At 39.3% G+C, this 144,179-nt stretch overlaps 5 protein-coding genes across 8 annotated transcripts; 2 read left to right on the forward strand and 3 right to left on the reverse strand.

The window, feature by feature from the left end:
• The first annotated feature begins 12,714 nt into the window (after nt 1-12,714).
• Nucleotides 12,715-23,563, forward strand: LOC135461431 (multiple epidermal growth factor-like domains protein 10). The gene is made up of 8 exons (XM_064738532.1): nt 12,715-12,857; nt 13,333-13,443; nt 13,930-14,070; nt 14,515-14,661; nt 17,138-17,278; nt 20,574-20,615; nt 21,669-21,756; nt 22,108-23,563. Exons 1-8 carry the CDS (start codon nt 12,794-12,796, stop codon nt 22,904-22,906), a joined length of 1,533 nt encoding a protein of 510 aa, XP_064594602.1. The 5' UTR covers nt 12,715-12,793; the 3' UTR covers nt 22,907-23,563.
• Nucleotides 23,564-24,538: 975 nt separating this feature from the next.
• Nucleotides 24,539-46,809, reverse strand: LOC135461757 (transmembrane protein 245-like). 3 transcript variants are annotated; one of them, XM_064738980.1, is made up of 16 exons: nt 46,226-46,809; nt 44,281-44,497; nt 43,194-43,637; nt 42,231-42,379; nt 41,379-41,483; nt 40,718-40,794; nt 36,775-36,865; nt 36,479-36,571; nt 34,404-34,553; nt 33,867-33,989; nt 33,108-33,235; nt 32,698-32,798; nt 31,878-32,052; nt 29,174-29,337; nt 28,373-28,454; nt 24,539-26,981 (listed from the first exon to the last, which is right to left on the reverse strand). In XM_064738980.1, the coding sequence occupies exons 1-16, from the start codon at nt 46,736-46,738 to the stop codon at nt 26,933-26,935; spliced, it is 2,661 nt and encodes an 886-aa protein (XP_064595050.1). In that variant the 5' UTR covers nt 46,739-46,809; the 3' UTR covers nt 24,539-26,932. The 3 variants fall into 3 exon arrangements, with proteins under 3 accessions (XP_064595050.1, XP_064595051.1, XP_064595052.1); XM_064738981.1 differs by lacking the exon at nt 28,373-28,454 and adding an exon at nt 28,551-28,575; XM_064738982.1 differs by lacking the exon at nt 28,373-28,454.
• Nucleotides 46,810-72,686: 25,877 nt separating this feature from the next.
• LOC135461758 (zinc finger protein 511-like) lies at nt 72,687-80,014 on the reverse strand. 2 transcript variants are annotated; one of them, XM_064738984.1, is made up of 6 exons: nt 79,706-80,014; nt 78,991-79,050; nt 77,820-77,961; nt 77,061-77,188; nt 75,403-75,549; nt 72,687-74,856 (listed from the first exon to the last, which is right to left on the reverse strand). In XM_064738984.1, exons 1-6 carry the CDS (start codon nt 79,870-79,872, stop codon nt 74,664-74,666), a joined length of 837 nt encoding a protein of 278 aa, XP_064595054.1. In that variant the 5' UTR covers nt 79,873-80,014; the 3' UTR covers nt 72,687-74,663. The 2 variants fall into 2 exon arrangements, with proteins under 2 accessions (XP_064595054.1, XP_064595053.1); XM_064738983.1 differs by having other exon boundaries at nt 75,403-75,555.
• Nucleotides 80,015-89,825: 9,811 nt separating this feature from the next.
• LOC135475786 (porphobilinogen deaminase-like) lies at nt 89,826-111,750 on the forward strand. The gene is made up of 11 exons (XM_064755729.1): nt 89,826-90,079; nt 97,750-97,822; nt 99,313-99,362; nt 101,866-101,999; nt 102,568-102,645; nt 102,989-103,064; nt 103,818-103,931; nt 104,306-104,464; nt 104,718-104,771; nt 109,211-109,312; nt 109,639-111,750. Exons 1-11 carry the CDS (start codon nt 90,032-90,034, stop codon nt 109,888-109,890), a joined length of 1,140 nt encoding a protein of 379 aa, XP_064611799.1. The 5' UTR covers nt 89,826-90,031; the 3' UTR covers nt 109,891-111,750.
• A 6,604-nt stretch (nt 111,751-118,354) lies between these two features.
• Nucleotides 118,355-119,473, reverse strand: LOC135464599 (rhodopsin-like). The gene has a single exon (XM_064742045.1). It carries the CDS (start codon nt 119,471-119,473, stop codon nt 118,355-118,357), a length of 1,119 nt encoding a protein of 372 aa, XP_064598115.1.
• Nucleotides 119,474-144,179: the final 24,706 nt, after the last annotated feature.

Consider the following 144,179-nt stretch of genomic DNA (forward strand, 5'->3'; position numbering starts at 1 on the left):
AAAATGTGGTCTATTCGTGCATGCAGTAGAGTAGGCTTTGTTACGGGATGGAGTTCTGCATCCATATAAGATATTGTGTGCTGGTTTTTCTCTCTAAGCCTGTTGTCCAGCATGCCAATTGCTTCAAAGTGTCAAAAACAAGCTTATGGGTCTTTCCCTTTATGAATTTGAAAAAGTATTCCAGCTGCACTTTCATTATAATAATATGGATGTCCAACATATTAATCTGCAGAATTTGTGGTGTTTGGTGTCACCGGCTAATGGCAGTTTTGGTTGTGAGAAAGAGCTGATAATAGGCGACAAGATGAAGGAAACAGGCTATAGGGGGAACTTGGTATTGGTGAAAAAGCTGCTCCATACATATAGAGTTCTGTTCACTCAAGTCTTGCACGCACTTTTAGATTTGGATGATTTAGTGAAGTTTGTTATAACCTAGTCCTTTAACTGCGAGGGTCTCCTAACACTGAACAGTCCCAGAATTTAGCATCTCGGTGGGGGGTTATAACATCTTCAGAGTGTTGGATGCTGCGGAAGTATCCGTTTTGACGGTAAAACATTTTTCCAGAATTATCCGACACAGTAAATAGCAAGACCAATTAGGTAGATGAGAAAATTGTGACTGTAGTTAACCGATTGTGTTCAAGCCATTATACCTGAAATCGTAATGTAGATTGATCACATATGGTGAAAGCGAACCGAATTGGGTTTAATTGTAGTTGTTCACTCAATGTCTCCAGCATTGACTAAATCAACGAGTCTCTATCAGAAATTGAAATTCAACAATTTTTTTTTTTTGACACTTTAAGCAAATAGTTTAACACTGTGTCAAATAACATGTATGACTTTAAGTGGCTAAATTTTAACTTTTTAAGGGTTAAGATCACTTTTCAAAACTGGTTTTGTGAAATCGGCCGTGCAAGAGAGGAAAAAGCAGAAAGAACAGCGTGCGGCCTTCAGTAGCGCACTGCTGACGTGCAGTGTTAAACATTATTTGACGACGTGCCAAGTGGCGAAATGCGAGTGTTGACTGGGGGTAATGGTGATGTTTCAGTATGGTCCCATTCATGTAATGTGAAATCACACCTCTGGAAGTAAATTTTAAGAAATTATGGGCTCGGACATTGTGAAAATGCAGTGCTTGATTTTGCGATGTATGAATTTCCTGTTACATCGGATATTCCACATGTGAGGGCATCGTTTCCTTCAGTCCAATAAGGGTTTCCTTGTCATGGTTTCATTTTCCTCAGTTGCATCGATTTGCTTCACTTGTTTCTAACTTTCGTTGAGTTCCAGTTTTATCCAAGCAAAGCCATGATTATCCATAATGAAAGTGACTTGATTTTGGTTGGGAATTTATCGGTTCTAAGAATTCTAGAAGAAGTTTAACAACAAATAGTACGGATCCGGATGTTCGCCAAAGAAAGGTAAAGATAAACGAGAATTGACGCATTAATAAAAGAAATGTATTGTCCCGCCAGTTAGTTATAACCCTGCCACATGACGATTGAACTGTCGTTTTACGCCAAGGTCGATCCACAGCGGTTGTAAGGTACTATTTTTATCAAGTAGCCTAAGAGATGAACGTTTCCTCTGTCACCTGCCCTTTTTCCTCCAACTATTCATGTACTGCAGTGAACAAAGTATAATGTGGGCCTGCAAAAGACTCCCTATGCGTCTTGTTAAGGCTATTGTCTCCTGGAAAAAATGTCTGTAGCCCTAAACAACAATCTTGCTCGCTGTGTCGTGTCCAAAGAATGGTGTTACGGACCTCTCCTGTAACGAAGGGAAGTACATTACATTTGGATAACGGATCTAGCACGGCGTTTCTTAATTTCAGGGAAGATAACTCTAACAGAACATTGGTACATAAGTACGATAACGTTATCCCCTATCATAACTTGGTTTTGTTCAACTTTCTTCGAAGTCCTTTCAAGTTGCCTGATCAGTTTTCAATGAAATACGGCGTTACATTCCGCCAATGCCACCTGTGGCTCATTAGGTGTACAGTATACAGTAAGAAAATATTCTGTCAAAAGTTTCAGGATATGAAGTAATGGATTAAAAAACCATATACACATAGCACTTCCGCGTGAAATGAAAGTTCTGTTTTCTGTGCACGGCGTATGCCTCGCTATCAACAAGTATCCATATGTACGACTACACGAGCAACTTGCAAAGGCCAATTGAGTGTTGTCGCACTTGTGGACATCGCTGATGGCCACCAGGTGGTATGTAGAGTAGTATAAAACGACATTCAGCAGGAAGGCATATCTCAAGCATATATATTTACACATATCGCGTCCTGGAAACTTTCCATTTCTTACATAGGCCTAACGGTGGGTGCTGTATGTGTAGAACTGCATTAGGCCAACATGACGAGCGTGTTTCGACTGAGGCTTGCAGTCAAGGGTGTGTCGGGTATGGTTACATATTTGGGCCCCAACCTTGCCAAGGTCGATGGCTCACTTAGGCCGGAAATAGCCGAATCCTCCACCCATGAACGTGACCATGTCAGATAAGCGAGCAATTCTTCAGCACAGTGTTGTACACCAAACAAATAATCCATCAGGAAATAGAGGTAAAAAGCCAATTAGTGATCCGAGGCCAAAAACCTCCAGGAAAGCATGGGAAATTACATCCGGTTGACCCTCCTTTGTCACGCTAACAAATCCATTACCACAAACTCCCCTTGTCGTATCTTTGGTTAAGAGAGGCAACACAGGAAATGGCACAAACCCATCAATAACATACAAAGGGCCTATATTTAAGTAGTCGAAACGTGCAAGAACAGTGACTGGCCAGTGTCGCAGGAAAATAATACAGAGAAAATTACAGCACCTAAGTATGTACTACATTACCTTGTGTTTTCAAAAAGAGTGCATTTACACTTCAATTACAAGTTATGTTTTGCATTGTGTTGATTATACCAATGCAACATGGATACAAGATAAAAGTACAAGAGGCAGGTAATCTATGGAGTACCCCGAGCGGCGTTAAACTGTGCTGGGGTTCACAGATACTGTTTATTGCAGAAAGGTGGATGATATACTTATCAAAACGGATATAAGCATATAACCAATTTATTGAAAGTAACGGACGTGTAACATTTGTAATGACGTACATATGTACTATGGCAGACGCCATTCGAAAATACGACCAGCTCAGCAGTAGTTACCGGACTCCCCCCTATATTACCGTCATCACCAGGGACCTGTGGGAAATATTACACTTATTACATATCAATATCACATACTTTCCTTCGTATGTGACGTATAATTTACCCACAGTTAAGTGTGGTAAATCCTATATCATGTTTGCAATATGTTACAAATCATGTAATTTGCTTCGTGCCAGACCATAAACGCTAGAACAAATGGGGCTTACGAAACAGGCTACGTTCCCTATACCTTCACTATGGACAGTCGGTTGACACCTAAATAAACGGAAATATAAGCTAACAAGTTATCTCAAACAGTAAAGAATTACAACGAAATCTTCATTAAACAACAGGCCGCATATATGAAGGAATATAACTAAAAGGTATGGCTTAAAAGTTACCTTTTCCCCGAGCACGTTGTCCATGAGCTCTATTTTGGCGCACTAGAGCAAACATAGAGTTCTCTCCCTTGTTTACCCAAACCAGTGGTAAGTAGTTAACATACTGTGACACGAGGACTTTCATTACACAGAAATATGAAGAACAATCAACTTATTGTACTTACAGTTGTCTGGTCACATTTGGTCTGATCCGTTGCAAATAAAGAATAGTTTAGGTAGGCGTATGTACCAAATTTACCTATATAATAAAAGAGATGACAGAAACACATCATATAAGAAAGCATTGTTGAATTTTACGAAAAGACGAGACGATGCCATAACTTAAAAAACTCAATGCAATGAATTACAATACATATAATCATGGACTAAAAGCAACAATGCAAACAGCGGTATCAAAAAACACCAACAAGCTTAAAATTAAACGAAATCTGTAGTTGACATTGGTCATCAGCGTATGGGCTGTAGGCATCTGTGCGCTGATCGAACACTGTATTTTAATGATAAAATTAACCGAGACTTACTTGGAGGTTGAAGTTTGATTGTAACTCTATTGTCAGAAACGGAGGAATCACATGGCCACTGTTCCATTATAAATAGTTGCTTTTCTGAAATAATTATTATTTCAAAGTTTATTCCCACCCAAAAATTGTTGTCAATTCACATCTTTAACTACGAATGTAGGACGCATGCGTCTATCTCACAGTGTCTGTCCGTTCCTGACTAAAATTCCTGTAGAATCCCAATCAAACTTCAACCTCCAGGTAGGTCTTGATTAATTTTGTCATTTTTTATCATTATATCATTAAAATACAATATTCGATCAGGGCACAGAGGCCTACAGCTCATACGCTTATGACCCATGTGTCAACTACACGGTTGACAATCGATCATGTACATGTACAACCGCTTGATCGAAGGACGATTAAACCTGTAAATATTGTGGCGATTTTGCTAGAGACAGTATATTATTTCATATAATTGCATGGGAGGTTAGGGGTTAATTTTCTGCCTCGTCCATAACGTAGACACAGGTTTTACCGGTAGAAAGTAAATTTTTATGGGTTAGACATATCCTTAAATTAAATTAGAATTTTTGTGGAATATTTTGAAATATATATATGTTTTTTTTGTAACATATAGAGACAGTATATTTTGTGGACTCATGAGAGCAAGTTGTTTTTGGCGCCTTAATATAACTTTTGAAGGACACAGTTTCCGTGGACCCCTGTCCCTTCCAACGTAAGAATTTTAACACTTGATGACTAAATTAGAACACCATATTTCACGTATAATACACTGACATGTTGAAGGAGTTTCTCTCCAAGCTTGGTGATCAGATATTGTTTGACTAGGTTACAAACAACAGTTTTTTTTTAGCGACCTTAAGTTTGGCGAAACATATTTTGAAGTGACAAATTCGAGTAGAGTTTCCATTACTTTTGGACATATTCTTGCTGTAACAAACCACGTTTGTTACAGCATCTTTCCAGTTAAAACAACAATAGTACTCACTGACTGTGACATGATTTTGGCATAAAACGTCCTTTGTACCAAGTTTAAGACACTAAATCATTTTTTTTTTTGTGGTTGTTGCTGCTGCTTCGCCGCGCACGATCGTCGTTCACGGTGAACTGCCGCTAGACGAGGTTGTCTACTTTACGACATCCTTTAGTGTTAAACTCATATTGAAGAGTTTCAAAAGGGGCATTAACTTGTATTTGCGAAAGTAAATAGTTTCACTCCACAGGCTCATCTCCTTTCTACCTAAAAGAAAAAAAATGTGCCATGACATTAGATACGCATGTACATGTATAGTATTTCTATACACAGAATGTTGTTACTTTGGTATTAGCCAATCAGTGCTCTGAATACCGTCCTTGGTACTCATGAATATTTATGAGCGTAGACTATAAATACTGGGCAAATTCCCACTTTTAGTCCGTATACCAACCCACTGCTGTTATGTAACCAAAATATTCATGTGTTAAAAAAAATAAATAAATAAAACACTGATTTGATGGGCCACGATATCCGCCAGGAAAGTGGCCCTAAAACCAGTAAATAAACAAACTTTTAGTCCCAGATGATCTCGGACCACCGTCGTGTTAACATCTAAATTTCCACCTAGTTAGCTTTCTAAGGCAGGTATTTTACATGTATATAAACAGTGTAAAGTGGTAGCTAGATAAGTTGTCAGCACTGAAGTGGGATTTCAGCTTCAGAGCATACCTAGAAGACAGTGGGACTGCTAGTTCCAAATTGTGACACAAGTGTTCCCAGGCTGTGGGACTGATATTCCCAACCATGATTGAGACAGTATATCTCAATAGTTTGTAACTGGGATTTTCTGGACCAAAATTTTATAATTCCCAAGTATGAGCTGAAACATTTATACTGGGAGAATTTGTCCATAAGTGCCCCTGAGCAATAGTGGGACTGGGATTCCCAGTTTCGGCACAGTGAGACGCCGAGTCCCAGAATTTGGAACTCGTTTTCCCAAGTTATTACTGGACCAATTCTGGAACTGTTACTCCCAGATAAGACCTGAAAGTATTATTTACTGATAATGTCCCCACACATGGCTGACATATTGTCTATATAACACCAGTAGGACATACCACTATCACAGCAGCACTAGGTTTAATACCTCCCTGAGATATCCCTAACACAGTTATCTGAACGATATGAAGTACAGATGTTGTGCTTGTACACAGTACTGGCACTTTTACATATATATATATTAACATACTCCTGTCACTCTATTTTAATAAAACTGTTGCTGCTGTTTGTTGAACCTTAAAAATCAGACTTTTCTTGGTTATTCGAAGTTCAGAGCTAACTAGTGGTTTTCCCAAACATACTACTGAATGACACGGACCGAGCATTCAAAGGAATCCATAGTAGCGAACGTCTCCAGCAGTATACAGACATTGTTCCAGAGTTCGACACTGGGTGCTTCACGCTACCAATATTGTGCTTTCCCCTGTAGTAAATGGTGTGATTTGGAACTGGGATATCTGTATCGTTAAGAAGATATATATATATATATATATATATATATATATATATATATATATATATATATATATATATATATATAACAACAAATCGTTACAATATAAATATTTCAAAGTTTGACAAGGTTTAATGGTGACATTATGATGAAATCTGAGTGAAAACGTCTCATGCCAAGAACGATATAACTCCAATTCATTTCCCCTGTTGTTTTGTTAAGGGAGAATTTTTTCCCCTGATTTTTTTTTTAATGAATTGAAATGAAGTGTTGGACATTAGCAGAAGGCGTACACAAGTATAATCATATTAAGCCCTTCAATTGTTTTATCGTGTTTTCTGGGCCTACCAGGTAGGCCCTGTAATCCGTCCTTTTCAAAAACTTAGCTTTTCATATGCACATGCTTCAATGTTCCCATCTGCTGGGCGGTCAGTAGCCGATCAGTGCTACCAGCGGAAGCATTTTTGTAGTCTCGCCAATTTGCACGCACTTGTCGTTGTAGGCCCCTACATCGAGAAAGGAAATGTTCAACCCGTGCATAATACCACACTGAAAACGGATCATTTGGTATTCATTACAATTCAGAAGTATTTTCTAAAATCGGATTCACAATGAATCGGATCCAGAAATTTTTAGCCTCAACAAAAATATGAAAATCGTTCGCTTTGATGGTGTATGAGGCCAAGAACGATAATTGTTATGAATCTGCCCTATTTCATCTTCATACCAGAGTTTTCTCCCCTTTATGCTGTTCAAGGAAAGATAACTCCGTAAATCCAATATTGCTGCTTCGTTACTTTTTGGGATTACTTCCCTTGATTCTATGTTCATTTTCAGACCCCCCAAAATATATGGTTATGGTTAAAATATATTCCCGAGTTTAAACCAGGCAGAGCTCGGGGGAATACAACGCTGAAAGTTTCTACTTAACTTATTAAATATAAACGATTACTTTGCGGGCTTTATACTGTTTCAACCGGACTTTTTATACCGTGGACTTGAATGGCCTTTCTAGACCAAGAAGGATAACTGTTGATATTGTTTCCTGATAGACTATGTACAGCAGAGTTTTCTCCCCTGAATTACTTTGAAGGGAAGATAACTCTATGGTTTGCATAGAGCCACTTGATTTTGTTAGAGTTATTTCCCATGATTATTTGGTGATTAATACAACGTAATTGTCTCAGGTGAGCATATGGATTGAAAGAGTTGCTTTATCAACTGTTAAACGTTTCATTGATATATAAGTTACATGCAGAGCCAATTCAGCAGTAGACCTATCACCTGTAGGTCTGTATTATACACGTATGCATGTCTGTTACCTCGAAAGACGGGGTATTCTAGGTTTACACAATGAAGCAGAAGTTAGCGGCTGGTTACTTATTCTCGGTTCCTTGTTGTAGCCGGGGTTCCGGAACGGGCCATCACTTACTGCTATATATTTGTTTATACAGAACACATTCGCTTTATATCTGTGCACATATTGTGGAGTGGCATAAGGATTTGAGCTTGTCCCCACCCTCAGCGTTTGTCAATCCATCTATCTGTCTGTCAATCAGCTGGACCGCCATGTTTGTCTCGTTGTCCCACATATACAGCGGAAGATTTAATTCTTATAGTATAATATGACAGAACTGTCATTTGTGCCTCTCTAGAAAGACAATGTGTCCTGAGAGGTTAAATATATGAACGTTGCATCCAATTTTAATGGGTAAAAAATCATGTTCTCTGTGATCCTTAATTAGGGCCACCCATCTTGATCGTCCTATCCACACCTGTGGGGGAAAGGCTATGGAATGGCATTAGGTTCTTTGGTGGCGCTCTAAATGGCTATAAAATCTGTTCAAAGGTCCTTTGTCTTTGCACACAAAGGCAAGTTCACGTCAGTAAAATGAGGTCTTCCTGTCTGTGAAGACCCAGTTTAGTTTAGTTTCTAGGGCGGCACAAATGGCGGTTTTGTCACCAGAGCCATTTACATTATAGGTCTACATATTACACGTTAACGTTTTTCTGTATATCTGGGTCATTTTTTGTCTTTAAAAACAGGAAGACCCCATTTTACGGACGTAAACTTGGTTTTGTGTGCACGACAGGACCTTTGAACAGATTTAATAGCCATTTTGTTCCCATAGCCATCTGCACTATGTATTTTGGACTTCCGGCACTCTCTGTATATGACGATCTTGTCAGGGCCTATGTGGACAGGATATATTGATTTACTCAAGAACATTTCACTCATATTACGATGGCCAGCATTACCGTGAGAGACAAAATCTGAACAAGACTACCAAGGTAACGCTGATGTATTTAAACTCGTTGACTGGTGTAACTGGTGGATAATGTATATTTAACTTCCCTTCTATGAAAAGATGATCAGAAAAACGGTTATCAAGTGGAAATGGTTTGGTTGCCCAAATTTTTGGTGGAAAGACGAACTGGTTGGGGAGTTCATTGATGGACTGGTTGGGGAATTCATTGGTTGACTGGTTGGTGAATTTCATTGGCGGAATACATGTTTTTCGTATTTTATGATTTTATAGACTGGGGCCGACTGATAGCCGGTTTGATTGGTGGAATTGTTGTTGCATTAATTAGCGGAAAGGTTGGTGGAATATCTGTTGAACTGGATGAAGGATGCATCAGGGGAATTATTAGTGAGAAATGGTCAGTTGATTAACGGTGCATTGTCAGGCGGAATGGTTAATGGAACACCAGACGACTGTTTCGTAAGGTTGTTGGCGGAATGACTTGTGTATTACCTGGCGCATTGGTTGGTGCATTGATCTTGGGAGACTGTTTGGCGAATTGAATGTATGAATTGTCTGACCGAATTCTTGATGAAAAAGTTTGTTGGATGGATTGGCGGACTGGTTGGTGGATGGTTTATCGGACAGATTGTTGGACGGATTGGCGGACTGGTTGTTGGTGGATTGGCGGACTGATTTTTGGATGGATTGGCGGACCGGTTGTTGGATGGATTTTTCGGACGGATTAGTGGATGGATTGGCGGACTGGTTGTTGGATGGATTGGCGGACGGATTGGTGGATGGTTTATCAAACAGGTTGTTGAAGGGATTGGCGGACTGGTTGTTGCATGGATTGGCTGACTGGTTGATGGATGGATTGGCTGACTGGTTGTTGGATGGATTGATGGACTGGCTGGTGGATGGATTGGCGGACTGGTTGGTGGATGGATTGGCGGACTGGTTGGTGGATGGATTGGCGGACTGGATGATGGACCGATTGCTGAATGGTTGTTGGACTGATTGGTGAAATGGGCGGAGGATTGAATGGCGGAATGCCTGGTGAATTGTCTGGTGGCATTGTTGGAGTATTGGTTAGCGGACTAGTTAGATGGTGGATTGTCTGGTGGCATTGCTGGAGTATTGGTTAGCAAACTAGTTAGATGGTGAATTGTCTGGTGGCATTGTTTGAGTATTGGTTAGCGGACTAGTTAGATGGTGGATTGTCTGGTGGCATTGTTGGAGTATTGGTTAGCGGACTAGTTAGATGGTGGATTGTCTGGTGGCATTGTTGGAGTATTGGTTAGCGGACTAGTTAGATGGTGGATTGTCTGGTGGCATTGTTGGAGTATTGGTTAGCGGACTAGTTAGATGGTGAATTGTCTGGTGGCATTGTTGGAGTATTGGTTAGCGGACTAGTTAGATGGTGAATTGTCTGGTGGAACGGCTGTATTGGAATATCTCCAGGTGCAAGAGCAAGAACCGAAATCGGTAATAAATATATGAAGCTGGCTCCAAGTTCCCAGTTACTGGTTCGATATTTAACTGTGAATATCGAATCTAACTGGGAACTTGGAGCTAATTTCATATTTGAGCATTGAACCGGGAACTGGGAACTGAAAGCTAAAGTCACTGACATCTGATGTAGAGGTATATCACGCGTATAAACTCTGTACAAATGTAGGTCTACGTATATATGCCATGCACAATCTTTCGCCTTGATGTCTTTATGAATAAGCGTCCAATCTTTTATTAGTATGCCACTATGATATATCCAGAAATGTCCAGGATAGATAATATCAAAAGCCATTTTCAGGGGCTTCCGTGGCTCAGTTGGTTAAAATTAACCTATAAGGTCAGCGAGCTAGCGTAGCGTAGTTCAAGTCCAGCTCATGCTGGCTTCCTCTCTGGCCGTTTGTGGGAAGGTTTTCTACCAGCCTGCGGATGGTCGTTGGTTTCCTCCGGGCTCTGCCCAGTTTCCTCCCACCATAATGCTGGCTGCCGTCGTGAAATATTCTTGAGTACGGCGTAAAACACCAATCAAATAAATAAATAAACAAAAGCCTTTTTGGGAGATAACTATTAACAACCTGTATATTAAACCTATATATAAACCCTGAACATACTGAACTCATAAAGTCATGCTGGAATCTAAAAGTCTGACCTTCATATACCACTTCTAAAACATGGAGTGTACCACGTGGATAATGGGAAGAGGCATTCCCAAAACCAGCTCGTAGTCCGTGAATAATTTTCAGGTGGATTACAAGGTTGGGTACCTGACCCCGAGATCACGAAGCAATCTTAGACTTAAGTCAAAATTTCACTTTAAAATTGTTTTTTTTTTTCAGAATAGCAAGGTCAAAATACTCGTTGACAACGTAACTTAACTGTTTAAGTTACTGTAGAGCAAATTTCAGCTAAAATGAAGGAAAAGGACCATAAGGAAGTTTAATGATTGAAATTTTGGCTGGAGTCTAAGAACGTTTCGTGATCCGGGACCAGTATCTGAGTGATGTTTTGGTTGATAATTGGAAGTGTTCAGGAAAGCATCATGTTGAAAGCATCATGTTGAAACCATTACTGCTTATCCTGGTTTAAAGCTAACAAATAGACATATTGCCAGAGATCTTGGTCGCTCTGTCCATGTACGTCTGTTTGCCACTCAGATTGATATACGCTCATTGCAGAATTTATGAAACGTAGAGTGGATGCGTTTGATAGAGTATCCTTGACACCAATTTGTTTAAAGTTAATTAAGAAATGAAATGCTCTTGGCTAGTGATGTGAAGTCATCTTTAAAATGCAAAACTTATTCAAAAAAACCAAACTTACTTCATTTATTGATGATGATCGTCCCCAGCACTCAGTGGGTGAAAACATTCATCATCCCACAATTATTCACATTGGTTCTACCCCTGACAAATATTCGTCGTATATACACACCAATTTAACGACCTATAAAAATGACTTTAATAAACAATGCAGCCAGAAGTACAGCTCTGTATAGATCGTTCGTACAGCGAGCTACGTTAGCTCCTGGTCTGATCAGTATCGTTGCAAGCTCTAAGCTGTACAATGTTATCAACATCTCCACGTTGCATTCAGTATACTGTCAGTGTTATGGCATATATATGCATGTTCGCATGCTTGGCAATGGGCTTACATGTGCTGACGCAGCAGGGGTATTAGGTAACAGTCAGGTATAATACAGGCCTAGACTGTTTCTGTATGTGTCAGCAAATACTGGAGATAACCAGGCGTGAATAACAAGGCTCCATCATACAGGTCGATCATGCAAACATCAGAAATCCACAACTTCTGTACCAGTATATATACGAATCAATGGAAACAGGTAAAGCTGGTTTTAACTTGAAGCCTCTGTGAAATGAATGCTAATTAAACGGTGTAGGATCTGTGTGAATATACAAAGCACATATTCTTATATGGTTACAAATTTACTTTGTTTGATCAGGGATGACCACTTCTATGCGTTGGACATGTTGACCCTTTGTGCGACATACTATAGTGTCTCCACCCTGATATGCCCCCTGTTCTAAATTTAACCACTGGCTGTCGGCCGATAAGCAGATCTCATTCCCACGTTATAGCAGCCAAGAGGCTGATGGCAGTATGACTGTAACCAGAACCGGGTCAAGCCCATAACTCTTATCTCTACAACCCCTAAACACAATAATTAGCTTTTTACAAAATATCAGACAAGCACAACAACCGACGCAACGCGTCTGATGTGTGTGATACGTGTGTTACTATACACTCCCCTTGGACGGAGAGCACGAAGGTTAGCTTGGAGGGAACAAGTTTGGAACAAGCTAGTGGTATGTGCAGTCAGTGGTAGACAGAGGCCAGCAATAGGGTTCTGGCACGTTATGACACATATTGCTGTTGTATGTACGATGAAGTTTGAGAACAGGATTGGCGACGAAAACAGCGGATGAACATTCTATGAAAAGAAGATATGATTCGTCTGAATGTTTTTGTGATTCTCTTCGTTCTCGTGCCCCGCTCGGGCAAAGCTAATCGTAAGTTTACCTTTGTAAACTTTTTATTGTCATATGCAGGTAATTGACTTAGTCTTGCAGTTGTCGATAAACGCAACGTACGCATACATGCATGGGTCCTCGCTGGCTTAGGTGATGACAGCTCTGCCTCGCTGCAGCTTTCAGACCCTTGACCAGTGAGGCCGCGTGTTCGAATCTTGGTCGCGATGCTTGGGCTGCGGTTAATTTGAGTCAGAAGGTATGTCAAGCACCTGGTTTACTCCACCTACAAGTCTGATTAACGTCATATTTATAAGTGAAAGTCTCTTGAGCTTAACGATAAAAGCTTTCTAGTATTCACCATTTTGGCTGCCATAATTGCTATAATTGCTAGCCATTATCGACAGTCTGGTATGTGTAAAGAAATGGTAGGTCTGGAATAATTCATGAAACTGAAATGGGGAATATGATAGGATGCATGTAACTGGGGCTATGCTTGTGTGTGTTCCCTGTGCAGGTTGCAGTTTCTGTGGGTACGGGACGGTCTGTGACGGCCGGCGGTGCTCTTGCCGTGATGGCTTTGAGGGGAAACGCTGGAGTTCGGGCCAGAGAAGCTTCGTCTGTACAGGTAAAGCTGTTACCATAATCTGTAGTCATACTTGCTTTAACGGAAAAGTTAACCCGCGTTCTGGGAAAGGAAACTATATACAGCCTAAAATATCTGGGTATATTTACAGTTTAAAAGGATCTCATTTATTATATTTTGTTTTATTTTAAGACATTACATTGATAATGGAGGTTAATTCAAATTTTTGCAAATGAATCTTGTGTGCAGTTTTACAGTAAAATGGATGTTGTGCATACAAGGCATGTGATAAATAAATCAAAATATGTCAGCCTAGTTATTAACAGACACCTGTCCACGTAATCTCTCAGAGCCAAGACGCTTCCTATTCATGAGGCATGTGAGGGGATAGTCCACCTTTCGAAACTGAAAGTTTGAAGTCCTATATACTAAAAGTAAGAAAATGATTTAATAAGAAAATGATAGATTTCTGTTGAATCAAACTGGCTTACACATTGACCTTTCCCTAATGATATGTTATATTGACAGACATTAACGAGTGTGTGAGTGGGGCCCACCGTTGTCTGACGGGAACACGTTGTGTGAACAGCGACGGGACGTACGACTGTAGGTGTCGCTCAGGATGGCACGGGCCATGGGTCACCGCACACGGACAGTTTATCTGCACAGGTACATGTACCTGCTGATCGGTGAACTCTTCTTGGTTTAAATGAACACCTGACTTACACTTTTGTTAAGAAAACTAAAACTAAAAATAATAAACGTCTGCATATCATACATCATGTCTAGGACGGGCATTCCTTGTTTTGTACGATGAGTATAGTTGATGTGTTTGTGTTTCAGAGAAGAGCCTGTGTGACAGTGTGTATCACCGCTGTGGGACGGGCACTCATTGTTTGTGTGATGAGTATAGTTGATGTGTTTGTGTTTCAGAGAAGAGCCTGTGTGACAGTGTGTATCACAGCTGTGGGACGGGCACTCATTGTTTGTGTGATGAGTATAGTTGATGTGTTTGTGTTTCAGAGAAGAGCCTCTGTGACAGTGTGTATCACCGCTGTGGGACGGGCACTCATTGTGTGTGTGATGAGTATAGTTGATGTGTTTGTGTTTCAGAGAAAAGCCTGTGTGACAGTGTGTATCACCGCTGTGGGACGGGCACTTATTGTTTAGCCTCTAACACCACCTCATACAGGTGTGTTTGCTCCCTGGGCTTCAGTTCTCGAACAATCTCGGAGGTGGACGAGATCTATACCTGTTCAGGTATGTCTTATTAGTATAAGAAAGGTCATGAATACATCCACTCTGTATGCGCTTCAGTGCACTTTCATAAACACGTATTTATTTATTTTATTGGTATTTTACGCCGTACTCAAGAATATTTCACTTATACGACGGTGTCCAGCATTATGAGGGGAGGAAACCGTGCAGATCCCGGAGGAAAACCATTGCCATCCACAACTTACAGGCCTTCCCACGAACGGCCAGAGAGGAAGCCATCATGAGATGAACGAGCTCACAGCAATCGCATTAGTGAGAGGTTCCTGGGTTATTGTACCACTCTGGCACGCTAACCACTCGGCCACGGACTCGTCCCTCTCCATAAACACATAAACGCTAAATATACATGCGCAAGTCACATATAATAGACTTTAGAATGCGAAGAGGCACGTGAATTCCTTAAATTTCAAGTTTTTTCTTTTTGCAGAGTAGTTTGCAAATAGCATGTTACTGCAAATGTTATCGTGTGGGTAGAGTGTTAATCATTATTTACTAGCGCATGTAATGAGAATCCCTTTTTATTTACCGTCATTTAATAAGATGTCGTGCTTAGTTGTCAGGAAAATCTATGTATATAGCCTGAGTACTTATACACGTGGCGTGTGTGTATATGGGGGAATCTGGTTTCGTCGAGGCACGCTAAACCAAGCACCGGAAACTTGAATGTGAAAGTCCTAATTTGACTGCACATAAGACTTCGGATAGGTGTCTAAATACACGTTCAAGTATAAAACTTATGAATGAGATCTAGATATCAGTTGTTTCCTGCTCAAGACTGCTATTTTCTTGCATGCTGGCTTATTTTTACTCTCTGTGCTCACTCGTTTTCAACTATAAGCTTATTGCAAAGCGGGCTGAAAACACTGACCGTTGTGGCAGTATTGAGATAGGTGAAGCATCAGTCTGACAAATAAACAAAGTAAATATTCGACAGCTTCTTCAGGGTAAACCTCTTATGTATGTTATATACGGAGTTTCAGTTGCAACAAGTCCACCATGTTCCAATTTGCCAATGAATCATCAGGCCCTTGGCCGAGCACCCCTGTCGCTTCTAAGTGCCGCTCACATGTCTTTTAATTACATCCGCTGGAGTTCGACCGTTTTGGTATCCACATGAACCTTGACCTTTAACAACGTCGACATGAGCTTGGTGGTGAAATTTCTGGACCCAGCTATAAATCTGGCCTTACGTGGTGTTTTGTGCATTTTGGATATTCACTATACTTGTACGCTTGACAAATTGCCCTTGTCGGGCCTGAGTGAAATACGCCTATCCTTAGAAACATATGGTCATCTTTTAGAGTGTTATCGAATGTGTTCCCAGCTGTAGAGTCCGTAGAATGTGCGGCTGACTGGCCTCCTTTGTTTAACACTTCGATCTAATAGTACTTTGTAACAATAGTTTTTACAGATTTAAATTATATTATGTAGTGTTTTGTTAGCTTGGGCAATGACATATTTGTGACGTAATTCTGCGAGAATGTGTTGCACTGTTGTATTTCCAAAAACTCATTTGAATGAATTGGGGAAAGGGTTTTCGTCTTAGCTGGCGGACGGTTTGTTTCACCTTTGTTTTTACTAGGTTTAACCTGTCATCGAGAACAGATGTGACTTTCTCATTTAACAGTGAACCAATTCTCCTTTCATCGATGAAGAATTCGCCGAACATCAACACATTATTGAACTCACTTGTGTATTGCTTCACCAGTGAATCAGTCCAACAACCAGTGAATATCCACAATGAATCAAATCATCCTTGAATCATTTACCAAGAATCATTATGCCAAATAAATAACTCCACAATCATTGTTATAGCCCTTCAGAGAATGTACCCACCAATGAATCAGTCCATTGTTATAGTCCTTCAGAGAATGTACCCACCAATGAATCACTCCATTGTTATAGTCCTTCAGAGAATGTACCCACTAATGAATCAGTCCATTGTTATAGTTTTTCAGAGAATGTACCCACCAATGAATCACTCCATTGTTATAGTTCTTCAGAGAATGTACCCACCAATGAATCAGTCCACTGTTATAGTCCTTCAGAGAACCTACCAGCCAATGAATCAGTCCATTGTTATAGTCCTTCAGAGAATGTACCCACCGATGAATCGGTCCATTTTTATAGTCCTTCAGAGGACCTACCCACCAATGAATCAGTCCATTGTTATAGTCCTTTAGGGAACCTACCCACCTGTGAATGAGTGAAACAAGCCATGACTGAATCAGTTAATTTACGAATCACTATAGGCTTCTCTCCGACAATTAACCAGTCCGATAAAACTAATTATGATAAATCAGTTGAACATGCTAACGAAGCCAATATAACTTTAACTTTAGCTAGTACTTATACATCATGCGAACTACCGTTTCCATCAGTTGGTCCATAGCCAATGATTTCTTTATGAATAAATAACTGCATTTTCACGAAATTTGTTTGCAATTCCTTGTTGTAGACATAGACGAGTGTCGGAAGAGCAGAGCCAAGGGTCCAGTTTGTGGGAAGAACTCACTATGTACGAACACACTCGGCTCCTTCCGCTGTAAATGTGTGAACGGCTTCCGGTCAGCCTGGAAGGACAACATCAACTGTAACAGTGAGTACACGGCTTCAAATTATATCGGGTGGGCATAAAAAATGGGCCGTTCTTTGACACTCAATATCTCCGAAACCCTCGTACGTCAGCTTCTAAAAATTCACACACTCAAAAACCATTTTGCCCTAAGTATACAGACCAAATTTCATCCTTTAAGATTCCTGTTCATGGGACCAAAATCAAAATAGAATCAAGAATGCATGTTCCAGTTATTTCAAAATGATGTTCTACCTTCTTGAAAAGGTGATCAATTGGCCCTCCATCTTCTCGGCAGAAGGCGCACAAACCGAATCTCCTGAAGAGTAATTCTTTTCCAGCAGTTCTTGATGCGTGCTTTTAGTTCATCCTCAGTGAATTTTACCGTGCGACCCTCATAGGTCTCTGACAGGTGAGGCAATGTGGGTCACCGGGACGTGCGTTTTTGAGGCTATGTTTTCATTTTAACCCTGTGTACAGACTACTCAAGCTATGCCCTTGAAAATTGGTTAGTATATTAACAAAATCATGCCATTTGAATATCTAAAGTTTGAAAGGGTTTGGACAAAGGATAATGGAGCAATGCAACATCAAAGTATGGCCCATTTTTTATGTCCACCCGATATATATTAATATGGAGCACCCAATATAGACTTGATAGTAAAAGATATTACATATGGACGATTGTTAAGTGCCAGTTGGATGGGAATTCACCACGGGCGACGTCATTGTTGGTAGGGTTTTGAATATACCTCAGTGTATGAAATCTCGGTTGTAGCTTTTGGTTCTTCAGGCATTCCTCATACAGTCACACATCCTTTAATGGCACCAGATTATTGTTGCACGCAGTTGCAGGGGTTAATTTAACCTATGAAGCACTGGACTATATGGGCTCAAGCAGGTCATGACTAGACTCAGGTATAGACTTGTGCGTTGACTTAGTGAAATAATCATTGTGCAGCCACCCACGACCAAATTCATTTGCCCATGGTAATGTCATCATTCTTGCATTTAGTCCAAACAACCGTTATAGTCTGTCAGTCCTGTATGATCCAGTTATGATTTCTCCCGCTCATTTATATTTCAAATCATGGCTGTGGACTGATGTAACCCCTTCCTCCAAATGGTTTATTTGCTATGCGATTAATCGACTGTCTTCCACGTCTGACGTTCTCAAACGTCCTCCAGAGTAACCATTAAAACTGCGAGAGTCCGTGCGATACACGTATGTATACTTTGCACAAAACGTTATGTGAAAGAAAGATCCGCAGAGGACATCAAATTTACCAGACAACTTCCTGTGCTTTGTGAGGGGTTTAAAGCATTTGACATCGGTGTAACCTCTTGATATTTCCAGCGCTCACATCCACTGAATGGAGTCCGTTAAAGTTACTCTCCATATACAGCATACATACATACAGCATACATACATACATCATACATACATACAGCATACATACAGCACACCTACATACGGCACACCTACATACATACATACATACATACATACATACATACATATATACATACATACATACATACATACATACAAACATACATACATACATACATACATACATACATACATACATACATACATACATACATACATACATACATACATACATACATACATACATACAGCACACATACATACAGCATACATACATACAGCATATATACATGCAGCACACATACATACATCACATATACATACATCACACATACATACAGCATACATATATACATACATACATACATACATACATACATACATACATACATACATACATACAGCATACATACATGCAGCACACATACATGCAGCTTACATACATACAGCATACGTACATAGAGCATACATACAGCATACATACAGCATGCATACATACAGCACATACATACAGCATATATATATATACACAGTACACATACATAGGACACACATACATACATACAGCATTTATACAACATACATACATACAGTGCACATACATACAGTGCACATACATGCAGCATACATACATACATACATACATACATACATACATACATACATACATACATACATACATACATACATACATACATACAGCACACATGCAACACACATACATGCAGCATACATGCATGCAGCATACATACATACAGCATACATACATACAGCACACATACATACAGCATACATACATACATACATACATACATACATACATACATACATACATACATACATACATACATACATACAGCACACATGCAACACACATACATGCAGCATACATGCATGCAGCATACATACATACAGCATACATACATACAGCACACATACATACAGCATACATACATACATACATACATACATACATACATACATACATACATACATACATACATACAGCACACATGCAACACACATACATGCAGCATACATGCATGCAGCATACATACATACAGCATACATACATACAGCACACATACATACAGCATACATACATACATACATACAACATACATGCATACAGCACACATACATACAGCACATATACATACATACAGCATACATACATACAAGACGCTAAGGGATGAAGTATGACAACATACGAGCTTGGTAATTCTATGACGCTGTATATATTTTAAAGACAAATAATATTACGTGCAATATTGTACCGTGTTACAAACAGATTGCCAGTGTATCACACACTTGTTACAAACGGAATACCATTGTATCATACACTTGTTACAAACAGATTGCCAGTGTATCATACACTTGTTACAAACAGATTGCCAGTGTGTCATACACTGGCTTTTATTCTTCACGACGCCATAGTTTACATAAGTCTGTGTTATATATCCCTGGTTAGTAAAACCGTATGAGCGACAAAGAAGGTGTCATCTTTTCGGTGAATGTCTTCCCCCCTTATTTTGATCAACGCCCAAAGAGAAAGGCAGCTTAACATTCATATACATACATCCCGTGTCTCTGTCGGACTGTCATTGGTACGGTGTATTGATGATTGTAGCTACAGCTGCAGGCCAACTTTTCCCATGTTAATTTTATTGCGCAAGCATGTGCATGTTAATTGTCTTCATGTTCTGTTGAAGCATGTACATTTTCCCTTAAGGTATAGTGACATCATTGTGTTTGCTGTATATAATATCACCTCGGTTAACTAGTTATGACGAATGAAAAAAACTGAGCCTATAGTTTAATGTAATCCAGAGCAACTGTTATAGACCTTATTATTATGCTTATGTAGTCATATAGTCAGTGGTTACACATTATACTGCAATATAAATGTATGTTTTATCTGTACAGTTAAAGTGGCAACTCAGCAATCTGTAGCGGCACAAAGTTTCGGTAAGTATAACTTGAAGTACCGTGTATAAAAAGTATGTTAAAGTTATAAAACTCTTGTTTGTAAGAAGAACGCACACTTGCGTCACATTTCTTCTTTCTTCTCCATTCAGAGTGATATAGTGTCCTTCTGCATGATAGAGGACTTTAGCGGGCTTCATAGTGATAGCACCCTCCAGAGTGATATTGCGTCCTTCTCATAGCAGGCTTCAAGGTAATAGCTATATCAGAGTGATATAGCCCTCTTCTGATAGCAGACTTCAGGGTGATAGCGCCCTTCAGATTAACATAGCGCCCTTCTGATAGAGGGCCTCAGAGTGATAGTGCAGTCTGATAGCGGGCTTCAGGATGGTAGCGGATTTTTCATTGCCAACTTCGGGTAATAATGCACTTCACGGTGGTTAGCGCCATTCTGATAGCGGGCTTCAGGGTGATAGCGCACTTTAGAGTGAAAGGCTGCAAATATTAATGACGCATTACATGTATTTATAAAAACACAGCATTAATGTGCAAACGACTTGCTGTTCATATGTGAACGCAGACGTTTTATCCATAAAAGCGTTACATGTGCTTGGTTGGTCTATACACGCTTACGTTTTTATTAAAACATGGGCTGGCATCCTTTTTATGACATTGACGTTTTCAGTAAATCATTTCCAACGTTTTCTCCAAAACGAATGGTGACATGTCTACTAGAATAGTCAAATAGCCGTTTTTATATCAGTTTTTACCGTGTAGCGCATTTCAGGGTGATAGTGCCCTTCTGATTTCGTGTTTCAGGGTAACAGTGCCCTTTCTTAAAGCGGGCTTCAGTTTGGTTGCACACTTCTGAAAGTGGGCTTCATTAGTTAATTATGAGAGTGCCCAAACTTTCCTGGTGGATTCGATAGATGTCATACTTTGTTCGTTTGTTCACTTTGCTTGCTTCTAGTTTCACGACGTGTCTCGTAATATTTCCGTGTGGCAGGCGCGTCTCTATATGCCGATTACATCCATCTATGAGTGTCTATATTAATTATCTGACCTTTGTAACATATAAATTTGTACTTATATTAGATGTGCACAAGATTGGCCTTGCTGTTGGAGTAAGCGTCGTTGTTCTCGGCCTGACGCTGCTTATACTCTGCGTTCTTCACAAACGAAAGTGAGTATCAGCTTGAAGCGGAGATATGTTTTTCTTTTGTTTTTGTTTTTTTGATTAGAAACCTACACCACTTGGTTACTAGCTGGCCAGTATATAGTAAGGCTTTAACTGGAAACTACCCAAAACCCACAAGCCCCATAACATTCACTTCACCATCAATTAAGTGATTTTTGATTCCATCAACGCCAGGGTGTTGACACAATATGTTGTATTCTCGATACAAAGAGTCACATTCTTTAACCAACATTTCGAATAACAGTGGTATTCGGTTATAGGTTTATTGTTTTTGGTAATTTTCTCGGTGTTTTTTCCACACTCAGTGAATTCTTACAAAAGCATTCGGTTTTTCAGGAAACGCTCACGCAAGTGTTCTGTCAAAAGGCTTTACCATAAAAATGGACAACCAATCAAAATATCGGTATTGACAGGGCGGGAGTCAAGTTACGTCAACGTCATTTTGACGTCACAAGAGGACAAGAATTCTCCGGATAACGGCATCCTGGGAGAAAAGGTAGAAGACGCCAAACAGAAAGGCCATATTTATTCCAACGAAATCGAATTGGAAGTGAACCTTGCGAAAGATCAGAGTAATTTTAGGAAAACAAACACATTGCCGTCCCTGGAATCTGGGTACGTCAATCACGACACCATCAAGAAAGCCAGGCGTTCACTCTCACACAATGGAACAGCCCGATGTAAGATCAACATCCGAAGACCCTTCAGTGACAGCTCTGTGCGCGTCTCCGGCATCTCTGATGAGCTTCAGCACAAATTTTCACTGCTAAGAAAGAAAAATGACGGTGATTTCGAGAAGTTACCAGCGTCCCGTGGGGATTATGATCGCCTGCAGAGAGGCAGTACGGTGTCCCCTCGTCCGTCAGTAGATAAGCGTGCCGAACATATCTACGCTTCTCCTGACCCGGAAGACACCGAGGATGACCTCTCCGCCTCTGGCTCGGTGTTTGACATTTACCAGCCCGTCCCTGATGACATCGTCACCGATAGTACATCTCTGATGGACATCGAAGCCAGTACCATATACGAGCCAGTTATCTACAGCATACCCAACAAACCTCCAAAGCAGGAAAGAATTTATGCCAATGATATTCCAAAGTGTGACCAACTTCTAGGCCCTTTAGCTGTGGACTGACCTCTATAACAACCGACAAAAAATCTTATGAAGAAGAAAGCAGGGCCACTTTCATAAAACTTCATAAAATCATATTTCACGTAACCTTTTTCGTAGAAGACCTTGTCTAGGTTGTAGCTTCGTAAGGTGACGTGATTTATGAGAAAAGTTATATAAAGCTCGATTTGTTTTGCGAATGTGATTTGTAGAGAAGCGGCTAGAATCTTATGCCATTATTCATTTGATTGGTATTTTACGCTTTAATCAAAGATATTTCTCTTAATACGACGATCAGCATTGGTTGGAAGAAACGGAACAGAGCTTGGGGAAAACTCACGACCATCCACTGGTTGCTGGCAGTCGTTCTCGCGAACGACCGAAGAAGCAGGCGGCGTGAGCTGGACTTGAGCTCTCAGCGACTGCATTGATGAGAGTCTTCTGGACCTCTTTTGCACTCTGTTCGTTCCGATGTAGGATATTAAAAGGCTAGAATGTTAGAGTTTAATTAATTAAACACAATTAAGCTTGTACTCAGCTAGCCTACATGACATATTATACTACACGTGTTAGATGTGATATACCTAAATACAGTGTATCGGCGTGTTAAATACTATAGGTGACACAGTATCTCTGTATACGACTGTACTTCTCCCAACCGTTCATTGAACTCAATGAAATGAAGGGTTTTGATCAATGTCGGTTTATGAAATATATTTCTCTAACTGTGAAGATTGTGTCACACTATTTCCTGCGTTAATATTTCTGGAAAACACGATTGTGTGAATGTGAGTGAATAAGGAATTCAGTTAGAGTGTTTACAAAGTGTTATAAACACAGTCAAAACACATCAACACCGTGCAGGTATTTGGCAGAACAAGCACGAGAACCTGGTTGGGATGCCTTTGGAATTTGAATCTGAAACTGAATACTAATACGTATATCCCTTTCAAATAATTGCACTCTACTCTCTTTTAAATTGTATGCATGTAAATGATATTCTGGTTCAGGGTGGAAATTATGATATACATATGGCTGTTGTATTATCCGTGCCAGAAAGATACCCTCATCCCCATATATAATCTATGGCACAAAAGGTACGGAATCCAGCCTTTTAACAAAGGATTTCTAGACCACTTGCCTTTCATCAGTATTTCGTGCAAGTCATAGTTCTGTATTATATTTATTTATTTATTTCACTGGTGTTTTACTCCGTACTTACACGACGGCGGTCAGCATTATGGTGAGAGGAAACCGGGCACCGTCCGAAGTAAACCTTACTTCGGACTTACTTCTGTCACTTCCATAACTATCCTGTACACCTAATCGTGTAATGGCGCCTAACACTTGAAACCCGTGCTCTTAATCGTGGGCCTTCGCTTATAATAAAGTATTGTGCGGTCTATTGCCGATAGATGGCGTGCCCCGATCTACTGAGTCCATAAAAGACAAAATGGACAAGACGTCAAATTCATCAGCATCTTCTTGGCATATGTGACAAGCGCACTGTGTTTACGTAGGCCCGACAATCAGGATTTGTCCACATACATGTACACATTTTCCACATGCTCCTTGAGCTATCGTTAGGTAAGTACATGTTTGCGAGGAAATAACACAATTAACGTCAGATATTTGTAAAAGACAACACTTTATGTCTACCAGTATTCTGTATTTTATTATCAGCTACAGTGTCATAAATTTACAGAGAGGGACTTATTAATTAATAAGGCTTTCACAAGGCGCTACTTGTAAATCTACAAGCTCATCTACCACCTTCTTCAAATCAAAGCTCAGAAAGTCAGGCTAATTAAATTGTTGTAAAGCTTTTAATTAGGTGTAATATCTCCAATGCTATTATCTGTGTATAAAGGCCCCCAATTACTACAGAGGCAACAGTTTGGCAGGCATGAATAATATCAATCATATCCAATGCTGTTACACAATGTCTTCGTGTACCATACATGTATAAATAAAAGCCAAGTTCTGGACAACTCCTGATATGCGCCATTAAAACTTGATTAAGATCGAGGACGCACTTCAAACATACATAGCTTAAAATGTACTACATACTAAGTAAGCAGCCATGTTGATATCAAATTTATAACTGGACAGGTACATACAGACTTCAAGATACGGTAAGTACAATATAAGCATAAGATTAGCATAAAGCTAATGGCCCTAACAGGTAAATCTATTAAACAGTTACCTGAGCAACACAGTGGTAAGGCTTTACGCATAAGAATTATATATAATCTGGTATGATGTTCAGGATGGGAAACGCTCCCTTACACCCCACCCCCAACAATCCCCACCCCACAGAACAAAAAAGTCAGCTGTGAAACAGCATTTCAAAATGTGTTCAAAGTTACTTGTCTGTTCCCTAAACTTTGCCACTACAGAACTTTGAAGAGCAGGGGCTTAAATGACCAATCACATCCTCACTTCATACCATCTTTTACCACCTATGGTATGTAATATAAAGGAAACCCAGCGTATAAAATACCCAGTAATGGTTGAACCATAGCCAGTTTATAGTAATGACTATAATAACACATGCAGCAAACAGACTAGCCTGGCAACGCACTCTATCAGACAAATGTCAGAGTAATATACATCATATTACACGCGAATACACAACTGGCATTTTTATATCCATCACTTTCAACATTCTCAATGAACAGCACCAAAAGAGTGAGATCACAAATAGAGTGAACAGGGCTGAAAGAAGTTAAAAGTTGCACAAAAATAGTATGCATGTATTACCTCTTCGTGTATACAATGCCAATGAAAACACGATGCCAATTTGTACCTTGCTGAACTATTACTGAATAACTTACACAGTTCATCTCATTAAACAAAATGAAAACCATAACAAAAATAAATCGTGTATTTGAACATATATACTAAAATAGAAATGTAAGAAAATGGTAAAGCCTCTCTTAGTAGACCACAAAAAAAAATAGTATCAACACACGCCAAATGAAATGTGGTAAATAAATACCTCAGTATTATGCTCTCATTAGTGTTATTGCACAAACATACATGTACATAAATTATTATCCTGATGAGATCAGATAAAGCTCAGAACATATACCACTGTATCAGCACCAGCCATTAACAACATGCTAAAGAGAAAATCTACCACTACACATGCACACTAGAGTTATACATCCTCTGTTGTCCACATCCATGCTGCGGTTAGAGATTAAACGCGTAATCCTAAAGGAAACCTGCCACCTGCAATAGTTTAGCACTATTAAGGGTGTGACAAGTGGATAGAGGGTGGATCTACATTTTTACGTTTCTTTATAGTTTTGTAACAGGTGTTCAAGCGGGTGAGCTTTGCTTACAGGACTCAACAGAGAGCTACCAGGGATCTCTCATTCCATAGTGCCTCAGCAGTACAGAGTTAATATCAGTGGTACCCAAATGTACATGTATGCTTATAAATTTTCTACAGTATATTCATATACACTGGCCATCCCTACATAAAGGTGAGCTTTCCTAACAAGACAATCAAGCTTTGCATTGCCTTTCCATGACCTAGAGAGAGTTGGACATCGTGACAGTGATCTGTCTTTTATAGCTTAACACCATTTCGTCAGTATTACAGTTACGTTTTGGCGAGGCCGACTGGTAGACTGGCATGAAGTCCACAGTAGAGATAACACTTGTCTAACCCAAGCAACTACAGGCTGAGGTTTTATCTATTAGTGTTATTTTTGCGTCCATCATGATCAGTATTAGTACAATCCTCACCTAAATTGTATCTGAAGATCTACCTTGGAATACCTCAATGAGTGGGCTTATTAAAAGTTTGCCATCAACAGACTCACACGGCAAAACTTCTTCAGTCTCTCTTGGATGTGGTGTGCCACTGATGTCCAACTTATATTTTACAATGTTTACTACAAGGCGAGAAACGGGCGGAGATATGCAGACAGGATACTGAGTCATAGAAGACCAAGCTGAAGTTGTTCACACGAAACTCATCAAAATATCCTTTCTTTCAAACTCAGTGATCCAAACCTAGCAAGATGTCAGCTGCTATCAAGAATGAGCGACATGCAGACGTAACTGGTCATCAGAACTCACCGACCTAAACAGCAAAACGGCATAGGGGTTAATTATACAGTCATCACTCGTACAAACAGCAATTTATGCAACAGCGCAAATTCAGCTGTTATAACTTCTGCATGTACTTTGTGTTGTCCTGTGGCAACTCCAACAAAATGCAAGGCGATACACGATTTAATATTTACACAATTTTCAATTTTTCAAGTTTTGATTCCATTTTAGTTTCATCGAAATTCTTGAAAATGGTTTAAGTCAAACCGAAATATCGACTCCTGAATCGCCTTGCATCATTTTGTTGGTTTTGTCATGAGCATTACTCTACTTTTTTATCAGTTGAAAAAAGCACAAATTGGCATATTGTAGTGTGTGAAGTAATAGAGACAAAGTTTTCTGTTATCATTATACAGCGTGAATTACTCTAAATAATGCTTCATAATTAAATCCTTCCTTTAAAAAGAGTCCACAGCTGAACATCATCAAGGTTCACTAACATGGTTGAGAGAATTTTACATGTAAATTTTGTACTGATGTCATCACTACTTAACAACACATATTAACTAGCGAGAAACAAGTCTTCATGATGATGTCAGAGGTGTACATGTACATGTGACTGGGTATAAACCTCTGAATCTACTAGTGATACAGAGAGGACATAAATACTCTGGTCGCTTGGCTAGGAGAGTGATTTTCCTCAGAATTTTGTAGTTTGTGTCGCATATACAGTGGAATATATACTAGCAAATTATCAGTCAAGCTTGCCAGCAACAAAAAGTTACACTAGAAAAGATAGGAAAGATGCCTATTGATAATTATGCGATTAAGAAACAAAAGCCAAAAAAAAAAAAAAGGAAACAAATTCTTGTATAAGTGCCAAGCTGGACTGAGAGCAAAGGGACAGCAAATGCATGACGGAACTGAATAAAGAAAGGTATGAAAGCATCAGGAAAGCTAAGTGCTTTAATGTAGCAACAAGAACTCAAATGTGCAGCAAAAATGAGAGAAAAAAAAAAAAAAAAAAAAGAAAGAAAAGAGAAATGTAATAGTATTGCCATAAAATCCAAGTTTGCAAACTTCAGTTATGAAATGACAACTTCTCATAACTACAGTATGTACCCTAATTCCTCAACATTTTCATATACGAAAGAGCAACTATGGTTGCAATTTATGTTGTTTTTTAATGGCCAATGTCAGAACAAGCTTGAATAAAGATTGTGCAAACTTGGGAAAAGGTTGACAAATTACAGTAGTACAGGCACATACAATTATATAGGTACCCTGATTTCTAATTATTGCTGGTACTTCATGTATAATCCATACACAGGAACTAAACAGTGCAAACATTACTATAAACATCCAAAATGTGAGTTTGTGAGGATGAAAAAACTGAGAATGGAGAAATATTTCTGTAATCACCGGGTAAGATTCCAGCGCACCCGCTTCCCTTCTCTCAGGCCACTCCCCATACGCATAGGCTTCCCAAAACCACCAGGGCCAACTGTGACAAAGGTCAAGGGTCAAGGTCAGACAGTAACTTCCACCAGTGAACAGAATACCAGTCACCAGAGAACAGACATGAACACTCATACCTTACCTGGACTTCCACCAGAACACCCAGTCTGAAAAGGTTTAGACATTACATGGTGCGCAAAATTTATGTGTAACAGAGTGTGCCATTGGGTGGAGCATTAATTAAAATTCGTGAGAAATCAACCCAAACAAAAACCAGGTCAACTGTAAGAAGGATGAGTGATGAAAAGCACACATGGTATGATCATGTGACCATGTAGCCAGCAGCGAAACACTTATTCTTGATACTAATGATACTTCTGGGAACTAAAGATTAGTAGGAGTTTGAACTGGCCTCTTTACCACAAAATCATGAGGGAATGAGTAGCAAGCAGCAGAGCAAAGTAAATCAAACCTATACTGGATTTACCATGACATAACATTTGTGTCAGCTGAGATCTACTGGTAGAACTGTCCACATATCACACAAATCTGACTGTTGTGAGTTAAACTGAAGGAAAACTCCCAAAAGTTAGGAACAACAACAACAACAACAAACACATTGTCATGTACAGCCTCTGTCACTACATCTATGTTAAGATTTGTAGTGATAAAAGTTCACATATAACACCCCAATATTAGCACTGTCCGCTGCTCTCACAAGCTGACCAGGGACCACACAACATGACTATTTACGCTGTTTAGTACCTCCAGAGGGCGTTGAGGCAGCCGAGTCGGGTTTGAGGAAGGAGCCGTACACGTTCATGGTGACTATCAGACAGCAGAGTAGTATGGGTCCTACAATGGCCCCCTCCAGCCCCATACAGAACATCCCTCCGGCAATGGCCAGGCCAGTCATGTACGGGTGACCACTGAGAAAACAAGACAACATCACACACATGCTCCCAGTTCTCCATGGCAGTTTGTAAGTTACAAGATTGTTAATGTATTGGCAATATTAACAACCGAGATATGATACCTACACACCATTAGGCTGAAAATGTATGAATCGTGACATGAATTCTTTTTTTTTTTCTAAGATGAAACATTTAATCCACAATAACAGCCACAAAAGATGAATTTCACATTAAGTGACTCAGACTTGAAGCACATCTGCAGTATAACAGCCACTTTACCAGTGGCTCTTAACTTTTTCAACTCTGAAGATCATTTGACAGGTAACACATGATGGTGAGTTCAGTACAACTGAAATCCCCAGATTGTGCTGCACAGATTAGGTGCTACGCCCCGACTCCATTAGATTTTGTTGCTAAACAGATCGGACAGCTTTAATCATTATACATGTACATTAGTGAGAAATAAATGCACACCTGGTTTCTGTATTGAAATATACCTTGTATCTACCTGGATAAAATAACTATCAAATGAAATTTTATATGCATCGTTGAACTAGAATACTTGTGACATATCTAAAATTGATACATCCATCCATTTTAAAGCTAACATGCTCCTCTAAGAACACGAAACAATTTCCTGCCATCTTACAACATTAAACCTGAAGTATGCTATTCATCCGTGTATCTTGCTGTATATAGCCATGGCTACCTCACATGTGGTTCTAGCTGAGTTACTCACCCTTGTATCTTGCTGTATATAGCCATGGCTACCTCAACTGTGGTTAACATCTAGCTGAGCTACTCACCATTGTATGTTGCTGTATATAGCCATATCTCCCACATACATGGGTAAAAATCTGAGCTACTCGCCCCTGTATCTGGCTGTCTATAGCAGTGTCTACCACATAAAGGTATGTGGATGACATCTGAGCTACTCACCCATGTATCTTGCTCTATATAGCTGTACTTAACACCTAAGTAGGTAACATCTGAGCTACTCACCCCTGTATCTTGCTGTATATAGCTGAGTCTGCCACATATGTGGGTAACATCTGAGCAACTCACCCTTGTATCTCACTGTATATAGCTGTGTCCAACACATATGTGGGTAACATCTGAGCAACTCACCCTGTATCTCGCTGTATATAGCCGTGTCCACCACATACTGGGTAACATCTGAGCCACTCACCCTGTATCTGGCTGTATATAGCCATATCCCACATACATGGGTAAAAATCTGAGCTACTCACCCCTGTATCTCGCTGTATATCGCTGAGTCTGCCACATACGTGGGTAATATCTGAGCCACTCACCCCTGTATCTCGCTGTATATAGCTGAGTCTGCCACATATGTGGGTAACATCTGAGCAACTCACTCCTGTATCTCGCTGTATATAGCTGCATCTGCCACACACGTGGGTAACATCTGAGCAACTCACCCCTGTATCTCGCTGTACATAGCTGAGTCTGCCACATACGTGGGTAATGTCTGAGCAACTCACCCCTGTATCTCGCTGTATATAGCTGAGTCTGCCACATTCGTGGGTAATGTCTGAGCAACTCACCCCTGTATCTTGCTGTATGTGCATGTAGCTGAGCCTGCCACATACGTGGTTAACATCTGAGCAACTCACCCCTGTATCTCACTGAGTCTGCCACATATGTGGGTAACATCTGATTAACTCACTCCTGTATCTTACTGTATATAGCTGAGTCTGCCACATATGTGGGTAACATCTGAGCCACTCACCCCTGTATCTCGCTGTATATAGCTGAGTTTGCCACATATGTGAGTAACATCTGAGCTCCTCATCCCTGTATCTCACTGTATATAGCTGAATCTGCCACATACGTGGGTAATATCTGAGCCACTCATCCCTGTATCTCGCTGTATATAGCTTAATCTGCCACATACGTGGGTAACATCTCAGCAACTCACTGCTGTATATAGCTGAATCTGCCACATTTGTGGGTAACATCTGAGCAACTCACCCCTGTATCTCGCTGTATATAGCTGCGTCTGCCACATATGTGGGTAACATCTGAGCAACTCACCCCTGTATCTCAATGTATATAGCTGCATCTGCCACATATGTGGGTAACATCTGAGCAACTCACCCCTGTATCTGGCTGTATATAGCTGAGTCTGCCACATACGTGGGTAACATCTGAGCAACTCACCCCTGTATCTTGCTGTATATAGCTGAGTCTGCCACATACGTGGGTAACATCTGAGCAACTCACCCCTGTATCTTGCTGTATATAGCTGAGTCTGCCACATATGTGGGTAACATCTGAGCCACTCACCCCTGTATCTCGCTGAATATAGCTGAGTTTGCCACATATATGGGTAACATCTGAGCTCCTCATCCCTGTATCTCACTGTATATAGCTGCATCTGCCACATGTGGGTAACATCTGAGCACCTCACCCCTGTATCTCAATGTATATAGCTGCGTCTGCCACATATGTGGGTAACATCTGAGCTACTCACCCCTGTATCTCAATGTATATAGCTGAGTCTGCCACATGTGGGTAACATCTGAGCTACTCACCCCTGTATCTCGCTGTATATAGCCGTGTCCACCACATACGTGGGTAACATCTGAGCTACAAACAGGATGATAGCCAGCACACCTTCTCGATGCACCAACCACAGCTCCAGGACTCCTGGGATGGCTGCCCAGTATGTGCCCAGGAAAGGGATGGCAGCAAAAATGGCTGCCAAGGCTGGGTAAAATTCAGAAGAAAGGTTTGTTAAGATTCAGCATGAAATACTGTCGGATCTAAATACATTTAAGAAACCTTTGATCCTTAATACATGTTTCTTTGAATCACAAAGTCTTCACATACAAAACCCTATATATATGTACATGTTCTGCTTTGTACTTTTGTCATACAATATACTGCATACAATTTATCTGCAAAACTTTTGTAAGGCTATCTATGTCATTGGTTATATGCAGTTAGACAGCTATCCTGAGAAATTCAAGACTAAGAATGAAAGTAGCCATCAATTTATAAGAAAACATATACACTTCATATACATGTATCCATGAAATACAGAAAGCCAACCCACAGTGTTTTTGTCCAACTTAACAGACCCTTACAGGCAATATACATGTATTTCGAAAGATTTAACTGCCAGTGTAAAGAGTAAATTAACTTCTACATGCTCTAGCCCTCGCATTAATATGCCCATGTTTTTAATGGAAGAAGCCATACTTTACCAGTGAGCAGCTGAATTTATTACTACTTCTTCCCTGTAAAAATTTTGCAGAAAGGCAGTTCTTTTCAAAAGTGTAGTTCAATTTCAAGATACACTGTAGGCAAACCCGATAGACCAATCCTTCTACTTAGAGAAAACTGGTTTACCTGCTGGAATAAAGACCACGCTTACTCCAAATGCACTATGGGTAAACCAGGTGTACAACCCATAAAACAACGCCATCTTCAGGGAAGCCATAAACACACCACTGTAAAGAAATCACAAGAAATCTGTACAAGAAAAAATGTTCTTCAGCAGATACGTATGTATGAGTGATTAACCAACAAGCCTGTATTCCACATGAGTTGAAGTTAACAGGATTTACAATAGTTGCTTGGTTTAATGCCATGTTCAAGAATAACAGGGGTTAAGAGCAGGTAAACAGTGCAGATAGGAGTGTACATGTACATGTATACAACAATGATGTTCTCCTGTATGTGATTAGTTTTGGTGGAATTTTGATGTGTCGCAGACATACTGTTGTGGCTTAGTTGTCACAGTTTTGTTTGGTACTTACCTGATGGCCTCCTCGACAGCCTGAGCAAAGCGCTGACCACTGGGGCTTATGGTGGTGAACACCTCCAGGGGCTTGTACTTATCTCCACTTGATGCCAACAGGTAAAAAATTGTGGTCAGGAAGATCACCTGGTTATGGAAAAGTCAACTTCATGTAACTTATGTAGGGAATTTTGCTTTTATCTGTGCCACTATCAACTTACATGCCAGCTTTACTAATGTAAACCAGTCTGGAGCAAGCAACTAATCAGCTTTGTGAATCCCTCCCTTACCTACAATTATAATGTTATACACCTACAATATTGTTTGTCCTGGAGAATTTTGTCTCTGGTCATAGGTACAGGTGAAATGGTGTCTGTGTAGCTGGGGTGGAGTGGGGTGGAGAGGGGGCTTAAAGCTTAAGATCAGCTATACTTTTGGTAGCTAAGAGTGCACTGGATATTGTCACATCAGGATATTCACATCAATTCACATGTTACCAGGTTAAAACAGCTGCTGATAGTAACATTAAACGCCTATAAACAAACAAGGGGTGAAGCCAAAAAAAACAAAAAAAAGCAGATCAAATGTGGAGCCGTACGTAATAGATTCAGCAGTAACAGTCAATAATGATGTAAAAAATCAAATAACATTTTCAGCTGAGTTGCTACTTAAACATGATATAGTACTATATGCCAATACCTTCCTGCTAATATCAACCCAAGAAGCTGTGGCATGTCAGTGATGTGGTGTGTCAAATGGACACAAATACACCACTCACCGCAGAGATAACAAAGTTGAGAACGGCAGTTCCTCCCCCAAACACCATGGAGAGCACGGCGGTCAGACTGCTGAAGAACAGGCTCAGGTTGCCCTTTAGGACTGTCCAGACGGACTCAAACACCTGAACAATAGACAGTGATACATTCAGTGCAGGCCAGTCAGGAAGACTAATCCTCCAAGGGAGATAACTCAGAATCATCCCAAATCATATCACATTCATGCCATTCATCCGCTACAGAAAGGGTTCAGAACAAAAGATTTCTTGTCAGTCCTAAAGTAGCAGTAGTATTCTCCCCTGGGCTGCTGCACTGGATGTGTCCGCTCAAAATAATAGTACAAAATAACACATATACAGCAAATCATATAACACAATACATGTTTAAGTACAGGTTTGTTACAGGTGCACTAGAATTATACAACTCTATTTTTTTATCTTTTATTACATACAACTGTCACATAAATTAAACACAGGTATACATGTATATCTATTCATGTACACCCAGAGATACAGAAACGAATCTCCAAAATAACTTACAGACATTAAGGTGCCAATATTGGCCTTGACAAAGTCCACAGCTCCCCCAACAGCCAAGCCATTACTGGACACTGCCTCCCACACAGACGTCAGGTTTTCTATGCTAGGGCTTGTGGAGAAGCCACGCCGCCGTTTTAGCGCTGTTGAGTTCTGAAAGGGAAAGCCAAGTTATGCATTAAAATGTACGCAGCAGTGAATTTAAGTACCTATATTATCAATGACACATGACTCAAATCAGGACGTCTGGATTACAGTGTATACAATTTAACATTGCTAGGGGTGACATCTATCCCATTATGGAATTTAACAATTGCATAGCATCATTTTTTATTTTGAGATACTCAAATTATTGAACTGAATTGTCATAGCTTGTATGTCAACACTGAGGTAAGGCACTTCTTTCCTCAGTTAAACATATTCACTGTCTTCATAAAGTGAATACAATACACCTGTACCATATAATTATTTATTTGATTTATTGATGATTTGACAATGACATTCAGCATGATGGTGGGAGGAAACCTGGGCAGCTGTATCACATCATCCTTCAAACTCTTCAGCCTTCACTTCACTAGCGTACTGTAAAATGAGGAATATTCAACGAAGGAGCCACATACATTTTGGTAGGGAGGTGCGCAAGCGTGGATAATTTGTGTTCTTCCCCAATACACCTGGATGTGATTTCAACATCATTCCTATAGTGCCTAAGAACCTTTCCCTCAGTTTGAAATTTCTATACAATTATTAAAGTACATGTACTTGAACTTTTAAGTACCTGGAGCTAAGTGATTTTCTAAACCATCCTGTCGTTTAATGGTACAATCGTGTGTATTGTCCTAAAGGTACTGAATTACTCGACAGGTACTCTGAATATGATGCTTTATAACTTCCACCGTCCAAGGAAACCCCAGCGCTTCACTGCTGCTTATATCATGTGTGTTGCCTTAGGTTGGTCTCATGCAGCTCACTTAGCTTAACCACCATGGCAACGTATGTTGTAGACAAATAAAGTGCACTCAGCTCAGGGTGACTTAACACTAAGTAAGCTTCATGAAACCGGCCCAAGAATATACTGATTTACTTGTCTTACACTCGTTTAACACCACACTCAAGAATTTTTCACTTTAACACAATGGTGGCTAGTCTTATGAGTGGAGGAAACCAGAATGATTGAAATAAGACCACTGACCTATGACAAGTTACTTTCTCCTATTCTCATGACATTGTTGGACAGCTAGCTATTTCTAGTGAACTTCATGTAAGATGACATAGGACAGCACTGTTGATTCCTTTTTGCCACCATGGACAATAAAAGCTGGGGAAAACTTAGAAATTCTCTGTATGAGAACAAGACTGAACCCAGGTCTTGAATAACTAAACAACTGAAAGGGTATCTCCTTAACCACAAGGCCACACCCCAATCCCTTACATTGTCCTGAGGTATATCTACAAAGCCTCCACCAGTTTGATATATTTTAATTTTCTTGTGCTGTCAGTTTGGTGATGTTGTGTACTACCAGGGACTCATGGGAATGTCCGAGTGCATACATAACCTGTCACCTGACCTCCATATTTACCTACCACATTACCCACAATACTCGAGTCTTCAGCACACGGTGAGCAAGTGAATGACAGAACCACCATCATTTCCCTCACAAATGTTCCTAGTGGAGTCAGGCTTGAATTCTACACCCAAATATTAGTTGTGTTAGTCAGTCTACAGTTGGTGTACATGTATACATGTGCTAAGACTAAGCAAATCCTTACATGGGTAGTGTTAACCGAGAATGATTTTGTCAATATTCTCTCTCCTGATCACTATGAAACAAATGTCGAAATGCGAGTCACGATGAAACATTCTCACCGGTTTTTCGGATGAAGACTACCTACATGTACACAGCTGTATCATATTAAACTTATCAGGGGAACTTCAGCTTGATGGAATGATTGACACATAATTAAATTACTCCATTATAGCAGACTGCTTTAAAATGTACAAACAAGCCATTGAGTTTTGACAAAGAAAAATATGATTAATTTAACAAGCCCCGTGAAGGAACAGGCAGTTTTCTCACCTTAGCAAACCAATTCATGTAGAGTCTATCCCATAATTCCAGCACTTGTTTCTCCAACTTCGTGTTATTTACACCATCTCCAGACTCCCTCACCTACAAATATGAATATTAAGCTGAATTGTAAAATCATTAACCAATCAGCATAAAAGTCCTCATCTAGATTTTCTAATTAAAATGTACTACAAACACCTCTCAAGAAAAACAAAAAAAAAACAACAACAACAACAACAAAAAATGGGCATGTATCCTTGAGCTGCGCTTTACTGAAGAGACTCCCACATGCAGTGCTGACTTACCCTGGTTGATATCCAATCCCTGCCATACATGTAAGCATTGCCCACCATAGAATCCATAGCTTTGTGCATGTTATCTCGGTTAGGCAGCCATCTGTAGAAAAGCAAGTTAAACATTCCAAGGTTATACATATTAGGTTATATCCATGCAGGTATGACCATCTGATGAATGTTGATAAATGTAATGCAGCATACTAAAAAGGAATGACCCATCCATTCTTTCAATGTTTCCAAAGAACAGATTTAGTTGGCAGACTGCACAAATTCCTCCAACAGTCCACACAGCTCACACAATAATCTGGTCAATGAATAAGATAACTTACTTCCCCAAGAGGTAAACTGTTGCTCAGTCCATTGTTTATTAAGGAGCCAGATTTACAGAGTCATGTTAGGAGGCATTCTGTTGCTCAGTACATTGCTGGTTTAATAATGGTAATTTTTGTGTCTTCAGATTACTTGTTAATGAGGGTAACTCACAAGTACATCTAACATGTCAAGTTATGAGGTTGGCTGTTATTTAGTAAATTACATTCATTAAAATACCAGTATGTAACTCATCAGTAATCAAACTGTGGTTCAGAATATTTCAGTTTAATGATGGTAACTGTGTCATAAATTTACTTGATAACAAAGGTAGTCTACTCAATCATGTCAGGTGGTTGAATGTAACTCACTGTTTCATGTCAAAGAGAAGACTGTTGTTCAGTACATTATTAGGCAATGATGGTAACTTACTGTGTCATGTCAGGAGGTAAACAGTTGTTAATTACATTACTGGGCAATGATGGTAACTTACTGTGTAATGTCAGGAGGCACACTGTTGTTCAGTACATTACTGGGCAATGATGGTAACTTACGGAGTCATCTCAGAAGGCACACTGTTGTTCAGTACATTACTGGGCAATGATGTCACTTACTGTGTCATGTCAGGAGGCAGACAGTTGTTCAATACATTGCTGGGCAATGATGGTAACTTACTGTGTCATGTCAGGAGGCAGACAGTTGTTCAATACATTACTGGACAATAATGGTAACTTACTGTGACATGTCAGGAGGCACACTGTTGTTCAGTACATTACTGGACAACGATGGTAACTTACTGTGTCATGTCAGGAGGCAGACAGTTGTTCAATACATTGCTGGGCAATGATGGTAACTTACTGTGTCATGTCTGGAGGTAGATTGTGTTCAGTACATTACTGGGCAATGATGGTAACTTACTGTGTCATGCCAGGAGGCAGAGTGTTGTTCAGTACATTACTGGACAATGATGGTAACTTACTGTGACATGTCAGGAGGCACACTGTTGTTCAGTACATTACTGGACAACGATGGTAACTTACTGTGTCATGTCAGGAGGCAGACAGTTGTTCAATACATTGCTGGGCAATGATGGTAACTTACTGTGTCATGTCTGGAGGTAGATTGTGTTCAGTACATTACTGGGCAATGATGGTAACTTACTGTGTCATGCCAGGAGGCAGAGTGTTGTTCAGTACATTACTGGACAATGACGGTAACTTACTGTGTCATGTCAGGAGGTAATCGGTTGTTCAGTACATTACTGGGCAATGATGGTAACTTACTGTGTCATGTCAAGAGGTAGGCTGTTGTTCAGTACATTACTGGGCAATGATGGTAACTTACTGTGTCATGTCAGGAGGCACACTGTTGTTCAGTGCATTACTGGGCAATTATGGTAACATACTGTGTCATGTCAGGAGGCAGGCTGTTGTTCAGTACATTGCTGGGCAATGACGTAACTTATTGTGTCATGTCAGGAGGCAGACTTGTTCAGTGCATTACTGGGCAATGATGGTAACTTACTCAGTCATGTCAGGAGGCAGATTACATTGCTGGATAATTTCTGGGCAATGATGTAACTTACTGTGTCATGTCGGGAGGCAGACTGTTGTTCAGTACATAATTGGACAATGATGGTAACTTACTCAGTCATGTCAGGAGGCAGACTGTTGTTCAATGCATTGCTAGATAATTTCTGGGCAATGATGTAACTTACTATGTCATGTTGGGAGTCAGACGGTTGTTCAGTACATTAACGGGAAACGATGTAACTTATTGTGCCATGGCAGACTGTTGTTCAGTACATCATTGGACAATTATGGTAACTTACTGTGTCATGTCAGGAGGCAGACTGTTGTTCAGTACATTACTGGGCAATGACGGTAACTTACTGAGTCATGTCAGGAGGCAGACTGCTGTTCAGTACATTGCTGGGCAATGATGGTAACTTACTGTGTCATATCAGGCAGTAGACTATTGTTCAGTACATTACTGGGCAATGATGGTAACTTACTGTGTCATGTCAGGAGGCAGACTGTTGTTCAGTACATTGCTGGGCAGTGACGTATCTTACTCTGTCATGTCAGGCGGTAGACTGTTGTTCAGTATGTTGCTGGGAAATGACGTAACTTACTGTGTCCTGTCAGGAGGTAGACTTGTTCAGTACATTACTGGGCAATGATAGTAACCGGTCGAAAGTGGGAAGGTCTGCCAGCAACCTGCTGATGGTCGTGGGTTTCCCCCAGGCTGTGTCCGGTTTCCTCCCACCATAATGCTGGCCGCCGTCATATAAGTGAAATATTCTTGAGTTCGGCGTAAAACACCAATCGAATAAATAAATATATAAATGATGGTAACTTACTCAGTCATGTCAGGAGGCAGGCTGTTGTTCAGTACATTACTGGGCAATGATGTAACTTACTGTGTCATGTCAGGAGGCAGGCTGTTCTTCAGTACATTACTGGGCAATGATGTAACCTACTCTGTCATGTCAGGAGGCAGACTGTTGTTCAGTACATTACTGGGCAATGACGGTTACTTACTGAGTCATGTCAGGAGGCAGACTGTTGTTCAGTACATTGCTGGACAATTACTGGGCAATTATGTAACTTATTGTGTCATATCAGGAGGCAGGCTGTTGTTAAGTATTGCTGGGCAATGACGTATCTTACTCTGTCATGTCAGGAGGTAGACTTGTTCAGTACATGCTGGCCGCCGTCATATAAGTGAAATATTCTTGAGTACGGCGTAAAACACCAATCAAATAAATAAATATATAAATGATGGTAACTTACTCAGTCAGGAGGCAGGCTGTTGTTCAGTACATTACTGGGCAATGATGTAACTTATTGTGTCATGTCAGGAGGCACACAGTTGTTCAGTACATTGCTGGTTAATGACGGTAACTTACTGTGCCATGTCAGGAGGCACACTGTTGTTCAACACATTACTGGGCAATGGTGGTAACTTACTGTGTAATGTCAGGAGGTAAACGGTTGTTCAGTGCATTACTGGTTAATGATGGTAATTTACTGTGTCATGTCAGGAGGCAGAGTGCTGTTCAACACATTACTGGGCAATGGTGGTAACTTACTGTGTAATGTCAGGAGGCAGAGTGTTGTTCAGTACAATACTGGGCAATGATGGTAACTTACTGTGTCATGTCAGGAGGTAGACTGTTGTTCAGTGCATTACTGGGCAATGATGGTAACTTACTGTGTCACATCAGGCAGTAAACTGTTGTTCAGTACATTACTGGGCAATGATGGTAACTTACTGTGTCACGTCAGGAGGTAGACTGTTGTTCAGTGCATTACTGGGCAATAATGGTAACTTACTGTGTCATGTCAGGAGGCACACTGTTGTTCATTGCATTACTGGGCAATGATGGCAACTTACTGTGTCATGTCAGGCAGTAGACTGTTGTTCAGTACATTACTGGGCAATGATGGTAACTTACTGTGTCACGTCAGGAGGTAGACTGTTGTTCAGTGCATTACTGGACAATAATGGTAACTTACTGTGTCATGTCAGGAGGCACACTGTTGTTCATTGCATTACTGGGCAATGATGGTAACTTACTGTGTCATGTCAGGAGGCAGACTGTTGTTCAGTACATTACTGGGCAATGATGGTAACTTACTGTGTCATGTCAGGAGGCAGACTGTTGTTCAGTACATTGCTGGTTAATGTCACCATCTGAATACTTTCCTGGTGAACCTGTGGATCAAAGACCACTAACATCATATGATGCAAAAAAGATTCTTGTCTATATACCTCGTAAACTAACAGAAGCAACAGATAATAAAAAAAACAATAGATATGGCCAGTCAGTGACAATGACATCACCAATCCATGTCAGTGGGATTAACTTCACTGTTTTTAAGTATTAACTTTTGCATGCCTAAAAATATATAATTTGTATGGATTTAATTCACTGAATGTAATACTTGTGAAAGAGTTCACTAAAATATCAGCAATCTGTCATAAGGGAGGCAGAAGCATGACAGAGGCTGCATGAACTGATTTGTCTCTGAAAGTACATGTATCTTTCAAAACTACAGACCCCCCCCCCCCCCACCTGCCCTCCCCCTGCTGATCCAGCAGTCAGGAGCTTTATTCCAAAGGAAAAACTCCTTGGTCAAGCACTAGTATGATGCAGCCAGAAAACACAGCATAACATATAAGCCATGGGGGTTCCATTACCTTGCTGCTGTATGCAGGCTTCTCCTGTGACAGGGCAGAAGCTGCAATTATTACTAACCATAGCATTTGTACATTTTCTTGAGTGTACCAGCACTCACCTGAACAGCAAAGAAGATCATGAAGAGCAGAGTGCCAACAACCAGGGTCAGGATGAGCAAAATACTAGTAGCTGTATCTAAAGACTGTTCCAGAATTGAAATCACCTTTTAAAAAGATAATAAAACCGTTGACATATAACAGTAAAAACCATGAGGACTATCAAAGAACAGAGAGCTATACAGACAAAGGGAGACAACTAATGTTCAATGCATCCCTCATCAGTGCCGACACAAAAACTGACCTATAATTTTTTCTTGATAAAGAGAAACTCTGATTCTGGTAATTCTGTGGGAGTCTGTATTTTTCATGCCCCTGTTGTCATGTCTCAATACAATGCCACTCATACTGACTGCCACTGCAAGTGTTTGGAGTATTCGAAAGGTAAAATTTCATACACAAGCCCAACAAATTTGGAAACATTTTTCATGTCATCTTCTGATAATTTATGCACAAAATTAAACGGAGAGTTTATATACAGACAACCTACATCTTCAACATTATGTGAAATAAACCAAACCAACAGCTGCTGTCTTACAAGTTATGACAATGATTCATATACATGGCTCTGACAAATAAAATTCAACACAGCAAATGTAACATCAACGTGAAAGTTCTAATCATAATTCCTCAGTGCTACAGGTATATATCCGGGGTGGGTGGGTGGGGGGTGTGGGGGGCGACATCATGAACATTTGTCTGAAACACTGTTTATATGACCAGACAGTGACTGAATCCATCCAATCACCCACTTCAAGCATGCTCTAAAACATAACGACATCAAATGTACCTGTACCTGCAGCTCCAAGGGTGACTGTTCAGCAAATGTTATAGATAGAACAACTGAGATTTACCTTTCTGTCACAGGACATAACTAGCTTGAAGAATCCCTTCACAGGTTTTGGGGCTAACACCTCTTGTCGAGTCTCTACCCAGCTCCTCAGAGTCTCACGCAGATGCTTAACTTTATCTCCCAGTAAACCTCCCTCACAGAACTGGGAGCCTGTAACAAACAAGGGAATAGGTGTTCAGTATGTTACAAATCAATAGTCTCTTTATTTCAAAATGTCTAAAACAAGACACCTAAAGGCAATTTTTCACTAAATTCTCTGAACTTGGTGAGTAAACTGCAAGACACAGATATTTCAGCTTTTAGAAAAAAATCCAAATCATGAAACGCATAGGTAAGGCCAAAAGGTAAAATATACAGCATGGGTGGATGATAATGAAGCTCAGAGGGGGGAACACTGCACCATGCCAAGTACCTGACCTGGCATCAGTTTAAATCTAAAGCATAATATCAGCATTCATCATGGTGAACCATGAGATCTATGCCCAGTAACACCAGAGGGTCATCACAGACTGTATTATGTGATAAACAAAGACTTAGCCAGAGGAAAATAATCATTACAGGTGAATTGCATTTTATCTTGAGAATAATCAAAATATGCAATCCTGCCTAGTCAGTATTATGTTCAGTTATTGCAGAATAGCAGAGTTTATAGGTCGGCATATTACAAAAAAAAAAAGGCTTGCTTAAGGCCTTCTCAATCCTGAAGTACATGTATTTTGTATCAGTTTTCTCTTGCCAGGAGACAACATGCTAAGCAATCTCCAGGCATGATAAAATTCCATCATCAATGTTTAAAAAATTTAAAATTCTGCTGACTTTGTAATATTTTGGCTTACAAAAATGCACCACTGCAAGAGTACAACAGTGTGGTTTAAACCTGAAGTCAAAAGTACTTTAAAGATGGTGTTCATCTCCTCCAGTGACTTAAGACCCTATCCATAGAAAAATATACAAATTAACTTACCAAGCTTTTTGACCAGCATAACAAAAAATGGGAGAGGGAGGAGAAGCTGAAGAATCCAGACGTGGGTCCATAGTTTGAGTAAGACAATTCCATAGAAAAGGGCTATGAAGCACTTGTCACTCAGGGAACGGTCTTTCTTCTCCATTACATCAAGGGTGAGATCTTGGCGTTTAGACTTGTCGCGTGTATCTGTGGAGGAAGAGCCAGGGGAGCGCAGACTGCTGACAGCTGGGCTGACTCGCGGAGCACGGACTTCTTCCACTCGTGCCGGGGCACTTGTTGGTCGCGGCACAGTGCCCACAGATGAACCCGCCTCATGAGGATCAGCCGCCTGCTCAGTAACAGTCTCAGACTTTGAAGGGACTATTGCAGATAATGGCCAATAGGACAGCCATGGACGTGGAGGATCAGGCTCATTTGGTTCAACAGCCTGGGTTATGGCAACTGAAAAATTGATAATATGTCCAAAAGATTTCACACCTCCTCAGCATAAAATATTTACATATCTGCAACATTTGAAGAGCAGTGTTCATGTATATGTATGTTCAGATAAAAAAGAACATTTTTCTCAGAATTCTGATACAGAAACATAGATATGAAATTGGCTGCTATATGTAAAGCACACACACAAAAGGCATTACCAGCATGTTTGCCCATACCAGACATTTGAAATATTTTGTATTTTCTAGTAATTTAGCACTTAACTGAAAGACTAATCTTTCAAAAACTTAGACTACATGTGCAAGCACAGAATAATAAGTGTAAATCTTCTACAAAATCATAGAGAAATGTAATGAATTTGATGTAACAAAGAAAACTGTTTTCCTGACTGTGGAAAAGTTTTCCTACAGAATAGCTTTCTTGTTTCAGGCCCTGTATTTTCATCTGAGATACTAGAGGTAACCAAGACTAGCTGATAACACAAATCCTCTTCCTTCTAACCATCAGCATGATTTCTCCATGTCATCTATCTGAACATTAACAAGTACATTCAATGACAAGGACATCAACTTCCATACTTGTACGGAAGAGGATGTGCATGTTTACATGTGGTTATTCCCCTTGAAATTACCCTGGCAACCCTCACCTGCTATTTCAGGGCTGCCTTTTTCTGACATATATCCCAGCACAACCAAGCCAATGAGTACAGTTAAGAGGGCCAAGCGGAGAGGGCCCGCCAGACATGACACGTGAAGCATCAGAGTCCCCCAAACAGGTATACCCAGGTATTTGACAGTTTTGCTGGTTTCCGGGGTCCAGTAAAAAATTACCAGCAGAAGATATGCAATGACAAGAGTCCAGATCTGAAACAAAAAATTGAACAAAGAAATTATCGCCAAGGAAACACATGCTGACAATCTGTTAATTGTGATCATTCTATCCAGGGCGCACTATAACCAAAAGGTTGCCTTTACACAGTAAACTCTGTTCAAAACTGACAACTAAACTTAATATCAATGTGCTTCAAAGAAGCAATCATTAACTGTATTTTTTTCAAAATTCCATGCAGCGGCTTAGGAATTTCAGATTCCAGACAGTGCTTTGTCCAGCCATGTAGACACTGTGAACAATGATTTGTCTTGTTTTCCTCCATCTGGTATTCATTAGACCACTCAGTTAACCCAGCCTCCTACATTAAACCATACCAGCTGGCCCCGAGCCCAACAAACATCTGAGTACTGCAAGTAGATGAAACCTGGACCACCACTCACTGTATAACCACTAACCATTGCTTTTCATGCCAAACTGTTCCCTGTAAATGATACTCCCCAATGTGTACATGAACAGATTGTTCTGAATAGTGATAACATAAATGCAGTGTATTTAACTTTTGCACAAATTGGACCAATTGTTTTGTAACTTTTACGTAAGCACAGTGCGAAAATATGTGTACAATATGCACCGTGAATAAATGCTGTGAATTTGAATTGTACAAATTTGTCTCCCATTTGTACTGTAGGGGTCTGACTCACTTTGATACTGTGCATCTATAATGACCTATTATGTCATAATGTGGGTAAGGCAGTGGTACTAAAGGCTCCAGTACAGTATAGCCTTCCAGTATACATGCACAGTATCTAGTCCAATGATCGTGTGCATTCATTCAAAATGCTGTGAATCCAAGTTTTCTTTGTTTTTGTTTTGGATACAGTACTTCTGTCTTAGAAGCACTGTGTCAGAAGATTTGTCAAGTGCCTAGGGGAGTATGTTTGCTTTCCTTTGGGCTTTGTATGGTATTCTCTGCAATTAAACCAACTGTCATTATTGTATATAGGTAAAATATTCAGATGATTAGTAGGCATTTGACATTCAAACGTCAATAAAATAGAATCAGTCAGTGTGTTCTATTAAATATCAAATCAATGATAATCCCAAAACTAATGTTTTAATCTAACTGAACTACAAAACAATCTCCAAAAGTACTTTTTCAAGACTACAACGATCCGTGTGTGTGTGCCAAGCAGTAAATCATAAGCACATACTGCACATGTAAACAGCTGTGAGTCCCATGTGATGCACACTCACTTTCACATACCGGTATTTGTAAAGTATTCTCTATGTAACTCCAGCAACTGTGTGTGAAGGAGGCTTACTACTGCCCACAAATGGTAAAACAGCTATCAAATCGAATGAATATATGCCCACTGATAACAGACCAGAGTAGAGCACAGGTACATGTACCAGGTTAGTGCATCTAGATTCATGTACTATACCATCAGACTTGTAGTGACTTTAATATGGTTATTTATTTATTTATTTGATTGGTGTTTTACGCCGTACTCAAGAATATTTCACTTATACGACGGCGGTCAGCATTATGGTGGGTGGAAACCGGGCACAGCCTGGGGGAAACCCACGACCATCCGTAGGCTGCTGACAGACCTTCCCTCGTACGGCGGAGAGGAAGCCAGCATGAGCTGGACTTGAGCTCACAGCGACCGCATTGGTGGGTCATTACGCTGCGCTAGCGTGCTAACCAACTGAGCCACGGAGGCCCCGACTTTAATATGGATCCATTATGCAGAACTTACCCATAGTGAACTGAAGTATCCCAGCAAACCATACACAAAATTATAGCAGAACTGACAAACGCAGAATATTTTCCTCAGCGGTCCAAAATGATACAGCAGATAAAGAGCAGGAACACCAGCACATATTCCTAGAACAAGTTTGAGATTTTTTAAAATAGCTTTCCGAAGACCTTCCGATGTTTGATCTACGACTGTCACTGGCAATAAAACAAATCCAAGAGCGAATGGTGTGCCCGAATCATTGAGACCGGTCAACCATCTGCGCAATGTGCTGGTTAGACTTCGCTTGAAGGGATACAAAAACGTGCCGCACAAAACTGCCCACAACAACGGCCGCACAAATGATTCCAGAATAAAATACACCGCGATTCCAGCTGCACACGCAACAATAACGAAAAGTATAGCCAAGGTGTTGTAAAACGCTTGCTTTAGAGCCTTCTCATGTCCCTGAGGTAATATCTGATAGATGTTGTCCAAAGGGCGAAACTGCTCCTGGGACGAAGGCGACGCCATGTTTGTTTTCGGCTTACTGTCAATATCACGTGACTTTTAGGGAATTCCCGGTTTTGAGCCAACTGTTCCAAATATGGGAGGCTCAACTAGATACACCAGTTGGTTCTTTGCAGATGTTAAATGGGTAAAATAAAAAAACAAGCCGATCACAGCAATATTTTTGTAAAAACTGAAACACTAGATTTGTTCAGAGGAAAATGCAATGGCGATAAGCGATGAATCACGGCCGGACCGATTCCAATAAATCTGTTAATGCTTGCGCTGTAATGTGGGGGTGGGATGGATTCTATTCTGTGTGATTGTTGAGTACCCTGAATCGACAGTGTGTATATATATAGAGGGAGGGGGATATTCCATAGCTACGCCTCAACACCTACCTCATGCAGAACAGGGCTAATTAAGCCATACAACCCGCATGATGGTATCTTAACATAGACATAACAAATGCATGAACATTTTAGAAAGAATAGTCACACTTCGTTGCATTACGTCACCGTTCCGAATTAATTAAATTCCTTTGTTTCACACGTGACATGGGCCTAGATACGGCCTATTTGTTTTTCCTTTTTCTATATTTTTATTCCTTGGCACAGCTACAAAAATGAGCTACTAGATAAAAACGTGGAATGTATATGTAATACAATAATACAGGGCTAATGAACTGTAAATGTAAGGCGAAGGTAAGGCCTAAATATAAAATTGGATCAATAGACAAAAAATGAATAAATAATAGTAATAAAACAACAACAACAAAATAAATAAATAAATAAAAAACATAACAAAGCAAACAGCTTAATGTAAAGTTTGAAAGAGGTGACCAACTCCAAGAGTACGCCCCATGCACACTCCTAGCCTTTCACTCCGTCTTATTCTGACACGTGTAGGCCGATGCACTTAAATTCTTCCAAAGTCCTGCAATGCATTTATTTCACACTAGTAAAAACTAAAGCCTTGCGACAGATCTATTTCCGATATGTATGTCTTAAACTTAAGTTTTTCCAAAGATTCTTGAGCACGTGCAGCGTGATGGAATACTCCTCAAATAAATAATGTAAATATGTAGTGCATATAGGCCCTATAGCTGCCTCGCACTCGCGGACATGTTGGATGTCTAGGGCAAAGTCAGTTCTTCTATGTATGATCCCCCCTCGTGTGTGCCGTTCACTTTGTGCACTGCACCATGATGTTAGACCCAACATGGCAGTGAGTGCAAGCCATCTATAGCCTATATATATTTCGATTTCATCTACAAGTGTCAGCATGCAGGTATTTATTTATTTGATCGGTGTTTTACGTCGTACCGGTACTCAAGAATATTTCACTAATACGACGGCCGTCAGAATTATGGTGGGAGGAAACCAGGCAGAGCCCTAGGGAAACCCAAAACCATCTGCAGGTTGCGGTCAGACCTTCCCAAGGTACGGCCGGAAAAGAAACGAACATGAGCTGAACTTGAACTCATAGCGACCGCATTAGTGAGAGACTCCTGGGTCATCACGCTGCGCTAGCGCGCTAACCAAATGAGCCACGGAGGCCCTCGTGTAGGTATACACATCCATCGACAGTACATCTCCTATGGCATACTATATACTATACAATATAACATAACAAAACTGGCTAACCCAAATTCCATATGCAGTTTTTCCTGGTATCTATTTAACTCTTTCGGCCACGATATACTGATATACCTTTAATAAATGGTATAGGTGTTTTTTGCATTATATACTACAGAGCCGTAAAAGTGACAAAGACACTTAACAAAGATCGTCATAATCGACTGAACAAAGATATGACATAATTGTTCATTTCTATTGATCTGCTTCATATTTCGTGAGCATGACTTAAAAAAAAAACATAACTTACACTTTGAAAGTTGTCTGTGTGTTTTTTTTTCTATTCAGATTCTTTTCTAACCATGTCAATTTTATGTCAAGGTGATTATTTTTGCTGAGGTTTCTACAGGGTCTTGGTGCAAGTTCTCATTTAAAGCTTGTCATATATATGAAAAACCTAAAATAGGCACATCGAGACCATGCCTCAGATGAAACCCGTTACGTATATTTTGTATATACCCGATACAACAAACATCCATCTTGTGCGACAAACCCACAGACTCTTCAGAATAGATTAGTGAATCCCACCCCCCCTCCCCAAAAAATGGAAAAACAAAGCCCAAGCTGACAGTATTTTAGAAATGTCTTATAACACGAAATTGTAAAAATAAAATCACTCATCATATATAGTATACACGAAGGTTTAAAGTTGTACAAATCCGCTACAGGGTGATCCTGTGATCATATTAGCCTATAACAAATCTCCTAATGTATGTAAAGCCTTATATAACCAAGCCATCGTGGCCTGGATTCGAACCAGCCACTTCACTTATGAAGGACCTTGGCGAAGGTCGTGAAATGGTTTTGGTTTTCCCAAAGGCATGATTCCTTGACCGTTAAAATTACCCGAACAATTCTCAAAATTATTGCGAGATTATATACACGGTATAGATGCATGAATCTTCGATCGGCTCAGTCAATGTGGTTGGCTTTTTAAACAACAAGTTTTGTCTTAGCTTGCAAATTTTTTGAAAGCTGTTAGTGTTTCGTGTTCTTTGGTTTATTCAATAACATGCAAATATAACACATATTACAGAGACAGATGTATGCAACATCGGGTAATGGCGCCCGGAAATGTTATATCCTACAAGAATGCACACAGATTAAATTCAGCTGCCATCGAATTGAATCTTAATTATAGCGCACACAAAGCACTATAACACATTACAAGACTTACACCCGCCGTGCATTATAACGCATCATCAAAAAACACCATCGATATTTCATGTAAACCATCCTTTATTTAACTTGTCTGCAATGCATCATTATTAATGTACAAATTAACTTGGCAAATATTTGTCACTTAATCTCGGTATTAACGAGATGAACACCGCAGCTCCAGAAGGGGACATAAGCTGATATATTTAGGAACACGTGGGGCTATTTATCTGACTGTTGTGTAGTGTCATACTCAAGAATGTTTCACTTACACTCACAAAATGAATCTCTTCAATTTAATAGAAAGTCTGTTCGAGTGATGGTAGAACGTATTCTTTTATTGTAACACAGCGTTGTGTTATATTCAACAAAATATCATATTAGCCTGACAGAATGGTTGTGTTCAATTAACAGAATATGTGTGCTATATTTAACAGAATTTAATGCAATAATCTGCAGCAATAACAGAATACATTTTAGTATCACTCAGATAACAGATTTTCTGTTAAATTTAACAGATTAATTTTTTGAGTGTATATACGATGGTAGTTAGTGTTATGAGTGTAGAAAACCGCATCGCTAGTGACGAACTTCTCGAAATGTGGCGTACAAATATGCACACCGTATTTGGTACATGGAAATGCAGTGGAAACGGCCACATGAACGTCATTGGCCGTCACCAAAGCCTTCATGGCCAATCAGATTTCACCATGCCGGAACAAATTACATATACACACGGGCCTATACATGCAACGTTAATCTGTATTGACACGCAGATGTATGTACACCCTATGTACGTATTTCAGGGTTTGTAAACAAAAGTACATGTGGTGATATAAATCGAATACACGACCTGTGGTATACCATTGTTTGTATATTTGATTAGGGTTTGATCTCCAACTCAGTAAATGTTTAGAATTTTTGATGCGCCATGAATAGCATTTTGATAGGACAAAATACGGTGGGTTTTTCGGGCCACATCTGAGTAAGGTGACGTCACAGCAGTTTCTTCGTCAGAACTTCCATTATTTGCTTTACTTTGACAATGGTTATTTTTCTGCAACGGCCAAACATAATTCTAATAGTTATTAATGGATTTTAGGTGCTGTAAATAATTTGAGAAATGTGATGGTCAAAGCATAGTTTATATTTTGACCATTCTATGTAAAAATAACTGCTTTTGTGGAATATCTTGGTACGAAAAAAGGGCAATATAATAATTTGAAGTATTTCTGGATACATTTCCCTGTTATCTGATACATTATTTTTGACTTTATGTACGCTTTTCACCAATGCGACCTGTCAGGTTAATACTATATAGTGTATGACAGTCACGTGTAATACAGAAACCAGCAGAAAGCACATTTTGTTTTGGAAACTTCACAAATTAACTCAACGGGAAATAAAAGCGTAAACAAGACAACCCGTGTACATATCACTTAAACTGATGGCAAACGTGTGTTGAACATCGCAAATACAACAAAGGCATCCAATTGTTGTACAGGACAAGCAATTTGTGACAAAAAGATACAGTAAAGAAATATATATGAGAAACATATACCAGATCACGCAGCATATAACGTTTCTTGAATATATAATAAGCAATATGTTGAACAAACAGATATGTGCACGCGACAAACATGATGTATAGCGCAAATAGATATATCCACTTATATAACAAATACTAGAAAAACCCATGTAGGTATTCCAGTTATAAAAAGAAAAAGAAAGCGTTCTCAATATATATATGTTCACTTTTTATATATGTTCGTACCGTTAAATGATATGGGAGTAAAGATGGCCTACAAATAGGTCTATATGACAAAGTGGCAGAGTTCATGTAGAGAGATAGTACCACTGGTATAGGCGTGTGTGGCACAACAGAGGAGGTCAAACAAACCTTGTTGAACAGGGTCAAAAGAAACAGATATGTATATGTTGCCAAAACTAGCTCTGCCGTCGGTTGGCCATTGTTTCTGTTGAGCTGCTTCATTGTAGGAAAAGCACACAACTCCCATTGGTTTTGACTGGGCATGTTTTCTTGAAACACGACATCTGAAGCACACCTGAAGCACATTCTTCAGCACACATCTGAAGAATATGGAAAACCGAACGGTAAATTACAAGAGTTGTCTTTTCTAAATCAGTAAGTGAAGTACAGACTGATTTAGAGAATATCAAACGCAGCTTCACAGAACAATCTAGATGTACTTATACATAGTGTCACCAAATAATTGTATGCACTACGAATACCAAGTAAAACAGGAAAGACACAGCAAAAGTTTCAATGATAGGCCTGTAAAGTTAGGCCGGCATGCTGGGCATTGGGATCAAACTGAAACAACGGTCATTTAGGCATGACACGCTTATGAATTGCTTTCGTTTGCGGTTGTAGGGCCTGTGCCTTTTTCAACAATTTCCTGCTTTTCTGCCAACGCCGTTGAGGTCGGAGGCATGGGCCCACTGCTCAGTCCAGTGAAGGTTTCCGTAATGCTATTGGCACTCATGACAGACAATGGCCTTCTGTAACACACAAACAATCCAGACTGATAGGTTATGACAATTGTTCATTCATACATGTACATCTACAGTGTATCTGCTGGTTAGATGGATTACTGTATACACTATACTCTTAAAGTGGTGGTGTAAGAGCAAATGTACGCACATGTACACACTGGTGTAAGGTGGTGATGTAATGGATTACTGTATATACTGCCGTAAGCTAGGTGATGGTGTAATTGATTACTCTACACACTGCCGTAAGATTGTGATGTAATGGATATTTGTACACATTGCCATAAGGTGGTGATATAATGGATTACTGTACACAATGCCATAAGATGGTGATGTAATGGATTACTGTACACACTGCCATAAAGTTGTGGTGTAATGGATTATAGTAAACATTGCCATAAGGTGGTGATGTAATGGATTACTGTACACACTGCCGTAAGGTGGTGATGTAATGGATTACTGTACACACTGCCGCAAGCTGGTGGTGTAATGGGTTACTGTACTCAACGCCGTAAGGTGGTGATGTAATGGATTACTGTATACACTGCCGTAAGGTGGTGATGTGATGGATTACTTTACGCAGCGCCGTAAGGTGATGGTGTTACTGTACACACTGCAGTACGGTGGTGATGAAATAAATTACTCTACACACTGCCGTAAGTTGGTGATGTGATGTACTACTGTGCACATTGCCGTAAGGTGGTGATGTGATGGATTACTCTACGCAGCGCCGTAAGATGATGGTGTGACTGTACACACTGCAGTGAGGTGATGGTGTAATGTGGATTACTGTACATACTGGTCTAAGATGGTGATGTAATGGATTACTGTACACACTGCCGTAAGGTGGTGATATAATGGATTACTGTACACACTGCAATAAAGTGGTGATTTAATGCATTACTGTACGCACTCCTGTGAGATGGTGGTGCAATGGATTACTGCACACTGTCGTAAGGTAGTGGTGTAATGGATTACTCTACGCAGTGCCGTAAGGTGATGGTATCACTGTACACACTGCCGTAAGGTGAGGGTGTAATGTGGATTACTGTACAAACTGGTGTAAGGTGGTGATGTAATGGATTACTCTACACGCTGCCGTAAGGTGGTGGTGTAATGGATTACTGTACACACTGCCATAGGGTGGTGATGTAATGGATTACTGTGCACACTGCCCTAATGTAGTGGCGACATGGATTGCTTTACTCACTGGTGTAAGGTGGTGATGTAATGGATTACTGTGCACACTGCCGTAAGGTGGTGGCGACCTGGATTGCTTTACTCACTGGTGTAAAGTGCTGATGTAATGGATTACTGTGCACACTGCCGTAAGGTGGTGGAGGCATGGATTGCTTTATTCACTGGTGTAAGATGGTGATGTAATGGATTACTGTGCACACTGCCGTAAGGTGGTGGCGACATGGACTGCTTTACTCACTGGTGTAAGGTGGTGATGTAATGGATTACTGTGCACACTGCCGTAAGGTGGTGGCGACATGAAATGCTTTTCTCACTCGTGTAAGGTGGTGATGTAATGGATTAGTGTGCACACTGCCGTAAGGTGGTGGCGACATGGACTGCTTTACTCACTGGTGTAAGGTGGTGATGTAATGGATTACTGTGCACACTGCCGTAAGGGAGTGGCGACATGGACTGCTTTACTCACTGGTGTAAGGTGTACTCATGTACTGCATTACTGTACATACCTTTTGTAAGGTGGAGGTGGTGGAACACTGGGCTCCACAACAGCGTCTTTTATTCGAACTTTCTTAGCAAATATTGGACTGCAATGAGAGCGACAAGACATTCAGTATTCATAAAAGTGGACATAAAATAATCTTATCACTAGTAGTACATGATGCTATCCATATGGACAGCCAGTATTTTCCAACTGATCCGACAGAGATCGCCAGCCTTAATCGCAGTGTCTGTTGTCTCGCAGTTCACAAGTCATGCCCGGCACTATACAGTAACTTACGAGGAATTACAGATGTTAAAGTACATTGAAATCAGATATATTATACAAGCACCACCTGGGCGTGTAGTAATAATATATGCGGGCATACCTCTTTTTATAGACCGCGATGCTAGTAGCAATGACGGATAGAATGAAGGCAACAATCCCGACAGTCAGCGTCGCAGCTAGGACAGCCTTTTTATTATGGTTGTCTATTGGAGTCTCAGTAATAGGTCTGTGCCCATCAACATGCTTATCTGGTGGAGTCCCATCAACATGCTTATCTGGTGGAGTCCCATCAACATGCTTATGCGTTGGAGTCCCATCAATGTGCTTTACCGGCGAAGTCACACCAGTATTCATATCCGGTGGAGTCCCATCAACGTGCTTATCCGGTGAAGTCACACCAGTATTCATATCTGGTGGAGTCCCATCAACGTGCTTATCTGGTGAAGTCACACCAGTATTCAAATCCGGTGGAGTCCCATCAACGTGCTTATCTGGTGAAGTCACACCAGTATTCATATCCGGTGGAGTCCCATCAACGTGCTTATCTGGTGAAGTCACACCAGTATTCATATCCCGTGGAGTCCCATCAATGTGCTTTACCGGCGAAGTCACACCAGTATTCATATCCGGTGGAGTCCCATCAACGTGCTTATCTGGTGAAGTCACACCAGTATTCATATCTGGTGGAGTCCCATCAACGTGCTTATCTGGTGAAGTCACACCAGTATTCATATCCCGTGGAGTCCCATCAATGTGCTTTACCGGCGAAGTCACACCAGTATTCATATCCCGTGGAGTCCCATCAATGTGCTTTACCGGTGAAGTCACACCAGTATTCATATCCGGTGGAGTCCCATCAACGTGCTTATCTGGTGAAGTCACACCAGTATTCAAATCCGGTGGAGTCCCATCAACGTGCTTATCTGGTGAAGTCACACCAGTATTCATATCCGGTGGACACCCATCAACGTGCTTATCTGGTGAAGTCACACCAGTATTCATATCCCGTGGAGTCCCATCAATGTGCTTTACCGGCGAAGTCACACCAGTATTCATATCCGGTGGAGTCTCATCAACGTGCTTATCTGGTGAAGTCACACCAGTATTCATATAAGGTGGAGTCCCATCAACGTGCTTATCTGGTGAAGTCACACCAGTATTCATATCCGGTGGAGTATCTTCAATGTGCTTATCCGTGTGATGACCATTAGGGATATCTGGACGAGTACTAACTTGACAGTCTGCAGAACAAACAAATAATTTGCCATCCACAAACAGCCTTTATGTACCACGCTACACGCACACACGCACGCGCACATACTTACAATTGAGCAGAAATTAAACCTTCAAGTTACAGAATCGAATATAATTATTTCTTTCAGTATAATTGCTTAACAACATACTCAAGAATTCTCGACTTCAACGACATCGGTAATTTTCAAAGTTGGATGTATACAGACCATTGGCGAATTACTGACCAACTTCTTGTGTTATTTGTATTAGTGGAATGATGCGTAAAGCCACTAGAACGCCCTCGACCCCTTACTAAGGCTAATACTAAAAATGAGTAAATGGAAATTCCATGTTCATGGACTGGACTGAGTCCTCATCTCCTCCCTATACCCTTTATGTATCACTCATATGCTACTTTTCCTAGTCAGTGTAAATGACATTTACAGGTATAATTAAAAGGCCACAAACCAGTCTGGATTTAATTTAAGGCCTCATGGGTTGACACAGTGGTCATTTGTTAACTTACCTTTAAACGTCCAGTTGAAGGTGGATTTTACAGGATCACACACCTGACAGATGTTGTCTGGGTTCGTCTGTCCACCAGCAACACACCTCTGATTGATGCTACAGTACCCAGTCCGTAACACATTTGTACCAGAGTGTAACTGGCGACTATACTTCATTAGAATCAGTCTCATGGCTTTATAAAACGACGCCTACAAATATGTCTTAAATGCAAAAAACACTAAAATGAAGTATTTATCAGAAGACCACTAAACACTGTCCAGGAAAATAATTTGATTTGTTTCTTAGAATTTTTCTAACCGACTACAATGCATTTAAAAAACTGGATGTTATGTAAAGCTTTTATAATCATTGTCTTTAAGACGAATTCACGCCATCACTTGAATGAACATTGATATGTAGATGAAATGCTCTAGACTTTCGGCTACATTAACAACTAGCGATTATTCACATAAACACTTGATGCATTATACCTTGATGCTGCATGATGCCTGGGCTCCAGTTACACTACAAGAAAAGCAGGTCGAATCGTAAGGTAGGAAAATATTCTCTTCTCCATAGATAACATCATCATTGGTCATAGTGAATTTGTATCCAACAACGAAGGGTTCATTCAGGTCTTTCATTTCTGCGGAGCTGTTGACGCGATCAAAGACAAGTTTTGCTTCATTCCGAGAATGGGCCACAGCAGACCGGCGAGTTACTTTACCTGTGCGAAGTGTTTTGTCTCTCGTCACCTAAAACAATTGTATATAGGGCTCATTTTTTTGTTTGATTGATATTTTACGCCGTTTTCACGAATATTTGAATGATATGACAACACTCACATCTCTCAAACCACCTGAGCTAAAAGTGCTGTACGTTTAGGCTCAGACATGTCCTAAATAAAAATATGTCAGACATGGTTTAGTCCATTTTCAACTATAATCTGAATGTCCTTTTTTCTTTAAGAACGAAATTCAGATTATACTGTTCTCTAAGATAGATGGACAAGAAATAAAGACCATATGTACAGGGTCTAGGCTGCCAACATTACTGATTTACGCTTTAATCGGGTTATGTATCCGGTAAAGGGTGTCAAACTTTCAACGTACTTTCCTAATTTGTCTAAATTATGGCACGATAAGATGTCATTTCACAGATATAAATTAAGTTTATAGAGTTTATTCTCTCTATCAGATATCATGAATCATTTATTTACACATCTACTCCTTCCTCATTACATCATTCATACACATGTATTACCTGAATTAGTTCAGCTTTGTATCCAAATTTTCCGAAACCAATGAATTGGGATCCGAAAACAAGTGACTGTTGACAAGGATTACCGTTTTTCAGATCACACATTCCTAGATGAGGCAGGACGAGATCACTGGGTGGCTGGGAGATGTCCAGGCCGCAGTCTGCCCCTGTGTACCCACTGTCACATTGGCACGTCCCTATAAACTCGTGCAAACAATGTCAGAATTATTTTAAAACATTGCAGCAGGACTTAAAACAGAACACCGATAGTATAAACTGGTCACATTGACTTGGAGAATTTACAGATTGCATTTGACTGCGGAATACCACATGTACACAACGGCACACATATCTGTCATATGTCACATCTCTGCACAAATAAAGTATTATTTGTGTACACCAAGATGAACATATCTGCAATATGACCCGTCCCTTTTCAGCTATGCATCATCTCTTCTTCATCCTTCAAGCGTTATGTATACATTAAGGTACATATATTCCATCCCTTTACAACAAGGGACGCATGCATCAATTGCCCCCTGTTCTGTCCAGTTTAAGTGTTAATGTATGCCTTAAAGCATAAAGACGTTCACTTTGTACATTAAAGCACACAAATCTTTTGTATACCCCATCATTTTACAGTTAAAGTGTTTATGTGTTTAATAGGACAAACACATCTACCACGCGTCCCATCTCTTAACAGTAAAGTGTTTAAAGAGTACATTTCAGATATTAACAGAGCTTTATGGAACTCACCTCTGTGACATGATCCCCTGTCGTTACAGTTGTCTGGACACATTAAGACATGACTAAGTCGAAGACGGATGGTTGACCAGGGACAGTTGGCCATAGGCTGGAGTTACGGGAGACTTCATCCTGGCACTGAGCTTTGTAAGCATCAAGGGTAACTTCTGACCAATTTATGACCCTGTTTCCTGCGAATGAAGTAACCAGATTTCTTCGTACTTTGTCGACTAATGTACTTTGGTGGGTGAAATACAACCCACACTTTAGATTGATCAAGATATGCTTCCCCTATTTCGTGTGTCAATACATGAAGCCCTAATACTAATACCGTAATGAATGAAACAAATATTAAATTTGCAACCTGCACTTTGTGTATAGCCATTCCCAAATCATCTGTCCAGTTGACAGATCGAGCCATGGTTGGTCGGGGACAAAGACAAACTTTGATTTAACCATTTAGTCATCTGTCCAGGGCATTTCTTTTCAATTTTACCCTCTTGAAATGCGTATAGCGTATATTATTCTATGTGGAATGAATCTGTTGCCTCATTGTGTTATTGATGGTATTATTGGTAGAATTTCAAGTCTGGATAGATTTTCTTGTTTATGTAACAATATTTCGGAGTGGATTCCATCAAAACAATTCTGAAAGTGGTGAATGCCAACAAAACGGCCAAAGTTAAATATATGCATGAATATAGCCACCTAAAAAGGGATGAACGATTAAGTGGTAAGGAGTCCAAAAATTTTCATTAATTTACTTTCCCGTAGCTTTTTTTTCATAAATTGCTTCGCCTGTCTACGAGGAAGGTAAGGATGGCACAGTATGAATGTGAACACTTATGACCCCAGTTTTAAGGATTTGGGGTCACGTTTGAATGCACTTCGCCATCTGTCACGATTCACCACAAATGATGTTAAATGTGTGCTGTTTACCTCGGTTTGATTCGACAGCAATGATGAATTCTGAAGCCTCAACCAGTAAATGCACGGAAAAACCTAGTTACACCCATGCGAACGTGTTGTACTTGTAACTATACATCCTGGAAAGCACCGTTTGTCTTGGTGCATGGGTAAGTTTTCTTGGGATAGACTACGTGTACCTCTAGAACACATGTACCTCGCTTTGGATGCTTGGGCACCTGTAGTTCGCAATTTAATGGGGCATCTTATTTTCCGTTCAATCACGTTCATCTTGTACTTACTTGAATCATGTACACACACATGTTGATACTCAAGCTTGGGGTTCAAGTTGGCCAAGCCGTTGCAGGTGTTTGTATATCTGCGAGTCGTGAAAGTAGTCCCAACAGTGTTGGGTGGCTAACGCAGACGTCCAGCCATTCTTCCACTCTGGGGTCTGAAAGAAACAAAGACAATTTACACGTATGTTTGGCGGAGAAGAGGTTAAAAGTATGATACCATAATCCGTGTTAACCAACATGCTAAGGTTTTTTTAAAAGTTAATTTTTAAAAATATTGGCTCATTTTCAATGGGTGCCTGCAATGAATACCTAGATTGTGGTGTATCTTAAACTGTCACCTAAAAGGCTTGAAACTGTTCGAAACAATTTTAAACTCATCCTGCGGTATCTAAGGTGTTCATTCTCACTTCGCAAATTCAAGAATATGCACAGTCGTCATATATATTCATGCAAAGTAAAAAGCATCGCCATGCTCTCATACCGGACGACATGGTGTGGTTACAATGCTTGCTAAAACTCACAGGAGGAATGTAGCTCTCATTTAGCTTGAAGTCTGGCCACTCCTCGTCCAGATCATCGACGGCTACGTCCCGTTTCTGACCGGGCATGTTTCAGCATATATTTGAGTGACGTCCTTCCCCAGGTACGGAGCAGCTATCGGTGGTCCGCGCGTTACTACATGCCATAAGTCTTTTGGACTCTTCACTGCTGGCGTTACTGTCAGATCGGCAGGTACACAAGGAATGGTATGACCCAATCACTTCTTACAGCTCTGTGGAAAAGACTGTCGTTCTGATGTACTCTAGAAGACAATATGAGGGCAAGATTCAGGATAGTGCAGTTTTCTTGTATACACAGTACACTGACAGAAACAATTAACAGGTCCAGGTGAGTAAAAGACACCTACCTTGACGTAACCAGACACTGTATTAATTAAAACAACCTTACTAGAACAACAATGCATTTTATGATGCATTTCGCCATTCTGAAGAATGTAAAAATATCAGAGACGTGAGTTTCTTTTCGCTGTCACACACATAAAAGTGATACTTTTCACGCCATTTAGACAATTCCAAACCTGTTGTAGGGTGCCTGATATGAATGTCAAAGGCTGGTTTTAAGGTGTAGTTGAGGAAATGTGAAGTGTTCAATGTTCCAGCCTCCAAACTGTATCTATAGTGTTTTGTCTCAATACATCTATTCATATATGAGATGTAAAACATAAAATAATAACCTCGTCCACCATATTTACTAAAACGGCCGCTAGACACCCATACCAGGAACATTATTTCTTAACTTAACACATATTCACCAAAAGAACTGAATGTACTTTTTGTTCACATCTATGTTTGTTTTTTAATATTACACCGTTAGCTGTCATACACTGCCACAAGGTCAAATACATTATATAGCCACTTTAAATGCTTCGGGAAAAAAACATCTCCGCCAGAACGTTATGCTCTTACCGCGTGTATTTGTGAGTCTGACAGTCTGTCTGGAACTTTACGAAAAATGTCGTGTAAGGTGCAATTTGGGTGATTATGAGCACAGGTTGGCCCTGGACTAAGAGTAAATCCATTAAATTTTGTTGGTTTATCGGACTGCGGTTTGGTGTTGTTTTTTTTTTGTAACGATTCTACACCACTGAGACTTGATATAAAAATGCATAGCATTTAACTGATGCAGAGCTCTATCTCTCTACTGCCTTCTTCTTCTTAGGAAATTGGTTTCAGTTGAGAAGAAAGACAAAGGATAGCGTTCAAACAGTTACGTACCTAAAGCTACTGAGGTCTTGAGTGTCCCACCATGAGGCGTCTTTAATACCACATAGACCCCCAACGAGGCCTTCAGTGTCTGGCGTGGCGTATATATCAACATTGATAAATTTCGGCTCACGAGCACGTAGTTTCATCTTTACCTTCATACCAGTGGGTAAAATGACCTAGAACATAAACATATCTCAGCAGTATCTTACAGAAGCATCTATCGTATTATTCACACACGACATTAATGCCATACCAAATTGAGTTTGAGCATCAGAATAATCTTATTTGAACTGACTAAAATGATCTATGCGGTAAGCTCTAACAAACGCTTTGTTTTTATGCATAATGAAAGAAGTAAAACGAAGCATAACTGGAAAACCAAGTGTATATGAGGGTCTCAACAATATATCAGAACCAAAATCAGGTCAACGAAGAAACGGTTTACGGATGACTTGGTGAAGAATGTAATCATCACACTTTTACCTGGTATTCACCGCCGTCAACGATTTCCTCCAGCTTCATTCCGGATTTGAAGCATCCGTACGACCTGATCCTAAAGTTTTTGTAGATTTTGTAAACATCACCACACCCTGCCCACATAAAGATATCCTGCCCAGACTGGACAGCTACGCCGCAGATACAAGAGGTGATCCACATATCACATGCGCTTTGAACTATATGAACCTGAACAAATACATGTACAATAATAGTCAAGTTATCATGAATCCAAAATGCATCCAAAATCGTTCGTGTGTCTTTATTCCTTTGGATACTCTACAGTGCATATACAAATGTTTATGCTACACAAGATCTATACGATATGCTCTATGTATTTGGAGACTTGAGATAATCACAAACAATACCGACGACATGGAAAGTAACTTTATGACCATAAATCTTTTGTCATTACTTGCCTGGAAGTAACTCGTAAAGAGAGAGCACTTCCGCCTTGAATAGAAATTTGAAGGAAAGGTTGTAAATACCAAATGTATTGCATACGCATGTATTATACAACACACTCACAACTGTCTTTCAGACGGCTTAAAAACCAGTAATGGGAAAGTTAAAAGTATATATATGCCCACGTCATCACGAGTACCGTCAAGTTGACCGGAAAAGAGCAACTGGTTCGCCTAAATTTACTATGGATATTACTGTAATATTACCATAATGATACTGTAGTATACTAACCGCTAATGGGAATATCTTGTGACGGAACAGAACGAATTCTCCATGCAGACTGGATGGAAACCAACTGTGCCAAAAATACGACTTTGATTTAGAATAACAGGTAAATCTAGCAGACTTTTACCATACGGTGACCGATATACAACATGTATGTATAGTACACTACGATACGACGCGGTTATCTAAGGAGCCATAGAGCTATTTGTAGGCTGCTTGCATCTTTAATTGGAAACATTTTATTATCACATCTTAAGATCTCATCTACAGGATCAATACATGTCTTCGATCTCCGATCAGGATGGTATCAGCTATCCTACAAGCACTGTGAGTATGCATGCTTACAGCGACAGGGGAAGTAATTGTACATGTATGTTTTTGGAAATATTCCTGTTTTAGAGGTGTCACTTTAAGAGGAGAAAACTAATTACATACCTCCCGTCAAAAGTCGAGTAAACTGGATCATTAAAGGCACCACAAGAGTTTCTTTGAAAGTGGTCCTCATCACGAACATTGACCTGCAATTAAACCGAAGTCCTGATAAGCGGGTCCTCTCAAATGGCTGTTAATTGCAACAAAGGTTTTAACTGTTTTTAACAAGTCTCCATATGCTGTTGAAGAATTTTGTTCTATAATCAAAAAGAATGGTCGAAAGCTGACTCTAAGAGAGCTATTGTGAACCTACCAGAGGTGCCACAGGGTCTTAATGTCTTAAAATTGATACTCCGAACTCTCTGGTTTACTCCACACTTAAACTTTATTTCCGTTGTACAAACACTTCAATAAACACAAACATATAGTCTTTAAAAAAAACGGCTGTGTAGACATTTGCTCTCACACGAAATTATGTGGATATGCATTTTTGTTACAATGCTGTACCACTCATACACAGTAGCTTTTAGAGAGTATTATACAGGGTCCCAGTTGCCATAGGCGCCAATATTTTATATGACTGGCTACATTTGATATTGGGGCCTCCGTGGCTCAGTTGGTTAGCGCGCTAGCGCAGCGTAATGACCCAGGAGCCTCTCACCAATGCGGTCGCTGTGAGTTCAAGTCCAGCTCATGCTGGCTTCCTCTCCGACCGTAAGTGGGAAGGTCTGCCAGCAACCTGCGGATGGTTGTGGGTTTCCCCCGGGCTGTGCCCGGTTTCCTCCCACCATAATGCAGGCCGCCGTCGTATAATTGAAATATTCTAATTTTATATTTTAATTAATCTATTAATATAATAGGATCTTCTCTGAATTTTTTCCAACATTTAAATGTATTTTCAGCAACATATTATATACCCTGGCATGTGACACGTACATTTAATAACATCTTTTCCAACTGTGGGAGGCTATCAAAATCAGATTTCTACTACATAATTTATGTATCATATACATGTATAATAGGAACATAATTCGACAAACCCTGGCAGGGGAGACAACCACATCTTTCCATATATCAGGAAAACGTGTCCATCTCGGCTTCGCCTTCAGGAATATCAGAGAAGTGTGGTCCTCATAGTCAGTGTTGTACGTAACACTTATCTCCAGTGTCTGGGGGGTTTGCCAGGCAGCAGAAGTGAAGGTCAAGGAGCACGACGAGGTATGGATGGAATTCTCCGATGAAGGTTTTATTGGACATCCCAGGGAAGAGTTTCTCCCAGATGCATCCAGAATTACAGAACACGTCTGGCTTTCTCCCGGGCGGTGTGCACAGGGAATGGGAACCGTAGAGGTGTAAGTCAATTTCTGAGGCGGGCTCGTCTCAAGCATGCTCAAAGATTCTGGAGATACCTGAAATAGTAAAGATAAGTTTAAAACTAAGTAGAGCTACCATGGTGCATGATGTTCTCAAAATATGTAGCATTACAACACTCTCAAAGCAAGATCTGACAAACACATATATGTGATATGTAAATATCAAAAACATGTAAAACACGTATCAAAATGCATTTCAACAGTTTTACAGGCGAGTTGCTAACTGTTATCCCCCTGAAATCTTGCTCATAAAGACTAACTAGACTTAAAGAATGGGCTGTTTGAAAATAACATCCTCACTGTCTCAATGAACAGAATAATAAAGGTCAATTAACTTACGCGAATACCAGCAAAAAAGTCACTGCTTCTCCTTTCAGGTCCCGGGTTACATGTAGACAGGACTCGAACCGCTACTGAACAGGCTACCTGTGACATGACAAGTGAATTCAGCATCAGATAAGACTCACTAAACAGTTGAAGGAGAGAGACCGTCTTCGTTTCACAAACACATTATCCGGATTGGAATGGATATATTTTAGCAAAACTGTTAAAATTACTATGAGTTGCCAATCTGTGTTGTGCAAGGGATTGTTGCCAGCATTCTCTGAATGCAGGTGCCGTAACAGTTATCTGCACGCGAGTGAGTGGATTGACGGGGTCAATCTAGACCAAATTCTGAAATACTCCGCATTTAAAGTTCACAAATAAAATTGTTATATACAATGCAATTCAATGCATATGAATTCTGGAAGTCAGTCTTGAAATTAATGCCGTTAAAATACCATCCATATTTCAAATTCAAATCAGATTCCAAGTAGATACGTTATGTTAGGACAGATTCAGTACGAGCATTCTCATTTGTAGGTTTTTTTTTTTCTTTCATACTTTTTTAACACCATACTCGTGAATTTTTCACTTACACTATAGCAGTCAGTTTTAAGGGTGGATGAAACCGGAGTGCAAGGCGTAAACCATCAAGCTGTGGCAAGAACTTTCCCACGTGTGACGTACAAATATACATATTAGTGAAAGACGGGCGTTAAAAAGGCCTCGCGCAGTGTACAAATTCCCTATACAAAGTCGTTCATAAATACATCGATGTGACACCTTTTACGTTACATGTACATGTATGATCATTTACATGGACAGTTAGAATGAAATCTTGATCGAGGTATAAAGAGGCCGAATTTCATTATTTACGTATGACCGTTTGCCACATATCACAGTGTTGGTGCTACTCCGGTGTGCTCTCTATGCTGTAGTGCTCAGTGTTTTACGTATGTATGTACACATGCTTGGGGTTTTATTCACATACTATGCACTGCTCACATGTGACAGTGCTGTCGCCACTAAAGTATCATCACAAATACACCAGGCACGACACTCCACTCAGTCACATTAAATTGAAACCGTGCCAACCAGGCCTGCTTACTTGCTCTAGCCTCTCATTTCGTACAGCGAGGCAGCAAAAAGTGCATTTTTGGCTAAAGCCTATGACCCCACTCGGCTGTCTCTATAGTCTCTATACTATGAGACAGACGATCTATATCATCAGTCCACCGGAGCGGTCTATTATGTTATATATTAGGTTTATAATATATAGGCTACTTCATTGGTTTTCGCTCACATTTCACGATGGAAGTTAAGGGGATGTCAGGTTTGAATTTGGCACAATGCCAAATGTTGAAATGGTAAATCAGAAACATTATCATGAATCTATGTATCTTACATATAAGCCAATACCGCTTTTGCCCAAGCATATACTGTATGGTAAACAGCTCAACTTCCTAATGATGTCACCGTGTGAAACTGTTATATGTTCTATATATGAATGGTTACGCCTTCGCTCAGGAACACACTCCAAACCTCCAGCATTACCTGAACTTACCTTCATGCCCATCTTAAACCTGTCCCTCCAGTACTGTTCCCGGAGAGTGGCAGTAGTCAGATTGTGTCCGGGGACAGCTTTCTGTTCAAACTCCAGTTGGAGATTGTTGATATACCATTTGACATCATAGAACAGCTCCGATGAGGAACCGTTAAAGCTGCACTGAAACTGTAGCTCTTCCAGTACCAATGGAATGTCCGGGATAAGCTCCGGGTCATCGCTGTCAACTACTGAGGGTTGCACAGTAGGATTTCCATCGATTGCGATAGTTTCGTCTTCACCATGAGGGAAAACGCGAGTGTTAGACAGCGCCGATTTTCAAAATGCACCGTAGTGTCTAACAGTTGCATTAGTAACAGCTTGTGGGTATTTGAAATTTTACATTTTTCATTTATATTAATAATTTTATTGAAGTAAACCGGTCTGGTCTGAATTTCATTAGTTTTACTATAAAATGTCGTGCTGATATAGTTCACCAATATACTCGACTGTGTGAATTTTGAATTAGGACTGCAATTAGAATAACCCGCTTCGATTATACATGTGTATTGGTTCTGTTGCAATGAATGTGTTTGGGTTGAGTTGATGTTTGATACAAACAGGACAATAACTGGACAAAGGCAGACAAATTCACAATGTGTGCGATTTCACTAATCTAATTTATTAACGATTTGTTAAAACATTTGGATTAAAACTCACTTTTTGTAGCATGCAGTTACCAGAAATGTCTGCAGTAATTGCCTCGTCCTTGTTTTTATTTATTTATTTATTCATTTATATATTTAATGGGTGTTTTACGCCGTATGTAAGAATATTTCTATTCTTCGACGACGGCCAAGATTATTATGGGAGGAAATAAGGGAACGTCTTAGGTTTTAAATATAAAGCTTATTAGAGACAAGTTGTGACAGGTTTTGTGCTTTGTAAAGATATGGACCAACCTAAACTGTGGCTATAGGTTATTGTGATTGATCGTTGTTGTTTCGGTAATGGCCACGAAAACGGCAACGATTATCATTGCAGGCACTGATTTATTTATTCATTTAATTGGTGTTTTACGCCGTACTCAAGAGTATTTTACTTATATGACAGCGGCCAGCATTATGGTGGGAGGATGCAAGCGCTGACATTTAAGATTAAAACTGACGCGCGAGCATGTATCATATACGTTATATAGACTCACTTGGACAGGTTACAGCAGGAGGAGCGTCCGTGGATGTAGGCACATCTGTAAGATAAACACAATGGACAGTTATTTGCGTGTTAAATCCAAGAAATGAATGGTAACTGAGTTGGGTTTGTTCCATTTGCCTTCATTCATCATTAATGAGCTACATTTATTCGCTATTCGTTTAACGTTCGAGCGCACAATTGTGATCATGGCCACTGGTTCAATTGTCATTACAAAAAATCAGTAACTACCATTCATATTTCATGTCTATATAACAACCCAATTTATATGTCTAATTATGGTTGACGATTACACACAATCTTGGTTTTGAAATCTTACCGAAGCAATAGGCAGATGGACATAAATCCGGTTCCCTTAGCTTATACACCCTGTACTGGCTACAATTCTTCACTCTGATACTCATCCTGGTATCGCATGGGTCGAAATAGCCGATCATGCAAATATGTACCTCAGACTCAATTCCCTCGGCGGGCAGGGTTCCTGCAACAAACTTAAAGAATAAGTCTTGATGGTTTAATTGCAGACTTAACACAGTACGAAGAGTGCTTTATTTGATCAACCGACGTGTTGTTCTTGCACATTTCTCGCCGTTCTTTATGAAATGAAATCTGCAGTTACCCTTACCATCCATCCACATTGGCCATTGCGTTGCGCAATGATTCTCCTCTGGTGCTTGTCTCGCCAGGTCAAGGTCGATTTCTCCTGGACCAATCACTCTGTACCACTGATGAGCCATTAAGTCACAGGTTGGGACACCTTGCGTGGCACTAGATGGATCTCTGTCACTTCCAACCAGAAACCTCTGATTCGTCAAACATGGATCCTGAGAGACAACACCTATGACTGATGGGTTAAACAACATGAAGACATTATAGTATACCTCATCCATTAGCTTTTATCTTACAGATGAACACAAATGCTTAATTTATATGCTTGTACATGATAATTAGCCAAGGTGAGTTTTATTTCTAATTGGAGTTGTATAAATATTTAACTTTAATAAGAACAAGACACGTGTGTTCATATTAGTCAACTTGGATTAATATATAGCTGTATTCACATCTTTACTATTACGGTTCCGGAAATTTAACAGACAATGGTATTTTGTACTAATACATCTGATGCATGATTATAACTACAACTTTCACTGTTATATGATTTTCGTAGTGGAATGCCATGCTATATTTTACAAATGAAACTTGAAATTTGAGGCTGTTAATTAAAAATTTTCGACTGGAGCGTTTGATTTTGTACGCGTACGCAGATTGTGGGCACAAAAGATCCCTTGAAACTAGCTTGGAAATCGCTCCCTATCGCTCACAGTGAAAGATCGTCTGCGAAATGGTACAAGGGCTTTCCCAGAATGCTGTTGGAGTTGTTATATAAAGGGTTGCCGAAGGAATAGGCCAAGCTAAAATAACCATAACCTAAATGTACAGAAGAATAATATACTTTTCGTCTAATGGTATTTGAAACAAGTTTTGACGAATTATACCGTGAATATATGGCAGTGTCTTTTATAGACATTTATTGCGATACTAAATTGGTGAACAGGAGCTCCCTTTCTCAACGTAATTGTACGACATGCTGTTAGCTGAAGTAAATATCGTTGAGCTTCCACTGGAAGAATACTGTATATCATCTTTCTAGATTTAAAATAATATATTTTAAATCATCTAATATATAACTTGACAATATATGCAAAAATATAAAAAAAAAAATTTCTTGTGTGGTTCAAATTCATCTCCCCCTCCTCCATTACGTCACCTTGTTAAGCACTGAAATAAAAGATGAGCAAATACAGGAATCGAACCCTATGATACTCGACCCCACGGTTTTGAGGCATGCATGTCACCACTAGGCCAATGCGGACGATGCGTTTGAAAGCCATGAAAAATTATGGTGAATGTAGATTTCCTCTGAATTTCCAAATTGTTTCTTTGTTTTTGCTTCTATTTATAAAATATGATTTCGTGAACGAACACAATACTTTGCTATAGCTCACTACTCCCTAACTAGACACCAAATAATTTGGGTTCAAATAATTAATCATATTTTAATTATGAAGGGAATTCCCGCAGAAAAACACCTTAAATAGCAAAATTAGCTTTGACCCTACATTTGTCTTCTGATAAAACAAAAAGTATAAATCGCATCAATTCAAGTTTTCAAATACATGTTGTTCAGTAATTGTGCTTCGTATTCAAATAAATTTTACTTGTTTTCTGCATGAAAAAATGACACCTCACTGCTGAACCGAACGATTTCCTATCTATAGTTGTAAGGGGTCTTTTGGGCTCGCTCTGCCATTAGTCGGTATAGTTTACTCTAAGGTTTCTACCATCCCTGAAACTGGCATGCTGTGTATATTCTGCGTAACACCCTTAAACCAATCAATCATTCCACTGGACATATACTCGGTCCATGATCTTCTGCGAAAGTTCCTTGTTGTCTGAGTGGTCTGTCTGATTATCCGGGATGCACGTTAAAGGCAATGAAAACACTGTCCAGGAAAACAGTTTGATTTATTTGTTTGGAATTTTTCTGACCGACTAACATGTATTTAAACCATAAAATTCTATAGTGGTTTGTTGGAACCCAGAGAGTATCATTCAGGTCACAGCAATCTAGTTAGAATGAAATAGTTCGTTTTAAGGCCCAATTGTTGAATGCGTTCGTACCTCTAAATTAAGAGGCAGTTTAAATGATGAAATATGGCAATCTATGAGTGTTCAGTGACAAAAAGCTGAAGTGACATCACTTTAAGTCAAGAAATAGTTCTATCCCCACAGACGAGGTGTGGGGATATTTCCACACCAATCTGACGAGGTGTAGGGGTATTTCCACACGAATCTGACGAGGTGTGGGGATGTTTTCACACAACGCTGCCGAGATCTCTGGATATTTCTACACCAATCTGACGAGGTGTTGGGATATTTCCATACCAATCTGAGGAGGTGAGGCGATATTTCAACACCAAGCTGACGAGGTGTGAGGATATTTCCACACCAAGCTGACGAGGCGTGGGAATGTTTCCACACTACGCTCGTGAGGGGTGGGGATATTTCCACACCAAGCTGAAGAGGCGTGGGGATATTTCCACACCACGCTAGCGAGGTGTGGCGATATTTTCATACCAATCTGTGGAGGCGTGGAGATATTTCCACACCAAGCTGACGAAGCGCGGGGATATTTCCACACCAAGGCTGATGGCCAGCTATTTCTCCATACATAACCCAACCCTCCGTCAAAGTATTTATTTATTTGATTGGTGTTTTACGCAGTACTGTTTCACTTACACTTGTACGACGGCGGCCAGAATTGTGGTGGGAGGAAACCGGGCAGAGCCCGGGAGAAACCCATGACCATCCGCAGGTTGCTGCGGGACCTTCCCACTTACGGCCAGAGAGGAAAACATCATGAGCTGGACTTGAACTCACAGCGACCGCACAAGTGAGAGGCTCCTGGGTCACTACGCTGCGCTAGCAACTGAGCCACGGAGGCCCTTCACAAATAAATACCATTGGTGTAATGTTAAGCTGGCGATTGCCCCACATATATTCAGCAGTTATTTGTCAGGCAGAGATCGATCAAGACAATGCGCATAGTACATCCATTACGAAGGTTTGGAAAACAATAGCTTCAATGCTGAACATACACTCGAAAATATATTGCAAATGAATTCACAAAACCCGAATATACCGGGTGCGCACAAATGGTTCAGTCTCAGTTTTCTATAAATCCATTTCCAAACATACACGATTAATTAGACTGAGATCTTTTGACGCGTCACACACAGCTGCATGGACACTTTGGTTGTCTCTCTGTATCTCATTGCTGTTTTACAACCTAATTTACACGTATTATCTGAGCAAAGGCAAATAGGCATTCATAATTTGCAGTTTGTCTCTCCTTTTCTCAGATTATTATATATAACATAAAATGCACTTGGTAGGGTAATACAAGTGAGGTTACTCACAGTTATGAAGCAGGACAACCCAGACCAGCGCTGCCATAGTTCAGGGGAGTAGACACAATCTCTTTGTAGGAAATCTGATGAACTGCCCAAAGCTCACCCAGGAGGGTATGAAATACCACCAAACAATAAGGAAAGGAAGACTCGAGCACAAGCATTCTGAAGTGTCACAAATGATCTGTCAGGATTGGCACATCTCTCGGTGTGACACAGAAGACTAGTGATTATTTCGTATTGAGCGTCGAGAGACAGCGTATAAATGGGATGTACTGTGTCACTTCCTGGTAATGAATCAGCCGACTTTTGGTCAAAGGTATCTCTCATCTGACAGCTTATGGCATCACATTAACTCATGTAGATTTATGGTTAATTAGGCTTCTAGGTACAGACCTGCCGAAGACTTTAATTAGGCCTACAATGAGCCCAATTTAAAAGTTATGTTAGCGTGTCATTAACTCCGTCCTTATGGTCCAATTTATGACAAGTTTTGCAGTAACAATCGTTGATGTGCCAAATGTGATATCATAATGGTGTGATATCACACCATACTGCATTTATGTTTATCCACGAAGACGGATTTTGGTGTTGTCCAAGTGGAAGTCTAATTTTTACGCTGTCCTATTATTCCTATATAAAATGTAATACAATGTAATACATTTTATATGTGTAACACACATTTACAGAAAAGGGTTAAATTTCTGCAAAATTCTGTTTTGTGATTAACAATTGGTCATCTGATAAATAGTCCATCAGTTTTACATCCCAGCTTCCCAGTTTGGGTAGGGTGTGTGGCCATTAAGTGTAACCCATCTAAGCAGCACGGAAGATTAAAACGTATACACAAGGTACACAAGTAAAGCAGATTCCGTGACACTTATCAGTTAACGACAGTATTTTCATAATAATATATAAGACTACAGCAAGTAATACCAGAGAGGCGACAACAGTGTGACAGTTGCTGGCAAACGGTCACTCCAATCCCCAATCGATACGACAACGGCCTGCCTGTATAACAAATCAAGAATGTTTTACCTCCTCCAAGGTGATCAGCTGATCCGGTTTCTATTTAGACAGAAAACTGTGTCAATGAATATCAATGGACATACGATGAAACACTTACTTTTAATTTTGTCGATGCTATACTTGATGGCAACTAGCGGATGCTCAGTAGCTCCGCTTCCCTCCAATTACGGATAATTTTGTCAGGATTTGATCGTTGACTTTGTCCATATACACCATACGTATTTCAGCATATGTATATATGTATGCCTGGGGTTGTACGTCGTATGGTTAACAATTTTTCAATGATATGACCACGAGGAGTCATTAGGTATGCGTCTCCAGAGCGAGTCCATGCCGCAAAAGTGTTGTCACCACTGAAGTATCATGCCGAAGACACCTGACAGTACATCCACCCTGTCGCAATATGCTGACATCGGGAAAACCAGACCTGTTTCCTCGCTATAACCCATCAGAGCTGAGCGTCAAGCTAGGCAACAAGTACCATTTTTAAAGTCTTTGGTATGACCCGATCGGTTTGATCTCGGTTTCCTGTCTTTGAGGCGGACGCTCTAACCATAAGGCCACCGAAGCGATTTCTCTTTTAGGTAAACCAAACATATGAAACTTGGAGTAAATTTGCAAAACCTAATGGAAAATGAGATCACATTTCAGTTTTGGATCCCTCTTCATAGGGTCATAGCTCTGAAAATAATGGGCACGTACCCCATACACAACTCAGCATGCATGTACATGCATGTACTGTATTTCACCTAAAGATCAGGTAAAAATGCAGGTAAAGATACACAGAAAGGCATTAAGATGATACATTTGATGTCAAGTTTTTCTCGTAATCAATTAAACTTCACAAAAAACTGTATAGCTGTCGTACAAGGGGGATAAATCAAAATTTGTCACCAGAAAAATGCTTAAGTTTAGGTGTGTACAGAATACAATGTGTGGTTTCAAAATATCCGTGAAATTTGGAGAAAACCCATTATAACCGTATTGATTTATTTTGTTTATTTGATTACTGTTCAACACCAAGCGAATGCATAGAGAGTGAGGGAATCTATAAATTGCCTGCCTAGGGTAAGTCAACATGAGCTTCAAACTCGAACATCATGTGTCCTTGATAATGAAGCCCAAGAACAGTGGTGGGAGAATTGAATGCCGCTTGCACTGAACCAACATCAACTTATCAACTTAACATACTTAATGTTGTTAAACACCACTCTCAAGAACTTTCAACCTTCATGATGGAGGCCAGTTTTGTGGTGGAGAAAACTGAAGTGCGAATTTTCCCAGGTGCAATATATGTCATACTGATGGAAAGCAACTAAGTGGTCTCCAGGGAACATCAAGGTCAGATGGTAGACTACACAAGTGAACACTGTAACAACCAAAGCCCCAAGAATATCAGAAAAATCCTGAAAATCCCCTGTCCGAGCCTTGGATTGAACCCATGTCCCATATTTCCCAGATATTGAAAGACAAGTAACTCCTCTAGATATTGACCTCTAAGATCTTTTGTCCTGTCCTCTATAAGCCCAGGCTGGGCGAGCAAGAACTGCTACATTTAGTTCTAATTGTCCTGTGTTCCACTTCACAAAATTTTCAATTTCTGCCTCAGTATCCTTTTTCAAAAAATATGTTTCCTGCCGCAGGCCTTAATAGTTAGTGACAACAACATTTGTGAGTTGTTTTTGAGGAAATACCAAATGGGTTTGGTTTTTTTCACAATTTTCTTACAGGCCACACCAATTTAGATTGTTGTATTATGGGCAGAATAAATCTTTTTACAATGTCAGAGAGGAGGGTACAAAAATATATAGGAAACTTAAAAATCGGCTAATTTGTGAGAAATCTGGACTTGGCCAGAAATTATAACAATCAAAAATGTTAGTGTTACCTGGAAGTAAAACAGCATTTTGTAATATACAGTGCATATATCAATGAAGAGAGCATATAAACAGGCATCAACTAGTCCATGACAGTAACCCCTTTTTGACATCCGCAATAACAATATTTATTTATTATTTATTTAATTGGTGATTTACGCTGTAATCAAGAATATTTCATTTTTTAAAACTGTAACCAGCATGATAGTGGAAGGAAACCAGGCAGAGCCCGGGGGAAGACCACAACCATCCGCAGGCTCTTGACAGACTTCCCCACGTACAGCCGCAGAGGAAGCCCGTATGAGCTGGACTTGAACTCACAGCGACCGCATAAGTGAGAGGCTCCTGGGTCACTGAGCCAACAACAATATTAAAACAGCATAATTTTTTAAATAATTCAAATTCTTCAAATGAAATTTTATTTGGATGTTTTCAAACCTAAGAAAATTGAACAGACTAGCAGCATATTATAAATCAAATGGAATAAATTGTCTGCATTTACCACCAAACATTTCTTAAACTTCACATGTTCCCCCGGGCTATGCCCGGTTTCCTCCCACCATAATGCTGGCTGCCGTCATATAAGTGAAACATTCTTGAGTCCGGCATAAAACACCAATCAAATAAAATAAACTTCACATGTATTTCACGTTTTGTAAGCAGACAGGGAATTCATTTTAGTATGGATACATGTATGAATTTGAACAGTAAATCTCTCAAATTTATCATGTCTGTGGATATGAAAAGAAGCACCAAAAAGTGTCATTATTCCAGACTTCTGTGAACTCCAGACTCCTAGAAAAGCAGCACCAGAGAGCTTATTTCACGAAGGCCTTTCACATTCAGATTTAATACTCCCAAATGACTCTTGCCTTCAAGGTCTTCGTGAAAATAACACAGCAATAGTTTCATCACGTTTCAGATTTTCCCCACTGAATCTTCAAACACTAGATTATAAAGAAATATCTGGAAAAGATCTAGTATACATGTACTTCTGCATTCAAATCATCTACTCCAAGAATTTCCTGCAACTTTTTCTCCATTTAATTGTTCCCACTATCAGCATCCTGACATCACGTATTCAGTGCTGAGGCCAGATCACCCATATTGACTGCCTCTATGTCCACGGTTGTGTCCATCTCCATCACCTCTCCAGCTTTTTGGTGCCAGTGACTGGCCTTTGCGTGCGAACCCCTGACCCTGCCTCGGCCTCGGCGGTGAAACCCACGGGAAACTCCTTGACCAAATGTGATGGATTTAGGAACACTGCAGAACAAGCAAGATGATGAGTGTTTAATGACAACGTGCAGTCCACATCATTTTACAATGGAATCTTTTCATTACATGACTGAGATTTAAAACTGTACACAAAAATATTTCACTCATGACGACAGTCAGATTTATGGTACACAGAACAGAACATGTAATTGAAAAAGAACATTGAAAAACATTGTCCATAAAAATACCACACATGTGAACATTAACATATTCTTATTTATGGTTACAGCAAGCCCACTCACTTGCCAACATTAAACAAACCACTTAGTAAATATCACAGCTAAAGACACTAGGTTGAGTTTTCCAAATGTTCATGTATGTAATAAACGTTTTCATGGAGTTTATTTATTTATCTGATTGGTGTTTTAAGTCATTCTTAATTTCACATATATGACAGCATCCAGGAGGTGGGAGGAAACCACGCAGAAACCCACAGCCATCAGACAGCAGGTTGTTGGTCCTATGTCACTTGACTTAGTAATTTCAGAAGTAAAGGTTTACTTGATTGGAGTGAGTGTGGCTGACTGAGCTTACTTGTGGCTGAACACCCTCCTGGGCTGTCTGTCTTGACTCCCAGGCTGAGTTGTGAGTTGGGGTGCTCTGGCAAACCCTGGGTGGCATACGGACTCACTCTCCATGGGTTCTACACCATTTTCAGGGTCCTTTGCTGGCTGCATACACCTGTATCTGACAAACACCCACAGATCTACAAGCCCCGGGATCACAAAGATGTTAGACTTGAGTCAAAATATCAAATGACTTTAAAATTGTCATTTCTTACTTAAGATCAAAATATTGCTTGAAAACTTAAAGTCTGGGTAAACTAATGTAAAACAAATTTCAGCTATAATAAAAGACAGGAACATACCCAGATTAATTATCCAAATTTTGACTTAAGTCTAAGTTTGCCTTGTGATCCTGGGGCCAGGTTTACACACAAGCATCCAATACAGCTTATAAATTCAAGTCATCAATAATCCCACAGGAGTCATTCAACTGTAAATTTTAAACTAGAATCTGGATGTCCAAAATACCACCATTCCATCCTCCAACATTTCCAAGAATAAAAGAAAGCAAACTGAAATAATAATCAGTCATTTTATTAAGCATGTAGATGTTTAGATGATACAAAGATATACACAAATCCATTACCATAATGCATTAAGTGCCTGAATGGCAGTAATTACCCAATTAAAATTAGACTTAAATATGATAAGGAAGATGTACATTTCATGGATTTAAGTTTAGTACTTTTGCAAGAGTGGCATAGACAAGTTTCATAAAAATTGGCACAGTAGTTTGACCCCCTAACCCCACCTCAAGATATACTAGAAACAAAATTCTAAAGGATTTAAAATATATCCTTCTACTAGTTAAAGTTTTAAGCCAAGAAGTAGAAAACTTAAATTCTGAAACTGAAAGTTGTTGAAGCTCATAATTTCTAAATGGAATTCTGCTGCTACTATCATGCAGTATGAACAGAGATCCTACGGACTAAACAAGAACTTAGAAGCTTACGGTGTACAGTATTTCACCTGAAGTTTGGTACGTAAAAATCCTGAAGCAGCTAAAGCCTTAAAATGATACTTTTGATGCCAAAACTTAAAATTTTCTGTTAAGAAATAAACCAAACTTTACAATAAATTCTTTAAGATTTATTTATTTATTTATCAGGGGCCTCCATGGCTCAGTTAGTTAGTGCGCTATCGCAGTGTAATGACCCAGGAGCCTCTCACCAATGCGGTCGCTGTGAGTTCAAGTCCAGCTCATGCTGGCTTCCTCTCCAGCCATAAGTGGGAAGGTCTGCCAGCAACCTGTGGATGGTCGTGGGTTTCCCCCATGTTCTGCCCAGGTTTCCTCCCACCATAATGCTGGCCACTTTCGTATAAGTGAAATATTCTTGAGTAGGGTGTAAAACACCAATCAAATAAATCATTAAATATTTATCTGATTGGGGTTTAATGCTGTACTCAACAGCGGCAATCATTATCATGGGAGGAAACTCCGCAGAGCCTGGGGAAACCCCATTACCAAGTTGGCTGACCTTCCCATATATGGGTGGAGAGGATACAATACTAGTTTATCTTTTAAAGCCAAGAGGAAGTAAGTAAAAAAACAAACAATCTGAAGTGAGACAAATAAATACATGGAATTCTGCTTAAAAGGTAAGAAAATTAAGACTGAATGCTTACCTTGAGTGTGCTTTCTTCTCCCTGTGGAAGCGGAAACTGGCTGGGTAATGATGAACTTTCACTAAGTGATCCTTTCTCAGCAGAGGTGAGGGAAACTTTTCATAACATTCCTCTACTAGGCACTGAAACTGTAAAAGTACCCTCATGTAAAATATTTCTCAAAAAACAAATACAGAGCTGACACAAATTCATAAAGACAGATTTTGATGTACATGTATAAAAAGAGGCGGTGCATGTCATCGTCTTAACAATTTCTGATATTTACCTAAGGCAGGTAGATATCAAAATTTGTATAAAATTATGAAAAGAAGCCGCTAAAAGAAGATGTCTCGCCAACTTTTCCCCTTCACCTGAGGCAGGTAAATATCAGGAATTCTTTAATACAGACCTTGAATTTAACTGAACTGGGTGATGATTTGATCCCAGTTTCTGATAGCAACCTTTTCATTCACCTGCTTTGACAGCATTAGTATGAGCCATTCAGGTTGTCTTATAAGCAGTTCACTGGTTGTCAAAAGTCTTCCACCAAAACACCCAAGAGTGCTCTGCAGGAAAGAACCTGCAGTTACTTGCTAAAGGCCAGTAGTTTACTCACAGTCCTTTGGTTTCCTCCATCCATTAGCCTATAAACAACTTCTGTAAAAATGAAATATTTTTAGTATAGTGTTAAACACCAATCAATCAATCAAACAAAACAAAAGAAAACAAGGCAAATGAAGTCTATACTGCAGTTATTATGAAAAAGAGAATGTCACTGACCATGTTTTGTTTGGTAGAAAGCACTTCAAACATGCTGTCATGTGTTTCCAGGATGTGGAGCTCTAAGAGACGATTGGAAGGGAAAGACCTGCCACATGACCCACAACTGTTCCTGTGGTTAGAGTTGTAGTGGGCTTCATAGCTGAAACATACATGTACACGATACACTTACTACACGGGGAGAAAGGAGCCATGATAAAGAAAACAACAACAATCGCAATTAAAATTATAACCATTTGGAATTAACTGCGTCCTGAGAAATTGTAAGAAACCTGCAAGAAACCAACAATGGTAATAAAGAATTTGAAACATTTGGAATGAACCGTATCCAAACGATATTTTCAAATGGCTGTTTTCACCTTGCCACAGTTTGTCTACAGGAGCTTCACATATCCCCTGTTGACATGGTCATGGCCAACAAAGTCACAGAACATTTACAATGTACATATTTCTGTGTAAGGACCACTAACCGCAGGCAGATTGGTCTCTGCCTGTCATTAGCCTTTACGCCTTCTTCCAAACACTATGTTGTTCACAGGTGAAATGACATCAAAAATTATGTCACTGTATGCACATTTCTGGAGATAATCATACCCATTACCGTGTATTCACAAACTTGGAAAGTTGTGTTCAAAAGTTTAAGCAGCTAGGGATAGAATAATGAAAAATAAGCTTTTTTCTAATAGAAGATACTTCACCAACTTTCAACAGTACACTGATAAAAACAAATCAAGCAGAAAGTAATGGCTTTACGACAGTAAATTATTGACTTCCATCTGATAATATCATGAAAGCAACAATTACACATAAAGCAACACGGGGCAATCAAAACCTCAGACAGTTTTTGCCAAAAATTCATATTTGGAAATCAAATCACATTTACCAATCAAATTATTGCCTTTACAGTAAATATCACTTGTTCATGTCCTATTTATAGTGTTAAAATGATTCTAAAGTTTGAAAAAGTTGCAACCTGCTTTACAAATTTTAGGAACTTTTCTACTGATTTTAGACAGTAATATGTACAGTCTTGAAACTGATATACGTGGCAGGTAATTACTTGAGCTATTCTAAAATAAATAGCAAAAAATTTGAATGGATATGAGGTGACAGATTTTTGCCAAAAAATCTTGTTATAAATACCTTCCTGAAAGAAACAAAAAAAGCTTACCTTAAAATGTTATCAAAAGACTTACTGCAGCGAGCAATGGAGCAAACAAACTCTGGTAGCCTGTAAATAAAATAACAAATTTTAATTTTTAATAAATTTCAGATATACTTTGAGGACTTTTTGCTTATATTAAAATAAATTGGTACTCTGACAAAATGAAAATTCCCTCTTCTTCGTATTCACTTACTGTGGATCACATTATTCATTCTTGTGAATACTATTCACGTGCACTTTTTCACTTTTTTAAAAAGAAAATAAACTTCATAAAGTGCAATAGTTCAGTAATGTGCTAAATCATATTCATGTGATAGCAGCACTCAACAAACTGTGGTTACCAAACATTCCTACTGACACTATTTGAATTTGATGAGTTTATACATGTATGACTAACTGCATCATGTGTCCGTGGTTTCACAAGTACATGTATTTCCCAGATGTTTTGTGCAGAACGAAAGTTATTTATTTGATTGGTATTCTATACACTGACAACCTGGCATTACATGAAAGCCTCCTACAAACTAAAGTGGATATGACACAACATCCAAAATATTGTAAATGCATGTACATATAATATACCATCAATTCTGCATTACACCCAGCAATGTAGCATCACTGAACAACAGGACCAAATGGGCAAAGCAGGAAGTTTACCTGGGAGCCAATCTTGTCTTTTCACCTTAACAGTACCAGTCCATTTGATAATCCTCAGACCCACCTGTGACAGAAAAAATCCTCCTGCTCTGCAAAGGGAATCTGCTTACCGGCCAAACAACACACCAAATCCCCATCCTCAAAAAAAGGATCAGTTGGATGTCTTCTTCTTTTCTGTATCTGCCAGCTCCAGCTTAAGCCTTTTAACAACTTCTCACGAACAGCACCCATCTCAATTCACAGAGACACCTGCCTTAAGTTCTGGGCTCAGAAGAGAAAAAGGAGAGGGCTTGGTGAAATGTAAGATAACTTTTGTCACAGAATTGAGTATTTATTTTTCTGCCAAAGGAAAAGCCAGCTTGTCCATCATATCATCGATTTTGTCCTGGAGGACATCCAAAATATCAGCTGATATGAAGAGATGGGTCTCGTCCAAGTCCTGTATCACAAACTTGCGACCAAAAGCATTCGTATCATCCATGTGCAGCAGAAATTGTTTCATTGCTGGGTCACACTCAACCAGGATTCCTTTCATAACATTCACCATGGTGACTTGTCATTGGGCTTCTTTGCAATCAACAACCTCAATCTGTGATGGATTCTGCTCCAACGTCCAACAAAACAGAATTTTATTTCTAAAAAGAAAAAAGAAAAAAACTGAAATTCAGCCTGATCAAGGACATGCTGTTGTCAAATAGCCAGCCATCACAATGACACAGCAGATGCATAATGCGAGCTCATGCACGTTCTAACAGGTGACACAAAGCGCAGTTCCTTGTAAACTATCTTTGATAACTATGAGTTTACAGTAGCTGAGTGCTAATGGCACCGCTGATCCAACCCACAGTAAAATCATGCCTTTCAGTCACGTTTGTTTATAGCCCCCACTTTGTTTCTGCGTGAGCTCTCAGACTCTTGAAATGCTGAATCGGCTTAATTGCAGGGATGCATTCAATCTTGCTCTGACCAGTGATGAATGTGATGCAACAATACAAGGCTTTCAGTATGGTATTGTCCTCTTTCTGGTTTGTTGAATGAATAGGAAAATTGAGCAAAAGATTTGAATACTGTTCAAACTGTGGTACTATAAATAATGCAAACCATTTTTAAAATGTGAAAATGATTACAGTGCAAAAAGGGGACTATCTGTCCTTCGAAAATCTTGTAAATCATGTTTTCTGAAAGTATTGCTTTTGCTACACATACATGATGATGATGTATCATACCAGTACAAGTCCAATACAGAACAATCAACTGACATAAGTTTGCTGAATAATCCCCTGTATCAGCGTTTCAATGGTCTTGCGAGTTCTGGCAGATATCATCGAGACAGATGGAAGCTGCCGTAAACTACCGCAGCTAAGAGACGTGATTTTACGTTAGGTGCCAATGGCGCTGTTGAGTCGACGTACAGATCATACTCCTGACAGCGCATGCATCCCTCTCTACCTTTTGCTTTACATCACTGCCACCACTAGACAAGTTTCACCTTTGGAGCATGTGAGACGCACATTGACCTGTTTAGGATTAGCCTCATCACTTGCATCCTCCCGCGGACCTATTTAGCCAGCATTCATTATTAAATTGTGTTAGCTGTTGGTTAGAATCATGCTGCACATTCTCCAGATAAAGAGAACACATGTGTATAATGTATTATTACAGATGAAGGTTGAGACAGATTGTTTGTGTTTTCTGACATCAATTCTTGCCTGATCACCAGGACACCAGTGACTTCAGCGTTGTTTAAGATTTCTGTCGAAAAATTTGCTATTGGTGGCAGTCATGTAAAGTGAAAAATGGAGAGCGACCCATGTACTGTAGGAGGTATGCAGACAGATGTGTATTCAACATAACTACCGTAAAATAATTTTTCTTTCTACATTTGTTTGCGAGAGCTTCCAGCTGTCTCGCAAGTATCTGTATGAACTCGCAAGACCTCTGAATAGTGGCCTTGTATAGACAGAACAGCAAAAAAATGGAACATGATCTGTAACCTTAATTTGCTGAAGCCTTGTTCCAAGGCTTCAGTATAATAAACTGTTTCGAAATAAGTTCAGATTTAAAAGATGAGGATCAAATAAAGCTGCTCAAAATTTTAAAGCTGTTTTCTCATGACTAAATAGGTCAATCGTTCAATTCATCATACTATCTTCTTGTACACCAAGATGACTCGGTCCTCTTTTATAAACATTACCAAGGATTATTTAATGCCCAGCTTTCGAGATCCGGAGACTTAAATTGTAAGTGTATAAAATAAGTATGTCTTTCGTACTTTTATCTCACTAGCATTACATATCGATAAAGAGTTACTATATGTTACAAACACAAACTAATTTGTCTAATTTAAATATCCGTAAAATTCTTCGCCGTTGTATTACACGTTCGATCGTACCTGCCGCATATCAGAGAATCCGTCAACCAGCGCCCTCTGTCGACAATTCGTGTTATGAACTCCGCAGTCATTGTGGCGTACTTCATGATCGTCTCTTCTACGTTCGCGCCGGCGACATGTGAATCCCATTCGTTCGACCGCACGAGCCGTAAATTCCATAGTGCGGTTAATACACCTAGGACCGTAACTTAAATAGTTGATACCAAGTAATAGCACATTTTAGGATATCAGTTTTCTTAGGATTATTTTATATGATCAGAACCGACTTCTGATATTATAGTTATTTATTTATTTGATTGGTGTTTTACGCCGTATTGAAGAATATTTCACTTATGCGACGGCGGCCAGCATTATGGTGGGAGGAAACGGGGCAGAGCTGGGTCATTCTACCACAACAGTATATTTTATGTCCTAAGGCTCAGACAGCGCTAAACAAGACTATTTTCTTCAATATGAGATTGAAGATTTGCAGGAGTATGAAATACAAGACAATAACTGCTAAAATGTACTAGTTTGGCTTTAAAAAAGAGGCAAATAACATGCTTTATGAATTGATTTAGTTTTGTGGTGTTGGTAAAATGGCATGTCCCACAGTGAGTTTTGTATTAAAACATTACTTAAAATGTTCTTTTTTTGTGGAATTTCTATCTCCAGCCAAAATCAGTTGTTGCCGTTAGCATTGAATAATATATGTAATAAGAAAACTACGTTGAAAATGTATAAATGCATTAAAAACAGCCTGTGAAAATGATGTCCCTTAGTGCTGTGTCAACTACGTTACCATGACACTTTCTGGTGAGCTTAACAAGAGTTACATGCCCTTGATGGCAACCAGATCCCCCGGGGCAAAGGCGGGAAATTGCTGATCTTCAAAGTCAGGTTTGGTAAGTTTCTATGCATTTTTCGCCAAAAACTGTTGATTAATGGCTCAACCTAAATGATCTGTCACTTAAATATGTCAACTATGTTACCGTGATATTTTGCCAGTCAAAGGTTTTACCTGAAAAAGTAATTAACAGTCTGATATATCTGATGTAATCAAATGCCTTTCACCTTAAGTAACTTCCATTGTCTGTGTACAGCACGGAGTTGTTGTTGTTTTTGTGCAGTTCTGTCAACAACGTTACTGTCAACTACGTTACCCTGTACCTGGTAACGTGAGTGACATTTGGTAACGTTGTTGACATTTTAGATTAAAAGCTAAAGCGTAACCTAGTACTATTTATTCTTATCAGAGCAGTGCGTCATAAAAGTCTGTTTTTGTTGCAGAAGAACTTTTCAAGAAGCATATACGGCAGGAATATGCCCCTATCTGCTGCAGAAAAACAGTGTCGATATAGACAACGTCGAGATGCAGATCCTGAGCGCAGAAATAACTTCTTACAGAAGGAAAGACGGAGATGCCGCATGATAACAAAGGAAAGTCAGCATCCAGACTGAATGTTGATCAGTTGACTGACAGGGAGAGGCGAAATAGACGAAAGTACTGGAGAAAAAAACAACAAACTCATAGGGCAACGCAGAAGTCAGCACGAAATATTATGACCCCTCCATGCAGCCCTGACGATAATGGAAACGGCAGGTATGTGTAGCTGATTAAGTTGTATTGTCTTCCTGTGAGATAGGCCCAACGTGTGTATTACAAAAGCTGACAAATGGCAGATATGGCAATCCGAAATCAATTCTTGATTTTGTTACAGTTAGAGTTTTAGTATATATGTGCGCACAAAAGCTAAAGTATTATTTCTCATGGTTGTGTTTCAGAAGAGAAAGTGGACTTAGAAGGCGAAGGGCTAGGGCTAAACGCTCTAAGGACATGAAAGACTTGACAGAAGCATTACAGCAGGAGAAGAGGCGTGCAGAGCGCTACACAAAGCGATACAACCGTCTTCTCAATCGCACATCAGACAGCCCTAGAAGTAAAACTCGTCAGTTACTAAGGAACTTTCATGTTGGGAAATCTGTCAGACAAACACTAAATTTCCACTTTGCCCTAGTCAGCGACCTGAAAGCCAAATACAAGGCGTCGCATCATGAGAGGAGGAAACAAATGGTGGCACGACTTTTGACTGGGAAAATAGTCAAACAGTATCGATTCCAGAAATTTGCGGAAGAAACTTTTGGCTTTTCCCAAAGAAGATGGAAACATCTAGTCACTGGCTCCACGTGTAATGCAGACCCTTTTGATTTTAAGAAACGGAAGATGGCAGCGTGGGCCTCAAAGTTGGCATCACGTGCTCGATCCTTTTACATCCGGGATGACGTATCACGTATAACAGCTGGGAAAAAGGAGACAAAAACCCGAAATAAGCAGAAAATGCAGAAACGCTTTCTATGCGACAGCTTGAAGGTGCTTCACATGAAATTTCTTTCAGAGAGCCCAAACATGAAGATATCATATTCTCTCTTCTGTCGGTTGCGACCGTTTTGGGTAATTATACCGTCCTCAAAGGACAGAGAAACCTGTCTGTGTTAGTAAAGTTGCACAAGTCGTCTTTGGCCAGAAATAAAGTATGTGTCATCTACAGATTAAATGAAGACTCTCTTTTATTCTCTTCAAATGAGTAAAACCTCAATGCAGAATTACCAACCCCGATAGCTCAGTTGGTAAGGGCGCTCGCTTCAGGTCCGGGAGATCCAGGATCAAACCTCTGTCAGGTCACACCTAAGACCTTAAAAGAGGTAGTTGCAGCTTCCTTGCCAAACGCCCGGCATTTAGGGGATAGTGAAACGCCTGGTTGGCCTTACCAGTATAATGGTTCGGATGAGAGGGTTTGTTGGGTGCCTTTGGCAAGTCATCTCGGTGACACAGCACCTTATAAAAGAGCGGTGGAAATCCGCCCTGCAACAAGGAGGTACATAACATGTGCACACACCCTAATGACTCCTCGTCGTCATGTGACTGAAATATTGTTGGTACGACTTTAACCCTAAGCATTCATTCATTCAATGCAGAATTCTGCTATTTTTATATCGTTTCGATGTTAACCGGTGTTATAATGTTTGGAAGACTCCCACCATGAACAAGATCGCAGTGTCCAAAGTTCCTCTGCTTGAAATATTTTTTGGGCCTGAATCGCAATATACATGTATGTGTTGGCGCTGCTCTGCATGTGGCTGTACGTGGAGTTGTACTTTAACAAGGTCCATTGCATATCACGTGTGGTTCATAACTCCACTTTCCAGATACACTGGTCGCTATCATGTGAGACTCCGTGAAAAATTCTTGTTGTGGTGTAAAACAACAACCAATCAAATCAATAACCTGTTGTATGTTGAAATCTCTTGGGTAAGAAAAACAGATTTTGGTCTCCACACACAGGTACTGTGTTACTTTTGTCAACAACGTTACCGGTGTCAACTATGTTACCAGAGCTGTCCACTACGTTACCACACATAAAACACTTATTCAATACTAATGCATAAGCGCACATTGAACGCTCTGGTGTCATTTACAGCGGCTCCGTACACTTCTTTGTTTGTATAAACATCTTTGTCAGAATTGACATTGTATGCCTTCTGAGTGCATTGACTGGGTGCATATATTGTGTTTGGGGTCCTGAATTGGGTATAAATAGTCAAAATATCAAAACCATCCAAAATCCCGGTTACATTATCATATGTTATCGTGCTAAGGACACTTAATTATTAACATCATAGGGTATGTAAATATGCATTATCGACGTTTGGCATTCTCTCAGGTAGAAGTTTGTCGGTAACGTTGTTGACAGAGGTTTGATCTCAAGCGGAAGGAAAGTTTGTAAAAAATCACTAGATATGGAGTTTGATGTTGCACATTGTGGCATATGAACGAGTAAATATATACAAATCAGGGAAATGAAGTTCAATCAGTTCCTTCAGCTAAAAATTATGAACTATTGGCCAGACTAAAATATACCCTTACGGTAGAATGACCCAGCTGCCGAAGGCAGGAGAGGAAGCCAGAATGAGCTGGACTTGAATTCACATCGACCGCATTGGTTCTGATATTATAATATGGCCTATTATCTAAATGAATCCATATAGGCCTACTTATATAGTTCAATCAATTCAATTACGTTGAGCTATATTTTCAACAATTTCTGATATTTACCTGAGGCAGGTATAAATGACAAGGCCTATGTACATTAGGTACAGACCCTGGGCTTATGTGTATATACTGTAGTTTGTTGTGAAAAAAGGCTTTATTTTTACACGCCATGTAAATAAGACATTTTTTTTCCTCTAGCTTATGCGTACCATGCAGATACCGACAGGCTACAGCAAACGCGATCAATTATATAACACATTGTTATATCTATACATATACCTTCACAACGCATCGAAAAAAGGTAAATAATAGGCCTCCCGAACCAGCCCACATGTACATGTCGATCGATATCCCGCGGAGGTAATTAAGTTGATTAGCCTGCCTCCACTTGGCGCAATTTTAGGGCTAACCTCCACTTCTTTTCTGTATTTTTAATTCTATGCATTGTCTCACTTAAAATACTTTTCGGGAAAGGTACGTCGATGTAGACGTTTTCTACATCTCACGCAGGCTCTAATTCTTGTGTTTTTGGAAGTCAGTTTATTACCTCTTGTCATTCTCTTTGCATAAGGCACATGTGTACATGTTTATTATATAGGTCCGCATGCAGGCCTACATGTAGGCTATGTATAGGCCCTATGTGTTTCTACAACAATAATTTGGGGGTGATTTTCTTGCAAAAATCTGATTGAATAAAATACTATGGTTGAAATTACCACCGATGAAATACAATTGGAAAATGATAAGCCCGTGCAGAATGACTAAAACAACTTCAAAGATAAGGTCCGGGATGGATAGGCCTATGTCAATCCACTGATGGCTTGGTTTAAAGCCGTCACGTTTGAGCAAGCTACTGTCACTGTACGGTTATACTTCATCGCAAAAGCATAGGTCCTTGCAATTGTGTTTTACAGGGACACAGTGACGTTTGCAGATCTACAAAATTTTCTTTGCCCGGCGTGTCAGACTGGGCTGAAAATAAAGCGAATGTTGGGTACACTTCTTTGTTCGTTGTTTCCTTCAATAAACATTTCAAAAATTTTTACTAGCTTCACAGAGACACAGAACGAATAACTCGTTTGTCGTTTCTTCGAGAAAGAAACAGCTATATACTATCTTGTTATCTGTTGAGACAACTATATATGTAGGCCTATAATATAAAGCTGTACATTCCGCATGCGTTCCATCTTCAGTGAAGTATTTCATTGCTACATCATTTTAGGTGTCATTTTTGTATGTGTTCATTATTCGATTTCTGAGGGACTATTCCGGTGCTTTCCTTCATATGACACGGGTAAGCGGTCTATATTTAGGATATACATGTATAGGGCCTTTAGATATCAACCGGATCTTGAAGCTGCTTGCGTACATGCGGCCCATAAACATGCACAGAACCCAACGCGCATGGGTGAGTGAATAACACTGGTTTCGTGACGTAAGGGTAGGTAGAACGAATCAAAAACTGCCGTGTCTTAATTCCTGCTTGCTATAACAGCAAAGTATATTCAGTAGGAATACAGCGTTGGCCAATATACATGGATTGTATAAACACTAGCAGTCATATTAGAGTAATATATTATAGCCTGTGTTAACACGGCTCCAGTATGACTGAATAGTTTTGTTGTATATAGTGTGATTATGTCACGTAAAACCCCTTGTGTTGTTTAATTCTTAACCTTAAGCTTTAAAACATGCGACACTGTATATGGTTCGTGGGGAAAACAAAACACATTAACAATATTTATTTCATTTGACGCGTGATTTTATGCCGTACTTAAGACTATATTCACTTATAGAATGGCGGACAGCTTTATTGTGAGAGGAAAGAGGACAGGGTCATGGAAACCCACGACCATCAGCTAGTGGCTGTCAGACCTGCTCATCAACTACGACCCGAGAGGAAATCCAAAAATGACCTGCACGGAGATCCCCAACAATGAGAATTAATAAGATAACAAAAGTGAACACGTATATATGTTGTTGGGTTTTGTGCACATCTATATTTGTGATCCAAGCTAGGAAATGTTGAATTGAAATATAATGAACTGCAATTTTCATTTAGCGCATGTTAATCATAATTCGTATAAATAGACCTACCATATATATATAGTCATGATATGCCGCTGTATACGTTTATATAGGATTTCTTGTGTGGCATGATTCCGAGACGAGTTAAAGAAAAGGAAATGACAAAGAGCCTTTGTATTTGACAGGGAAGAGTTAAGGATTCAGTCGCATTAGTGATGTCATGCTACCTGAATAAATAAATCTAAAATATGCAGAAAGCTGAATACATGCTGCATGAATGTGGCAAAGGTACAGTGAAAGAAAAGGGAATGGTACAGTGGCTGTACATTCAACAGGGAAGAGCTAGTTAGGGATTCAGACACTTATATATACATAATGCTACAGAGTTCAAGAAAATTATAATGAAGAAAGTGCAGAAAGCTAAATATGCTGAATATATGGCAAAGGTATAGAATCATCCATGGACAATAACTCAAAGTCTGACTGGAACAGTGTAAAGTATAAGCGAGAACAGAGTACATGGCTATGGTATTGCCGCACTTTAAAACTGGAAGTGAATGTGTGGCGTCATGTGAAGTTATTGTCGATCATTTGATTGTGCACTTTGCAAACGCATGGCTGACAGTGACAATTACTCTGTAACAATACAAACTGAGGAAAAGCTATGTAATTCAAAAGACAAAGCAAAAAATCGTGTGACTTTATCGGTTGTTATTTCTGAATTGAGAAGGGTGGAAACCCCTGAAATGTCACATGCAGCCATTTTGTTGTGACGTGCTTGGTAACTTGGTAACTGTTAACCTGGGATTCTGACGATATCCTGGAATACGCCACGTTATATATAGTGGGCTCCTGAAAATCTCATGTACAGGATGAGGAGCCTTCCAACAAAATTTCAAAGAATCACTCAGAATGTCTTAGCATGGCATTACAGCAATTTGTCAGAATCAACGTAAGTTCGTGTCCAACAGGTCTACAGCAAAAGAATTTTTTTAATGTTTTACGGATTTTATCAGTGAATGTTTTACCGATTGGGTGCAATTCGATGCAGTCTATATGGACTTTTCTAAGATGTTTGGCAAAGTTTCATACACTCTCTGCTACTGCTAAAATTTAAATCATTCTGAATCAATGGAAATGTGATAACATGATGTCAGTCCTTTCTCAGCTATTGAATACAGCGGGTTGTTATATATCAATGGTCAACATTGATGTGATGTGTTATCCGCATGGCGTTCCCCAGAGTTCGCTACATGGTCCACTGTTCTTTGTTTCGTATGTAAATAATTGGGGAATAATATAAGATAATGCTAAGATATACAAAACAACTGTGACTCATAATGATTAGGAACTACTCCAGGGTGATACAGCGCATATCCAAAGAGTAAATACATTTAGGAGCATATAGACCTATACGGTAAGTATGGATTAGATTTTCAAATATAACGTCGTTACTGAGTCTAATTTATCGTTCTTAATTTTAGCGAGAGAAAATACCTCCTTGTAAATGTCAAGTCAAAGGTAGCTTCAAATAACTGCGAATATCTGGCTTACAGGTGTGATTCTTTGAGTTTTACTCGTGACTCGTACTGCGCTTTCCATGGGCGAGAAAAATGAGCTATACAAAAGTTTATACGTACTTGTCTGTTGAAATAGATTATAGGAGCCTCGTTTTCACAACAGGAGCTGCTAAGCGTGTCAGAGCTTCCGACGTGAGCTTGTCAACTTTGGGGAAGGGACTGATTCAGGTGGGATAAGTCTGGTTACGTCACTTTAGTGGATTGACAACAGACAATACTTCTATTAGAAAGCTTGAGTATTGTTGAGAAAAAGATTGATAGCTGTTCCTGTTTCCACAGCGGTTGAGGCCGGTAGGTGGAGTCCCGAAAACCCGAAGACGGCGATTTGATTTAGACAGCGTGAAGTCGAAGGTCCTGAAAATGTCCTGTAATGAAAATCTTGTTCGGGTTGGTACGAGGAAAAGCCCGGTAAGTTACTGTCACTGTTTTGATCTATATGGATATTTGGCTCTCTGTTACATATCTGTCAATTTTTGTCTTGAAATAAGATCTACTGGTAAAGTTGTGGTAGTTTACCGTTAGATGTGTATGTACATGTAGGTAGGCCTTGACGGGCCTGATTTAATGTCCTTGAAAATGAGTATGTTTAACAAGAAAGTTGAAACATTTTTCTAAAAAATCCGAAATGAAAAAGTGGAAAAAGGATATTGATCGACCTAATGGCTTCATTTTCTCACGATAAGGACACAGCGAAAATACCCATTATCCTATATCTAACCCTGCGCTATATAATGGAGCTAATTGAAAGAGGGAAAGGCTGATACCTTTTCAAGAACCTTTACTGACGTGACAGTTTGTGAGGTGATAAATGCATACTACACAGAGAATAGAGATGTCGACTCCGTATATCGAACCGTATATATGCAGTGAATTTTTTCACGCGACCGAAAACTGTTGTCGAAGAGTAACATCATAGCGCTCAGCAGGGTTGTTTCAACTGCAAGCTCCTGTTTATGATTGACCTTTGTTGTTCTGTTCTTAGTTTTATTTCCACAACTTAAAACTCCCCGACCGACTGAAACCTTTGCACCAAGACTTACTTTAGGGATTGTCTGAAACCTATCCAACAACCAGCGTAAAAGTATCAAGCGTGAAATGCAGTATTCTCATTGGTTCTCAATGTGTGGAATCTGTGATTATTTAGAGTGAACTCTTCCATGGAGCAATGTCGGAAGTGAAGTGTATTCAAAATGAAGGGTTGAATAGGCATCAGTCTGAAAATCGAAAGGAGTAAAAACTGAAAATTAGTGTAAAATACAGATATTTGGGTGATGGGTTAGAATGGAAATAATGGCTTCATTCACTGTGCATATACTGTGATGACTGAAGTAAAAGGGGAGGTGTCCAGTTAAAAAACAGTGGACACTTCCGTTTTTTTAAGGTAGCTGACGTGACATGATACTCACACACATCGGGCTCCCATGTGCCAAATGTCAGTGACAGTTTCTTGTATAAACACAGATAATGTACAGTTGACCTCGCAAGGGCACTTTTTCTGCCATCACCTGATGTCGCTTAGTGGTGTTGGGTCACGATGACAAACTTCTGTTTGCGGAATTTTTTTGAAATGTATGATGTGGATTTATTATTTGTAAGTGGCCATTAAACATAGATGTATACATGGACAAAAGAGACTTGTTTTATGGAATGTCCCTTGGCCTGCTATATTTAACATTGTTCAATAAAACCATGGGTCAAATCTGAAATTACCTGCTACCTTTTTCATGCTTATTTCCTCTAAATTCCATTTGAAGATGCCTTGAATTGATGCTTACTTCTTATTCTCAAACTCAAAGCTGTTCTGTTGAAATTTTTTCTTTTTTTTTGCAACACCAACACGTAAGACATATTACACAAACAGATTTATGTCCTGCTGTTTTTTTTATGTTGTATTTTTTTAAGCAGATCATATCATCATTGGCCCGCTATATGTAATTTTTCACCTGGTTTAGCCATTAGCAGGCTGTTAAATCCAACCGTACTTCTTGTTGTTGATTCTGTAAACTCATGTAAATATACGTAAACCTGCCATTGATCATGTGCATTGCATCATAAGACAAACTACTATTTTACATGCATATTCTTCACTGGTTAAATGGTTAATGACTGTGCTGATAATGGTCATTAACATGTGCCTTATTTTTCACATTATAGTCTCATTGATTAACTGCAGATAGTTGAAGGTACAACAGATATAATGTGATTTGCCTTAATTTTTTAATTAATAGAACTTGGGTATGAGTGAATGAGTAATTTGACATATACTCGTCATAGGTTGTGTTATGGACACAAAATTATTTTATGATTTTAGCATTGCATCTTATTCATAAGTCTTGTGACAAGTAGTATTCTTGCAGACCTTATTAGAGTAAATCAAGGTTTTGTTATACTAGGTGCCCTATGACCAGAAGTTAACGTTCAAGAGCCAAACTCCGCTATTTATCATGAATCTAACAAGTACTTCTGGGCAAGTGTGAGGTACATGTACATATCAGATGAAGACTGGTAACCATCTGGTTTACAGATCTTGCAGATCATAATCCAGTGTACTAATGTGAACAGAACATTTTCACTGTTTTTGGGTGATGCGTGTTTAAGAATTTGAAAATTCTGTGTTCATGTATATTATTATAACAACCTTGTGGTATAATGTACATACAGTGTAGAATCACTGTATCACTTGTACATTTTTTTAGTATAACCTGCAGCAATTGTCACACAGAGACTCACTCAGCCATATCACAGGGCTTTAAAGCATTGTCATCTGAACTCATTAGTCCATGCCAACACAGTTTTCTGTATGCTGACCTTTAGAAGTCAGCCTGAAAGAAAGGTGGATCTTCACACTGATGAACTTGTTTCACTATGGACTCTTATGCAGCCTGTAGAGGTAAAATATGCAGCTAATTTTAGACGTACTTAGGCTGTTCATATTGATTGACTTTTTACACAAACTCTGGTATGGATATCAAATCTCTTTACCTTAGGTAAGATTTCTGTAGTGTATATATTGTGAAACTTCATTCCATTGCTAAATGCAATCAGGTATAATCACTACTATACATGTAATATATCAAAACAGTTAAAGCTGTAGACCTCTGTACATTTCCTAAGGCATACATTGAAATTCTTTTCAAAAACAGCTTAAATTTACTGATGATGACTTTTTTAAACAATAAGGAAACTGAAATTTCTTTGACCTTATAATGACATGGCGGACTAATAATCTTCGGGAAAGACATTCTGCAGTTTTCAAAATATTGTCCAGCTGATTTGACTAAAGAAAAGACACCCCAGAATACACAGCCTTCAAATTACGCCTTCAAATGGAATGCCTGTTACAGCCATCAGGGAGAAACAGTGTGAAAGCCTTCATACAGAAAATCAGAAGAAAGATACAATGTAAATGTGCCCCTTAATCATAAAGTTAGACAGCTGCCTGTCCACTCGTTCAAGTGGACCTGTGAAAATTAAAACTGGTGCTATTTGGACACCCTGTTTTCAGCACTTTTAACATGGGAGAGACGAGAACATGAAATCTGGACACCCTGCTATAACAAAATGGCCTCTGAAAGGGATATTTGTACACACTCTTTCACATTTCTGGTGAACCCTGGCTGCTAATTTAAGTAAGTCTTTTAAGCATCTGAATGTTTTCTGTGGCCGACCGGGTTAGCACGCCAGCGCGGTGTAATGGCCCAGGAGCCTCCCTCCAATGCAGTTGCTGTGAGTTCAAGTCCAGCTCATGCTGGCTTCCTCTCCGGTCGTACATGGAAAAATTCTGCAGCAACCTGTGGATGGTTATGGATTTTCCCCACCATTATGCTGGCCGCCATCGTGTAAGTGAAGTATTCTTTTTGTACAGTGTAAAACACCAATCAAATAAATAAATAAACTGAATGTTTTCCAGCTGAAAAAAAGGCCATGTTTACAAGTGAATTATAAGCATAAATAGGCTGTGTAATCTTGTGGCCGATCAGGCCACAAAAGGCTTGATCAGGTATAGGCTGTATATCTTGTGGCCCCTCACAGGCCACAAAAGGCCTTGATCAGGTATAGGCAGTATAATCTTGTGGCCAGCCACAGAAGGCTTGATCAGGTATAGGCTGTTATAATCTTGTGGCCCGGTCACAGGCCACAAAAGGTTTTGATCACGTACAGGCTGTATAAATCTTGTGGCCCGTCACAGGCCGCAAAAGGCTTGATCAGGTATAGGCTGTATAATCTTGTGGCCCAGGTCACAGGCCACAGAAGGCTGATCACGTATAGGCTGTATAATCTTGTGGCCCGTCACAGGCCACAAAAGGCTTGATCAGGTATAGGCTGTATAATCTTGTGGCCCGTCACAGGCCACAAAAGGCTTGATCAGGTATAAGGCTGTATAATCTTGTGGCCCGTACAGGCCACAAAAGGCTTGATCAGGTATAGGCTGTATAATCTTGTGGCCCGTCACAGGCACAAAAGGTTTGATCACGTATAGGCTGTATAATCTTGTGGCCCGTCACAGCACAAAAGGCTTGATCAGGTATAGGCTGTATAATCTTATGGCCAGTCACAGGCCACAAAAGGCTTGATCAGGTCACCATTGTCCTCATTGCATACATGTACATGCTCGCACCACCCAAAACTGCCTGATCAGAACCTCTTGGGTGCTAAATATTGCAGCAAATTTCAACCTATGCCTTCCACATACATGTACAGTATGTGTTAATTAAGACAGAATTATATAGGGTTGCTACAGCTGTAAGTGGGAATGTCTGCCAGCACCCTGGGAATGGTTGTTTGTTTCCTGCGTGCTCTGACCGGTTTTCCCTCCACCATAATGCTGGCCGGCCATCGTGTAGTTGTTGGAAGGACATTGGAGAGAACCGAAATGATGTTGAAAAGCTGTCTGTAAAGTGACCAGCAAACAAATACATGCTGTTTAGCTAGTATGAATTGGAGAGAGTGAATGGAAACGTGTGCAGGGTCTATGGTATATAGTTATGTGACATAGTAGTGCTATTTTAAACGTGTAGTACATTGTATGTGTACCTGATGTGCATGTGTAGTGAGAAAGACTGTGATATCATCATGTACCTGCACATACAATTGTGTTGTGGATTGTTCAGTCATGCAGCCCTCATCATTCTGGTTGAACAGCAGAGTTGTACAACAACAGAAGAGTAGACATGCCTGTTTTCATTGTTTCCCTAGTACACTGCTGGTCATGTCATGATGTGGGCTCTAATCCATACAGTGCACAGTGAATGTCAGAGGCACCATATTGTATTTGTGTAGTGTGTTTTGGGAAAGAGGTCATACAGCATGAGGCTACCCACAAACCTATATATCTCTGCCTAACTACTAGAGTTACTTCCAGAGCCTCAAGTGGGGCAGGGTAAACATGTGGGCCTGTCTGTATGTTACTCTGCTCTTGTTGACCTAGTGCGAGAAAATCTGCAATAGGACCCATTGGAGATTTCCCTTACTGCTTGTATAACCATTATCAGTTATGTCTTTACACCAATCCATACTTGATGAAATTCCAGTGAGTTACATGTAATTGAGTTTTAGGAACTAGTGAATGATTAGTGGTTATAATTTGCAGCACATTGACTGTATTTCCGCCAGATTGTGACACACTTAACTAGAACCAAGAAACAGTTTTGACTTTCAACTTTGGAATGAAAACATCCAAAATGGAACAAATGGAGAAATAATTAATGATGTTACCTGTATATTTATCAGAGTGTTCACATGACCACGCCATTTTTTTTTTTTTTCACCGTTCATCTATTCACTTGAAAGTTACGTGTATGTAATTGTGATACAAAATGTTAAATGCCATTTTTGTAAATGTCTGTTGTAAATTAGTGTTGTTAGTAAAAGTTACAAGCTACCAGTTCTGTCTAGAGTTATTACTTCCAGAACAAGTACAGTGGGGGAGTTTCATGATTGAACTCTTCTGTATCTGTGAAGATAAATCATGTTCCCCTGTACTCTGCGGGCATTTTTTTTTTTTGATTATGTTCAATGCATGGAGGTGGATAAGAGTTTCACAGAAAGTTATTTAGGGTACATGTAGATGATTAGTGGAGAAAACGGACACAGATGGGTGTTTTGTGAATATTACCGAAGAAGTTCAAGGAAACTTTTTGTCTGAGGACATCCCAAGGCCAACAGATGAAATTTTATGTCGACAGATGTTGCCTAAGATTTTTAAACAAATCATATGGACAGGAAATAATTATTTAACTTTAGGGATAAAGGAATTTGATCCCTAAATTCTAAACCATCCTAATATTGTGTACATGTACATGAAATGATCCACGTGGATTACATGTATGTGTATATATACATATATATATATATATATATATATATATATATATATATATAATATAGCATGGCCTTGATGATGGGTTGTTTGGACTGGTCTGTCTGATGATATTTGAGATGTATGTTATTGTTATGATAACAAAGCAGAAAATTCTTGCCAAAACATTTAGTACTAAATTTTATACATAGGGTACATATCTGTTTGCCCATATCCTTCCAAGCAAGATTCTCTATTTAGAGTACATTCAACAGGCAGACATGTAGTACATAGATGAGATTGATGTGGTATAAAGTTTAATAACCAGTGTTGATACAAGAAAACCTAACTTATTGTGTGCTGTTCTGCATCAGCGGTTTATAAATGTGATTATGGCAAGAAAATGGCCATAGGCTTTATACAAGAACATTTCATGTCAAAGTTATTATGAACGAGTGTATTTCCCTTTCTATACTTTATAGCAATTGGATGTCAAATATTATTTGACATGCCTGGGTGGTTTTTACTGAAACACATCTTGTGTTGTAAACATAATATGAAAATGCATGTATCAAGTATCTAACAGGTTATTTTCTGAGAACAAATACTGAATTGTAACACAAAAACCTTTGCAAAGAGTGAATATTTTATTGTAATTCTTCAATGCTTAGTGCAGAAAGTTGGTGAGGACTTTCCCAGCTGTGAGCTTTTCCCATGTGTGTGTGAACATTGCTGATAACACAGCTGCGGTTCACTTTGTCACGTGTAAAAGTGATTGGCTATGTTTCCATGTCAGTTTAGGATGATTTCCTCAGGCTGGAGAACATGTTGAGAGCTGTCCTGTGTGATGCACGGATCTGGATCCCGATCACCAACAAGGCTGATTGTACTGGACTACGGCCAAGCTGTTCACAAAATTTCATGCAAATCATAAAGTTACAGACAAACAAACACCGGCTATTAAAGCATAACCTCCTTGGCAGAAGTAATGAATCAGTTGTTTCAATAAAAAGTTAATATGTCCTACTGCACATGCACTCAGGTGTTCTTGTAAGAAGCCACTTCAGAAGTTTGAATAAGTGTACCTGTACATGTTGTGATGTATATAAGAAGTGGGTGTGAAATGGCAGTTATCAGATACGTGAAATCTTGCCTGGCATCTTGGAATGCAAAAATGGCCTGTATTAAATTGGTGTTTCTTTTCATTGGTATTTAATTGATACTTAAGTTTTCTTCTGTTTAAAAAAAGGCACTTGGTGCTCAGCACTGAGAGGTTACAGCAAGGGTATAGGACTGGGCTGGCTCAGTGTCAGTATTATGTGACTGGGTGGGGTGTTACAGTTGTGTGTCTGGTGTTTATTCATAGTATATATACACACACAAACCAAAATAACAGGTCATTGTCACACAAAACCTACATCTGTTTAGCCCAGCACTTTGTTATCTCACAATGAAGCAAACACTTCAGTGGTATATGATACATATAGTACATGGACACACATGTGCATGTAGCTATGTTTATCCTCAATTTAACTATACATGTGTATACTAATGACTGACCATGCAGTGGCAATATGATCATAATTTTCTTTGGTAGTTGGTAGCTCTCAGAACTGCACACTTTCTTTTTATTGTACAGTGGTACATGGATATGTAAATTAATCACATATGAATTTGCTACATGATATATGTGACAATTGGATTATGCGTCTTTTTCGGTACATATATATTTACATATATTTGTATCAAATGTAATTGTTGTTTCTGTCTGTTGTCACAGCTGGCCATGGTCCAGACCAACACAGTGGTCCAGCGACTTCAGGATATTTTCCCAGATAAAGAGTTTGAGATCAGTGAGTACTACAACAGCCTGGCTATCTCTTGGTGCATGTTGTCCACACACATGCCATGTAGGCCTGCCGTTTAGGCACAGTACTGCTGTTGTCGACCTGCTTACTTTTCAATTTTGATTTGATTTTGCAGGTACAGTAGTATGGTTAAGAAGCATCCCCTAATCCCAGGACCACGAAGCTCTGTTAGACTTAAGTCAGACTTAGTCTCAGCTGCTTTTTACTGTAAACAGTTTTACTGCACTAAGCTAGTTAATTTAATTTTGGAATGTTTGCTGTTCAATAATGTATAGAGAGTTGCCTTAAACTTTCATGACAAACCTGAATGTTAGTGCTTAAGTTCGAAAATATGTTCAGAAATTACATGTATACCACAAGTTGAGAATAAGTTTGACTTAAATGTAGGACAACTTCATCATCCTGGCATGGGGCCTGGACAACTGCATGTACATGAACGTGTGCGTGTGGAGACTTTTGTCACATGATTGTATGTGAACATGTAATATTTATACATGTACATGAACGTGTGTGTGTGGAGACTTTTGTCACATGATTGTATGTGAACATGTAATATTTATACATGTACATGAACGTGTGCGTGTGGAGACTTTTGTCACGTGATTGTATGTGAACATGTAATATTTATACATGTACATGAACGTGTGTGTGTGGAGACTTTTGTCACATGATTGTATGTGAACATGTAATATTTATACATGTACATGAACGTGTGCGTGTGGAGACTTTTGTCACATGATTGTATGTGAACATGTAATATTTATACATGTACATGAACGTGTGCGCGTGGAGACTTTTGTCACATGATTGTATGTGAACATGTAATATTTATACATGTACATGAACGTGTGCGTGTGGAGACTTTTGTCACATGATTGTATGTGAACATGTAATATTTATACATGTACATGCTTCTGTACCAAAATTGCAGCTGCTACTGTTTTTTTTTTTGTTTGATGACTTTACATTTCCTAATCTGGGAACATGCATTTGTTTTTATGTAAAGGTAATATTCTTATAAAGTTCTTTTCTGTCATAGAATATAAATAGCGTTTATACTTTTAAGAAATTTAATAAAGATTTAGATATAAGTTACCAGTGGCTACAAGTTTGTTCTGTTTTAATGATGTATGGAGGATGCTCACACACGTATTGATGGCTCAGGCCTTTCTGTATTTCATTAAGTCATATATTGAATACACAGGCATGATACACAGGTGTTAAGGTGTTACTTCGGCACTGCTGCCTTCTTTTCTACACCAGATTTATCAAGATCAGATGTCACAGGCTATTTAATAAGTAATATGTTAGAAAAGTTGGAAAGAAAATGAAATGCCTCCTAGTTATTCCGACCAGTTAGCAAGGCAGGGTTAGGTTTACTGCTCTAATGGGTGTTATCAGCTGACCTGTTAGTCAGAGTATCTCACTGTAATGCCATCATATTTCTTGTAATTCCAATATCTTTTTCTTTCCAGTTCCCATGTCAACTACTGGTGATAATATCTTGGACACTGCCCTAGCTAAGGTTTGTGTGTTTCAAGTCACTTGTTTCTGATTCTAGTTTCTTTATTCCCTATCATCAATTATGACAACCTAACTCAAACTTACTCCCCATGACACAACTTTGAAAAAAAAAAAAAGGAAAAGTGGTTTAAAAGCGGAATAGATAATGTGGCATGAAGTGCATACTTTTAATAGATTGTTCTCTTGCCTGAGTGAAACAGGCAGAGTCGGTGCTTGTTTCTGTGAAAGTGGTCTATAAAAATGGATCTTAAGTGTTGTTGAAATGGGCTTCGTGATCATGAATTTTGTTCGTAAGTAAAAGTATAGTAAGTAAAATAGAATTTAATATGCACATGTATGTGAAGCTTCTAAAAAAAATGATATACAGCAGGAATTTAGAAAAGCTATAAGAAAACATCCTTGGTCATTTTTCTTTGGCTGTTCTAGATGTGATACATCAGTCATCTGTTTGCTTTTTTACAACTGGCCCAGACATTGGCATATAGCTCTAAACCAAAATGACAACTGTACATCTAACATGCCTGAGCAGTCATTTCTGTGTATACCTGATGTAAATTAATGAAATAAATGTTAACACAAAAGATGATAAAGCAGCCATAAACTTTGTACTTTAAAAGATCAAAAGTGAAGCTACTAGAAAGTCATTGAATTTGGCAAAGGATCAAACTTTTATTGTGATGTATTCACATTAAGACATTATTGATGGTGATAGGCACTGGATGACAGTTGTCATCTGCTGAGGATTTGGTTGTACACATGTTTATGTTATTTTGTAAATACCTTTAAAATATTTATAGATTTCATAGACATTATCTAGAAGTTTCACCAGCTTATCCAAAAATGTTTGGTTTCCAGGACTTTTTTGAAATACATTCACATGTGGTATTTTCACTTTGTCAAGTTTGTGCAAAGCTTAAGTGCATTAGTATGAGGTGCATTTTGGGAGTCTGATTCAGTTAGTCACTATAAATAGGCATGTACATCTAAACTGCCATTTCAGACCTTGGGATATCGATAAGAACACACCACCCATAGAAGTGCATAGAGATTAAAGTAAGCGAAAGCTGACATATGAAGTAAGGCTCATCATAAGAGACAACTGAAAACTATGCGTAAAAATACTTTCATTTATTTTTGGAATATTTGAATTCCATGGTGGACTTTATGAGCCATACTGGCAGAATCTAAGAACTCTGATGTCATTTCACCTTTTTACCTGGTGTTGACTAAAGGGAAGGAATTTTTGTGAACATTATTTTTAGAAATCTTTTAGTCAAGGGTAAAAAGGCTTATTCCAACACTCAGAGTCATGATTAGAGTTGGATAAACTTCCTATGACGTTAGAGTTCCTAATCTGATAGTATGGTCCATAAAGCCCACCTTAGAATTCAAACGTTTGAATGGCTTTATCTCTCTTCAGAAAAATCTAAAAAAATAAATGAAAGTATATTTATGCATAGTTTTAAGTGGTCTGTTAAGTGTTGTCTACTTCTATTTTTAGAGGTCTTTTCCTAAAAACTAAATTCTTTCTGTTAAAATTTTCTGCTATATTTATCTCTATGAAATTGGATGTAGGAATTTAGACAATGCACACGTGTTTTTCTCCAAAATTACTATGAAATGATCAGTGTGTGACAATTTTGAAATGTGGCCATGTCAGCCTCCAGTTATTTTACCTTAAATGTAAAACGTGATCTTGATATCCATTAATGCAGAACAGATACCTGTAACGCTGGTACAGTGTTCTGACCTGCTTCTCCCATTTCTAGTGGCAGGCCTACCAGCTGTGAAGATGCAAGGGGCTAGTCATGCGTAAACTACTGTAAATCTTCAATCTTTGTGACATCTGAAGCACTTTTTTCAGGGGAATTTATGCATCCAATTACCCTGAAACTGGGGCTGAAATGACTATTTTGTGTCACTAAGCATGCAAGCTTCAGAAAACTGCAGATTATTTTTCTACACCAAATAGTTATCTCAGAACGGTTAAAAGTATTGGTAGCAGAAGAGGTGGAGAAAGTTGAAGAATTAGGGTACATGAATGTATGTAGGTACACATACCAGTGGCTCAGTGAGTTTTATTGTCAGGTTGTTGTTAGACTTGATCAGCTTAAGTGTGTTTTAAACTTAGCCAAGGCCATCTCTCAGTGGCATTTTATGGTAGAGTGCATTTTTCTCCCAAGTAGAAATGGCCAAAATTTGTTGGCAGCTAGGGGATCTGGAAGTCGTCATAAACACAATGGTGAAATGACAATAGTTTAGCAAATTTGAGGGATTAAAAACCACTTTGACATGTTATAAAATATATCAACTTCATTCAGTTTCAGTGCATTTGAATTAAATGTTATGAAAAATTTCACGCATCTTAACGTTATGAGAAACATGGAGCTGATACAAAATTACATCAAGTATACATCTTATGATCCTCTGCTGTGATTTCGAACTTGGCATTTTAGACGTCCACGGAACAGCCTCTATATGGTTTTGTATTTGAATATTTTCAGATTGGAGAGAAAAGCTTGTTTACTAAGGAATTAGAGCTTTGCTTACAAAAAGGAGAAGTTGACTTTGTTGTCCACTCATTTAAAGATCTGCCCACGACACTACCCCCTGGTCTGGTCATTGGAACAGTTTACAAGTAAGTTGTTCTTGACCTTTGTAAATGTATCAACATTATTGGTGGCTACATTTGATGATGAAAGTTATCGATTTTTTAATATATTTAATATTAAGCTTGTCCACTGCAGAAGAACCTATGTAAAGTTACAAATAAAGTACAAATCTGAACTTCAGAAAAATTTATTTTTCCTCTCCCAACCATGTGTTGAGTAAAACTTCTGATTTTAAAGGTTGATACATGCAATTCATACGTCTATGAATGCTGACAAACTATGTATTAAAATATAGGGCTGTGCATTTACCGTGAAAACTTATGTGGTAAATGCACTCCGTAGCCTCTCACCAATGTGGTGGCTCTGAGTTCATGCTGGCTTCTTCTCTGGTCATACGTGGGAAGACCTGCCTGTAACCTGCAAATGATTGTGGGTTTCCACTGCTTGTTTTCCTCCCACCATACAGTACCTCTCACCTCCTGCCATCATATAAGCGGAGTATTTTGAGTACAGCATAAAGCAGAAATCAAAAAATAAGAATCAAATTGATGGTAAACACCTGCAGATGGTTTACTATATAATTAATGCTTCCAGGCGAGACGATGAACATGATGCTGTTGTCATGCACCCTAAGCACAAGGGTAAAACCTTGGAGACACTACCCAAGGGGAGGTAACTACCACATATTTCTTCTTCAGCATTCTACTGTTACAGTTGTTTTGATCTTGTTTAGCATTTGAGCTAACTGACTATAGTCCAGAGATGAAGTTTCATTGAGTGGTTTATAGTTACAGCCTGTTTTGCGGCTGATATATATTACATGTGAGTATAGCTTAGCAGTAGTGTAGGGAGGCTTAATATACCAATATGATAAGTTTACTATGGAATGTTCTGAAATCTGTGGCTTGAATAATTTTAACTATACAAGTAAGCATTTTCTTTGGTGTACATGTAAGCACTTCTGTCTGTGTGGACCATTTATGTGTTAATCCCATTTTTCTGCTCTCTGCCTCAGTGTGGTAGGTACAAGCTCTCTTAGAAGGATTGCCCAGCTCCAGAGGAAATTCCCACATCTCATCTATTCAGACATTGTATCCTTAGGTGCTCTTCTAATATTTTGTAGTACAGTATTTCTTTGAGATAGTGAGGGTGGAGCTGAACAAATTGTTCGGATCCTAGTCCTCCTAATCATTGTTCAGAGACTAGTCCTCCTAATCATTGTTCGGATCCTAGTCCTCCTCACTTTCATGAGGTGTTAATTAAATCCCAACCTCGAACAGTGAATCCTGGAGACTGTCCTGCTCTCATTACTTTCAGAGTTAAGGACAAATAGTGGTGGACAGACCAGTTTGGTGGTCTTCCCTGCAATGTGTCAAAGATGTTTTTCTTCATCCAATATGAAATAAATCTATAATGTGTTTCAGTTACTTTCCAAAATGTGGTGAAACTATCATCACCCAGTTAAATATATAGATATAACACATTTATTTCTTCTGAGTCCATATAAATATAAAAGTAAATTTTACAAAAATTTAAATTTTATAAATTTATAATATTTTTGAGTACGGCGTAAAACATCAATCAAATAAATAAATAAATTTATAAATAGCATTTATATTTTAAGATACATAATAATATAACACTGGAAATTTCATTGCAATTTCCTAATGGACATTTTTTTTTATATATATGTTTTTTCATGTAAATTAATTGAAGCGGCCAGTTCAGTGGGATACAGTTTTCAGAGCGACTTATCCAGACATTAGTTTTGGTGTTAGCCATTATCCCCCGTTTACCTGCCATACGTTTACCTGTGTGAGATTCACCTTAACACTTGAACTTAGAGAGGAAACCTGAACACACGTTTTAAGAAGCTGGACGAAGGAGATAAGTATGACTGTATAGTGCTGGCTGTGGCAGGGCTGGAGAGGATGGGCTGGAGCCACAGGATAGACCAGGTTAGTCTGCGGTGTGATTGTTATGAGAATGTTGTAGTATAAAACATAAAACCATGACATAAAAGGCTACATGTAAATTGCAGAAGTTATTTAAGTTTCACGCCAAAAAGAGGTTTTGTTTTGTTCGAACAAAACTCATGCATAGTTGAAGTTGAGCAATATTCTATTTTACTTGATTTTAAATCAGATAAGCTTAATGATCTCATGTTTAATATGTAAATGAGTTCTGCTTTTTGGTATTTAAAATTGGGGACCTGTGTAATTTATTATGACTAATCCTAACTTGAAATTTTATTGCTTGCGTGTATGCATTTGTGTACTTTTCAGTTCACCATATTAAGCTTGCTTTTTACGTTGTTTTACATCCTTGTCAGAAATTACTGCCGAATACTTGCATGTATGCCGTGAGTCAAGGTGCCTTGGCCATTGAGTGTCGAGGGAATGATAAGGCTACCCTGCAGATGTTGTCCACATTGTCCGACTATGAGAGCAGTCTGCGCTGTGTGGCGGAGAGAGCCTTCCTCAAAACACTGGTGAGACACAAGATGGAGAAAATTATCTAGCAATGCTCATGTATGAATTTCAGTCATTAGTAAAAGGAACTTATTTTCAAGGAAAATGGTATATGCATATGTTGTGTTCATTACACAGCTGTTTTCATTTCTAATAAATAATAAAGGTTTCAAAAAAGATAAATAAATGAGTAGATCAATAATGACAAACTTGAGCGAGTCAAACATGAATACCTGGTGCCTAATGCAGAGTATATCATCCGTTGTGTTACAGGAAGGAGGATGTAGTGTACCAGTGTGCGTTCACACAGAAATCTGGAAAAACCAGGTAAATTGAGAAAGCTAATTGATTCACCACATCTGTACTCAGTTAGACGAGTGTATTGTTTACAGTCATCTGGAAGACTTATTAATCACTTAAATTTGTATGGCCTGACTTCTTATCATTTCACATATAACAAAAGCAACTGTGAATGGAAGTTATTCAGCTTCTTAATGTATCTGCTTACTTTCATTTGATTGGCGTATTACGCCGTACTCAAGAATATTTCACTTCACGATGATGGATAACATTACGGTGAGAGAGGATACCAGGAAACCCATGTCCATCTGTAGGTGCAGTGAGCCGGATTTGAACTCACAGCAACTGATTTGGTGGGAGGCTTCTGAGTCATTGTGCTGCTCATTCACAGTTATCACACCAATGAATTTAGATTTGGAGATAAATTTGACTGGGGAGGTAGATGTAGGGATTTTCGTGTAGTTTGGTGTACAGTGTTTTCAGTAGAGGAATGGCCTGACTACTTGAACAGTTAGACAAAGTTAACAAAGATCCTGTACACATACAACATGTTCACATGCACAAATGTTGTAGCATTAAATTGTGGGCTTGACCAGTTGAGAAGCATTGGCATCTAGTTTACTTATGTTGCATGCCAACGATATGAGATGATTATTATTTTTTTTCTTAGCAGTGTAACTACTTCACAATAGGGGTAATTCTTCATCATATTGTGGCTTTCAAGCCATTAAACCAGAATTTTATATATACATGTACCTGTACATTTACTTATAACCTTAGTTTTTTACGTAGAAGTGCTCATGATCTGAGTTAAGTACGTACAAGTACTCATGATTTGAGTTTAGTATGTACAAGTACTCATAATCTGAGTTTAGTTTAGTATGTACAAATACTCATGACCTGAGTTATGTTCATATAAGTACTCATGACCCTGAGTTATGTTCATACAAGTACTCATGACCCTGAGTTTTGTTCATACAAGTACTCATGACCCTGAGTTATGTTCATACAAGTACTCATGACCCTGGGTTATGTTTATACAAGTACTCATGACCCTGAGTTTTGTCCATACAAGTACTCATGACCCTGAGTTATGTTCATACAAGTACTCATGACCCTGAGTTTTGTTCATACAAGTACTCATGACCCTGAGTTTTGTTCATACAAGTACTCATGACCTGAGTTTGCAGTTAAAAGTAGTCAGCCTGAGTTTTGTATGTAATGTGTACACGCAAGGAAGTCTTGGAAGTTTTGATACCTCATCAGTGTTTACCTTGATGATCTTGTTAATTATGTAAATATAAAATAAGAGTATATATATATATATATATATACATACATACATACATACATACACATATATCCCAGAGATACTACTTAGTTAAGCATACAAGTACACATATATCATCAGCGGTGTGTAGACATGTTGTATTAGATTGTGAGTATATGATCGTATCAAAAATGTACATTTGCTAACTGCATGGCAGTTTTTGTTATTTACTTGTATTTTTAGAGCACAGTAACAAGGGTTTAATATGTGGTGTTGGGCTAAACTTGGTGGCAAAGGAGGAAAACTTTGGCTGTTTACTGTTAAATATAAGAAGTAAATAATTGTGGGAGTTTTTTTTTTTATTGTATGGTTTGTGAATAGGCTTCATCTAACAAATCATGATACAAACCCCTCTTGTCATTCCTCATCTCTCAACTCATACAGGGGACAGAACTTAGTACAAGGGAGGTAACTCTGTCAGTCCTGTTGCACCAATCCCAGTCTCCTCACAGTAGCCATGATTGCTGGGTGAGTTGACTAACAGCTCCACAACATCTGAGCATTGAAATCTCTCCTATGTGTATGTGTAGATGTATGCATGCAGGTTTTACAGAGAGAACCACTTTGTATTATTTTTCATTTCTGAAAAGTAAATGATATAGTTTTGTGGATTTGTCATACAAGCTAGGAAATAAGCTACATGTCAAAGACAATGTCTTCCATCAAGTGGCATTTTGACAGGGCTCAACTGTTTGGTACAGGAATAAACTGTCATGTAAATAACATTGTAACCTTTTCAATAATGTGGATAGCTAGAAAAGCTTTCAGTTATGTCATGCACCTACTGAAGAAGTATTTCCGGGCTTGTCATACACTCCTCAATCATTTTAACTTCACTGCAACACACAATTTGATATAACAAAGTCACAAAAGTGTCCCCCAAACTCTCACAGATTTGTTGTCCTGCACCAAGATGATGTACAAATGTGTATGTCACATGTCGGAAATGCCTTCAGTGATCTGCCAAAGTTTGTTGTTTCCCCCTGGCACTGTTTTCTCCCCCGATACTGGTATGACTGACTGACTGCCATTGTAGGAGTGAAATATTCTTGAGCATGGGTTAAACAACATTCAAATAAATAATTAAGCACTTTCAAAATCTATCCTCTGTGCACGCAGATGACTGTTATTATTCAGTATATCCCTTCCCATATTATAAAAGTCACAGGTTGTCAGAGGCTAACACCTGATACAGAGTGGTCCATTCTATACTGCGGGTATATACAAGTACGTCTTGGCAAGAGTAACCTCCCAACCGTTATATTGGTTATAGACTGTTCTAACGAATACCAACAGTAAACGGTTAAGAGCATGTGACCATATACTACATCATCAGTAACACATGTTATTATCCCCTTGTTGTGGACCTTTATGTAATGGTTTACACTCAATGCATGTCTTTTACTAACATTAGTAACCAGTAATTGCTTGTTGAAGACCAGTTGATCAGCACTAATAGTTGTGTACTGACCAGTGGTTTAACCATGATTTAGAATCTACCTCTGAATCACTGTGATGTCATGCAAGTACTTAAAAAACTTAAGCACCCCAAGCAGTCAATATATACATGATGACGTTTCATGACATTGAAATGTCTACAGCTCTGAATCATTTTTTAAATCTTTACATTTGCATTGATCATGAAGAACCCTGCCTCTAGATTAATGTAGACTAATCTGTATTTCATTACTTCAGATTTCTTGTCTGAGAGCAGCAGTGTGCAAAATTTGATGCATGTAACGTACTGTAACATTTACATGTACCTTTTATATGCATTATAGAACATGTAGAATATGATGTTAAAAACAACCTGGGATTTCTGTTCCCAACTTCCCAAGAATGCTAATGGAGGGACTATTAGTACATTACTTGTACTACATGTATGCCATTAGTAACTAAATATAAATGAAACAGAATGAATCAGATGTCATTTGCTGTACATATACATCCGTTTACAGGTTTTCTTTTCATACAGAAGCATTCAATGATGATGTCTGCTTGTCTCACTAACTTAAAATTTTAGGTTATTTGAGGCTGGGTGATCATGTTTTGACTGGCATGTATTCTGTTTTCCTTCAGTGGATTGTCGTCTGTGAAATATTATTTTAAGAAAAGAGATATTGAGAACGATTTTGTTTTGGCTACACTAATATCAAATAAACAAGGGTGTGGGTGGGTGAGCCATTTCAAAATTTTAAAATATTGTCCCACATACATGTTCATTTAGCAGCACATTGACTCTTATCAATGCGATTGCTGTGAGTCCATCTCTTGCAGGCTCCTCTCTTGTATGTGGGAAGGTTTGCCAGCAACCTGCAAATAGCCATAGGTTTCCCCACAGCTCTACTCGGTCTCGTGCAACCATTATACTGTCCACAGCAGTAAAATTGATATATTTTTGATTTTCCAAATCCATTTAAGGCGAGTGGTATCACAGTATTGTCTATCTCCACCTGTGTTTTTTTATCTCTTGCCAAGATAATCTGATTGTCATTTTCCCTATATCTAATATATAAATATATGTAGGTGTATGAATAGAGCTAGAACTCAGTTGGCATGTTAAGTTTTGGTGGATACAGAGGTGACAGTGTAGTGCACCTTGTAAATGTCAATTTCTGCAGTTGCCATGCTTATTTCCATACACCTACTCTGTAAGTTTGGCAAGATTTCATATCCATCTCAAGTTTCAAATTTTGACAACTCAAGTTTTTTTGCACTTTCAGTTTTAATTTTGGTGGTTTCATAGATGGCATGTTGATGGGTTCTGCCTTTTCAAATGCGCCAGGGTATACCGGATTACCAATTTTTCTGTGACCATTACATAGATAGGCATGACCCTGTGGAAGATATGCGTCTCCATGTGCAGTGTTAATTCTTAATGGAAGTGTGGATACAGAGGTGACGATGTGGTGTATCTTCGCAGTTGCTTGGTGCCCTGATTGCCAATTTTTCTTAATCTCGTACATAAATAGGAATGTATTTGTTGTAGTGTATCAAGTTCGTCTGAATTCTTGTTTTGTCTCTGATGAAAGTTAATTTCATTGGTTATCTTGAATCCACCACACCCTAAGCATGTGATGCAACTGCTTTAGGTAACACAGTTCTGACCATGATTGCATGCTGATGCTTGTTACAGATGTATATCCGTGGTGGAGTGTTCTCTCTTGACGGCAAGGAAGGTTACGTTGACTCCAACATGAAGGATCTTCCCAGTGATGATGAACCTCCAAGGAAAAAGGTAAGAAAGGAATTTTTGATGTGCTAGGTTGTTCGCCTGAGTTTTCACCAACAATAAGTACACATTGTACATGATCATTTTCTATAATAGATGTCTGAGCAGCCTTATCATGAGGTAAATGTGAGTTGTGTCCTCACTCCAAGATCAAAAAAGATGTTTATGATGATGCTTTACATGGGGTATTACAGTTCATTTGAGTGTACAGAAATCAAATGTTCAGATATCTTTATTGTTAACTATGTTCCATCTATAACTTAGGGATGTCTGATTTTGATAGGTGGACAGATATGTCTTAGAGCTAACTGTTGTATGGAATTATGTTGTAGCGGGCTAGCATGAGGGAGGATGGGTTTTTGTGTGTTGTTCCCACTGGCTATGACCCAGAAGCATTCGCACGTGCTGAAGAGGCAGGCATTGAGCTGGCACAAAAAATCATCAAGGCTGGAGGAGGCGAGATGCTGCAACTAATTAAGGCCAAAATGGCTGCTGATATAATAGCTGAGAAGACGAGAAAAGAAGCCTTAAGGAAAGTGGCAGAAGCCAGCACTGTGAATGTCACTGCTGATGCGTGTTGTTAGGTAGGAGAGAAGACTGTTACAGGGGTAAACAGACTGTCAAGTCTTGTCACAGAATCCTGCCCATAGTGGAGAACTCTTAAAGAGACTGATGGACAATTCATCAAACTTGATACATGTGCCTTTGGGCAGGATCATCCTTATTTTTGTTTTTATTTCCTGAAAGAAAATTCAATGCAATCAATTTAAAAAGAATATAAAGGAAAGTATCTATAGAAATTAATCTTTAGCTCAGATGTGAAGATGCGACTGAGCTTGTCATAGGATTTGTGTGGAATTTGTGGTGTCTAGGACAGACTTTTTTTTCAAGATTTGTACTTGGCATTGTCACGAAGTCACAATCCTAAACCTCAAAAGAAGTGATCCTTTTATATTGCATAAACTCCAATCAAAAGTTAAACATAATGATTTAAATGTGTTGCAGCTATTGTGTAACACATGTTAACGACTGTATCATTGTTGTCTGTGTCACTAATGATATGTCATTGTTGTCTGTGTTACCAATGATATGTCATTGTTGTCTGTGTCACTAATGATATGTCATTGTTGTCTGTGTTACCAATGATATGTCGTCGTTTGTGTTACAAATGATATGTCATTGGTGTCAGTGTTAATGACCGCATGTATATCATTAATACCTGTGTTAATTACCAGATTGTCATTGGTAATGTTATGACTTTTTCCACGTTTGGGTTAGTATACATAAAAGTTTGAAGAGGCTCACGTTCACACAGTTTCCGTGGATAGTCTTTTGCCTTAAAGCCTACTTCAGACTATGCTTGATCATTGGTGGAAGAGTCAATAGACCAAGGATTGCTCACTTACATGCACATGTGTCAGTTGGCTGACATGCAGGGTCACAGTCGGTGGGATTTACTACAGTCAATACCTGTCATAATATTTCACAGCACAGATGTGAAGGGCATTGTTTTGTATTGATTATTACATGTTTGTGTGTTGTTATACTGTATCAACTGTCATTGTAACAGTTAATCAGTTTGTTAAGTTTGTCCGTATTTTAGTTGTTAGCTGGGTCATCACCATTTATCTAGTGGACCTGAAATATTTGATGGAAAGTTTTCAAGCTGATATTTACATAAAATTATGAAAAAAGCACCTTGTGAATTGCTTGATTATGGATAAACATAAACATGGATTTCACATGTGAACTTTGGTGTTAGCTGTAAATCTCAGTGCAGTCAAGCAGCTGGTAGACAGAGGTGTTATCTCATTTATTTATTCGTTGACTTACATGACAACTGCCTTTAAATATGAGTTGTTCTTTGCCAAGTCTGTATGGATCAGCATTTGGCATGAATGTGTGAAAGAGGAGGTATGAAATACTCGGCCTATCCATCATAGAAAACAAACAATTTTTGCTAAGATCTGCACATGATGACCTTGTGACAAAATTATAATTTAGAGAATCTGTATATATTTTATACGTATATTTTTATGTGCTTCCAGAATTATAGTCCATTTGCCTTGTGTCAAAAGCAGTTGGTGTTTCAGTACATAATCTGCATATTTCAGTCAGCAAGGTCGATACTTGCTACAGGCTTTGATGGTGGACATCACTAGCTTCATTAAATGAAGATGGTATTCTATGGACAGTTAGTTTTACAGTATTGGAGAGATGTTGTCAATGGAATGTATAATTGTAGCCTTTTCTCAGGATTCATAAAATGTAAAGCCAGCAGTTATGACTAGCAAAAAGTAAATGTTGATAGCGTTGACAGTAATCAAATCCAAAAGTAGTCAGTTCAGAATTTCTCACAGCCATATATGAAAACTTACCTTACATCATATCTGCCTGTGTAATAAACTTGATATTAGTTCATCCTTTATCAGTTAATATATATATATATATATATATATATATATCATTTATCACAGTAACTCTGACAAGTTTGGTTGACATAAATTTGTAATCAAGAGATATTGGCACTTACACATATATTTTCTTTAGAAACATTATCATTTTTGTATGTAAGCTAAACATCATTAAAGACATTATAGTCTAAGAGTTTTCTTGAAATATCCTTTATTTTTAGCACATTGTACCAGGGCTGTTTTTAGTTGTCCTGTCATCTTTTTACTTCTCTAGTGCTGACAGTATAAGATCAGTTTTTGATGTCAGGTTTGTTATTCATGTGTTACATCTTTTGTTGTTGTATTTGTCATGCTTGCTCGCTATTGTTGGGAAGGTCTTACAAAACCATACTCTCAAAGAGCTGGTCACATGAAGTATGTCAGATATGTGGTACCCTGATGTGGGAGCTGTGGGAGGTTTTCCTACATGTATTTGTACTTGCAAGTCTGATCCAACATGTCCAAGAAATGAACTGCCAAATATAAACTACCATAGCACATATTGACACCCAGGTGGATACACAAGGAGTTATCATCTTCACAGTTCATGTCAATCTGATAGTGAAACTTTTCAGTAACATTGCTTTGGCTGATTCACACTGATTGAGGTGCCACACTTGGTTTATGTATGCTGCTTCCTTTTATGCTTACGTTTGTTCTCTTATGCTTTTCTGTCCAGATATGATGTATGCTGATTCTTCACATTTTAAGCATTTTAAAATATCAGATCCTTATATTAATTCTTGTAGTTTTGTTTTACTGATCACTGTGACTGGATACCTCTGGCTATGTACTAAGTACCAGGTCGTGTACTGTAGGAGGTGGTCATTGGTGCTAAAGTTTAGAGAGATTGTTAGTAAGAAAACGCTTAAATGAAGTGCAAAACATGAGATATGTGTATGTTATATATGGGTACAATTGTTGTATATGGCGGTGTAAGTATTTGCATAATTCATACAGTACTTCATTGTTTTTTCACATTAACAAGTAAAAGAAATTTCAGTGTGTATGACCTATATAATCAGTGTTTAGCATTTTGCATGGCTCGTCATTTTGTTAGAAGACATGGTAAGGTAAAGGCCTCGGTAAACCAAATTCTTACATTTTTGAAAGCAATTATTTATATATTTTTACACATTGATTGATTAAGGTGATAAAGGGTACATCCTGTAACGTTATCACTCCTAGAGACTCATCAGTAAGGCTGTTGTAAAGTTATGTTCTGTACCAGTTATAGCTATTTGTGTTAATTTTCTCAAGTTTTTCTTCATGTTATATATACATGTCATGATAGAACCCTCTCAGTTTTTATTGTGCATTTAACAGGTCTTCTTTTCAGCACTGTCAGAAATGTTCGTAGGAGGCTTTTTCCGTATTGGAGTTTTTTTTTCTTTCTTTTTCTGCGGTGCTCCTGTGCTGAATAGTATTCACTATTTACTTATTGCAACAATGTGTGAGGTTGGCTTTGGGCTGATCTTCCTATTCAACAATCTATTGTTGGCATCTCATTGTGACAGTGTGTGAGGTTGGCCTTGGGCTGATCTTCCTATTCAACAATCTGTTGTTGGCATCTCATTGTGACAATGTGTGAGTTTGGCCTTGGGCTGATCTTCCTATTCAACAATCTGTTGTTGGCATCTCATTGTGACAATGTGTGAGGTTGGCCTTGGGCTGATTTTCCTATTTAACAATCTGTTGTTGGCATCTCATTGTGACATTGTGTGAGGTTGGCCTTGGGCTGATCTTCCTATTCAACAGTCTGTTGTTGGCATCTCATTGTGACAATGTGTGAGGTTGGCCTTGGGCTGATCTTCCTATTCAACAATCTGTTGTTGGCATCTCATTGTGACATTGTGTGAGGTTGGCCTTGGGCTGATCTTCCTATTCAACAATCTGTTGTTGGCATCTCATTGTGACAATGTGTGAGGTTGGCCTTGGGCTGATCTTCCTATTCAACAATCTGTTGTTGGCATCTCATTGTGACATTGTGTGAGGTTGACCTTGGGCTGATCTTCCTCTTCAACAATCTGTTGTTGGCATCTCATTGTGACAATGTGTGAGGTTGGCCTTGTGTTGATCTTCCTATTCAACAATCTGTTGTTGGCATCTCATTGCGACAATGTGTGAGGTTGGCCTTGGGCTGATCTTCCTATTCAACAATCTGTTGTTGGCATCTCATTGCGACAATGTGTGAGGTTGGCCTTGGGCTGATCTTCCTATTTAACAATCTGTTGTTGGCATCTCATTGCGACATTGTGTGAGGTTGGCCTTGGGCTGATCTTCCTATTTAACAATCTGTTGTTGGCATCTCATTGTGACATTGTGTGAGGTTGGCCTTGTGCTGATTTTCCTATTCAACAACCTGTTGTTGGCATCTCATTGTGACATTGTGTGAGGTTGGCCTTGTGCTGATCTTCCTATTCAACAATCTGCTGTTGGCATCTCATTGTGACAATGTGTGAGGTTGGCCTTGGGCTGATCTTCCTATTCAACAAACTATTGTTGGCATCTCATTGTGACAGTGTGTGAGGTTGGCCTTGGGCTGATTTTCCTATTCAACAATCTGTTGTTGGCATCTCATTGTGACATTGTGTGAGGTTGGCCTTGGGCTGATCTTCCTATTCAACAATCTGTTGTTGGCATCTCATTGTGACAATGTGTGAGGTTGGCCTTGGGCTGATCTTCTTATTCAACAATCTGTTGTTGGCATCTCATTGTGACATTGTGTGAGGTTGGCCTTGGGCTGATCTTCCTATTCAACAATCTGTTGTTGGCATCTCATTGTGACAATGTGTGAGGTTGGCCTTGGGCTGATCTTTCTATTCAACAATCTGTTGTTGGCATCTCATTGTGACATTGTGTGAGGTTGGCCTTGGGCTGATCTTCCTATTCAACAATCTGTTGTTGGCATCTCATTGTGACAATGTGTGAGGTTGGCCTTGTGCTGATCTTCCTATTCAACAATCTGTTGTTGGCATCTCATTGTGACATTGTGTGAGGTTGGCCTTGGGCTGATCTTCCTATACAGCAATCTGTTGTTAGCATCTCAAGTTACATCACTTGGCGATAGTATTTATGACTGTTGAGTGAAACAGTTGTTATACAGTTTAGGATAAGAGTTAAACAAAACTCAGCAAGGCGTTCCTGGTGTCTTGTTGAGAATCACATGCAGTGTCAAACACCTTTTTATTACCGGGTGCTTGTAGTGCTCTTTTTGTTCATATGAGTATTAGTACCTTCGCCAGCAAGCTTCATGTCTGAGTTCTGAAGACCGCTATCAGTCTTCGTATGGATTTCCATCTATCCGCTCTGTTTTCCAGTTCAGTTTTTACTACCATTAGCTCATTCATTATATATACATGAAATAGCGCAGGTACATAGCCATAGTTTTCCAGCATTTACATGACTGCTAAACAGTCATTTTAGGTTTACTGCCATTCCAAGCCATTAATGTAAGTGAACCGGTGTTAAACCACTTTAGTCGTACATAGGGTGGTAGACAAATCTGAATAAACACCTCAAAGCACATCATGCCAGTGTTATGTTGTTTCCGCCCTCCCCCTCAAGCGTTTCTCCCGCCCCCCCCCCCCCCCCTCAAGTGTGTGCAGATGTAGCAGTTTTAAGGCTAGTTGCAAGTGGCACGTAAATTACTAGATCTATCCAGATCTTGAGTTCTGAATTCAGCTTGTGGCGAGATCTGACGTTGGCGTGGTAGGCAGTTCTACAGAGATCAGTTCGAGGCCAGATCTGACGTTCACCTCGTTGGTAGTTTTACCGGGATTAGTCCAAGGATAAATAGAGCGTTCGCCTCGTCGGCAGTTGTAACGAGATCTGCCTGATGTTAAATAGAACGCTCGCCTCATTGGCAGTTGTACCGAGATTAGTCCAAGGCCAGATTTGAATTTCGCCTCGTGGGCAGTTGTACCGTCATCTGCTTGACGTTAAATAGAACGTCCGCCTCGTTTGCAGGTGTACCGAGATCTGAATGATGTTAAGTAGAACGTTCGCCTCGTGGGAAGTTGTACCGAGATCTGCATGATGTTAAATAGAACGCTCGCCTCGTTGGCAGTTGTACCGAGATTTGCCTGATGTTAAATAAAACGCTCGCCTCGTTGGCAGTTGTACCGAGATTTGCCTGATGTTAAATAAAACGCTCGCCTTGTCGGCAGTTGTACCGAGATCTGCCTGATGTTAAATAGAACGCTCGCCTCATTGGCAGTTGTACCGAGATTTGCTTGATGTTAAATAGAACGCTCGCCTCGTTGGCAGTTGTACCGAGATTTGCCTGATGTTAAATAAAACGCTCGCCTCGTTGGCAGTTGTACCGAGATCTGCCTGATGTTAAATAGAACGCTCGCCTCGTTGGCAGTTGTACCGAGATTTGCCTGATGTTAAATAAAACGCTCGCCTTGTCGGCAGATGTACCGAGATTTTCCTGATGTTAAATAGAACGCTCGCCTCGTTGGCAGTTGTACCGAGATTTGCCTGATGTTAAATAGAACACTCGCCTCGTTGGCAGTTGTACCGAGATTTGCCTGATGTTAAATAGAACGCTCGCCTCGTTGGCAGTTGTACCGAGATTAGTCCTAGGTCAGATCTAACGTTCGAATCGTTAGCAGATGTACCGAGATTTGCCTGATGAAAAATAGAACGTTAACCCCATTGGCAGTTGTACCGGGATCAGCTCGAGGCCAGGTCTGACGTTCGACCCCTCTACAGTTGTACTGGAATCAGCCTAAAATCAGATCTGACGTTCGTCTTGTAGGCGGAATCAGGTGAATATAAGCGTCATGTCCGACATTCATATACCAATCGTAGTCCGTAAAGGGCGTTCCAAGTCGATAATCGCAAGATCCATTTACAAAACAACGTTTAACACTAGCTGCCAAAGACAAAGGTATGTAAGGAATTATACAAATAAGAAATAAAGCCGGTAACACACAAGAGAGAAGCGGTCATCAGTTTTCAATGATGCCGGGCAGACAGTGGATATTCCAGGCATGAATTCCATATCTAGGTCAAACAGCAGTTAATTAAATAGAATAAGAATGACCGATCGAAGTACCTTCATAAAACTGTATAGCATCCGTCTTTTACAATTGCACCATACAGTCATTGCAAGTATATATCTGAGTGACGTGTGGACGCGATAGGCCTGACGCTTACATAAAGTTTGACCCTTATTGTAGGCTATCGGTATATATACGCAAAATGCAAAAGGGTTTATAGTTTCTCTTTGTGTCTGCTCCACTCCGGTTTTAGTTGTGGAAGTAGTACTTTGTGGATCAAAATACAGAAAAGGAATATTATATGACGTCAATTTGTGTAAGCAAAAAACTTTAATGGAAAATGTCGCCAAGCGACAAACATCGCTACAATGCAGGCTCTATTTGACGTTGTAATTAACAAACGTTGCTGGACAACAGCTAGAATGAGTTACAATTTCAAACCATGCATGAACAACCATTTCATTACACATTTTGTGGTCGGCTGACAAAATCTTTACCAAGGCCTCGCGCATTGCACGAACGCTTGTACCTGGTATAAGTGAGAAGTGTATGTGATTGGTTTGTGGAAGGTAGTACCCTAATCGATCCTAGACCCATACGGTGCTTACAACATGACACCCAAGTGTGCGTCACAATCTACCAACAAACCCTGGGGCCTGAGAGTGGCGTGATGCGAAGCAAATCTCGATGCCGTATGAACTACAAGGTGCGTCTGCCAGGCTTAATTCCCGTGCTTTCATGACTTTCACTCGCCACAGGCTCCTTAGAGAAACCTGAAAAAAAAAAATGAGCTCCAGTTCAAGAATTGTTCTCTGCCATTAGCGCTAATAATGTGCTACTACTGGAGATTCCGCCACGTCCTTGTCCTGGCTTCAACAGCGGCCAATGTCATTTAAGAAAACAGTCTGCAAACAATACAAGTGCTCAACACCCGTCTCCTGGCTGAATAATTCACTTCGGCACACGTAAGTTCATCAGAAAGGATTCATGTGGAGAATTGGTAGGAGTCTGTAATACTACACACAGTCAAAGCAATTAAATATAGTTTGGCAAAATCTGTTGAACGAAGAAATCCCACTCAAACGATGCAATTTAGGATTACTGAAAAAAACTGCAAGGAAACCTCCGAGTCTTTACAAATGATTAGCGCTGATCTCACCGGGTTCACTTGACAACAATGCTCTTCTCAGGGGCGTCTTATAGACAGATTTACGAAAAAAAAAAAAAACAGTTGTGCTCCCGCAAAAGTATCTTATAACGTCGCTCTAATGAAGAACTTTCTTGCTGAATTTTCTTTTGTCAAATGACTCCCTCGAGAGCCATGGGATGAACCAATACTGACATCGCAGAACTGTTTAAAGAAAAAACCTAATTTTTTTGGTCTAGGCAATAATAATATTATAACATTAATACCAGATAACAGCACATGGAATTCTCAAGGAAAGTAGTTATTTTCATGACTGTGCGAATATATATAACAACAATAGCTCGAGTGTATTTTCAAGCTGTGGGGACGGAAAGTCGTTTTCGGTGTTCAGCCTTGACAGAAGTTCATTTTATTAAAGGAACCAATTTGTGCTCAAGGTTCAGTTCGTGGATACACTGAGGTGAGATGAGGACGGTGTCGTCACTGACAGTTGACTCACGTAGGTAGACTGGAATTTCTTCTGTTTCTGTGCTGTCCGGCGACAACAGATGACATCAATGAACATTTGCCTGAAGCGCTTGCCGCCGAGAAAGAAAAAGAAAAAATTGAGTGCGTGATTACAGTCAGCCAAGAAAAACATGAGCTGATTGATGAGCTGATACTGCGCCGTCTGATGAACAGATTGTTTGTAGTCCCAGTATGGTTTCACGATGGAGAAGATGGACCCAGGCAACAGACAGCAGACGAATGCCACAGCCACTGTCACCAGCATGGCCGTCAGCTGCGTTTGGTGGTGGTAACGGCTTTGAGCCCCATTCTCTGTCCCAGACGTCATAGTTTTCTGTGCCGCAACGGCGCGCCGTAAACTGTAAATGATTAATCCATTAGGAACGATAAGCAGAACGCAGGGAGCGATTCCAAACACGAGACCATCTAGCCAGGGCCAAACTGTGGCCATGAACTTGGCATACTCGGGCTTAGGTCGACACCGAGGTTGACCTTGGAAGGTCCACAGGAAGTGAAGGTTGAAGGCAGTTAGGAGAAGCGCTGTCACAAACAATGTGACCTTGGCCTTGTTCATCGTGGAGATACGGTTGACTTTGAGTGGGAACCAGACGGCCACAAAGCGTTCCAGGGTCATGATTACCAATACCCAGTTAGCATACTGGACCGTGAAGTTGCCGAAGAACAGCATAAATTTACATCCAGCATCTCCCAGGGACAGTTTTCTTGTTAACTCTATATACAACAGCTTCGTTATCAGCGCCAAAGCGTCCACTACAGCGAGGAAGGACACGTAAAAGGAGGATGTGGTGAAAGGCTTGATGGCGTACATTGTGAGGAATACAGCCACATTACACACAACACCCACTCCACACAGTATCCTCAAGTAGTACCTGTTCAGGTAGAAAGCCACCCAGAACTCTGTGTACAACTCCAGCTCCCCGTACCCCAAACGACCATGGAACTTGCCAGGTGTGGTGGACGTAAAGTTTTCTACGTCATCTGAAGCGTTCATATGTGTCAAGATATCCGTGACGTTGTAAAGAGACGCCATGTTGCTCGCAAAATGGCGAAATGTTGTCTTAATCCTTCTCACTTCAAGTAATGACATCCATGACCCGATTCAATCTGAAGATATAAATCATAAACTCTAAATATTTTAATCATCAAACCAGCAAGTCATCTTTCATTCATGTTTCGCGGGCACAGATGCGATTTTGGGCGACACAGCACAGACAAAAGGAAAAAAAGATGGGGGATTCCGGGAACAAACCCGTGTCGGGTCATACCAAAGACTTTAAAAATGATACTTGAGTAAATATCTACACTTTGCCTACATTGGTCAGTATTTATCTAATCCTCTCTAAATTAGTGAGAAATTATCTACATCCTGCCTACAGTGGTGAGAAATTATCCACATCCAGCCAACATTGGTGAATCATTATCAGCAGACTGGAGAATCCATGCGTCGAAACAGGCAATCCTATATCATCCGTCAACAAAAAAAGACGTTCTAGGTCAATAATCGCAAGGCCAATTCCCAAAAATACAGACACACCCTAATCAGCTTAAGCTGGATAACGCTATTGATTTTCAAGCAGCTTAAAACAACCTCGTCTATATATGAATAGAATTGGAACTTTATTTGTTACACTTCACACACTTTACTCAATAATGTTTGTACGGCAAGGTGTATGGCTGGAGAATACTCGAAAGCCCTCGGAGGAAACCACCATACCTAGCCATGTATACGTAACAAATCCCCTTATGTCAGGCCGCAGCCGAACAAATGAGGGCTGGATTTGAACACCCAGGCTTTGTGGATGCCTTTGCAATCTTGTGACGTCTGAAAATCAGTATTTGCTAACATAATAGTTTATGGTCTCGTAGATATCGACAAAAAACGATCCTGTGGGAATGGATTAATAACGAATAGCCTCTGCTCAGAGAATTTGCTTGTGAAATTTTGAAGAAAATTCACGTTATGAAGTAGGGTTTTACATTATATGAATTGTATCTCACCATTTAGTTGGTATGGAGAAATTTGGTATTGTGGAGATAGCCTCAATGCGAGCAAGAGGAACGTTTCACTGCTGCCGTACATTTCTGGTGCTGGAAAGCCTTGAAGTTGGCTTATAGAATGGCGCTTGCGTTATCGTTCAAATGTAAAACGTGGACTGTCTCAATTACCAAAGCATTCAGTGTTTACAAATTACTATATTCCTCAGTACTGTCTCTGTTAACACAGATCAAAAGATGACATACGTAATCATGTAATCCAAACACATATATATTTTTTCATCTAGCCAAGGGCGAGCAGGGGTTTATTGAATGGAATGTGTCCCAAAAGCCATTGCTTTTTAAACTTTTTGTTAATGGAACGTGTAGACACGCTATGGTTAAATTTATTCAGAATTGCAGCAAGACATGTTTTGTAGTATCTGGTATAAATCTTTCATGTACAAATATCTGAAAAGCATTGCTGTCCCACTCAAACACATGTATCACATCACGATAAGTGTTCTCGTGATGGTTTAAGGGTATTAAATATCCATGAAAAAACCATCTAATCCTAACAATATTACCAAAGATCAATCCCAGGACACATTGCTGAAGGTCAGTGGTTGCATGTCATTTCCTCTATTATATGTGTATATATATATAACACAATCGAGATGAAGTCGTCCAAGATGGCAGCTTTTGTACGAACGATCTCTCCAAAATATTTGTCTCCAAAATAATATGTTTTCTACAGTGACTGTTGAAAGGATTCAAGATGGACAACAAATTGAAATGAGTAGATTAGAAAGAATGGGTCACTCGAACAAAACATCACCCTTACGGAAACTGATGTTGTAGACTAGACAATGAAAGGTCCGCCGCCCTATTACTGGACGGTTATTTTATGTTTATGTCTTTGACATGGTTTTCCACTGAGTTCAAACATGGTACACGGTGCGTGATTTAGATACTGATTTTCTTCATTCGCCTAGAACATCCCTTGCGTCTTTCCAGCGCCCTTGAAAACTGTTGACTCTTTCTCTTTGTATAACATCGTCTTAATTTCATGTTTTATGTAATTCCTTATTTCTTTGGTGGTATGTGTTGAACATTGTTATGGGAATTGTCCTTGCAATCATTGACCTTCAACGTCCACTATGGTTGACGGCTGCTATACGAATGTGTGTTTTAGATGTACCGTTAAAAATATAATGGCATTAGGAATCTCTTATGGGTAGGGACGGGTCTTGTCTAAAACATACAGAAGGTGGTTTATGTTACTTCCGCTTTGTCAGTGAACATGATAGGATTTCTTGTGCCTTGAGGAAAGGGTGTGATGAATACTTGCAGTGATATTACATAACGGAATGAATGTTATCAAGAGATAAAGAGACTTGTAAATGTAGATAGGATTGTTAAAGTTTTTTCTCTTTCTCATATATCCGACAACCATAATGCTACCAATATATGTATGAAAGGCAATAATCGAAAGAATTTTAAGTATAAATTATGTATACATATTTCAAATATGAATGTAATGAAAGGTTCACATCAAGGGAATCATACGGATAAGCATTCAGCTTGTAATATATACCCGAGAGAAACAACAACTGCGTGATGGTCCTGAAAATACAGTTCATGAAAAAATAATGTTTTGTTAACCTCAGTGCAGCAAATCAACGAAATGCCGAAGAAAAATAACAAAACAGCTTATCTGCTTAAACTAGAACTTAAATCCCTATAAATAATTAAAATATATTGGCACAGAACATCCACACTTTGAACCTGTGACCGACGTCAACATTACACGGTAAATGTCTTACACGTGATACCCCAACTTTTACGAAGTTATTACCATAATCTTTCAAAGGGCCTGATATGGTAGGGCGTGGAATCGGTCCCAGTGCATGAAATTGTGCACCTCAAAAAGCGAAACTGACAATAGCCGTGAATGATAGCCGTTGACACAGTCGTAAGGCCACTTCTTTTAGTTCTGTTTTTAGTCTTCTTTTCCTGTAATATGACAAGCATGCAACCAACTAAAACTCCAAACAAGCACTGAAGCAATGTTTTGGTAAAAAAAAAAATCCAATAATGGTATCCTACTCCAGTAAGCACTGAAATACATTTTTTGGCATCAGACACTGTAGAGTGGGGATAATCACTGCACCACTGATAATGGTAACTTTCTGAAAAATTCTTTAGCTATGCACCGATCAATTAAAAACATATACAACAAATGTAACCTTCGGCCTTATAATTCCGCTTCGCACGTTCATAACCACATGTGCTCTCGTCCAGGATTCATGTATGATTTCTCTATTCGTTGCCACACGTTACGTAATACCATACAATACCTTAGCAATTATCCATTCTAATTCATGGTTACACTTATTTAACGCAAAACGATCTATATCTTTACTCACACAAAAGTATGTTCCCAAAGAAAAAAAAGAAGAAGAACAAAGATTCGAACTCTTCCTAGAGGTACAACCTGTTCTCCACACTGAGTTCGTTAATTCACTGTGCTATGAAAGATGCCTTACAGTGTGTGACACAGATATAGATTTTCATCGAGCCAAAATATGGCAAAACTGATCACATTATAAAGTTTGTTTTACAGATGAAGTCAAACGTTAACCAAAACGAAACTTTCACACCACCTAGAAATACACACTTGAAAGTTAACGTAAATATTTTTCTGAGTAACGTTGATCTTCATGCTGTAAATTAAGAACACAAGGCCATGATTGAACGAAAAGTTTGCGTTTATGATCGAGAGTGCATTTTTAGCGGGTTACTAAGCATCCATCTCTGTTATGGGCATACAAGGTAAATGAGTGATTCGACCAAGTTTTATACTTCTGATTTGTAAATTTACAGAATTGTGCTGTTATTTTGAAATTTGCACTTCCTTATCGTACGTCTCTGGGGCTGATTCTCCGCCTTACCGTACTAGGTCCGTTGTTTGTTTCATTGGTGTTTTACGTCGTACTCAAGTATATTTCACTTATACAACAGGGGTCAGCATTATGTTGGGAGGATCTTCAAATTCAATTCCAATATTACTTGATACCACAAGGTTAAGACTTAACAGAAAAAGAAATAGCAACGGAGGCCAGGTCAAAGCATTGTTACCACACGATAAAATGATGATTCCCAACTTGTTTCTCATAAAAATCCTTGACTGGTTACATATGCATCATATGCCCATCACTGGTTACAGGTATTTCATATGACCCCTTATTTATTACACGTTTTTCATATGAATTCTTACACACTAGACAACAGTCCTGCAACATTTGCAACCTACAAACTTTAAAATTTGCACCCTACAAACTTTAAATAGCTTTTAAGGATATTGACCGGAAACAATAATCTCTTGACCTGAAGATAAAGGGCGGATTATTGCTGAGTATTTAGTGCGAGAAAGTCCCTGCTGTTACCTAGCTGGATGGCGCGACGAACACAAAAATACGCTGCATGTTTCTAGGTCAAACCTGTTGGGAAGGGGGGAGTTTTGTAAAAATTGAAAATTGAGTTGGCAGCTGTCGCTCTGATATTTACACACATGTTTTCAATTTGGTGAAGACGCCACTGTGAATAAATTTCCCGGTATTTGATTAGACAACATAAAGGGACATATCCCACATTCTCCCTAAATACAATTAAGCAAATATTTCTCAGATTTGTTGTAAAAAGTCGTTTAAACATATTTTCTCAATGTGGCCCACACTTGGTCAGAAACAGAACTAAATTATAGTTATTGTCAACCGAAATTGTAAACATAGTAAACTATAATGTCATTGTCCTAAAAGCTCACCAACAAATCCGAACAGGATTATTTTTCTGCGTGGAAGACACAGCTCGTAAGAAGCATAGATGCTGACATTTTCGTCGTGATTTTGTTGACAAGATTGGATTTGTTTAAGTCATAATTTCCAAGGAATTTGGCTTCTCTATTCATATTTCTTAGTTCTACATAGACTTGAGTACAGCGATTAAAAACAACAGGTAAAAGACTATTGGAAGTGGTCTCATGCTATTACGTACAGTGTTTGTAGATAATCCCTTCCATTTGAAATGCGCCACTATCAGTGTATCGGGTCATCTGTATGAGGTTACACATCATTGCTCACGGTATACACACTGATCGTAATGTGTTACAATGGAGAACTGTAAAATGAAAGCATCAATACGAAGAATATCGAAACATGGACTTTCAGTGGAACGTATCAAATGGAGGAAACAACGTCTCTAAATCCTTAAGCAATCCTTATGAAGTGAGATCTAATTCAAATAGACTAAGTTGGAAAAAGCCAACCACAGAAAAATCTACAACTATACGCGAGAATTTCACGGTCCAGTGTACATGACGAAGAATTTAAATTTAGTTCAATCTACTTATGAAAATAGACCCCTGTGCAACAGCAATGCAAACTGAGCCACGTAGATGTACTCAAAAATAATGTGTTAATGTTGTTTGGGTGGTGCTAGAATGTATTCTGCTATAGCATAATATTGTGTCATATTCAATATAATATCGTGTTATTCCAATACGTGTGTTGTATTTCACCAAACAATCTGTTACAATGACAGGCTGCATTAACAAAAATACATTCTAGCACCAGTCAGACTTTCTCAGTAACACACGTCATTCATTAACGAAACCCTTACTGAGATAGGTTTGTGCGTTATACCGCATTTGTGTTTTGCCACATGCAGTAAAGGTAACATTACCCATAAGTTTGTACTTACTTCAGATTATCGTCCAGCGACCTTTCCTGTCATGAAATCTTTGTCTTCACAAACTCCAAGTCACCCTGGGCAAATTCTCTGAAGATGATCTGGTGTAGCGTGTAAGCTTGCACGCCCTAGCTTCCGCCCCACGGCTGCACGAACTGTATATGGGAATGTCCCCGCGGAGGGATCGCTTATATGATGCCCTATTGATGTTATTTCCGGAAACCGGACAATAGCTAGTTTTCACGTGGTGAATTGACGCAGTTTGTACGGGACAGAAATCCAACGCGGAATCTGTCGTTGATTGGTTGAGAGGTGTGTTTGTAGAATTATGAAACACTGGTATTATCGACTGGCTACTGGCTGTTCACTGATGGTGCCGGTATTGAAGGGTTTCATGCCGCAAACAGAATGACGTACACTGTGGTGTGAACGTGGATTGGCTTTTTGGGTGGGGAGCAGGGGTAGAGAGCACGGAGGTAGAGGTCACGCCCTACTGGTGACTGTCCACACCAGACTGTGATTACATGACCCTGTGTTCGACTGCCTGTTGGATAATGCCTACAGGTACCTTATGTTCTACCTTCTATCATGGTCCAGTGACGATCGACACACATTCTGTCTCACTTGTACAAATGCTGGCTTCATGGTTGACTGACCCACATCTTACTTTTAGAGACTCCTCATTTTATATATGGGGAGATTTAGTTTTCTAAAGTCACAAAAACATTTAAGTTTTATTTCAAACATATGCATCTGGTGGCTTTTGTCATTGACGATTTTATATGCTTCGTGTACGGTTTACAACATAGCGATAACACAACCTTTCACAATAACTCCTTTCCTCTCCACGGCAGATTCTGTTAATCCTGTCAGTCAAATATGGTTAAATTTCAGAAGTTACTTGAAGTGACAGATGTTGCACCCATCTTCAAACCTGGTGATCACTTATGTAACAGGCGATCCGTGTCATTGCTGAACTAATAACAAGGGGATATTCGAAGCAGTATGATTTCTGAATTTCACTTTTGTGTACTGACTCCTACTGATGCACAAGGGAAAGCAAATATCATGTGATTTAAATTATTGTCGTAGCACCCCTAAACTGTGTGTTAGTGTGAAATATAACGTGCTGTCTAGACAGTTTATCGGTTTTTTTTTCACAAACCGACATGTCGTGTATGAAAGCGAAAATTTGTTATGTAGAGAAATTTTGAAGTCTGATCATTACTTGTTATTGCTTCGGTATTCACGTCATCTATACGTCATCAACACATACACTAGCCAGAGTTCTTACGTCTAGTAGTCAGCTCTGAAAGTGATGATTTTAAACCTCCCAGGGGGCATCCGTTACATGTGTTCTGTACAAATCTATAATGTCCAAGTCCCTATACTCTATAGGGCCTAATGAGCTTTCAAAGCAACTCACGTTGTTATGCATGGTTTGCGCAAGTGATAATTCCATGGCATCTGTTGTTATTTGCAAAATTAGCCGCATTCTTATCCACCCAGAATAAAACAATGAATTACTATGATGTTCATGGTTTTCTATGCTCTTTGCTTATATTTGTATAGTATGTTACGGATTACAAATATATAAATAAATAAACAAATGCATTATATGTAAAACGTGCTATTAAACTTGACCACAATGTAGATCAGTTTACGTACAGTTGTGAATTTCACTTGGAATGAAGACTGTATTGAGTCAGAATCGTTAGGGCCTATATCCTCTCGACCACAACATACCATACAAATATATCAAATCATCAGTAAATCTTATTATATAAGCCTCTGCTAGAGACGAGCAGTGCTATAGGCACATATCCAAATGTTATGGCAGTACCTGGTGGAGCTGTTAGAAAAAAAAAACGTTGTATGGAATATATAATCAAAATCTAAAGCTCTCTCTCTGAATCACGCCATGTTACCAGATGCCTGTACAGGCGTGACGGCTTCCATCCGAGTTCCTTCTACTAAATGTACTTTACCTTGACCAGCGTCAGGTAAACAAATCATTTTCTAACGGCGTAAAATACCAGTTGAATACATTAACTAATTTTAATGAAATATAATTGGTTGGTGAAGGTGACATGTTCGTGGAGGAAACTAGTTAGTGGAGGAAACCTGAATGTGGAGGAAATCGGTTTTGTGGATGAAATCAGTTTGTGGAGAAAACCTGTTCGTGAAGGAAATCGGGGAGCCCTGAGTAAACCACCAAACTTTATCGGTTATAAGACAAACTTCCTAACTTAAAGCCGCTATCTGAACGGCGAGAGCTGGATTCGAAGACGCGGGTCAAGGGTCTGATAGTGACAACGAGACAGCACAATCCCCGCGTGTGTTAGTTCGAGAAACTTCCTCATTTCATGGTGGAAAAAGGTTTCAATGCAGAGAATAACGCCTTGTGGTTTGTTATATAGCTATGTATATAGTTATAACCTTACACGCGGGCCTTTGCTGCCACAGGAAGGTTAAAGCTCTGCACTGCGCGCTATAACTGCACCAATATACGATGGCACGCTCGATTCCAGTTACTTTCTGAAGGCCAGTGGTTTATTCCGTGTGCTCCGTTTTCCTCCAGCCATATATCTGACCCGCCGTCATATCAGTGACGAATTCGGCGTTAACACCAATGAGATAACTAGAGAAGTATACTCACGTCTATACAGCTATATTTTATTTGTTGAAAACATTTATTTAAAGGTTGTCTTGGATATGAGATTGTACAGGATTGTTGGTGAATAGTTCAACAGTATTATTTAGTTTAAGTGGTAGGGGTAAGTACCATTATCAACAAACTTGTGCGAGTGAGATGAAGCTTTTATTTCAGTTTGACGACGGAATAATCATGAGATGTCGATCGAATCCTTCACGAAACAGGTTACTTAGAACTTTGCCATTTGAATAGATGGAATAATATGAATGCCCAAGTCATATACAGTATAAGACCTTTAGGAAATATTACAATGGTCTATACAATATTTGTTTGAAATTAATTTTCTAGCAGAATTAACAGTCCATATCGACCAGATGAAAGAAGTACATTCTTTTTCTTGATATTTCTCGCGATTTTTTTTTGTCTATTTCTTACGTTCTTTAGAACAACTTGAAATGCCCTCTGAAAAACTGCAGAAGACGGTTAAGCTTGCCTATTTGCCGTTCTGTTGATTCCAGGTGGCGACGTCCACGAAGCCACAGGCCATGTAGTTGACGGAGGCGGCATAGCAGTGGGACTTGATCATGCACATAAACATTATGGTTACTTCGGTGTTTGTAACTGTGATTTGTGTGTTGACGCGGGTGTTATCAACGTTACCCGTGTTCAGTTTGACGAAGCCATAGGTAACCTCGGGTGGCATCAGAAAGTTGTTCCGGAATGTGGCTGATTTGGGCTTATTGAAACAAGTGTCCATGCTATTGCGATCCTGGCAAAAGTCAGTGTTGATTCGACCGGATTCACCTGAAAAAACAGTGTACGAGAGTTGGACAGCAACCTACAAGACTTCTACCTCACCATCTGTCAAGGTTAACAAATTATCAAGGTTAATTAAAGCGTTAGGTAGCAAAATGCATAGATCAGAACTTCTTATCTCCAGCAGGTATCAGCTATATGGGTCTAGTTTCGGTCGACGCGCAAATATTTATGACGGTGCAAAAGCCAATAAATAAATAAATAAATAAATAAATAAATAATCTAACATTTGTCTCAGATCAAGAAAACAAGCTAAAAAGTAGGTTGGAGCCATTTTTCTGGACTGTTGTAAATGGATTATGATGGAGCAATTATAAACAACAAACAAAAACTTACAAACAACCATGGCTCCTGGGGCGTCAGCGGCGACTGGAAGAGCAATACAAACAACAAGACTGGTTAGTTTACAATTAACGTTTCAAGTTTCCACTCAGATCAAAGCCTTTTTCACCTTATTGAAATCAGAAAACTATGCACCCTGAAAGTGGAGAACTTTTGTGGCCGTTATTCATTTTCAGTTTTATATATAAGTATGTCTATACTTATATATTTTTGTCATGACAGCTACAGTATCTGTTAGACTTCATTTATATGGTCCATGTTTTTACATGAGTATCAGTAGCTCCAAAAACGCGTAAAAACTTGTTTACTTATGACACAAAACATAACTTACATGACTGGCCGACGAAGTAAGCAACTACCAGAATAACAGAATATGCCCTCATTTTCTCTGGGGGAAAATCAAGAATAAAAACATACCATATACACTTGGTTGCCGTTTACAGTTAAATCTTACACAAATTGTGTACTGTGGATACACCTTATTGTGAATGTGTTACACATTTTGTGTACAGCTGGTAAACAAAATTGTGTTGATATACATTTCTGCCGTCCACAGACCTGCCTTACACTGCTCTGTTCATTGCATGATTGTTCTGTTTGAGAGTTTTCATACTGGCTTATTGTGCATGCTTTGTTTTTCTGTATACATGCACAGAAAGGAATAGTTGTTTGGCATCATTAAACATTGTAACTTTACAGATGGGAAAGAATGATTCTATTCTGTGTTCAAACATTCAACTATAACTACTCTGAAGAGATTTTACTTAATTTACCGATAAAAGCAGTTTCATATTTAGATATGAAAGTCTTGCATATATACACTGTAAAAGTATCAATCGTGCAATGTCAGTTTAATCTTCCTAATTCTAAAATCTTTCTTGTCATGATCTCAGGCTTGCGTGAGGCTAGTCTTCAGGCTAATCTTTAAAAAAGAAAAGTTTGCCTTCGTCATATTTCGGTGACACGGTTCCGGTATAGTTTTAGAGTTTGTGATCCGAATACCACACTCGGTCTTAAAAAGAACATTGTGAAAAGCAAAGTTTACCGTAAATGTGTACAAATGTTAAGCAGACTGAAGAATTAAGCAGACTTACCCCTTTTTGTTCATGAGTTCAGGTGTCGAACCATGGCTGATACTCTTCTTTTATATTCAGGACAAACAGCAGCTGGCTAGAAGGCTCACAAAACCATATAATTCGTACAGATAATACGTGGCCGTGCGGTTTTCTGTTTAGGACTTTTTTTTAGAAAACAAAGTGACAAAGTGTTAACGGCTGTTCAATAGTCGTGCTGTGCGAAACAAAGGGCTTTGTTTCCCGTACCACATATTGCTTGGTTAGCATTTTTTACCAAACAGGCGGTGCCACTTAATACGATCAATACTGTCACCAGTATACCCATGTACGTAAAGCATAGTTCCACGTCAACAAATTTTCTGGAAATTGACAAAATACGCCGAAAACAAATTGCCGGCTTGAGAACTCCAGCTCAATTTTTTTCTCTTTCACAGACGTGCATATACATCAAGTGCGAGTTAGAATGAATTTAGTTATGCAGTAATTGGGGGGAAACAAACCTGCACTGCCCACAAGGTTTCAGGACTTTTCCTCTGTTAATTTTTAAGGTTGCCTATTTTTGTAGCCTTGTTTGGTTTCGAGGCATGTCGTTCTACATAGGTTTTACGTAAAGAGTTAATTGTGGCATAATTTTAGCTGTACGACATGGATTCATTTCACTTATCTAGTTTCACTGATGCGTCAAGATTTTGCTTTATCGACGAGAGTCTGGTGGATATTTGGCGCAAGCTAAACAGAATCTAGAAAACAAATTGCAATCTCTAGTAATGTAGACGGCAACCCTGCAGACAAATATGGTGGAAAACTGCAGTCACTGTTGTTGAAATTTGGAAAGAAAACAAATGAATGACAAAAACAGTTACTCGTCACAACATGTATCCAGGGTTATTAAGTCAGGACGTCCATTAGTGCTTCAAGAATGTCCTCGTATGGGCACGCTTATAACATCATTGATAGCGATTACAATAGTAATGGTATCAGATTATAAAGCGGGCAAGTCAAAAATGGACATTTCATTTCAGGTTGACTGCTTTTAATTGTGTAAACAAGACCACACAAAATCCTTTTTTCCAGCCAGCTTTTTTGGTCACCTTTCCAAAGTGCTTTGTCCTCGTTAATGATAACATTATTGTGTTACTGTCGTGAAGTCCAAAGCAAATACAGACTAGCAGTTGACACAGATATTTTTGTGTTACACAGGGATCAGGAAAGGTTCAGAAGACACATCAGTAGTGATATTTGCTGAGCAGCCATGCATCAAACATATACTGACACCGGGAAAATCCGTGTATAGTAACCATAATCGCCCACTTCAGATAGCCATCATTATTCGTACAGAGCTAATGTTCAACTGTGGATAAAAGCCAGCTCACTCACAAACCAAGCTTCTGTCATAGGTTTTCCAGGAGAATCCCGCAGTATTAATATAGGCTTACAAAAATGTTTGCTAATTCCACACTACTTTCATGGAGTTACATGCTCTGTATCATTCCTACGACTTCATTTATCCACACCATGGTTAAAGAAACTCAAACAAAAATACCTGTACATTTACTAATGTATTGCATGACAATTTTATAAAATTCCAACATAGTTTCCTTGTAAATACATAGAGGTGCCTAGGGTGAACAGAACCCATTACTGTGTGAAAGCCTACTAAATACGGCATAAAATGGTTGTAACTTTATTAAACCAATCCAAATTTAATCCAAGATGAACTACCTATAAAGGACAATCACATAATCTCCTAATTAATGGAACATTGATGTGGTATGTATACATCCGTCTTCTCATTATGCCAACATACCAACATCAAGATGCTGCACACAACTGGTTCCGAAATTATATAGGATATGATGACTCAAAAGATGAAAGGGGCAGGCAAGGTTTACTCATAAAAGATACAATTTGCTGTTTTAACCTAAGTAACAGTGCTGTCCTTATGGAATCTCACAAAGTGTTGATTTTGGTAAATGGAAAACTCCAGACCAAAGTGTATAAGTGTAGATAAGGAGTTATGATTGAATGGTAGGTCTATTATCGCACTGTAATGTGAGCCATTCACAACACCGCAGAAATTGATGGAGGGTGTATAGCCCTTTCACAATCAGAACAAATTAAATGTTAGGTAAATGAGATGTACCAAGTACTTAGGAAGTGTGTACCAGTACTCCAGGCGGAAAGCCAACCAGGGAGCTAATCAAGCGTTGACCAGCAAATCAAACAGAAACCCGATATGTGCCAATAGGTTTTCTGAGTGTTTCCCTTTCTGCTGAAAGACTTTAAAGCCGCGTGGATGTGCCAGTTGGCGTGTGGCTGCGCTGGACCCCACGACCAGTAATATCCTTGATGCATCACCACACCCTTGGCTTTTACCGCATATCTGACGAAACTCTAACATATTGAAATCAGAGAGCACTTATACTGGAAGACCAGGGACGAGGGTAGGCCGCAGTATCATCGAATGGCTCACAGAATTTGATATTGTCCAGTGTTTGGGACTGACTGTTTCTTCAGGCCCCTAATTTTTGAACCCAGTATAAATCAATAATAAATAGCAAGTTACTCTTCAGCTTTGATTAATATATTTCATTATTTTATCAGTCTATCGATGGATTAAAGAACATGATATATAATATGTTCAAATAAACACGAACATTGGATTACTGACGAAATTAATAATATGCAAAGTTGTACATATATTTGTCAAAACATTTAAATTAAATAGAGAGCCGAGGATTACTGCAGTGTATAAATTAAAAAAAGCTTAATTTCATCACAATTTTCAGCTTTAAAAAATTAAAACAAAAATAATTTTGAGAGTTGAGAAAGAATTTAAAACGGAATTTCTCTCCCATTCGATGGTAATCATTGTATGCCGCTGTAGGCCTATATGTGATCTTGCAGCTAAATCGTGCACTTTCCTTAAGTTCACATTTCTTCCAATTTTTGTAGCATAATTCTCTAAATTTATGTATGACTTATATTACTTTTTAAAATATAATATCGATTACATATGGACAAAATTTTAATGTAACTATAACTTAATCATTCAATGTAATTTAATATATGTCTGATCTGTACAGTAAATGTTTAACATTAATGAGCCTCACTGGTTGTATGTTTATTGCATGCATGCATATAGGAGTTAAATTTTTTTCAATTTTGTAACAAAATTGATCTATGAATAATGTAAAACTCCACTCTGTAATTAGTGGATCATCAAAATTGGAAATTAAGCAAGTGTTTAACAAGTTAAATATAGTTGTATACATCGACTTATTATGAAGGATATTATTTGTTCTTTTTAATAACAACTTATTGTAGACAGACATTACGTCATTGGGAGATCTATTGGTTACATTTTTGTCTGATTAAAAGCATTAAACCCGGTGCAAGAAATAGGTAAATTGCTGTATCATGATGTTATATACGGATCAATGCCCTAAGCGGGTGATTAACAACGTGTATATTAGCGACTAACTAAGTAGTCTGCTCACAGGAGGTTGAAGTTAAGAAATAAATCACCGTATGTTGGCTATAATTATTATTGCATAAATAGAATATACATATAAAGAGCTGTAATGTCTGGAAACCAATCACCTTGATCTTTTACATATATATATATACTGTACAGAAATTGAGAGGCCTCATAATAGTTGTGATAAAAAAAAATGCATTAGGAGGTTTTGAAATGACACTTCTTCCATCGTCAAACTGCAACACATTAGCCAGTATAGGTTGTGTAAAACTTAAGCTGCCTCGTCGTTAAAAGAAATGAATTACTTGAATTGCAGGGTTCATCAAATTGTACACAACAAAATAGTATTAAATATTATACTGTGCGACTTGCTTCTGCATACGTGCTGGAATATCGTTGGTTTGGGATAAACATTTTGTACACTCTTGACAGCTTAAATCACATACGAGGAAAACACAGTTGTGTCCCCTGATACATACAGGACACAATATATGTGTACTTGCTTTTATGTCGTACTTAACAATTTTTCATTCATTTGACGACAAGAAGTCAATATGTATGTGTACATATACTGTTGTCTGCGATTCCTTACCGCCAAAGTGCTACCGCCTTTGAAGTATCATGCGAAAACACCCCACTTAGTCCCATAATACTGACACCGGTATACCAGGGGCCGATTCCACAAAGACATTTCTGACATAAGTCAAGATTTTGAGACAGGATAATAGAGCTTAATTTTGGATTCAATAAATGTAATACTTTTACCATCTTATTACTGTCACTCTATGACGAAAGTGTTAACATCTAAATATTCAGTATAAAAAATTTAAATACTGTGATGAAATTTCTAATTTTGACTTCGGTCAGAAATGGTTTTGTGAAATCACTCTCTGTCCTGTTTCCTTACTCTAACCTCTGTCAGTACTACATGAGAACCAAGGCTGTTACAAGTAGGCTACCATTTTTAAACTCTTTAATTGATCTGACCGGGTTACATCCCGTGGTGTCCCGACATCGAGGCGGACACTCTAAGCAAAAGGCTTCCAAAGCGGTTCTGTAGAAACGAAGGTAGCCATGTATTTTTATTTTTAACTGAAGTCTGTAGATACAACGTAGTTTCTACTTATGTGTATCTCTAAGAAATCTCCAACTTACAACAGACAAGTCGACATCAAGGGATGAAGAAACTTTGGATATTCCAGCATCAGAATTAGCTAATCGTCTATTAGTTTCTATAGACACACTCGTGTGAATAAGTAAATTTTCTTTTCATTTAACTTTCCTTTAGGTAAAATCTGCGTACAACTGCTTGCTTGCTGTCACGATTATACAGTGCTAAAACGGCTAGCTTTTTCCGTGTAAGAACATGCACACGTAACAACATCACTTTTAAATCAATAAAACATTATCGCCGTAGAATATGTACATATGTATATATATACTTCCTTGTTCAGAAACATTCCTAATTCACAGAGAGTCTAGTGAAACTTCAACATTTAAAATAGCCTACAGATATCAAACTTTGCTGTCTTTGTCAGATGCAGAAATTGGTGACACCTAACAATAACAACGACATCTATTAACAGAAAAGCATTAATACGGAAAGCACGAAAGAAAAAAAAGAAGAAAAAAAAAGACAAACTTCAAAAACTTTATGTACAACGTGTTTATAGCAATTTATTTACGAAAACAACGAAAAGACTAGGAATCTCTCGATTATACATAGCTATCGATTTGTGACCCGCATAGTATGTCAAGTCAGTTGTGCTATAAAAAAAAACATCAAACACACCAGCCATTAGAAGGGCACTTCAAAGTGAACATCTGTTGATTTATGTAATACCCCAACGGCCCCCACTAATAATCGCTCTTTACACCAAGTAAGGCACTGTCACCATTGAACCGGAGCCCCCACCCCTCATCCCCACCCCCACTCACGTCCGATCAAGAATAATGAAATATAGTATGTAGCTTTCGTGTTTAGATACATCTTCTTACAACCACTTCTTACAGAGTATATTTAGTGCATAAAACAATTAAATATGTATCCCGGGTAAATAATTATATTTCTCTTTGATAAAAAAAAGTTCAGTAAGAAAGATGTCGGACTGAACATCCCGGCACAGGTATCAGCTGTCACACCCATGTGTAACCTCGAAAATACCACATGATTCACGCTGGGTGGTATAAGCTAAAAGCTGCATGCTTAACCAGTCTTGTAATTTTGCCTCTCACTCGTGATCACTTGATAACTGCAAGGTAGGATGATTTCTTTACATATATTTAATACACATTACAGCCAACAAAAGCAGAATCAGCGATGTTAAAAGTTTCATTGAAATGTTAAAATATCAAAATTAAATGCCACGCGTAAGATTCCTGTACTTGTTTTACGAGTGGATTTGCACATTTGTGAGAAAAATCCAAGGGATCACCAATTTTGTTCCTCAATGATATGACAAGTTAGTTTAAGCTAAATTATATATTTTTCTCATATTTATCCTACAGATGTTCCTAAAGGCACTAGCTGGCTTTGGCATCCTCCTCGCTTTGGCAGGACAGACGTGTAAGTATACAAATACAAGGGGATAGTCATTTCTTTTAGAGAGTCACCTATATTCAGCTCCCTGAAATTGCCTTTAATCAGTGACACGTAACAATACAAGCTCTACACATGAATATATCGTAAGTCTATATTCCTGCAAGAAAAATGAAGTTAGAACACTTTTTCCAAGTCATAATGTTAAACTCCATAAGATCGGTTTCGACGGCAAGAACCCATTGCCATTGGGTGACGTCATAATCATTCAAAAACCAGTGGCAAACTGGATATTAGGAGGAGTTCAACGTGTTTTGACGGAGGGAAACACCAGTCACCTAAACTGCTATCGACTTAACTTTAAACCCTTTTACTGACACTGCTATATTTGGAATTGTTTACATGTTTTAGTGTGATATAACCTCAAAGATTGGATTTTATTTTATATCTTGTAGTATATGATCTCACGGCGATGTTGATTAAAGATGGGTGTTTGGAAATTAAAGCGATGTAGCCTATTCGTAGAGACAGTGGTGTAGACTATGTTACTGCGTGGAGTTTGTTCTAACCAGCAACTGTAAAACAAATTACTCTCTACGCCCATTGTGCAGCATGCAGCTTGCTTTTGAATAATCATGACGTCGCCCGAGACAATGAGTTCTTGGTGTTGAAACTAAGCTTATGGAGTTTAACATTCTGAATTAGAAAAAGTATTCTAACTGTATTTTCCTTGTAACAATATGAACGTTCAATATGTCAATGTGTGAAGCTTGGATTGTTACCTGTCACTAAAGGCAATATTAGTAGCGAGTATGATTGATTTTACAGACAGCTGAATATAGGCGGAGTTCTTGCTCAAATCACCATGACGAGTGAAATATCAGCTTGTCTAAGTACTAATATTAACCATAACCCTGTTAATGTGGAACTATCGTAATAATTCATTTAGTCTATATTTGTTTGGTTGTATTTCATGTTTTAACTCCGATAAGGAGGTTAATATGTTTTTGCCAGAATTTTTTTTATCTTTCTGCCAGCAGCTTAACGTGAAAAGTTATGCAGGCATGGGCCTTTGGCCAAATACCAATCCATTACACTTTGGTAGCGACACCTATCTGAATTTTTTTAAACGATTCTTAATCGCAGTTGGCAGATTAGAGAGAAATGCAGAGTATTGCCCCTTAGGCTGTATTGTGAAAATTTAGATATGGCGCCGGTTTTCGCTCTCAATGCAGTGTAAGCGGTCTATTTCTTTTTGCCAGTCGCCTGCATTCAGCTGCCTGTAGAATCAGTCATACTCGCTATCGCAATTGCTTGTCTTTAGTGACACGCACGAACGCAAGCTCTACATAGTGATATGTTGTAGGTCAATATTATTGCAAGAAAATGCAGTTAGAATACTTGTTCTAAATCATACCGTTAAACTCTATAAGCCTTGTTTCGACACTCATTGCCTCGGGTGACGTCCTGGTTATTCAGAAACAAGCGGCATGTTGAGCAATGGGCGTGGAGAGTACTTTGTTTTACAACAGGCACACCAACATGCTGTTGAAACAAACTCCACATAGTCATACTGCTACACTACTGTCTCAGCGAACAGACTACATTGTTTTTTTTTTCATAACAGAATTTCTTAACATGTAACTCTGTTAAGACTATACTGCTGTGAGATCATATACTACAAGTGATAAAATAAAATTCGTTTATGATGGATATTATACTAAAACGTGCGAACGATATCAAATATATTTCGTCAGAAACAATTTAAGTCGATAGCAGTTTAGGTAACTGGTGTCGCCCTTCGACAAAACATGTTGAACTCCGCCCAATATCCAGCATGCCACTAGTTTCTGAAAAAGTATCACGTGACCCATGGCAATGACGTCTTAGTGTCGAAACGAGGTTTATGGAGTTTAACATTATAAATTAGAAAAAGTGTTCTAACTTTATTTTCTTTGCAATAATGTAAACCTACAAGATATCGATGTGTAGAGCTTGTGTTGTTATGTGTCATTAAAGAAAGGCAACTGTGATAGCAAGAATGACTGACTTTACAGCTGTATATAGGCGAATGGTTAAAGGAAACAGGCTTTAGTTTATAAGTGTGGTCATAACGAGTCGGCCCTTGGCTCAAGTTCTCGTTCGCTCCCCGCCGCCAATGAGACTTTCGGTCTGCTCGGTCTGCCTGTGCCATAATTAGCCATTGACATCGCGTGTTCCTCCCCAGACTAGCACATGTACAGTGAATAAGCAAAAGTTTGGTCATAGGTCACTTACCGAAGGCAACCAATAAAGATAGCGGTAAGCGAATTAATGTGGATACTTGTCTACGTCTCCAGAAACATAGAAATTGTTGAAATCGTTAGGTGACAGGCGTGCAAATACATGTAGCTATGTACCATGAATGATGAAACTGTTCTAGGGTAGAGAAATTACTTTGCTTATATATTTCTCACATACCTGTGTCTTTTGTTTTCACAGATGCTGCCCAAGAAATGATGATATGTAAGTATATGGAACATTTTCAATATAGTAAGGTATACGCACTCTGCTTATGAGCTTTTTAGCACTGTTAGTGTAACACACAAATGACTACTATGTGTATTACAGGTTGATAACTTTCAAAACCAAACTCAGGTTTCATGAATGCACACGTCTGAAAATACGTTTTTTCTAGTTATTTGTTTGTGGTGTATAGTTTTTATTTGTTCCAACCCCATAGGTGAATCTGGTCGTCTGGACTCTAATTACTGTGCTGGAAAAGGAACCATGAACGACTGTTTCGCGGAACCAAAAACCGCCACATTCAAGACGAAATTCCTGCGTGTTCCGGAAGTGACGTTGGGCTTGTCCAAGCTGAACATTGACAACATAGACAACACCAGAATCAGGCTGGACGAGACGGTGACGACTAGTGAGTTATCCCTCACCTTTGTCTGTATGTGGGGGACGGGAGGAGACAGGGGTCATTGCTACGCAGCCTCTGCCAACTGGATGGCCTGTGGAATTGTGGATGTGGAGACATGGAACTTGGAGAATCAAGTCTAACTTACGCTTAGATACGGAATAGATGAGCGGCAGCCGAAAATGTCACCATCGTAGTAAAGTGACTCCGTGCAGTACTTGCAGCAGTAGACGTAATGCGCAAGAGTTGGCACCTAGAAAAGCTTTGTTAATTAATATCTAGACATATAACTTAACTGCTTCAGTAAAAAAGAAATGTTAATTAAAACCTTAGAACCAAGACCGTGTGTGCAGTGTTTTGATTTGGAATGGTTCATTATCGGTCAAAAGTATAAGTATCAGTTATATTTTATATCAGGTTGTACTGAAATTCCTGGCTGATAGGTTGTAAGTCAAAACAATTATTGTCCCGATAGGTGAGTGAAAGATAATCAAATCGCAAAGACTGTTTGACGGATTTCCACCGCTCTTTTATCTAGTGGTGCTTCACTGAGACGACTTACCGAAGTTAAGTAAGTCGCCCCGCCCGGGCCGTTGTTCTGATACCAGTCAACCAGTCGTTGAAATATCCCCTTGATGCTGAACGCCAAGCAACGAAGCTACACCTCTTCAAAGGGGAAATCTTATGTTATAGCACAACTGATGGAAGTCAGCCACCCAAAACTAACACGATATAATACAGCGTGCCATAAATTGGAAGACTGCACGGTAAGAATCTTTACAAAAGTAATCAGGTTTAACTTAGTCATATGAAGAAGTTGTTACGGTATTGAAAACAGCAACAGAAAACAGACTCAGTGACTCAATATTACAATGTAAACAATGCTTTATATATAAAATGAGACGTACAGTTTTACAGACAGTTCAACAACAACAACATAAAAAAACATACACATCAGTATTACCGGTCTTTAAAAGTTTCCAGTTCACCTTTGCATCCCAAGGAACGTATTCCAGGAGATCCAACGTAAAGACCATGGGATAAACACACAATTCACACAAGTCACAAATTGTCCCAGTCAGGTACTTCGTTAGGTTAGCGAACGCGAACACAGTACACAGGTTACACAGAACTGGAACAGTCAAGCCTTTGAATGACGTCACACCCGCGGAGCACAACACAGGGTAAATCCAGGCATGGAGGTATAATCCACTTTAGAACAGTCACAGTTCCCGCAGAAACTCACAAACGAGCCGTTCAGGGACGTAGGGTAATGTCACCTTGTGGCAGAACGAACGTCCTTTGCAAAACTGAAAACAGGTGAGGTCAGCGTATTAAACAAATTACACAGTCAACACTGTATAATCATAATAAAGATCCGAACACCAATAAACGTGACTTCCGCAGAAATTCACTTAAACCAGACATCAGTACAACTGTGGCACACAAACGGTGCCGGCATAGAAATCTGTCCTCCCAAACGAAACTGGCATCACCAGCTCATATCAATATAATGGACTCGATACGAGAGCGTCCCCTGTGGATGCAGCAAAAATACCTCCACTCTGCACAGAAAACACGGCTTATATACGTTCCAGGTGGATTCAAATATTCTTAAACACAGAATTAACAGCCAATGAACAGCCAATGAAATAAACAAAGCATTGAACAAGGTGCTTTCGATCCGGCCCGTGCTGTACACATATAACAGGGCCTGTTATGCTTTCACAAAGGTCCGCAGACTAACAGTACATGAAAACGTTAAATAGTCATACATAACAAAGTGCGTTGTTGAGAAATGTAGCTTTGCACTAATGACGGAGTAATAGGCCTAATCATTTTTTTTCTGTTTTGTTCAAGACCAACTCACCGGTCTCGATAGCACAGTTGGTAGAGCGTCCGCTTGGGGAGCGGTAGATCCAGGGTAATTTCTGGGTCGAGCCACACCTAAGAAGTTGCAGCTTCAGCATGATAGTGCAATGACTGGTTGACCCGTATCAGCATAATGGCTCTGGCGGGGCGACTTACTTGCCTTCGGTAAGGCGTCTCAGTAAAGCAGCCCTAGATAAAAGAATGGTGGAAATCCGTCCTGCAACAAGGAGGCACATTACATGCATTGTAAGGATTCCTTCCTCGTCATATGACTGAAAAATTGTTAAGTACGACGTTAAACCTTAAGCACTTACTCACTAACTCAAGATCAACTCATACTACATGGCTTCCTCCTCGGTCGTACATCCGGAAGATCTTCCAGCAACCTGCTGATGATCATGGGTTTCCTCAGGGCTCTACCCGGTTTCCTCTTCCCATAATGCTTGCTGCCGTCGTATAAGTGAAACACCATTAAGTAGGGCGTAACAAAACAACCAAATAAATAAATAAATAAATAAACAATGTTTTTATCTCATCGACCGTGTCAAATACCGGTTAATTAATGTGGTGCATGATTATTTACGCAGTGCATTTGCCGGAAATAAGAACTCTGTGTTGTTCTTACCTGTGGACAAGTCATTCAAAGATATCCACCTCTCATCTTTCACTGATCACACGCGTTATTGAAAGTTTTGAAAGTTTATCAGCGTAAGATCAGTTTCACTGAGAAACATTAAGTGTTGGTCTATGGTCTAATGGTCTATGTCTCTTCCACAGTGGCAAAAGGCGAGTGATCTCTATGTTTAAGGCGACTTGTGAAAACTTATCCGCGCTCCCCAATGCGTGTAACGTTACACGTCACGTGAGGCGCGCCAACGGACCAATGCTCGCGCGTGCCGCGAATGGAGTTCACATATGGTTCAGTTTTGGCGTGACATGAAGTTGCAGGAGCTGCTCTCGTGCGTGACATCAGTTTTGGCGCGAAATGCTCACCCATTGGTCAGTTTTGGCGCGAAATGGAGCTGAAGGAGCTACTCTCGCGAGTAGTAGTATAGTAGGTTGCAAACGTGTTTTATAGTGGAGGGATTTATGGAGGTATTTGCACATCGAGGCGCGCCAAACGAACCAGTGAGTGCAGCTCCTTCAGCTCCTTGTCGCGCCAAAACGGACCCATGGGTTTGCGTCTAAACTGACCAATGGGTGAGCTTCATTTCGTTCGCGCCAAAAACTGATGTCACTCGCGAGAGTAGCTCCTTCAGCTCAATTTGGCGCCAAAACTGACCAATGGGTGAGCTGTATTTCGCGCCAAAACTGAACGTCGGCTAGTAAAGTTAAGTTGAACAACCCCTTTCGCTCCATTTCGCGCCAAAAATAACCAATGGGTGAGCAACCCGCGCGTCGCCTTGTAAAGTTGAGTGTTGAGCTGTGTGGCGTCAAAACGGACCAATGAGGTGGTTGGGTTGGATGTTTTTTTTCCCGCTCGGTTATTTCGTTGACGTTCGCGTTGCGTCGTCCAATGAGCGAGGAGCAGTGTCATTGAGTGCGCACTGACCCTGAGCGAGAAGGGAGAAAAACGTCAGCTTGTAAAGTTGAATCTTGAGCTGTGTGGTGTCAAAACGGACCCATGAGGTGGCTGGGTTGGGTGTGTTTTCCCCGCTAGGTTATTTCGTCGAGGTCCTCGCTGCGTCGTCCAATGAGCGAGGAGGATGAGGGAGTCGTGCTCAAGAAGAGAACAAAAAATAACATTGTATAGAATAACATTGTATAGCATTGTGTAGTATAACATTGTATTGTATAACATTGTAACAGTGTGTATAGTATTAGATTAGTATTGTATAGTATTATAGTTTTAGGTAGGCGTGTAAAAAAAACAAACAAAAAAAAAACATCACAAGAGTCGCTGACATCGATTTGACAACAGGCATTTCTCTGTGTAATATTTTTTTTTGCGGGGCGAATTTCTTCACCCACCCTGTTTGCAGCCAGGGAAATCACGTGGTCTCTAGCTTCTGGATTGTCTTACAGAATAGCTTGTCATGTCACATACTTATCTGTTGGTATCGGCAGTCATACCTTTTCATGTATGTGCAGAATCGAAAAGCGGCGGGCGATGACCTAGCGAGCATTATGACAAGTGGGCTTATGTTAATTAATTGATTTATTTATATGGTTGGTATTTTACGCCGTACTCAAGAATATTTCACTTATACGACGGTGGCCAGCATTATGGTGGGTGGAAACCGGGCAGAGCCCGGGGGGAACCCATGACCATCAGCAGGTTGCTTACAGACCTTCCCACGTACGGCCGGAGAGGAAGCCAGCAAGAGATGAACTTGAACTCACAGTGACTGCATTGATGAAAGACTCCTACGTCATTATGCTGTGCTAGCGGCTAATCAACTGAGACACGGAGGCCCCAGGATTATGTTAATGAGAATGTCATCATTTTGCTTAGTGTCTACGCGGCGATGCCCCCGTCTAGTGCGGACACGTCACCTCAAAAAAGGACTTTTCTTTCTCAGTTGGTATACCCAAACACTCGCCGTAGTATAAACACATGCCGTAATTCGTACTATAAATGGTCCAATTTTCGATACTTGAGATTTAGTGGTGAACTGCTTTCGAAGTGGCACAGCGAGTGTTACATAAGCGTATGCTTCCAAGTAATAAGCTTATTTTATTACCTATATGTTGCCTAACACGTTTCTGTGGTCATATTCTCTGGATTTGGTGTGTTTTTTTTATGAAAAATTGAATAAAATAATAATTACTGGACATCATAGATGGCGTGACGCGAGGCGCGTGACGTCTGGAGCTAATCGTGAATTGATTCAGGTCGACTCGATCGGAGCGAAGCTGTTGTGTCTCCAACACGCGGAAAAGTTATCACTTTGTCCAGGTATGTACCGAATAGTTGTGTTTGGTCGATTACATCTTGTGATCCGTGGATGTCCGAACTACTGTGTGTAACTGACAGTCGTGTACATGGGCTTGACAGGCAAGCATAACTTTTCACACGGGTATAGTTCACCCGGCACGGAGAGTCATGTTTCACCAGATTTCTTCTATCTCCTAAAACCGAGGCGTCTCAAAACAATTTATTATAATATTATAGCCACTCTCTTGATCCGCAATTGTTTTGCTGTGTGGTTTGGATCTTAAAGCATTGATGACATGACAAGGCTCAAACATGTTTGGTATGGAACGAAACATTTTAGGACAGTTTTAACATGGGGAATAAATCTGGGGGTGTATTATCATTGTATAATGAGTAACTTCCCCTGAATCCCCTGAATTTTATGGAGCGAAACATATGAATGTCAGAG

This window comes from Liolophura sinensis, chromosome 1, assembly GCF_032854445.1.
Source record: "Liolophura sinensis isolate JHLJ2023 chromosome 1, CUHK_Ljap_v2, whole genome shotgun sequence".
Classification (NCBI taxonomy): domain Eukaryota; kingdom Metazoa; phylum Mollusca; class Polyplacophora; order Chitonida; family Chitonidae; genus Liolophura; species Liolophura sinensis.

Coding starts and splice junctions, on each gene's coding strand:
- LOC135461431 (XM_064738532.1), top strand. CDS start 12,794: ATGATTCGTCTGAATGTTTTTGTGATTCTCTTCGTTCTCGTGCCCCGC. Junction 13,444..13,929: donor GAGAAGCTTCGTCTGTACAG/GTAAAGCTGTTA, acceptor TTATATTGACAG/ACATTAACGAGTGTGTGAGT. Junction 20,616..21,668: donor TGTAGCGGCACAAAGTTTCG/GTAAGTATAACT, acceptor TACTTATATTAG/ATGTGCACAAGATTGGCCTT.
- LOC135461757 (XM_064738980.1), bottom strand. CDS start 46,738: ATGGCGTCGCCTTCGTCCCAGGAGCAGTTTCGCCCTTTGGACAACATC. Junction 44,498..46,225: donor GATACTTCAGTTCACTATGG/GTAAGTTCTGCA, acceptor TTTTTGTTTCAG/ATCTGGACTCTTGTCATTGC. Junction 41,484..42,230: donor TTATGTCCTGTGACAGAAAG/GTAAATCTCAGT, acceptor TCTTTTTAAAAG/GTGATTTCAATTCTGGAACA.
- LOC135461758 (XM_064738983.1), bottom strand. CDS start 79,872: ATGGGTGCTGTTCGTGAGAAGTTGTTAAAAGGCTTAAGCTGGAGCTGG. Junction 79,051..79,705: donor GAGGATTTTTTCTGTCACAG/GTGGGTCTGAGG, acceptor TTTTATTTACAG/GCTACCAGAGTTTGTTTGCT. Junction 77,189..77,819: donor TTTCTACCAAACAAAACATG/GTCAGTGACATT, acceptor GTACTTTTACAG/TTTCAGTGCCTAGTAGAGGA.
- LOC135475786 (XM_064755729.1), top strand. CDS start 90,032: ATGTCCTGTAATGAAAATCTTGTTCGGGTTGGTACGAGGAAAAGCCCG. Junction 99,363..101,865: donor TGGACACTGCCCTAGCTAAG/GTTTGTGTGTTT, acceptor GAATATTTTCAG/ATTGGAGAGAAAAGCTTGTT. Junction 103,065..103,817: donor ATCTCATCTATTCAGACATT/GTATCCTTAGGT, acceptor ACTTGAACTTAG/AGAGGAAACCTGAACACACG.
- LOC135464599 (XM_064742045.1), bottom strand. CDS start 119,473: ATGGCGTCTCTTTACAACGTCACGGATATCTTGACACATATGAACGCT.